At 36.9% G+C, this 139,934-nt stretch overlaps 2 protein-coding genes across 2 annotated transcripts; one reads left to right on the forward strand and one right to left on the reverse strand.

The window, feature by feature from the left end:
- Positions 1-5,253: 5,253 nt before the first annotated feature.
- On the reverse strand, positions 5,254-34,721 carry MED1 (mediator complex subunit 1). The gene is made up of 17 exons (XM_015832253.1): positions 34,498-34,721; positions 30,274-30,383; positions 29,739-29,817; positions 28,330-28,384; positions 27,514-27,646; positions 26,705-26,733; positions 24,882-24,953; positions 24,403-24,477; positions 23,285-23,358; positions 21,346-21,435; positions 18,992-19,103; positions 18,644-18,768; positions 17,522-17,646; positions 13,571-13,772; positions 11,193-11,288; positions 10,749-10,854; positions 5,254-8,673 (listed from the first exon to the last, which is right to left on the reverse strand). The coding sequence occupies exons 1-17, from the start codon at positions 34,523-34,525 to the stop codon at positions 5,409-5,411; spliced, it is 4,776 nt and encodes a 1,591-aa protein (XP_015687739.1). The 5' UTR covers positions 34,526-34,721; the 3' UTR covers positions 5,254-5,408.
- Positions 34,722-36,375: 1,654 nt separating this feature from the next.
- On the forward strand, positions 36,376-68,178 carry CDK12 (cyclin dependent kinase 12). The gene is made up of 14 exons (XM_015832254.1): positions 36,376-37,703; positions 44,329-45,201; positions 46,635-46,811; positions 51,413-51,552; positions 53,382-53,552; positions 54,100-54,289; positions 55,493-55,549; positions 56,274-56,375; positions 56,885-56,962; positions 58,422-58,538; positions 60,554-60,685; positions 61,470-61,684; positions 64,424-64,882; positions 66,328-68,178. Exons 1-14 carry the CDS (start codon positions 36,646-36,648, stop codon positions 67,014-67,016), a joined length of 4,458 nt encoding a protein of 1,485 aa, XP_015687740.1. The 5' UTR covers positions 36,376-36,645; the 3' UTR covers positions 67,017-68,178.
- Positions 68,179-139,934: the final 71,756 nt, after the last annotated feature.

Consider the following 139,934-nt stretch of genomic DNA (forward strand, 5'->3'; position numbering starts at 1 on the left):
GACGGCCTCCTTTGGTGGAATCATGAGCAATGACTTCTGCTCCTTTAAAGTTGAAAGTGTGGCCATGCTCAGCTATATGGGTCCAGACTTGGGAGCGTTGTTCTTGTCTTCTTACTGCCAAAATATGCTCATGTATTCTGGTTTTAAGTCTTTTTGATGTTTCTCCAATGTAGTTACATTGGCATGTGTTGCAGTTAATTGTATTTTAGTTCATACAAGGTCAAAAAAAAAAAAAAAGCAAATGGTAAGCCTGTTTCACAAACCTGTCATATACTAGTGTTCATTCCTTCATGTGTAATGTTTTCTCATAATCTGTGATGCAGTCATGATTTTGTGCCATGATGCTGTATGAAGTACAGGCTCAAGCTGAGTAGATAATGATTCAGGGACATAGGAAAAGTTGCTAAGAAGGGATTCTAGTGATTACCAAGTATAAAATGAAAGGCCTACCTATAATGAAGAAAGGTTAATTTTTTTGAACTTTTTTCTTCTTAAATATTTATTACAGTAATTAAGCAGAAATCCAATACGCTGTATACTTGTAGATGAGCTGAAAATTTAAAGTGCCAAAATACATTCAGAAAACTGAGTTCAGCTTATCCATGGATAAGTTTATCTGCAAGTATGTATAGTAATGTATGTTTTTAAATGCTTGTGCAGATAGTCCTTGAGTTATGACCATTTGTTCAGTGACTGTTCAAAGTTACAATGGTACTGGACAAAAAGAACTTATGACCAATCCTTGAAGTTCTGGCTGTTGTTGTGGTCACATGAACAGAATTCAGATGCTTGGCAACCAGCTCATACTTATGACTAGTTGCTGTTACCAACCTTTTCTGCTACCTTCCCACAAGCAAAGTGAATGGGGAAGCCTTCAGGGAAAGTCATAAGTTGCAAGTTAAGTCTCCCCAGTTGGCCTTTCTTCGCTGACATGTACTGCACACTCTGTTGTTGCTGTTCACACACAGAGCCTTCTTTCCCTGGCCTCCCTCCCTGTGCCAATTAACGACCTGCATATCTTGCGGTTACACCAACCGATATCACTTGCATTGTCATCCTAAGTGATGCAGTCATGCAACATCATGCTTTACTTTTTGCTGTATTTTCAGACTTGCAAAATTCTGTTAATGTGTCGTTACATCAAAGTAGAAATAGTTCACCTGGGCATTCTTTCATTTGGTACTACTTCACAAGGTTGGCATATATCCCATATATATTCACTTATACACCCATCCACAGCTAAACTGATGCTCATATTTTTAATCAGGTGTATCATGAAAAATATCTCTCATAGATAAACCATTTATGAAAAGTAAAACATGAAAATTTCTAGGTTGGTTTATCTGCAAATGGGCTTATGTTCCAGAGCTGCATGACTGCAACATGGGCAGTAAGTTTAATAAATATATAAAAGCATTCAATTTTGATATATAATCAAGGGTACTTCCGCCCACACCATATAATGGGCTCAAGGCTTTCTATGCTGGCATCAGAGAAATGGTTGCCACATGTGCCCTACTATTGCTACAGGCTTCTGCCTATTGCTTTTGATCTTACTAATCTTATTAAATTGTATCTGATCCAAATTCTTGTTATATACATAATTATGATTACATGCAGACAATTCTATGATTTCATGTAGACCCAGTACAAAAATTCTGTTGGATTGTAGGGATGTGTGCCTCAGGTTCAGTATTGGGCCACCACAAATATGAACTTGCCAATAAGGATAGATTATCTTTCTTACATTATAACCTGGTTCAGGTAAGGTTATATAAGTATGATCTCTCCCCACCTTAAAACGTCTAAGTGCTTAGATACAATTAACTAAAAGTTTAAAATTACTGCCCTGCTGTTCTCTCCCCACATGTAATCTGAGATATTAAGTCCTGAATAACATTGAGCATATTCAGTAGTATTATTGGTAGAGCGAAGTCCCTTTACCAAATGAAACAATTTTTTTTAAGACAAACTGGGATAGAGATTATGAAGTTGCTACCTCCTATTTTGTATTAGTTGAATTTTGTTTTAGCTTTATAGCAGAATAAATGCCACACATATGCCCTTTAAAACAAATATCCAGCATCTGTACTCAAATTGCAAAGCAGCACATACTCTTTGTAACAGTTCACTTATTGTTTTTTTTTAAGGACCATAAAATGTGATTTTTCTTAACCTTGGTTGGAGGCAGACAATCACATTCAGCAAGGTTTTTCATTCTCAGAAATGTTCCTATCTTCAAATATTTCAAGGAACTCCAACATTGTAGAGGATTTGGAGGAGAGTTCTAGGTTATGCATTCAGTTTGTGTACTTATCAAGGCTGTTAAGCTCCTTCCATGAGTCAAGAATGTTAGATAGTTGTTGGCAAGCTATCTTTCAAGGAACCTGTCCCGCATTAATATATTCTCATTGCTCTTAAATAATTTTAAATCATACATAAAAATAGTGAGCACTTGTTTCTGCTGTTTGATGGGTGTAAATTAAGGGTCTATAATCCACTATCAATTAATAATGAAGCCTTCAGGAACAAAAGGTTGAAAATGAAGGAACAAAAACCATAGACAAATGGTTCTCAGTGCATTAAATCCTATGTTATTGCCATGAGCCCCAAATAATCAAAGGAAGTAGCATTTGCAATTTTATCATATATGAATATTGATGGAGACTATGATAAATCTATAATTATTTACACCTTCCAGTTAATTTTAAATATTATAGTTAAGTCAAGATTTCAACAGACTTTCCAAAATAGCATTTAATAATCAGAATTTCCTCCGCATAGAAAATGACATTAAAAAAATGCAATAATAAAAATGAGGCAAATGTTTATACCAAACAAATTTATTTATATGTAAAAACCAACATATAGTTTAAAATACTTTTCAAGAAGCTAAAACATATTACTGTACAGTATACTCCTTACCCACCTGTCATAGGAAGCAGTCTTTACACAAATTGTTCATAGTGAAAGTAAAGGTCATATATTTACATTTAAAAAACCAATCTAAACTGTTGCAATCAAGATTTAAACATGTGGCTTTCCTATCTTAATTTTTTAATGCTTGGTTGGACAATACTGAGGGATTTGAGTTGTTGTGAATAAGTAAACATTCTTTTGAAAATTATTCTTTTTAGTCATGTGATAGCAAACTTTAGAGTTAGCACATTTCTTCAATATAACATATACAAAAGAAAAAAAGACAATGTATCCTATACTGTGCCACATGTTTGGGCAATTCAATATATATGGGGAATTTATGACTGACAGCATACTGGTTTTAATGCCAACTGATAAAATGGACCTAGAGCGAATACTGTATCTTTTTACTCAAATGCAGACACAATATTTAAAGCAGCGGTTCCCAACCTTTCCGGTTTTGTGGAAGTGGAAGCAGTGGGATGAGTGCACTTGCGTGCATGCCCACCACTTGTGCATGTGGAGCTGCGCATGCTTGCACACTGCTTGTGCAGCCCAGTTCCAAACAGGCTGTGGCTCGGGGGTTGGGGACCCCTGATTTAAAGGATCAGTTGTATTATGTTTGCTTATCACCATCCTGCATACATTTTCAAAAATTCTTGCAAATGAAAGAGAGTCTCTATTCTCTACATATGACACTGTTATCTGGAATTATACAGTAGCAAGCTTTTCATGAAGCTTCCCTTTTGAAAATCCTATGTGCTGTTACTTAGAACTTGCTTTTTCAATTAAAAAGAATACTATAGAAACTGAACACATGACAAACTGACCAATAAAGAATTGCATGTCTGTAATATGATGCTATATAAGGAATATCAGTTAAATATTTCTTACTATTTCATGGATCTTGTGTGCAATTCTCAATCAACCAGCTGCAAGTTACAATAATGTAACTTGCTCTAAATTTGAAAAACAAGAAAACAAGAATGCAATACAAAGAAAATACAGTTAGTGTTATCTCCATTGTATCTTAGGGCGGCATTATCCAAGCTGGCTGCCAGAACTGTATGCTAAAACAATCAGATTTCTTAATTAGCTGGTGGAAATGTAAGGATTTTTATTTTGCAGAGTACTAGGTTAAGTGAAAGCTGCCTCATATTTCATTAATGCACAGAATCTAAGAATAGGTAGACTAACCAGATAATACCTTGGAAAAATCAATTTATTTAGAATGCATAGTCCTAAGGCCACAGTTTAATCTATCAGCACAGAGATGGCCATATACTGCCAATGCCTGATCCAGATGCATATAGAGTGCTGAGCTGTGCAATTTTTCAAAATACTGGTCAAATGTCAGTGTTAAAATATAGAAGACAGGAAGTATTGGTTGGTAAACAGATGCATATGTATGTTGGAAGTCTATGGAGTCTCAGTTCATTTCCTATGACAAAATATAACAGTGCAAACAAGGGTGCTTCTCCTAGCTGCTTTCAGTGTTATTCCACTAACATGAAAAGAGGTAATGAGTTGGCCAAACTCTTGGGAACTAAAGCAACTCTTTAAAATACTGTACTACTGATTCCTATTATATGATCAAGAATGTTACGTTTCTAGAGTGGCTTATACATCAAACAGGACTCATACTATCTCAGTCCATAATGTTATATACCCACTGAAGCAAAAGGAAATGATGCTTACTATTAGAATTCTTTTCTTTGTGGTTTGTATATACATACAACATTTAAAAAGACCAGAAGTATTTAAATTCTGTGTTCAAGAGTTTCTAAAACCATCCCTTTCTGCTTCTCATCAAATAATGCCCTTTACTGTGTAACTGTTACACAGAAAACAGGCATGAAATTCAACACAGGTACTTAAAAAAAATTTATAATACGAAGAGCAAGTCAAATTACCTTACAGGTATAACACATCTATATCAAAATACTTCACCCTTTTGGATGAGTGCCAAAATTGGTGCTCTCTGTAAATTTGTATCAGATTGGAGTTTTTTTTCTTAAAAGGAAATGTGTCAGCACCTAAAAGATCTAGAGAAATATCAGGCACTAAATTGCTTCCAATCATCTGTGAATGAAAAGCTCTACCTAATATGAATTATAAAAACCAAGCTATAAATGCTAAAAAAAGATTAAAATTAAGCACCAAATAGAAATATAAAAGTGGTGCAATGAAGACCTATTTCTACTAAAATAATAATGTTCATCCTCTGCCTAAAGGAATGCAATCCTGTGAACAAGTGACAGACTTATAATCAAACAGTTTTTTTTTTGTGGCAGAGGCTCTTGGTAGACAGGCTTCCAATATAAATGTGTGTCTGTGTGTGTATCTCTGTCACAAACAGACACAGAGTTCATTAGCTGTCCAAATCAGGTATGATTTACTTGTACCCATGCTCACAATTTTAATGATTTTGTTTTTTTAAAAAAAAACATAAATTAAACATTCCACACACGTACAACTTACAAATATTCTCAATTCCTTATCAGGGCAACATCCATGAGATCATCATCTTCCTCCCCAATTAAGAAATCAGGGCTGGGCCTAGATGGTCTATCTGATGTAAGGATGGCACTGCTTGTCATAGACAGGGACTGTTCTGAAGAGATGGGAGATTTAGACCAGTTTTCTGGCTTTATGCTGTGAGATTTCTTTTTGTCTCTCTCTTTGTCACGATCCCTGTCACGATCTTTATCTTTCACTTTCTTCTTTTCCTTTTTGTGTTTCTTATGCTTTTCTGAGCTATATTCTGGAAGAGGCCTAACTCCATCATCAGAGCTGGGGCTATTCTGATAGGATTTTTCTGCTATAGATGATCCAGATTCACTCTCACTGTCAATATTTTGGGGTGTATATGCAGGTGACTTACTATGGCTAGGAGAACAACGCTCATGCTTTGGAGTTGATCCACTTATCAGGGGTGATCCATAATTTTTGGAAGATGACATCTGAGGCCTTAAGCCATCCCCACTTCCTTCCCCAGGTTTTTGCAAGGTAACTTTGGCTTTAATACTAGGAGAACCGCCATCATGTTTACTAATTATGATTTTGGCCACTCCAGTGCTTCCAACACTCTTTGAATCAGATGCTTTCTTGGAAGATTCAGTGGAACCTCCTGAAGCAGGGATTTTGGATTTCTCCTTGTCAGTTCTTTCTCGTTTCCCCTGCAATTCATTTCCTGACAGATTGTGCTTGGAGGACATGGAGTGGCCTGATGAACTGGAATTCTGGACCATCTGTCCATCCACTGAATCTTCCCCTGTGGGGCCACTGGTGACCACCCCATGTTTGAGTTTGTCAATGACAGCAGTCAGAGATGGCTTTTTGTTTCGGCTTGGAGACTTGCCTTTGGAACTCCCATGCTGATTCTGAGATGAAGACATGGAAGAGCTGCCGGATGAAAAGGAAGATGAAGATCCCATTGAAGAATTTGAAGAAGGAGGCGGCTTCTGGGACATGGAACTGGAAGATCCCATCCCTGAAGATGACTTCATGCTTGAACTTGATCCTGTCCCAGGAATGTGTGAACCTCCAGAGCCGGAACTAATAGGGGACTTTGCTTTAGATGACGGGGGAGTACCTGGAACAGGTTTCATCGGAGAGGCCAGCTTGTCAGAACCGCCCGAGGGTCTAGAATGAGAAGGAGAAATGTTTGGTTTACTCATGGAAGGGTTCATAAGCGACGAAGGCTTCCCTTGAGGTTTGATCTTGGTACCTCCAGAGCCGCTGCTGAGGCCGTGTTTTGTGATGGGGGAGGACCCAGGCTTGCCCACTGATTGGGTGGAGCTTTTGGACTGACCTGAACCAGAGCTGCCTTGGCCTGAGTAGAGGCTGCCGCTCATCTTGGACCCCGAAGACCCATCCGACTTGCTGCTCTTTATTTTGCCTGATGTCGAGGAGGAAGACGAAGAGGATGACGATGACGAAGAGGACGAAGAAGAGGAGGAGGAATGACTGTGATGACTTTTGCTGCTCAAAGAAGAGACTGAGCCACTGCTTGTGTATTGCCCATGGGAAGGTTTGCCAACAGTCACTGTTCCCTTGGGAATCTGGATGGTGATTTTAGGGATGGGAGGAGTAGCTACCCCAGGGGGTGTTTGAGACCTGCCTGAACTTCCAGGAGATTTTGAGCCACCTGTGCTTGCTGGTGGGGTGAAAGGTCTGGTGGATGTACTATGAGAAGGAGACTTGCCTTCTGGCTCCACCTTCCTCCGCTTCTGGACCTTTTCTTTACTCTTTCCATCACTGGATGGGGTGCGATTGCGTTTTCCACCCTTGCCATCCAGCCCAGGGCCCGTTAAAGAACTCCCAGATCCATTACCCTCTTTGACCCGCTTCTGTGATTTCTCTTTCCCCAATTCTCCCATACTCAGTAAGGGGCTCTGGCTTCCACTATGATGCTCCAATACATCAGAGGCTCCCAGAGCCTTGCTGGTAGCTGTGATAATACTAAAGTCGACTGTGTCCGCTTGGCTGATTGCCTTGAACTTACTCTCCCCTCCATCTCCCCCCAGTACTTGCACACCCAGAGTACTTATCGTTTGTGGTGCAAAGCCCTTGAAGTCATCAGCGTCTCCGCTCTGGCTGCTATCATCAAAATAGTCTTCTCCAAAACCGCTTTGGCTCTGGCTGTTCAGGAGATCAGGGTTGAAGTCAACTCCATCTGGGAAGAACTGATTTGAAGAGTCACTGTTTGGGCTTACAGTAGCATCAGCAATCAAATCAGCTGGATCAGTATATGGATTTTCACTGTTGTTTGACTGAAAAACATCTGGATCAAAAAGGGCACTTTGGGAATGCCCTGAACTGGATGAGTCCCTTATTGGTGTCCCAATAGGAGGACAATCTTCATTGGTATTCGGCAGTTTGGATGCTTCTTCTGCTATATCAGAAAGAATATCTGTAACATCAGCACCAATGCTGTCTGAACTGGAGAGCCGGACCATTCTCTGAATACTGGATTGGGCATGAGGTATAGACTGTGGATAGGTTGTTGGAGGGGTGCTGCACTGACTGGGTGCTGGAGTAATATGAGGAGTATCTAAGGTGTCAGTGGTCATGTTGACATCAAATATGGGGTTCTGGGAATCAACATCCATAGAAAACAGCTCTCTCTGAAAGTCATCTTCAGTCTGATGCTTTGGTTTATCCACCAACACACGTGATTTTTTCTTTTTTTGCTTATTGCCCCCTGGTCCCATTTCCATCCTTGGAGAGCCAGAGGAAGAGTTCTGTCTCTCAAGTGGACTGCTTCCATAAAGAGTTGAGAAATCTTGAGCAGCATTGTCCTTCAAAAGATTCATAAGCATTGGATGGTTTTTGGTGTTGCTTGCAGGAGATGACACAGGGGGAGGTGTGTGGTGTGGAGGAGTGGGACTAGAGCCAATGGTAGAGCCTACATTGCCTGTGATTTGTAGCAAACTTGTAAGAATGGGGTTCTGAGACACTTTGCTGAAGTCCTCCCCATGTCCCACTGAATCATGCCGTTCTTTGATGCCCATGCTCATACTGAATAAAGTGGAGATGGGGCCGCCAGGGAAAGTACTGGTTGGGGTGGTGGTGCCACTCATTGGGTTGTTGCCAGTAGTCATGCCATATCCTGGGCTGCTTGCAGGTGGCAGATTCTTCTTCACCATGTCTTCAACTGTCTCAGCAATGAGGGACAAAGCTGGTGTGTCTGCTTGGATTGTCTCTGCCTTCCTCCTTATGGCTCTCATAGTCACAGGAATTGACATGCACCTACAAGATACAATGTTGTAAAAAGATGATTTAGTACTATTATTTAATAATTTTCTTGGAAAAGCACAATTACTTTTACCACAAAAAGATGTGAACAATAGTGGGTCTATCTTTGCATTTTTAACTGAATATAATTCAGATGCTTTATGAATAGTATATAAGTATATACACTTAAAGTTTTCTTCTTTAGAACTATAAAAGGCAATACATAACTGAATGATAAATGAAGACCAACTAAGCATTATTTTCAATTCAGGGCAGTAGCATTCTTTGAAGCACAGATGGAGGCCTTTTTCTAATAATTTTTCCCACTCCTTCCAACTATTTTTTTTAATTCCCCTTCTCTCAATTAACAAGCAAACAAAACAAGATATACTGATTTGTTTAAATAACAATATAAATTATTACTGTAACAAAATGAAGTTAAGTATGGCCCACAATGTGCCACAATTATTTTAGATTATGTTAAACTGAGGGACTGGATACAATTCAGAACATTATGTCCTCCTATACTGTGCTCTATTGCAATTTATGATAACAAAAATAAGCACCTGAAAATAGTTACAAGTAGTCCTTGACTTACAGCGACAATTGAGGCCACAATTTTTGATGCTAAGCTAGATTTATTAAGTGAGTTACACCAGATTTTGACTTTTTGTTGTTAAGAGAATTACTGCAGTTGTTAAATGAATCATGAATCCAGCTTCCCCCATTGACTTGTTGGAAACCCATTGAGAAGGTTTCAAATGGCAATCATATGACCCTATGACATTGCAACGGTTATAAATACAGGATAGTTGACAAATGCCCAAATTCTGATCACGTGATTGTGGGGTTGCTATGGTCATAAGTGTGAAAATCGGTTATAAGTCACTTATCAGTGCTGTTGGAATATAGAATTGTCACTAAATGAATGGTTGTAACCTGTGAACTATATGTACTTTAACTCTCCATATTATTTTTGTTTCAAAGGAAGAGGCACTATAACAACATCATTGCCATAATTCTTGGTTCTCAGAGGTAATTTGATAAAAATACAATTAATGTGTAGTCCCTAGCTAAAATAAGTTGGCCAACCCTGAATAAGATAAAAATATGAGATATTCAGATCAAGGGTTATACACATTTTCTTCTACATGAAAGTGTTGATATCTGATTAGATTCCACAGGCATGTTATAGGTAATCCTCAACTTATGACCATTCATTTAGTGATTGATTGAAGTTACAATGACGCTAAAAAAAGTGACCTATGACCATTTTTCACATTTATGATCTTTGCAGCATCCCCATAGTCATGTGATCAAAATTCAGATACTTGGCAACTGATTCATATTTATGACGGTCACAGTGTCCAGGGGCATGTGATAACCTTTTGTGACCTTGTGATCAGCTAAGTCAAGGGGAAAACAGATTCATTTTATAATCGTGTTTCTAACTTAAGAACTGCAATGATTCACTTTTGTGGCAAGAAAGGTCATAAAATGACACAACGGTCTCACTTAGGAACAGAAATTTTGGGCTCAATAGTGTCCATATGTCGAGGACTACCTGTACACTATCATACACTGAACAAGCTAGTGGCCCAATTCATACACATTTCTAAGCTGTAAACCACTGCTTGCAAACTATATTGCCTGGATGCAGTGGTGGGATTCAAATATGTGAACAACCGGTTCTCTGTGTGGATGCCGCTTCCGGAAGTCCATTCTGGGCCTGGGCAACAAAAAATTAGCTACCAGTTCTACCAAAGTGATGCAAACCAGCTGAATCCCACCACTGCCTGGATTGTTATGGGAAGCCATAACAAAACAAAGTACATTATATCTTAATATAGTATATGAATCTAGCCAATCTTCTTGTGTAGCTTTGAAAAAATTAGGCAAAGTAAATTCAGAATAATGTTGCAATGAGTGAGGCTTTTTTTGGTATTGTAGTAGCATCTGAAAAATAGCAGAAAACAGAAAAACAATAAAGAAAGATTTATGGTGAAAGTTATTTGAATATATCTCTGAATAATCACTTTTATATTTTACTAGTTTCAAGTCATCCATTTTTTTTGTTTAAGCAGACATACCTTTGAACAACCTTTGCAATGAAATCATCTGTGCAGATGAGTGCATCAGAAAGCCCTTTGTACAATTTGCAGTTCACATGGGTAGAATCTTGTACATCCATTACCACTGAAAGACAGAATGTTACTGAAAATAAGTCAATTTTCAGCCAATGTCAGTTTATTTATTTGTATCCTGCCTTTATTATTTTTTTGTAAATAACTCAAGGCAGCAAACATATCCAACATACCTTCCTCCTCCAATTTCTCCCACCACAACAACCCTGTGAGGTGAATTGGGCTGAGAATGTGACTGGCCCAAGGTTACCCAGCTGGTTTTGATAGCTAAGGTGGAATTAGAATTCATGATCGCTGTTTTCTAGCCTAGAGCCTTAGCTACTAGACCAAACTGGCTCTCAGTTTATATACATATATCTTGCCCCAATCCTCCTCTCTCCTGTAACTCACCACAAACTAAGGAGTCATTAACAGGGTGCTGAAAAGATACACTGAAGCAGGAGTCAGAAAGAGGGCAGACTTCAAACTGCAGGATGCCAGGGGAATCTGAAAAAAAAGAACACAACTTGGTAATATAGCCAAAAGAAAAATACTTGTTAAAGTATGGATGGATATCAAATAAGCCTTTGAAGTTATAGAGAACTCTATTCACTGTACAATGAAAATCAAGGAAATAAGAGACATTCATGTTTTTATTTGCAACTCAATTATGACATGAAAATAGATTTGAAGGCAAGGTCAGATAATCTGTTGTCTTCATAAAAAAAAACTAAATTGAGAGCTAAATTGGGGGCTTTTAAATTTGATTTAATGGAAGATCTTCCCAAATAGAATTGGTTTTAGGGAACAACAGAACCATCAGTAATACTGCAGTTCTTTAACTGGTTATTAACTGTTGTTTGCTTGTTGTGTTCTGAAAAACTGAAAAACTTTGCATTGTTTATTATTTTAGTTGACACTACTATGATTTTTTCTCTCTCATAGACAGATCATAGCTAAAATTTAGTGATTTAGCCAGTCTCACTTATTCCAATAGAACTTATTTCTGAGCATGCACTTTTAGAATTAAATGCTATTTTTTTTCAAATGCTCCTTTCTTTAGAGGTTTGCACATTTTTGTGGGAATACCGGAATCGACCAACTCCCTTTATGATAGATTGCCTTGTCCCCTGCATAGAACAAAACTGTTCTACTCATCGTAGCTGCCTAAATCATATACGTATATGTCTATAGAATATTACATATATATTTGTTGTCATTTTAGGCTTTTATTAGTTTTTACTCTATTTGCCTATTTCTATTAAATTCAGTTGCTCTTGGAAACAATTTAAAGGAAAAATATGCAAATGAAAGTGAAAGATTTGTTTAATCTTGGTAAGAGAACCATTCCTGATGATAAAAAGACAGCTAATATTTTTTTAAAAAATTCTGAAATCTTTTTGAGAATGAACAGGATATCTATAGGACTATTGCAACTGTTTTTCCCCCCTGCTGTTTGCTCTTACCCATGACTCTCATTTATATATTAGCCAAGATCAAGAAGGTCAATGATGAGACTGACAAGAGTTGCAGTCTAAAAATATTTTAACAGCCACATGCTACCATTTGTAACTTAACCTATCTCACAAAGTTGCTGCAAGGCTATAGTGAAAAAATCCTAAACTCGTCGATCTGGATTCTTTGGAGGAGACACAACAAATCCTCCTAATTGTAATTTGATTTTATTTATCTTACTTTTAATATTTCCTGAAAGTATCTAACATATTCTGTACTCACTTCATGCCTCTAGCAAAGACGTAAACATACTAGGGAGAATACTGATATGCTAAATTTTATACAAAATTAGTTTTACATTCAACATGCTGAAATCATGGTTGAAAATCTTTGTAATTACTGTCTACAGACATGTCAATACTGTTCTAATTTTATCTAATTTTCTCTTATACTACAAAAGATATTTTCAGTTTCCTCTGGAAAAAGACAATATTACATAAAAATCCAGTTTATGCCTGCTTGTACTAATCCTGTAATTTAAAATTTTCAAGGTCTTTTGAATTGGTTGGTGCCAAATCAAATCAAACAACTAAATAAAGTTTATAAATCCAGTATTGGATTTCAGATAGACCTACAACCTACTATAATTCTTGAGAGGAAAGATGCACAATAGTCCTTGACTTATGACCACAATTTAGCCTAAAATTTCTGTTGTTAAGCAAAACAATTGTTAAGTGAATTTTGCCCCATTTTATGACCTTTCTTGACACAGATGTTTTAAGTGAATCGCTGCATTTGTTAGTAACATGATTAAATGAATCTGACTTTGATTGTCAGAAGGCTGCAAAAGGTGATCACGGGACTCTGGGACACTGCAACTGTCATAAATATGAATCAGGTGTCTGTGTCTGAATTTTGATCACGTGACTATGGGGATGCTGCAACAGTTTTAAGTGTGAAAAATGGTCATAAGTCATTTTTTTCAGTGCTGTTATAACTTTGAATGGTCATTAAACGAACTATAGTAAGTTGAGGACTACTTGTACAGGATAACAGCATCACAAATTGTTTATTAGAAATATATGTTGACTAGCAGAATGACAAATGCAGAAGAAGAGCATACTTGCATCTTCTATTTTTCTAGAACAAGGTATCTGTAAAATAAGTGTGCCTGATTTTTTTAAAGTGGCTTATGAAATAAAAATAATATTTATGTTTAAATCAGTGTATGCATGCACACATGTTCACCTTCTCTTTTCAACTTGACAATGCCAGTAACTAAAGTGTCTTTCAAAAGCTCTTTGGTGCTTCCTTTTTAAGTGCGTGGGACTCACCTTCTTTTAAAACGGTTCGCTTGACACAGCTGCCTATTAGTGTATTGTAGGCCACCTGATGCCTGATCATACTGAGAATGAGAGGCACTCGACTAGGATGGTGGAAAGCAATTTTATTAAGCAGTGTTCCTTGAAGGCTTCGTCCATCTGGCAATGGGGCATCTTTGTTGAGGAAATAACAATGCTGTTGTCCTGGCAAGGCCTGGAATTGGAAATTCATGAACACATATCACATAAAACATGGGGGAATATTACAAAAAAAATGCCTTTGTAAGGAATAGCCTTACAAAGGTGAACTGAATCACCTTTAAAGGCAAAAGTTGTTTCAAAGTTGATTTTCTCTAAAAGTTACACTTTTAAAAATATTTAAATTACACCATTCCCCAAAATTCAAAGTATCTTACAAAGAAAACATACCAAACTAATCATGTTAGAACCATTCAGATATTTAGCATACATCTCTAGGAACTGTACATATTTGCTGGAGTAAAGGGGATATATTCCAATGGTGAACTACTTAATCCTGGAATGTATATAGTAACAAATGTTTTGTCCATTTAATAACATGGGACAAAATAATAATGCTGAAAGCATCCTTTCTCAATCAGCAAATATTCCCAGACTACAACTCTTATCAAGCTCAGCAATCAGCACCAAATATTGGGGATCATTACAAAAATTCTAATTTATAATTACCTACACAGAGACTGCAAAAGACTGCTTTGATCTACATTTGCTCACTTTGTTTACATCCCATTACAAAGTTTACTTATAGTTTATATTCTTATACAGGGATAACATTCAGATTTATTACTTTTTATAGACATTTTAAAATAAAATTAAGACTTAACATGTCAAATTTTAACTGACTCTTCTGGGAATAAATTGATACATAATGCTTTAAATCCAAAAGAGTCAAGAAAAGGCTTTTTTCTAGGTTTGCCCATGTCAGAAAGGAATTATTCTTTAATTTCCATATCAAGTAAATAATGTGACATCAAAAAATGATAAATAGACCTTTTATCCTAATTTAGATTGCATACTACTTATTTGGCAAGAAAAAAGCTTATTAAAGATAAGGTTCAACTAAGTACTGTAAACAGAAGTAGGCACATTATAAATGAAGTGCCAAACATTTTTTTTAAAATCTTAAAAGATCTTTAGAGTTACGAGCTTTCAAAATGGCTGTTGAAAGAAGTGACAAAGAGAGGAAGTTAGAATAAACCCCCCCTAAAAACAGAAAGTGAGAGATGGTCTGTAGAACCCCTTGGAAAGTTACAGCAACACACCATAAAAATGCATGGCTTGAATTTGAAAAAAAATTAAGTCCTATACAGGATTGATGTTGCGGGAGATTTTTCTAAATTTTGTTATCTTCATTATGTCAATGTTACATCATAGCATTATAACAAGAAAATGATAGGTCAACAAGAATGTGATGAAGACGGAAAAAATGTCCTTAACCATTTCTATTTTCCTATAACTATTCCAGTTTGGAAAGCATAAAGATTATTTTTTCTCTATTGCTGGAGCACTGAAGATCTTTAAAATGCAGATCTACTGAGCTTTGTTCCGAGATAGAAAGCCCAATTGGCAACATTTGTAACAGTATGAAATTGAAACAAGCATTAAAAAAGGGTAATGTTTATAATGCTTGCTAGATACTTCTCAGGTACATAGAAATAGATAATTCTATAGATAAAAAAAAAACCTAAAACCTATTATCTAGAAAGGGATTTTTCAGATTTACCAATATAGAGGTGTTATTGTTGTTACATGTTACATGTAAAATGGATTGTAGCCCCATATACATCTATGAGAAGAAATCCTACTGAATTCTGTGGAGCTTACTCCAAGGTAGGTATATTTAGGATAAGTTAAGAGAAGATTAATCACAGAATGCTGAAAATAAAAGGTAAAAGAGAGAGAAGGAGATAGGAAAAGAAATTAGCTTAAAGGTAGTCTTTCGGTTATCATTTGTTTAACATCATTCAAAATGATGATGGCACTGAAAAAATGAACTTACAACAGTTATGGCCACTGCAGCATTCCTACAGTCATGTGATCAAAATCTGAGTGGTTAGTGACTGATCTGCATTTACAAATATTGCAGTGTCCTGTGGTCACATTTTCTTGCCCTGTGCGAACTGACTCCATTTCAACTCCCCCCACCAGCTTATCTCTACCCCCAATCTGTGCCCTTTTCAGTCACCCTGCAAGCATGGCCAAGATAAGAGGCTGTTATATTCTGCCACTGCCTCGCCCCCATGCATGATGTGAAGGATGGCCAAAAGAGCAGAGACAGCCTAAAGTTCTAGGCTAAGAACTGCATGGTCCTAGCCCAGGGGTAGGCAACCTTGGCTCTTTTATGACTTGTGGACTTCAACTCCCAGAATTCCTGAGCCAGCCACGCTGAGGAGAAATGGAGAGGTTTCTAAGCTGAGCCATGCTGGCTCAGGAATTCTGGGAGTTAAAGTCCATGAGTCATAAAAGAGCCAAGGTTGCCTACCCCTGTCCTAGCCTAACAATCACAAGCTGGATTGCCAGAACTGCCTTTGCTAAGTGACATAGTAATGTGATGTTTTCCTTAACAACTGCTTTGCTTAATAATGGAAATTCTGGTCCCAATTAGGGTTATAACCTACTTTGTTTCCCCAAAAATAAGACCTGGTCTTATAATATTTTTGGCTCCAAAAGACGCATTAGAGCAGAGATCCCCAATCTTTTGGGCACCAGGGATCGGTTTTTCCACGAGAGAGGTTTTTCTGCGGACCGGAGGGGGCATGGTTTTGTGTGCTGCCTTCATCCTGTGGATGGGGCTTTGCTTGTGTGGCCCGGTTGCTGGCATGCTGCGGCCCAGTACTGGTCCATGGACCAGAGGTTGGGGACCCCTGCATTAGGACTTATTTTTGGGGAAACACAGTATCAGGGTGATCAGCCCGGCTCGGTGCCCCACCCTCCGACATGCACATAAGAAACGGCGAGTGAGCGGGGGCAACAGTATCTGGCAGCAGCTGCAGCCTCCTGGCCCCTTGGCTGGCGCACTCTGGGGCTGCAAACCTTGCACAGCGCAGATGAGTTATCTGTCCAAGCAGCAGGTATAGGCAGATGCACGGGGGAGGGGGGGAGGCAGGCAATCTGGATGTGCCGCGCGGCTGCGGGGCTTGCAGGAGGATTGCGCAGTGGCACTGGCAGTAGATGGAAGCATGAGGGGAGGTAGGTGATCATGCCGCACCATGCAGCCACCTGCCCTGGCATGGCTGTGGCAAGCCAAGAGACAGTGGGACAAAATGGGCGGTGCGTTGGGATTGTCTGCCTCCTCCCTGTGCCTCTGCCTCTGCCTGTTGGTGCCGCTGTGCCAGCCTCCTGTGAGCCAGGCGGCTGTGCAGTGCATCTGGATCGCCTGCCTCCTCCCCGTGCTTCTGCCTCTGCCTGCTTCTGCCCCCGTGCGAGAACGAACCTCCAATGGCTGGTCACCCACTCCAGCCCACTGTCTCTTGGCTTGCCAGTGGCCACACTGGGGCAGACAGCCGTGCAGCACGTCGCGATTGCCTGCCTCCCCCTCACCTCCGCACTCGGACTGACCTGTGCTGCATAGGCTGTGGCTGCTGCCAATCACCGACAGCCCCCCATGCTCGCTGCCTCCTGTACTGGCCATGCCCACCCACCCAGGCTTGTATTAGGAGCATGCTAAAAAAATCAGATTAGGACTTATTTCTGAGTGCGTCTTTTTGGGGGGAAATGGTAGGGACTGACTATACTTGAATCTCAAATCAATATAGGACTTCTCAGTTAAATAGTAATAAAATTCTGCATTCAAAGTTAAAGGTATTACATAATAAAACACAACTATATTTATAGCACTATGTATTAATATTTTTCTGGTGTTCAAAAAACTCTACACTTAGAACTTGCCTAGCTCATATATTACTCTCTCACTTGATAACTTACAGCATAAAAGCGCATATTATGGTATAAAGGACACAGATCCTCCTCCTCCTCCTTGGATAGCTCAAACTGTGTGATGAGCTCATATAATGGGACATATGATGGAGGAGTGTCAAACAACGGGATACCTAGAAATAGAAAGAAAATATTTAAGATTTAACTGAAGAACAGCTGTTATTACATTACAGTTGAGGGAATATTGTATTGTTTAGTGCAATTCTGCAATTATTCCGAAGTAGGGAGGGGAACTTACTGCACTATGGAATTGCCATAATTATCTTCCCAGACACAAGTGTTTAATACATAAATATATTCCCATTTGGCAACTGAAAGTCAAGGATTATATTATTAATTACATAATAAAGCCAACCTAAAAATGAATATGGTCCAAAGAGAGAGTACTACACTTGGGAGATAAGACGGTATAATCATCAAGAGATCTACTACATTAGAAAACTTTTCTTTTTCCAGTCAGTTTTTTCTTTGTTCATCTCCCAACATGTTAACTAAGTATCCTAGCATAATATCTCGGGCTTGAATAGAAGGCTGAAGGTGTATTTGTAGAACTACAGGAAAGCTAAAATAGTTGTGAATAATCCAAATTATATACTTAAAAGCATATATGCCTCTCAGTTTTAGCTAAATTACATGTATGTTTCTACATACATCATCTGCTTGGCATATAAAATTAACATTTTCAAATATTTATAAGTTTTGTTTTGTCCACACAGGAAGAAGAAAAAAAGACAAAATATAGAAAATAGCTATGGATATCTTGTAAGGGCAGGGGAAAATAAGAGGGGAGAACAGAGAAAAAGATGAAGCATATTTATTATCACAAAACTCTGTGTAACCTTACTCTGAGAAGCTAAGCATGATATATTTCCATGATTATTTATAATGACAAAGAAATGACATTTGCTTGGCTTAAAGAAGAGAATTTCAGCAACAGAAATTAGGATTGCTTCTAATTAGATTCATGGAAAATATACAGTCTTGGCTGTGAAAAAGAATAAGAATGCATTTTTTAAAAGCTACTTTGCTGCTATCTAATGACAGATAATACCACTGAAAAAAATTCATTAATGCCCACAAAATTCTTGCAAGAATTTATCAAGTTATCACCGGTGCAGTTCTGAAGTTTCTGAATGAAAGCCTGAGAAACAGGAACAGGTTTTGGAAACTTCAAAAAGAAGCAAGCTGGCAAATCAACACTATTGGCACTGGTAACTGAGGAGAATGAGGGTGTCCTGAAACGAAAGAAAGAAAAATATTTGATAATAATCAGATTTTTTTTTAGTGGCTGAAGGCTACAGGAGAGATAATTACATATGTAGGGAGGATGAAAGGAGAGCTTTAACTTATCTATTTTATTCATTAAAAAGACTATAATGGGAAACGTGCAAAAAAGGGGACCAAAATGACCAGGTTTTATAGAAAATTAGTAAGTATTTAGTGTTGCTTTTTTCTTACCCTTTGTTATCAACAGGATGAGTCCCCATAATCAGAGGGGCAATTGGAAGTTTGTTCATAGTTAAGGTTCCCTCAATTGTAACACACACATTCATGCCTAGGTAACGAGGAACTGAAAGGAAAGGAGAAAAAGGTACAATTTCTCAAACAGTTAATGCTAGATACTGCGTAACTTGTCATTAACATCATTTACTGTTATACAGAAAAGAGATTTGTGAAGGACGTCTTTTGATAAAGGATGGTATTCTTGGGTAAGCAGTGACTTTTAACTTCCCAAAGGCTGCTATATACCAGTTAAAATTTGCCCATTTAATACTGCAGGCAAACTTAAATCCTATGTTCCCCCATGAACTGGAAGTACAATTTCATTTTATCTCAGATTTTTGATGTATGTTCTTTTACCGGAAGCCAGGAGCATGTACACTTAATAAATAATAATATGCCATTTGCCTACTTATTCTCAAAGTTTTAAGCATCATTGGGAAATCTGTAGGCTGTATGGGATTCTCCAATTCTGCTCTTATAACCCAAGACTTTATTTCAAAACCAAACATTCCAGCTATGTCCTTTCCAGGGATCTTATTGTGTCACCTATGCCTTTTAAAGGTATTTATTAGGCTCTGAAAATAGGAATGAATGTCATTGACACATTCCTTCCAGCTTTCAGAGTTTAAGAAAGGAACTCTAAACAGTTTCTCGTACATTAAAGCATACACATCTTTTTGCTTAGGTTAGTATCTGTAATGGAATCAACAATATAGGTGAAGGGAATATGTGTAGGGGTAGCAAGAGATGATGGCAAAATGAAGGGCAATGACTTTTGTTTGGGTCCTGGCCATTTATTCTTTAATAACTGTCCAAATTAACTTGAAAATTAACTGGCAGCAATTTAACATGTAAGATTATTTCATCTAAGATCTTCTTCAATGCCAATATTGTGCTCCATCTCAATATAAATCATGAATTTGACACTGAATGAAGAGATTCAAGATCACTTTTAACTCATAAAGTAAGGAAGCATCTCTGATTTAAAGTCCTCTCTGGGATTCTGTGTGAAAGATATATTTCAGAAGTTCAATTAATTTGTTTGGTAAGGCAATAAGTTGCATTGCAAAAGGGGAAAGGTTTTCACAACCTTTGTTCTCCAAATATTTTGATAGGTAGGTATAGTCCTGTTTAAGAGATCAATGCACCTCTATGGTTGTTGGCACAACCTCTGCTTTTTGGTGAGGCTACAAGGCTATCACTGTATTCACACCTCCTTCTCATCTTAATTTTGTATTCTTACGTGTCTGTATGCTTTGTTTTTGAAAATAATTGGTTAACATTTTTTTTCTCATTTCAATTTAATCCTTTCTCACTTTGTTTATATATTTTTCATTCTCCTTTTCCATCCTCCCATGTCACATTTTTTGTTGGAAGACAGTAATATTTCATTTGTACCTACATTTTATTTAATCACTATTAATTTCTCCAGAATAAGCCCTGTAGAAAATAATTCATCGCTTTCTACTTTTTACCTCCATAAACAATTTTAAATGAAGTATCAATTTTATATCTTCTTGTCTTTTATCCTTTTCAGTGCTCTTCCCATTTCATTTTCATTACATAGCATATGGATGTGTCCAAGTTGTATTGGCAAAGGGTTATGACATAGTTATTGGGTTAGTGATTGTCGCAATCAAAACACCATGCAACTCAAAAACTTGTGAAGTTTTATTAATTTTTTTACACATTATAAATGTGATTAAAGATTTGTGTTTTTCCTCTGCTAGACTATGAGAAAGCAGAGTCTTATTATTCTGAAGATCAGAAATGAGTTGGAACAAGTTATCTCTATGAAGACAGCACAGCAATTCAGGTTATTTCTCAGGTTGAGAATATACTTGTGAACCAGGTAGCATAGTCATTTCACAGCCCCATCATTTAGACCAGGTGTGTCCAACCCATCTCCAATGGTCCTGGTCAGCTAGCAATGTGGTCCCAAAGATCATAAACTATATGATTTATATACATTAACTATATTATAGTTTTATGTATATAAATATGCGGCCCAAGACAATTCCTCTTCACTCAATGTGGCCCAGGCAAGCTGAAAAGTTGGACACCTATGATTTAAACTTGAGTTCCACAATGCATTACCACATTATGCAAGAGGCCTCTACAAGTTTTTTTATTGGAATTCTTTGCTTTAGCTATTCTTTATTAAATATGAATACTGCATATTTAAGTGTTAATCTGCCTTGCTGCTATAAAGGATGTTCAAAAAGAAGATTTAAAACAATCCAGCATACTAGAATGCCTAATTCAGAAGATCAGTGCATGGTTGCAAATACTATCCAAGAATAACGTACCATTATTCTCATTCAGAATGGTGGGAACTCCAGTGCCTTCTTCAAATAAATCATAAGGAGAAACATAATACTTCAGATTCATCAGGTGACCTGAAATAAGCAGATTTGTAATGGAAAAACAAGGAAAGGTGTAAGAAGAGTAAAAATGAAGTCTACATGTTGATCTGAATATATGTTAATCTGTCCAATTAGAGTTATTTATTCAATTTCTATAGCTGCCCATCTCAATTAATGACTCAATTTCAAAAACTATAAAAACAATAAAAATAAAAAGCATTTAAAACAATAAAATTTATGATTTATTTATTTAAAATATGCTCTGTCTTATGTGTTTAGTTATTAAATAAATGTTTGCACTCCTGCACTATTCTCCTGAAGACACATGCTGCCCTAAATAAGTTCCATTATTTGAAATGATAAAATGGATAGTGAAATGGATACCCACCAGGGTTATTCAATACTTTGGAACTAAAGGGGAACAGATGATTTGAAAATTGAAACATAATACTGTCTGCCTTTCTTTGAGAGTAGGGTTGCATGCATGTTTAATAGTATTAATTTTACTATGGTTGCTCTTGCAATCAGCCAGATGTTTACACTGGATTTGGCATTTTTATAGAGTCCTTCCCAAGGAGTGGGCTAGGCAGATGTTGCTTGATGATGTTAAAGGTATTGTCACAGGATGCAAGCTGTTTTTCATTCTACTTCTATTTGCAGGTCTTTGTATTTTGTGATTTTCTGTAGTTCTTTCTCTTCTCTTCTGCTATCTCCAGGTACTGCCAATCCCACTATCCAAATTACTGTTATTGTTAATCCTAGGATCCTGAAGCTGTTGTGGAATCTCAAAAACAGTGCATTTGGCTGCAGGCAAGAACTACATTTGTGCCAGATATAAAGTTTTGTTTGTTTGTTTGTTGTTGTTGTTGTCAGAAACTGAATTTGTTCTGGGGAAAAAATAGCAAGCTGAAGACAGCTCTATGGAAAGGAGAACTAAAAATCAGGGCAGAATGAAGAGGCCATGATTAGACCAGCTCTTTGATAATATTTTCCCTACAAGGAGAGGATTTGAGATTGCTCACAAGTTGGATGCATCTTGTGGGAAGACCACAAGATAGTGGTCTCTGGTGGCTTTAGAGGTCTTAGAGCAAAGGAATAAGCATCTTGGTAAAACCACAGTTAATATCTTGAAAGGACTCTAAGTTCATATACTTCCTTTTCTAATCACTTTTGAAAATTGCTTGTTAACTGATTTTCATCTGTTAGGAACATTGGGATCTTAACTACAAGTTTAAGAACTTAATTCTTTTCTTCGAATAAATAGCAAAAGAGTAATTAGCCCTATTATTTTGGAAAGTGACATAAGGATTAAGGATCTAGATAAATTTGAAAATAAGATTTTGAACCATTTTGTGAGAAGAAGTAAAGAAAAAAATGAAAAGAAATCAAGTTGTACAACTTTATTTGAAGGGTCTAAAGATTAGCGTTGTTATAAATAAAATAAAAGAATATAAATTTGGTTTATTTGATCAAGGTTAAAATAGATATGTTGCTATTTCTGGTAAATCCTAAGGATTGAAATGATGAGGATTTATGAATTCATTTAAGATTGGAAAATAATTTTCTCAAATGTACAGATTGATTATAATATGTAGTTTATGTGCATTTTCTATAGCTTTTTGCTGAACTAGCAGTTTTTATCTGCAGTGCACTATGGATTGAACTGCATTACATGAACTAAGCAAGGCTGACCAGAAAAACAAAACTAGGTAATAGTAATTTCACAATTTGTTTTAAATAATCAGGAATCAACCATTTTAGAAGTTATTTTAAAACAAAAATCATTGCACCATTCATTGGATTATATCTGTCTGTCTGTCTGTCTGTCTGTCTGTCTATCTATCTTATAAATATAAAATATTAGTAGAAAAACACTTCCTACCACCACTTCTAGGGGTGAGATAGCCCACGCTGCCATGCAGAATTTTGTCCAAGGGGCTTGCATTGGTGGCTTGCCTATAGATAGAAAACAAAACCAATTTCTAGATATTCATGATACAAAAGTTGTATGATATGCATGTCAATCAGAAATTAATTCTGTCAAGTTCAACTGCATATAAATTTGGACAGGACTGCAATCTAACCCTTTAAATGAGATCCTCTCCTCTCCTCTCATGAAATCCACGTGGATATACAATCAGGATCACGAGCTATCTATTACTGCATTTGGGAAACAAACTTCCAATTTTGTTTCAGCAACTAAAACAAAATCTTTTAAAACTTTTTTTAAAGACAATCTCACACATCCCCTATTGAAAGCTTTGGAACTCATCTTTTAAACCATATTTGGAATCTTAGATCTATCATACATGTACAGTTCTTTAGAATAATTATATATATGGTAATAACAATAACAAAAAATTACAACTACAATAAATCTTATAAAACAGGATAAGAAATTAATCTAATAAAGAAGAAAGAAGGTTAATAGGAAAAAGGTTTACTAAAAGATGTAGTATGTTGTCAAATTTTCAGGTTATAGTAAACTGGCATTTGCAATTTTCTAAATTCAGATCTAGTGCCTTCTAACAGCAATCACAATGGATCAAGTTGTGGCAGCTTTTCTGGATATTTCTACAGATTGATTTGCTAATAAAAATGCATTTTTTTTCTCTTCAGACCAATAACTCTTCTAGTTAAGAGAGGATTCTGATTTAATTAGAACACCAAGTATAGTATAAGGGTCAGCATAATAAAGACATGGGAGATGGTCTCTATAGCCTTGTCTAAATACAGATATAGGCACTCCTGATGTGGGATGTTACTATACCTTCATCCATTACCATCAAAAATAAAAGACTTAAACCTTATGCAGAACAGAAATAATAATATTGGTGAAATAATATAATGCACAAATATTTTATTTATTCATAGATCAAATAGGATTAAAGCCAGTTCTTTCCAAGCCCACTATTACATTCCCTGGATATTTGTTTTTTGGTTTTTTTTTTTAAAAAAATAGAACTAAATTCTGGGTTCACTATGATAAACTGCTCTTACCAATACATTCCTGCCATCTTTGAAAGATCAAGCTCCAAGGACTGTAGAGCCAAATACATTTTAGTTTTCAATTTGCTGAAAGGCAAAGAGGAAACTTGTTTTAAATGTTTTATATATAAAAAAAGAAATTCCCCACACTACAAGAGCTAGCTAAAGACTTTAGAATCAGACAATGCTTTCAATTCTCTGCCAAGAGAAGATGCTCTACGATGTTTTAGAATGCTAGAACACACACCTCCCATAATTTGTAATGCCATGTTTGCAATCTGCCCTTAGTTGTAGGTGAAATTTCATAAATAAATAAACAAATTTTATATCCAGAGTCCTGCAATTCTCCCTATCATGATATTGTGTTATCCCCTGCTGCAGTCAGTCTCAGCTGAGTCATGACCGAATAGGATAATTATTTATAAAACAGCTTGTAACATGCAAACTACTTTCTAGGATATTAAGAAACTATGACTTAATGGAATACTTACTTGTCACCTGGCAATTTATATAGATTGACAAGACCCTTAAGATGCTTAGAAAATTCATTGAAGTTTCTCTCTCTAGGAAAGAAGAAAATCATTTGAAACCAGCAAGAATATTATTTCTAAAAAGGAAGGGGATAAGTGACAGTTTTGATATTGCTGGCTCTCAATCTTCCTGTGCAGCATCCTGCTTGGAACTATTGTAGCCCAAGTTACCTTAATGTGGTGTATACCTTTCAGAGATATGCAGGCCTTATTGATTAACTGCACTCTTATGTCGCCCATGAATCTTCCAGGATTGTCTTTTACCTCTCTATAGCAGAGGATTTTCTCAAAGCCTCAATTCTTCTTCTTCAAGAAGAAAGAAACATTTATAAAGAGTAATAAAAGAAATAAAAAGACACTTGCATAACTCTACATCCTAGAAGGACATAATAACCCTATTATCCTGTTAGAATGCAGAATTAAGATAGTCTTTTTTTCTTTCAAATTTCCTTATTTTAAATACTGAATTAATATTTCCAGCCTATACTGCACCATTATTCACTTCTATTTATTTGACTCACAGCATAACCCTTTTTGAAGTCCACCAATTTTTCATCACAATTTTCCTATCCACTCCCAATAGTTCTGTGAAACAATACAATGGAGATCAATTTGCCTGAACAAGGCCATGGGTGGCCATCAATTTTAAGTACAGCTTTGGAGCCATGGGAAATCTGATTGCTGGCCAGTCTTAAAGATAAGTAAAGCAGTCTGCATTAGCTAGCTCAGGGATAGGTAACCCAAAACACTCAAAGAGCCACTTGGACCCATTTCCCACCAAAAACAAAACACTGGGAGCTGCAAAACCCTTTTGACATCTAAAATGAAGATAACACTGCATATATCCTTTTTTACCTTTATTATAGGTATATATAAAGGTAAAGGTATATATACACACACATATACATACACACACACACGTATGTGTGTGTGTGTGTATACCTATAATAAAGATAAAAAAGGATATATGCAATGTTATCTTCATTTTAGATGTCAAAAGGGTCTTTCTCTCTCTCTCTCCCTTTCTGCCCTTGGTCTGCCAGTTCTCTTCCCCCACTCAGTGTGTGTGTGTGTGTGTGTGTGTGTGTGTGTGTGTGAGAGAGAGAGAGAGAGAGAGAGAGAGAGAGAGAGAGGCATTTGCACTTCCCCCTCTCTTTCTCTCTCCCTCCCTCTTTTCTCTCTTTCCTCTCCCTCTCTTTCTTCTCCTCTCCCTCTTTCCTCTCCCCCCTTTCTCTCTCTCTCTTTTTTACAGAGAGAGAGAGAGAGAGAGAGAGAGAGAGAGAGAGAGAGAGAGAGAGAGAGAGAGAGAGAGAGAGAGAGAGAGAGAGAGAAGGGAAGCGCTAGTGCCTCTCTCTGTCTCTCTCTGCAAATGGCAGAAGAGGCTGGGAGCCGCAGGAGAAGGCTCAAAGAGCCGCAGGTTGCCGACCTGTGAGCTAGCTTATTCTTTGATTATCTGACTGACAGGGACAAAATCACTGGTTGGCTGTTGTTAATGAGAGCATTTTGCAGAAAATTATTAGAAAGGAATGGAGAGTGTTTGTGTATAAATAAAGGTTTTAAAAAGACTGCCCTCATTTTTAGTATAATCTGTATCATCCTTCCTTCTGATGCCCTATGGATTACAGCATGACCAAACCTGGGTATTTTAAAAGCTTAACCCAGAAGTTGGATTATCTCATCTGAAAGCTGAGTTCAAAAAGCAACTGATAAATTGACCAGCTATTAGGAAACATGCAATTAGGAAAAGATGATGTAGCCAGCAAATATAAGAACATTGTACTGACCTTAGATGGTGTACCAGTTCTGGGCAGCTCTGGAAAAAAGAAAATGGATAATATATAAACTACAAACTATTGGGAGTACAATAGCATGCCCTTTAAAGCAAAACAAATCACATATAGCTTAACATGCACCCCTCCCCATAAAAAAAATCTTTTTTTTAAGTGAAAATTTTGTGATTTCCATGGATATTTTAAAACAAATCTATAACATAAAATGTGAAAATACAAAAGTAAATAGGGGACAACCATAGAAAAAGGGAAAACAAAAAATGTGTAAAGAAGGGGAGGGAAAAAAAAGGCATTGACTTCCAACTCTTTCTGTTGCAATAAAATCAGACATTAAAATCAAATCTCAACTTTTTACATTTCTATAATAGTATGCACTAGCCATTTTTGTATTGGCAAATCAGTCTAATTTGTAAAACCTAAAATCATAATATCATTTTTTTCCACCTCAAACACAAAGTCCAGAAGCGGTTTCCAATTAGAAGCAAGGGTGCTTATATTCTTTTCTTTTATCAGCACAGTCAATTTGGTCCATCTCTGCTAATTCTATCAGCTTTTGTAATCATTCATCCATGGTAGGAATCGAGGCATCCTTCCACTTTTGTGCATAGAGCAAGCTTGCTGCTGTCCCCATGTATAAAATCAGAGTTCCAATTTTCCCCCCCAGTTCTCTTTCCATTAGACCCAGAAGGAAACCTTCTGGTTTAATCTTTATTTTCAAATCTAACTCAAGATGGGGAAAAGTCTGGCAAATACTGATTTAGGATAAATTGAAAAAAATAACTTAGCCATTACACTCTACGTACCACTGGGTTTTCTCCATGATGTGCCACCTTGACATCACGCAGTTGTCCTGTAGTATCCAAGTGGACTTCCACATAGAACATGTCAGATGTTATGTAGCATTCAGTGCCATTTGCACTAAGATGAGATCCAAGACTTTGGAAAGGGGAAAATTATAAATTTTTAAAAAATATTATAAGATTATATAACTTTATCACATTTTATTAGGTATACTTATGCTTGCTAGTATATTTACTCATATTTCTTCATCAACTCCTTAACTTATAGCAAAGATATACCAAGCTAGAATAGCTTCTCATACCAAGTGCCACCCATTCAACTTTTCACTTTTATTTCCTCAAAACAATGTTAAACTATTATGAAAATATATAAAAGTATAATTAACATAGTGCTGGCCAAAGAGAGCTATAAAAGCTAAGGAGTGGTTTGACATTAGAATAGAATTATTTCAAGCTTGCTTTCAAATATAATGATGAATGTTTAAGAACTACTCTACTTCCATCAATTTATAGAAAATTATATTTTAATCCGCTCATAAAATAATTAATCCAATTCAGATCACAGAGAGCCACAGTAACAAGGTATGCACTGCACTATGGTCCTTAAAAACAATTGAGATGGGAGCTTGGATCAAGGCCATTTGATAGACTCCATGTACTGTATAACCAAAGGAAACTATATTTCCTGCAAAAGAATTGAAGTTGAAACGGCTTAGCAGTAGAAATATGTGCTTTTGTAGTATATCAAATAGACAATTAGATTAGCATGATTCTTTGAAATTAACTAGGTAAAACCTATAAAAGAACTAAACAACTCACCCATTTTGTCTAGCAATGGACTCTAAGCGATCTGTCATAGCAGGCAGAGATGATACTAGGAAGAAGACAGTTTAATTAGATCCAGTCCTCTGTCAACTTTATATATCTTTCTTCATATAAAGGGTGAGTTGAATGTTTACTTTTTAGTCTAAGTTTTACTATTTCTTCTATGTGGCATTAAGTTTTACTATTTTTCCTATGACGGTTCATCCAAAAGACTTGGGGTAAGATGGACTAAGGATGTCTTATTTTTCCAAAGCAAAAGACTGGTAAGAGACAACAAAACATGGTAACAGCAGCACTATGCACTTATAGCCTATTATGGTTATTAAGCAAGAAGTAGGAATGAAACAGAAAAAACCACGCCGATGAAAACAGCAGAATCTTGTGATTTTCCATTCAACAACTTTTCTGGACTGCTTTTTTCTTTAGCCGCATGTGAACAGCCAAAATGGTTGAAAGAAAAGCAGAGAAACATGGTAAGTGGATTTCTGTATGTCTGATTCAAGTATCCTATTTCAACATCATAACTTATTTTAAGCAGTTTAGTTTATTATACATAAATGTATGCTATATAACATTAACTTCATTGATGTTGATATGCATCATTCCAAATCAATTTCATCATTTTAATAAATCAGGAAACAGAGTCCAATTAATATGCTGTATTTGAACTAAATCTATATCCTCAAACCAGATTTGGAGTAAGACACTACTACAGCTCTCTGAATTTGTTGGTCAAACATAAAAAGCTACTTATGAAATTCTTTAGTTCCAAATAGAAGTGAACCAAGAAGTATACTTTTCCCCCAATTCCAAACAGAAGAAAAATAGCCCTATTGTTTTAACTCTATGCTTCTTGATGCAAAAAAGTCTTTGACCTCTTCTCTAACTGTGCTATGCAGGATACAGCTGAGTGCATAGGCTTAACTTTGCACCTATTAACCAGCTGAAGCTCTAACTGGCAGCAGGCACAGAAGCAAGAGAACCAAACATGCCTCTGCCACTGCTTGCTGGTTCTGAGTGGAGAGAAAAAGAAAAATCACTACTGCTTGTTCCCAAACTCACGTAGCATTACAAAGATGCAGCAAAAGCACTGATACATTAGGAATGTGGCATTTTGTACATTAATATGCAAAAGATGCCTACTGATTAACTGATACAGATTGCAGTAAATCATTATGTACATCAGTTTTACAATCAATCTATAAATCCTTAGGAATATTATATAAAAGCACTGTTACAAAAAAAGAGTCAATAAATACTCTGTGAGTTTCTTTTGAATAAATGCTGTAAACAAAACATTAAAACTATAAAAATGTTCTTAATGGCAATTCCTATAAACCGATGAGTATTTCCTTTACAAAAAATAAATATTTATTATATATGTTTTTGACACAAAGACCAACCTTTTAAAGCCTTCTGCAAAGTTTCCAAGCAAGTGACAAGATTCTGGTGACCTCCAGAATTCATGATAACTCGTTTTTCCTACATTCAAAAGAAATAGGAGAAAGTATTTCATGCCACATTTAATAATAAAATGAAAGAGAAGTAACAACTAAGATATTAATACACTTAATATATATATTCTACAGCTATAGAAAAAGGAGATTTGAACAAGCTGTCTTTTATCATCACAAAAACAAACAAGAACAAAAATATGTATTATACCAACACAGTAGACTGAAGATAGTTTACAATTGAATTGTCTTATGAATGATAGATTGTGACAACTGTTATTCAAACTTAAATTAGTTCTAATTACCAGTAGTATTTCGTAAGATCTGAGACAGTTGTTCAATAAGACAACCAATAGTCCAATTTCTTGGCTATTTTCCATGTCTGCCAATTTTTCTTTAGATATGTTCTAAAATGTATATTCTCCATTCACATGGGATAGCAAAAGCCTAAAAATAATTTAATTTAAAGTCTATTAATACTTACCATAACTTGTCTAACAAGCTTCATGGTTTCTGTCCAAGGTCTGCTGTTGGGATTAAACTTGACATGAAGTCTTTCCAGAAGGGAACTCATCTTATTCAGTTTCTCTGATTCTATAGGCAAAATCACAAGTCAGTCATGTGTAATTTATTTTTATTTTTCACCAAAGCTTTGGCAAGGGAGAGTAAGAACCCTCACTTCATTACACTTGTCATCTTTTATCTTTTAACTGATCTTATTGTAATTTCTTTGATTGCTGTGAGCTACCCAAAGTTGTTGAGATTTGGGAGGTATCCAAGTTTTACAAGTTATTATTATTGAACCTCAGATTAGAAAATTAGATTCAGGTTTTCTGCACAGAAAAACACTTGCTGAAGATGACCACGACCTATATAATTCAATGTTCATGTTAAGTTGTGGATATACATATTTTTTTCCTATTCCTCATTTACAGATGTAGATGGGCTGACTAACAAATAAATCATTGTTCTACAAAGTTTATTTTGTTAGGCAAAGAGCATCATATGAATCATCACCAATCGTAAGTGAACAAGTATATACCTATGAAGAAAATTAACAGCACTTATTTTATCATTAATTCTCAATATTGTATTAATGAAAGATAAAGTTTTCTGAGCTAATAATGACCTCAAAAGATCAGATTGAAAGAAAGGCAAATCAAGTCTCAATTGATATCTTTGAAATTTCTTCCCACAGATCTATTACTTCCCTATAATATTTCAGAAGATCAAGACCTTGTTATCTTCTACATGTTGCAGGGGAAAATTCAAAATGGTGGGTAAACTTTTCAGAAGAAAATTTCTTCCACAGATTTCATCATAATGCAATTCTGCAGAGGAGGTATGTGTTTATAACTTCAGCAGACAATACCATAGCTAAAATTATTCAATATGCATCATTAGTTGTACATTATTTATCTTTCCGCCTGGAAAGAAATATTTCAAATTCCTAGCAAATTCTAGAAAGCAAATTTGCTAACAGCAAATTTCTAATTATCGTACATAGCTGCAAAATGAACTATATCTTTTCTATCTACTAAAACTCTATAGCCTTCAATTCCAAAATGATACATCATAGTGCAAAAAGTTTTTGAGTTAAGTACCTAAAATCCATTAAAGAAGTGTACAAAATCAAAGACCCATTATTTTCATATGATTGAAATTTAAAGGATCTTCACACCAGTTATATTAGCAATCCTATGGCTGCTGCAGCACAGTCAAGTGATCGTGAATTTTGACACTCCCTGCCAGCTTTCCACAAGGGAGCTCCTGCTCTCACTGCTTTTTTGTCCATTCTGTTTCTCTATTTGGATAAGAAAATACTTTTGAAAAGATGTCCAACAGCCATGGGTTGTCCAATTTCTGCTAGAATCCTACATTCTAATTGTCAGATTGACTTGGATATTACATCACTTAAAATCCATCACACATATAATTCTTGGACACCAAATTGAAGATATTTTGTTGTCCATTTCATTTTAAGTTGTTTATAATCAAGCAATTAGTTCATCTACTAGATATTAATTAGCACCTGCTTTCTATACAAGCTGATAACTGTTTCTCTCTCCAGCTTTCACCCAACTGAATTTTCCTTTAGAACATTCCACTACAGGTAGCCCTCGACTTACAACAATTTTTTTAGTGACCAAAGTTTCAACAGCACTGAAAAAAGTGACTTATGACTGTTTTTTATATAACCATTGCAGCATTCTCATGGTCACGATAAAAATGCAGATGCTTAACATCTGGAATGTACGATGTTGCATGTTCCTGGATCACGTGAACAACTTTTGTGACCTTCTGACATGAAAAATGGGAAAGCCAGATTCACTTAACATGTTACTACCTTAACAACTGCAATGATTCACTTAACAACTGTGGCCAGAAACATAATAAAATGGGGCAAAACTTACTTAAGAACTGTGTTGCTTAGCAATGGAAATTTTGGGCTCAATTGTGGTTGTAAGTCAAGGACTATCTGTGCTCCACAGCTGGGCAGTCTGTGCCAACTCCCCCACTCAAAAATCAAATCACAATACAGTACCAGGCAAAATAGATGATAGAATGGACTCAGTTTATTCAGAACAGGGGGCAGAGGAGGAAATAACAAACACTGTATTAGAATCTGCTACATAGGCTTCAAAATATTTTGGGAGATATAAAGACACAGTGACAGATTTCCCTATTTTAATTAAGCCAACTGATTCTTTCCTCTCTTTTCTCTCCATCTGCTTGGATACTTAATATTCAATATTATGGACAGGTCTGAAATATGTGAATCTTGGATTTTTATTAATGCATAACTATCCCATTACAAAATTCTTTACCAGCCAAATCATATGATATATTTACAGAATAGGAAACAGGGGAAAAAGGAAGCAACAAACAGGAATATTTAAATAGAAGGTAGGAGGAGCTAGTTGAAAATGTTTCTCCTTCAAAACACTTTAAAATATGGAGTCAGGTATAAACATTAACACACAAAGAATGATCCCAATTTCCCATCCATTTTCCAAATAAAAAGAAATCATACAGCAGTGGCCAAAATTGTGGAAACCTTTTTGGGAAAAGTGTATTTTTGAGATTTGATGGCAAATAACACTTTTTTTGGAGTAGTACCCTAAAATTATATATCAATGGAAAGATAATTTAATCAAGAATGTAATGCAACATAGTTTGTTCAATTATCTGTATTGTATTCTATGAAAGGTTATAGCCAAATAACCAGAAAAACACAACTTGCTTAGGTTATCAGGTAGCTTTCCTTCATCTGATTGTAGCCAATGAGCATGAATGTTTAGAGAGCCAATCAGGTGCCATCTTGTTTTAGCAATGAGCCAATCAGATCACAGTAGGATTCAGTTACTGATGTCATGTATTGAAGCTGAGGACATTTGACAGTGTGTTATGTGATCACTATCAAGTTGGTTGGGATTTTTTTCATTTATTGAGCTTGTAAAATGTAATAAAATTACAGTAATGGTGCAAAGAGTTGACTGGTTGCCCAGAAAGCGATGTAAAATAGTATTATTAAGTGAACATGGCTAGTTATAAAGAAATTAGAAGAAAAATTGGTAGAAACTTAACCAAATATGCATTTCTACTATACACTTTTCCTAAAAGGTTTCCACAATTTTGGCCACTGCTGTAGGGTTAGAAGTAAAATTATCTAGCCCAACCCTTGTTCAAGTGCACCATCTCTGAACTAGAACTACAACTGCCTCCATTCCAAGACAGAGAAGATCCCATCACTTTATGAGAAAGTTAGTTCCAATATTTGACATCTCTTACAGTCAGCAATTTCTCTTGATATGTATTCTGAACTCTTTCCTTGAAATTTTAAATTTTTGGTTCTGCTCCTTTTTCTCCATGGCAATTCTTCAAATATTTGAAGGCTGTTTTCCTAACTCCTCTAAGTCATCTTTTAAGATAAACATTCTCTAACGCTTTTTCATAAAGCTTGGACTCCAGACCCCTCACTACCTTGACAACCCTCTTCAAACTTGTTTTAATTTGTCACTGTCTTTTTGAATTGTAGTGCCTCAAAATGGACACCAGATTCCAACAGAGGCCTGATTAGGGCAATGGCTGTTAACGTGTTACCAACTGTCTTTTCAGCAGCTGCCCTCAGGCTGGCGCTCATGCCCAAATCGCTTTTATATAATGCTGCCAAACGAAATCTCCTTTGTGTTTTCTTCCGCTCTTTTTTCTCACGCGCCTCTCAATACCACAACTACCAATTTTCTACAAAAGCATCTTCTTGTAACTCTATCCGAAATTGTCAAAATTTCCTAGAACTTGCCTTTCCGAAACCCCCAAAATCGACCCCTCCTGCACGATTATTGCGATTACTATCGCTGCATCGGCAATCCCCTATTGAGCACTTGGTAAAGGGATGTTCCCATCTGATCAGAGAGCCTTCATGACTCCTACATTGCAGGATAATTCTGACTGCCGACGGTTCGGCAGTTCGAGTTTCACCGGCTCAAGATTGATTCAGCCTTCCATCCTTTCGAGATCGGTAAAAATGAGGACCCAGATTGTTGGGGGCAATAGGCTGACTCTGTAAACCGCTTAGAGAGGGCTGTAAAAGCACTATGGAGCATTATATAAATCTTAAGTGCTGTTGCTATTGCTACATCCCTAAAGATTCTGCCAGGAGAAAGCGAGCAAGCACTTTTTTGCAGCCCGAAGCCCTATCACTCACCCTCGGTGTTGCTCTGGACTGCCTTCATCCTTCCGATGATGGTGGGGGGAAAGGGGGTAGGTGACCCTGCTGCTTTCCCTCATGTAGACGCCTCGAGCTGCCCCAGCCAGACCCCTCTCCCGTGGTAAAAAAGGGGCGGGCCCGGCAAAAGCAGCCTCCCTCAATCCCGGCGGCTATTGCAAAGCAACCCCCATTCCGCCACCCCAGACCTCCCTGCTCCTCCTCTCCGGGCTCGAAACATGACAAATGTAGAACAGGAAGTCGTGCGAGAATCCCGGGCGGCAGCCAATGCAACAGCAGGAAGGCCAGTAATTCTCGCGAGATTTGAAATCGTCTCTGCCTCCCTCTCCCCCTAGCTGTCCTATCAAATTCTTCTTTAACCCCCAGAGTAGATGGCAGCCTTTTTTTCAGCTGTTTTCAAGTAAAGAATGCTTTCCCATAAAGTGTCATTCTTTTTCCCTCACATCTGATGCTGGCAGGATGTCGTTTCCAGGTTGCTTAATAAGTATTGATAGAAAAAGAGCAAGCGGGGACGCCATTTCTAAATCAATTTGTTTTTATTCCCCAGGAAATTCGTCACGTTTTTGTGAAAAAACAACAAAAATATCCGCAGCTGCCTTTTGATAAGGTTTAATATATTTCATAGCAGGGAATTAGAACGATCGAGGATCGCACAAAAGCGTTACAATGCTACATTTTTTCCCACTATTGAGAGAAAAAAATGACTGCCGGAAAGCAAACTCCCTTTTCTTTTTTTCGGTCTTGTAGGTTTTTCAAAAATAAACGTTTAATTAAGAAGAATGCATTTTAGTCTTCTAAATTCCTTGTGTATCCAACGACACTCAGCCAATAAAGAACTCTAATAGGCCGTCTACGCTTTGAGGAAAAAAAAAATAAGCCCAGATCCCGCGAGATTATGGCATCAAACCTCGTAAAAACCCCACAGGTCAGAAACCGGGATAACCTATTTTCCGTCCCATCACTGATCTCTAGGCAGGAATCGCGAGACTTCGCAAAGCTCGGGCTGTGCGGGAGCGCGTGCGCCTGCGTAGGAGCATATGTACGCGCACGCACGTGCGTGTTCTCGCGGTATTTAGAGAAATAGGAGCAGGTAGAGAGGAGTTGCGGGAAAGGAACCTCCGAGATATACCCAGAGAAGTCACGGCGTCGGCAGCACGGAGGACGACAACCGTATTCTCGCGAGAATTGGTGGCTAACCTTCTTCCCTCCTCGCTCTCCTACCTTCCTCTCCCCTCCCCCTCCCCCCCAATCTGGAAGGAGCGCCGTTTCGGTCTGGGAAGTAGGTGGAAAAAGATGGGAATCTTGACTTGGGGAACTCATTAGAGATTTAGATTGAGGAAGGAGGTGTCCCCTTAGTAGAGGTTCTTGGGTTGGTCCCGGGCCTGCGGGATTTACTCAGTGAGCGAGGCCCCGGGGCGGGCTGGAAGTGTAGAGAGTAACCCCCTCAGGAAGTTAAGGAAATAGCAGATAAATTCAGTCCCCACTTTCATTTTGTAGGGACGTGGGACCTTAGTTAGTGGCAAGGCAACCTGGAGCCAAGGTTTGCTTAAGTACTTTGAGAGACTACTCTTAGGGGACCCCTTTTTCAAAAACCGTAAAGTGACTAGTATCTTTGCAGAACTTTACTTTTTCTTTTTCTTTCTTTTTTGGCGTTTGTAACGTTCAGCGTCTTACCTACTTTCAAACTAGGGGTTTTGCGTTTTTTTTTTACCCCTTTAATCAACCATTTTGAGCAATTAGCACCGTAAAAGTAGGAGTTAATTGAGACTTGGAGTTAAGGAAGAGCAGGTGCTTACTCAGGGTTTAAAACACCGTCTCTTCCCTTCCTACATGTGAAGTGTGAGATCAGGATATTTTGATATTTTTCTCCAGGTGAAAGGTGGTTCAACTCAGTTTCAAATCTATTTCTGAGGCAGCTTTATCTTACAATATTCCGCATGTAATTGCAGAATCAGGTATTCATAAAGCAGCCAAATTTATCCTCATGTAAAGAGAAGGGTGGGTTGAATGTAGGACATAGGTAACAAAAAAAAAAGTGGCCCTTCCATCGTAGGGGGGGAGGCTTGAAGAGTAGAATTTGGGCTTTTTGGAGGATTCCTCCCTCTTTTCAAGCACAGTGGAGAAGGAATGCCAAACCCAGAGAGACATGGGGGAAAGAAGGATACGGGAGGTGGGGGGTCTTTGCATCAAGATGCAGTGTCCAGCAGTGGGAGCTCAAACAGCAGAGAAAGGCATCGACTTTCCAAGCATAAAAGACACAGATCCAGGCATTCCAAAGATTCGCCGTTGGGGTCCCAAGAAGGAGGAGCACCTCTTGGCAGCATGATCAAACCATTGGTAGAATATGATGATATCAGCTCTGATTCTGACACTTTCTCAGATGAAGCCGTCCTCAAGTTGGAACATAGAGAAAATGATGAGAGGAAAGGGACATCAGACAAGAGTGATCGACTACATAGACGTCATCATCAACACAGGCGTGTCCGTGAGTTGATAAAAAGTAAACTGGGAGACAAGGAGAAGAGAATGGAGAAAAACCAAGAGTCCTCAGGCAAGTTGAGTTCTAGTAAAGATAGACTATCTGGTACTTCCAAAAGGGTTCATGAGGAGAATGATGACCATTCATCTAAATCATTCAAGAGCAGTAGCAAAGAGTCCCGTTCAGCCAAACTGCATAAGGAGAAGTCTAGGAAAGAACGGGAGGCAAAATCTGGTCACAAGGATCACAGTAAAAGTCATCGGAAAAGAGATGCCCCCAAAAGTTACAAGTCATTGGACAGTCCAAAGCGGAAATCCAGAAGTCCACACCGTAAGTGGTCAGATAGTCCCAAACAAGATGACAGTCCTTCAGGAGCATCCTACACACAGGACTATGAAAACAGCCCTCCACGGTCACATACATCCAGTAACTATGATTCATATAAGAAGAGTCCTAGTGTATCCTCACGACGACCATCAGTCAGCCCTCCATATAAGGAACCTGCTGCCTACCAATCCAGTATGCGTTCTCCCAGCCCTTATGGCAAGAGACAGCAGTCAGTCAGTCCATACAACAGGAGGCGTTCATCCAGCTATGAAAGAGGGAGTGGATCATATAGTGGAAGATCTCCCAGCCCATTCAATCGAAGGCGCTCCAGCAGTCCTTTTGTTTCCAAGCGGTCTCTGAGCCGTAGTCCTGTTTCCAGGTATTATTATTCATCATTGAGCCTCTTAAGTACAATGTAACTAAAGGGGCTAATGTCCCAGAATCATTGTTATTGTTTCTTAGAACAGAAAATATTTTATACTTCTCTGATTCATTAGGGTTACCTTTCCCATCATGATGCGTCCCTATGTGTTGGATTATAACATTTTTAAGGTAGCATGCTTATGCTAGTGAGAGTGGAGTTGGAGTAACACAAATGGGTCCAATATTGTTGTATCCTAAGTAATAGGTTCTATCTTATTTATGTGGAGAATGAAGTTGAAAAGAAGCCAGGTCAGCCAGTATGACACTGAACTGGTGGGATATCATGCTAAACAATGATATGAAATAGAATCATATAGTGCCAGTGAGCACTGGTCTTGCATGTTTTTCAACATAGCTTTGGTTTAATTTGTCATGTCATCAAAACTTGGCAAACTAGAATCGATGATCAAATTATGATTGGCATGAACTACAGATCATTAAAGATGAACGGCACTACATTATAGTTAATGCAGATGGATAGTTTCTGTGTCAGGTGTGTAAATGAGAAACACAGCTGCCAGGATTTATTGTTTTTTGTTTTCATTGTGTCAGATGTAGTATAAACTCAGACATTTCTGAAAACTAAAACTAAATCTATACTCATATATATTGTGGTTTTTCAGTTTTTATAAAATTAAAAAACTGGAAGAGGTGGCAGGATGGGCTTACTAAATATGTAAACTTCGGTGTTGCAAAGAACTTCTTTAGCAAATTGAACTTGATTCAAAGAAAATGAAGTACATTTAAATTTATATCATTTAAGTATATAGCATGGAAGTTTCAGGTTTTATCAGCCTTCATTGTATTGTATTCTCTTAATTTTTTGCTAGTAACAAAATGGGTTAATTGCAGTGACTTTCCATCTAGTCAATGCTTGGATAGTTTTATCACAATTATTTTACTGGACCTTTCTTAAATGGGGATAGACATTTTTTTGGTACACTTTTAGATAAACAACAATTATATGCTCAAAAATCACCTTTGATTTCAGCTTCTAATCTTTATGAATACCATAAGGCACTGATGGCGAACCTTTTAGAGACCGAGTGCCCAAACTGCAACCCAAAGCCCACTTATCTATCGACGGGTGCCGGGTGGGCGTGGCCCATTGGGTGGGCATGGCTGCGGTGGTAACGGCAGACTGGGTGGGACTAAAAAGTTCGATCAATCAATTCCAACTTTGCGAGATCTTTTTTTTCCTGCGAGAAGTTGAAATTGATTGATTGAACCTTTTTTTTTGCACATGGCGGTGGAGGCCTAAAGCAAAAAGCTTTTATAAAACCCAGCTGAAGGCCTAGACAGCACGCGTGCCCACAGAGAGGGCTCTGAGTGCCGCCTCTGGCACACATGCCATAGGTTCGCCACCGCATAAGGGAAGTCAGTATAGGTAAAATGTGTTCATATTATTCCTTTGAACTGTAATTTTAACAACTAATTATTGAAACCTAAAGGCAGAAAGGAACTTTGAAAAGACCACTTTCCTAGCAACATTTATTATTGATTCTAAACTTTATACTGTTCCTCTTTAAATAAGATTTCATTTTGCTAATAGTTTGGAAGATATTACTCTCTCTTAATAATGTAAATATAGGAAACTGCTAATAACTGATTATCACCAGTTAACATTTCCATGGATAATTTTTTATAATTTCTTGTTAACATTTTTTAATGCAGAACCTTGGCATTCAAGTATGAACTCATTATGTTCAGTGATGCAACTAGCATTCTGGCAATGCTAAACAACAGTCTTGTCACATTGTTTTAAACATTCACAGAACTCTCCTCTTCCTGTTGTGAATTCTGGATGGTCTTCATGAAGTGTGACTCTCACAACTCCATTCTCTCTACAGTGAGATATTAATGAACATGAGAGAAAGTATATAATAGTTAACATAAGACATTTTATATGGAGTAAATGTTGTGAAACAAATATTACTAGGCAAGCTTCCCACCAAGTGTGATAGGAAAAAATGTCACTGTTACTAGGTTATATGTGTTTGTATACATACACACACACACACACACACACACATACACAATATATTTTATAAACCTTGCATTTGATTGGCTACATTTTGAATCCAATATTTTTTGTTTCTATTGGTAAGATGGTCCTTCAATTCTTGGCAATTATTTTTAAATAATGTAAGACAAATGGAGCTGCTATTTCCCGCTAATTAGGGGCCAAATGTCAGGAAAGTATCTCCATGTCTATTGAAAAAAGGATTGGTTAATATGTGTAAACATCATCTGATCTAAAAACTTATGTTCATAAGTTTAGAAAACTTATGAAAGTGACTTTGTTGAGTCTGATATGTGGAGTAAAATGGGTTTGAATAGAACAAACTATTGTGTATATAAATATGTGAAACTGCAAGGGGGCATCTCATTCCTGTTCATATTTCTTTTATTTCATTTTATAGGCTTTACAAAGCTTTGTCTGATGTTCTAGTTTTCCAACTCTTTTTCCATTCACCTACATATTTTGGGTTTTGAAACTCTTAAACCATTTTAACTCACATGCTCCACCTCTTCTATAAAAACAAGTGCCCTTTCTCTAAACCAGTGGTTCCCAACCTTTTCTATACCCCATACCCCTAGAATGCTTCTGATATATTCTTGCACCCCTTACACAAGTTCAAAATAACGGCAATGAATTATGCATATACACTATAATTTTGAAAACCCAAGTTTTCGCACCCCTGGAATATCATCTCGCACCCCTGGTTGGGAATCCCTGCTCTAAATTGACTGTTCATATTAACTGGGAATGGCTTCTTATAATTGGGCTGACAATTTAGTACAACACTATGAAATGAGGTGTTTGTAGTGAGTTCAAGAACTATTTCTCAAGTTGGATTTCTAATTAAGCAGGGATTGGCAACCTGCTAACTTGAAGTTTGGAGAATGGGATATGGATCACTAGAGCTCAAATATCCTGTAAACGATTTTGTTGCAAATTTATTAGTACAGTATGGTGATCTGAATTTTGGGGAATATTGTAGGATATTTTGAGACTAGGCTGAAAGATGAAGACACATAAGCAGGTAGGACAATAAGCCAGAAATCTTATCTAAAAGATCCCTTTAGGGAGGTGGTTAAGAAAGAACCAAGTCTAAAGGAAAAAAGTTAACTGAGCCAGACAAAGGAAGCTGGGCCTGAGTACATGGAGCATGCTGCCATCTGATCAACAGCTACCAAACTTGTGAATAAACATAGCAAGGACTTTTGGGGACTAAAAGGAGTCCTAAAGTCCACTCACTCTTTGAGTTCTCTTTGGAACCAGACTTGGTGGCTTCTGTTCCTCTAGCTCATGGGTGTCAAACTCGCTGTGCCATGTGACGTGTCGTGATGTATCGCAACTTTTTTTGCATTGCTGGAGTTGGGGTGCGGCCTCCATATGATGCAACTGGTCTGTGGGCCAGCAGTTTGACACCCCTGCTCTAGCTAGTGCCTGCCAGCCTAGTTGAGGAAAACTTAGGTAATTGTGTATACTGGTATGTGTGTATGAGAGCAGATGTTTATGTAACCAGTAAAGCTTTGCTCTTATTTTAAATTCATTGAGTCTCTGTGTATTTCAAAGAACCTCTTATGCCTCAGTATTTGGATAAAAGTGATTTGGGTGTCCCTAATTATTTCCCAGCTTTTGACCAGGGATGTGTATGTTGCCTGCTTTAGTTGTATCTATCTGGAAAACTCAAGTAGAAAGCAAGGGGACATACAAGTTGTGTGCTGTGAATGAGTGACCATAAACCAAATCTGGGAATGCTCTCTTTGAGTGTATGAAGAACAAGAGAATACTATATATGTCCTTACCTGGAAGTGCCCTGAAGCATAATTAATATTTATTTGACTGTGGTTGTGTTCACATGCCACTTAACTTTGTAGTTTGTTAGGGTTATGGCTTACTGTACTGAGTGAATCCAATATTGTGGTCTGCACCTTATGGTTAAAATTAGGCCATCATAGCTTTTAAAACAAATACTATAGCATGATGTGTGAACTCAGCCAGTGAGTGCATTATATGGTAGTAACCATCTTTCAGCCAAAATAACAAAATAGTTTTTATTAAACTATTATGGCACTTATTATTATTGAATTCCTGTAGATAATTGGTGTTTTCCATTAATGACAAAACCATTGCAAGGAGAGAATCCTGATTTGGGTTAGTTATATTTAAGAAATTAACTTGAATGTTATTCATTCAAGAAAGAATACTCCCCTTTGCTCTTGATAGAGGTCTGCCCTTATATTTCTAGAATAACATCAGTAAATATGACTTTACTATTTATTCCCAAGAGTACAACTAGCTCTTTTCATATTGGAAGCCATGAAAACACTTTAAACTGCCTAAAATGGTAAATAGTGACTTATTGATAGCTTATTCAAAACTTGGAAGAAAATTGGAATAATTGGCCTAAGGCTGAGTTCAGCCATATTGACTAGTGAAGTTCTTTTCTCAGTCATATTTACTTAGTTACCCTTACTGGCTTTGTGGACTACTTACTGCTGTTTCTGGCCCCTCATGGCCTAATTTATCTTTGAGCTTAATTTGAATAAATAGTGCCTCTCATAAACAACTGTTTGTACAATCTTGCATGATCCAGGCAACTGGATTTCTAGAAACTACTCTTTGCAAGTCTTGGGTAGCCATATTGTTGTGTTAAAAATGAATGTAGTAAAAGTTTTAGAACAGCTAAAATGTTTAAATATAAATAATATAAAGAGGGACAAAACTCCACACTTTGTAGCACTGATGATGTTACCTAGTTGGGTAATGAAAGGTCTGCAAGCAAACAAATAAGTTCAGGTAGTACCAGGAACTCCAAAGTTCATCCCTAACTACATATTTCCCTTCTAACTTTTAAATAATCTGAAAATAATAAAGTAACAAAATAAAGGGGCAATTTTTAATATATTTCACTGATTAAAAATAAATAAAAAGGAGGCAGGTAACAGTCACATTTCAAGCTGTATCTACTAAATTTTAGATTAGTAAGCTACACTGCAAAGACCTGAGGTACTCCTGTTAGACCTCAGGGTTGCATACATTCTCAGCTGCCTATAATTAACCGTAGAAATTGCTTTCAAATCTTTGTGTTTTGGAATTTGGAATTTTAGTGTTTGGGATTAGAAATGATTTAGATAAGATTACTAATCTGCTGAGATTTGATTCTTAGAACAGTTTTGTCCAGTAATGTTAGAACTGAGACAGCTCAGTGTCAGGAAGGGACTAGGAAAGACTAAGAACCAGTGTGTGGATTTCTGACATGCAATTGAGTTTTGGTCTTACTAGTTCTTTTAATTTTTTAATTTTTAATTTTTACTTTTCAGGAGCTATAGATAGGGCATATATAGCACTTCTTCCTCTTATTTTTTTATCATAAAACTCTGTGACCTAGGTTGGACTAAAAAAGAGTGATTGGCTCAGTCACACAGCAACCTTCTGTGGCTGGGAATGTTCTCTCTCTTACCCTGCTACATTATACTGGAAAATACATAGCCTATGTTGAACAATAGAACTGGAAGTTTACTTCCTTTCTGACCTGGCCAATGAACTCTCAGTCTTCTTGGTGGGGGAAAAAAGGTAATTTCAGTGAGGTTATTTTCTGATTACATAGAACATTTAAGGGCACCTTGGGAGAGTAACCACCAATGTGGGAAAGTGAAACTTGAAAGCAATATTGACCCAAGCAAAGGCAGCTCATCTTCTCCAGCACAGGAGATGGAGAATTCACCAATGGGTTAGCTCTGTCTTCCTGCTCATTAGACCAAGTCAGCCAAACTTGCCACGCCCGTCCTGGGCTAGGACACACCCAGTCTTGACTTGGTCTTCAGCTCAAACAGACGTGGCAATCTTGACTCCCAGCAGGCAGGTAATATTGAGCTTACTTTGTTGGATTCTCCTTTGCTCCAGGATCACTTCAGCAGCGCTGGGATCAGCGCTGCTCAAAGTGATTATTGGAAGATAGGCTTCTCCAGGGATCCTAGGAAGAGCAGATTCATAATAAATATTTTTCTTATCACAAAAGCCTATCTTGTTCTGTGCAGGGAGTATATATGTCTTTGTTTTTGCACATGTAAACACTAATATATCATGGTTTCTAGATTCCAAGCAAAAGGTTTAGATCTAGATATATCCAGGCCTAAAATGTTTGACCCCTTTTATTTTAACATGTAGTACTATAAAGATTGCTGTATTATGTTACATGTGAGTGGAAAATGCAGTTTCAGCCTATGCACATAAAGTGGATCCAAAGAAAAAAAACAGAGAAACCTGTAGCAAGTTGGAGAATGTATTGGAGCTTTAAGGGTCATGCTATCTATACAGTTCTGAAGTGGCTAAACCATGACTTATTTTAACCATGGTCTGATGAATAAATCAACTGGGTTCATGCAGCATTTAAACATGGTTTACAAACTGCAATGGCTGTGTTCACATATCTTATAATTTCAAATGAAACATATATTGTGTAATAGAAATACATAACTTAAAATATTGAGCTAATTTCTTGAGAGCTGGAGGTTGATTTTTACATAAAAATATGGCAGTTGAAATCCTATTGGATTTGTTTTCACAGGAAGCCCATGAAATCTCGAAGCAGAAGTCCCACTTATTCAAGGCATTCTTCATCTCATAACAAAAAGCAGAGAACTGGATCTCGCAGTCGCCATTCCAGTATCTCACCTGCTCGGCTACCACTGACCTCCAGTTTAGGAGCTGAGCTGAGTAGGAAGAAAAAGGAGAGGGCTGCAGCCGCAGCTGCTGCAGCAAAAATTGATGGAAAGGAGACCAAGGACTCATCTAGCTTGGTGTCTAGAAAAGAAAATAACTTAGCTGAAGTAAAAGAGTCTATAATGGATGTCAGGAAGATAAAAATGGCTAAGCCTGAAAAATGTCCTCATGATCTGGTGACGGTAAATACTCTACAACACAATGCAGAGATAAAAACAATTCCTGAGCCTGTCAAAACAAAGACAGTAGAAAATTCTGAAAAGAAACGACCTGTTTTGGTTAAAGACTCAAAAACTGTGGGAACAAAAGATATAAAACTTGTTATAGCAAAGGAGGAAATTGTAACTCCAAAAGAAATAGAGACATCTGAGCAAGAGGTCCAACCACCTTTGCCTTCTATAAAGTCACTCCCTCCTTTACCAACATCATCCCCACCTCCTCAGATTCCTCCACCCTTGCCCCCTTTGCCTCCATTGCCAGTTGTTCCCTCTCTGCCATCTGCCCAGTCATCCACCATTCACAGCCCTGCTTTAGTTCCTCTGCCATTTTCTGCCCATTCTAAAACATCCTTGACTTCTCAGGCTAACTCCCAGTCCACCATGCAATCCTCCTCAAAGGGACATGGTTCTCTGACCATAGCTGTTCCTCATCTGAAAACGTCAACGTTGCCTCCACTCCCTTTGCCACCAATCTTGCCTGGGGAAGATGAGTTGGAAAGGTAAGGTTTGTAGACACTGCAATTCTACAAAGGTTTGTTAGTGTAATGGATTGCTCATTTCACTGTTCGGATGCAACGATTGGTATCTGAAAACTGTTGAGCTGGTGCAGTAAATTCTGTAGTCAATAGAATTCGCAGGAGTAGTAACCTGGTTGCTGCATCTGAAACCTTGAATTTCTAGTAATGTGGACAGGAACGGGAATTCCTTGCAGGATATGAAGGATATATCTCCTTAATAGAAAATAACTTGGGTAGCCTGCTAGGAGAGGGCTTTGAAATGCTTGATAGGTGGTGTTGGTCGGGGTAATTTTAGACTTAAATGATGTGGTTGATAATCCTGTTGTTTTCAGTCTTTACTCTTGGCTTGCAATGCTCTTTATGAACATAGCTCTGAATTCATGACTAGAGAATGTTTAAATAGGCGAGCAATGTGCTTTTGGACCCAGCGTTCCCTTTAGCCAGTGTGTATTGATTTGTTTTTTTTTATCAGTATTTGATTGCTATATTTGGAGCCAGGAATAACAACAACAACAACAACAACAATAAAGTTGGAAGGGACCTTGGAGGTCATTGAGTCCAACCCCCTGCTCAGGCAGGAAACCCTACACCATTTCGGACAAATGGCTGTCCAGTCTCTTCTTAAAAACTTATGGTGGTGGTGGTAAAGTATAATTTGGCCATTTTGGTTGCTGTCTTCATTTTTCCTCTTGCTGGGCATGTTACCCTGTTTTCACATGTCTTTTTTTGCACACAAAGAGGACTGCAAGACCAAGATTTGCTGTAGCTGTGACCTGATTTTTGTCAGCTTTCCTTTCTTTTAGTTTGAGTTTTTCTCCAGTTTGTCAAAATATTCATCATGCTATAGGGAGTTTATAAGTAATAAGTATAATAGTGATAGCATAATATTAGATTTCTGGGGATGCAGAGCTGGATTTTTATATTCCTTTGGGATCTTGAATGGGACAGCATGACTGGGTTCTGTCTGATGAACCTAAAATAATTCTAGACAGAAATTTATATCATTGTATATTATTTCTATTTTAGAAATACTGCTTAGTCAACTCTGGCCAATCACAGATCCTTTCAAGCAATGATGTTTGAGTAGTATGGTGGGAGTGGAGGAAGAAGATACTTAAAAATATGTGTGGCCAAGAAAAAGTTAATTTGATTTCAATATACTGTAGTTAAATTAGTTCAATTCATGATTGTGTTCTTTTATGTTTTTCCTTCCATTTCATTAAAAGTGACACATTTTCTAAACCCCAGAATTTTGAAATTTCAGCTGTATATCAGGTACTGAACTTCAATGCTAACATGGTACAACCTTTGGTTGCATTGATTTCCTCTAGATATTTCTCTCAATAATGTTATAATTGTAGCTGTGATCAGTTTCTGAATAGTTCACGATGCTTTTCTGTTCTCTGGTGCTTTAGTCCAAAGGAGATTGTTCTTCTGAAGTCTGTGAAGAAAGAAAAAGAACAGAGACCACGACACTTGCTTACAGACCTCCCACTTCCTCCAGAGCTTCCTGGTGGAGACCCTTCACCGCCGGAGTCTCCAGAACCAAAGGCAGCCACACCACCTCAGCAATCATTAAGAAAGAGACCAAAGTAAGAACTAACTATACTTTATTTGATAGCATTTGTTCAAAATACTTTATTTCTTTAGGCTAACATTGAAGATTGGCAAAAATTGGATTCTTAATATAGCTAGCCAAATCACCTTTCATCTTGTGCAATGATATATAGTGAGGCTAAAATAACTTTATTCTCATGACTAGATTTAGATTTGATTAGTACTGGTAAATAACACTTGCACTTCCAATTGAAATACAACGCATTTTGAAACGGATAGAAATTGAAAATTAGGGAATATTAAAATGCAGATTCAGTTCATAGGGCATGGAAGATAAAATTTGATCAGCTTGATATCGATAGCTGCCAATGTATCTGACAACATCTCCCTTAGAATTTGTCAAACTTTGTGCCTATCTAGTTTTTATTTTATAGTCTATAATTTAAAATAAAATAAGAATCAAGCATATTGTAAAGCACCCTTCTCAAATATGATTTGTATTTCTATTAATGCACTGGGTTTCATATAAATCTTAGAAATGTTCTCAAAAATAAAATGGCATATGGATTTAGCTAGAGCTTTGTTTCTAAGTATAATCTCCCTGGAAAAAAATGAAAACAAAGATAAACTAAGTTTGGATGAAAAACTGGCTTATTTTTAACATTATGGAAGCATTTTGAACTCTTTTGAGCTTGAAAATAATATGAAAATGTTGAATACTCTGTATTTTAGAGTATTTCAGAACCCTGTCATTATCATAAAGGAATAATGCAGTCTGTATAATTTTATATAAAGATTGCAGTTGGATTTTGTTTCCCTGAGTTTAAGGCTTAATGTAGTGTGAGAATCCAGCCTAAGAAAACATGCCAACATTCAGGGGAGGGGATCTGTTTTACATGCTGTTAACCATCCTGTAGAAACCATTCTGTGCTGAGATATATAACCCCTTCCCCCCAGCCATTTTTTGCTAATATCCATGGATTCACTGATCAGTAGCACATATCAGGAAAAGAGAAGTTAGATGTTAAGTACTTGAGTATACATGTGTATTAATCTTATATGTGTATCTACCTTAAAGGTAAAATTGTTTAATGAACATACTTCTTATGTTCAGAGCAGAATTATTTAATTATTGATATTCTTTTAGCTATTGCTTTATAGAGAATAATTTTGAAATTTATTTTTAATATAAGTAATTTTTAAAGAATAAAGTCTAATATAAACTAAAGTAAGATAATAGAATAGAAAGAAGTAAAAGGTGCAAGAAAAAAGAGAAACTGAAAAGTAAGACTATAATAAAGAAAAGAAATATATAAAGAAATGACATCCAACCTTCATTATGTATAAAAAATTTAGTAACTCTTCACCACCTGTAAGGAGACAAACATTTATGTCTTTATCCCATATCCCATCTCTCAGCTGTAAACAAATCCATAAAACATCATCTTTTCAATTAGCAGAAAGTCCATAAATGGTTGCCAGAAGTAACAACATATCTTGTTTTAACTTTGATCAAATAAAACAGCTTTTTATTCCTTCCTTTTACGGGTACTTCTAACAGTCTTTTTCTTTAGTTGTCATCATATTGTAGGATTTGATTTCATTTCTTTTTTTGTCCCATCACCCAAAGTTTTCCAAGCCTCTAACAAGACTCTTTTGTAAATCCAGTAGGAAAAAATTATCCAGATCACTTTTTTGTTTTGTCATTTGTATTTTCCTTTTAAATGTTAACCCCCCCTGCCAGTTTCTTATATAAATCCAGTGAAACGTCTTTTTCTAGATTATTCCCTTGACCTGTCAGTTGTAAATTCATTTTTGATTCCATCTCTGTTTTGCCAGATAAAATTTGTTCTATTCTACATCTGTCATTTCTTCAATAACAACTTTTGGACATAGTCTATCCAGAGAAGCAGAGCTCATTATTGATATTGTTAATAGTGTGCTACTATTTTCAGATTCCTTTCTTTAGTAGTTGTTACTATTATAAAGTTTTGCATTATTTTACAGCCTTCTAATTCTTTTCTTTACCTAAAAACTTTAGCCATCTTTTTAAAGTTTTTCAGTTATTAGAAATCTTCAAATGCTTCTTTAGGCCCAGAGAGTCCTCATTATTGTGTGTGATTAGAGTCAGAGATGCTAGTTGATGAAATGATTGTTATAGTTCATTAATAAACATTATGAAAGTGGAAAGAAACTTAGAGATGGAATTTAATAATGGAAGGAACTGTGATGTAATCCAGATGGAGAAAAGCTTCCAGGAAATGCTGGACATGGAAAAGATAACCTATAAGTCAAGATTCCAAAAACTTGAGAGAAAAAAGGTGATGGGAGAAACTAAGAGATAAAAAAAGAAAAAGATCTCGGGAATATTGCCATAAAAGCACTCTAATTGACTTATCGTTTGTACTGATGACAACATCAACTATGAGAAGATCTTGGGGTTCAATGGAACATACTGATTAGAAAAAATGTTTCGCAAAAAAAAGGGGCTAAAGCCAGAATTAAGAAATTAGATGACAGGACTTGTTTGATGGAATACTTAAAGACTAAGTATTGTTTGAATAAGGTTAAAGAAATAAAATTTTGAATACAAATGAATCTTAGCTTAGGAGAGATAGGCTCCTTAAGCAATACAGTATTTTTAGCTTATGATATGAGAAATACAAAAATGTTTGGGATGATTTATATGAGGGAAATATACTAAATACTTAAATACAATGGATTTTGAAATCTGGAATATGCTTAAAAATGAAACTGATTATAAATGTATTCTGGTTTAAGAGGGATGTATATATGTGTGTGTGTGTATATATATACACACACACACATACATTATGTCTGTTCTTTGTTCTTTCTGTTTCATGATATGAAAAATGTAAGTGTTGGGATGGTTCATATGAGGAAAAAGACTTCAATATATAAGTATAATTAACTTTAAGAAAATTTTAACAGGTAAAAATGTTTTCTTTTGAACATTGAGGGGAAAATAAATTTAAATGATAACTCTAAAAACAGGATTTCTGATAAGGTGATCTAGATGGTTAATTAGAAAAGAAGCTTAATAATGAGGTGGAGGATATTCATAGATATTTGATTGTTATCTTCTAAAGCTATCAAGAAAGGTTGATAAAAGAGAATATTATTGGAAGAAGAGAAAATCAAGGAAAGCTACTATGTGGAATATGGAACTATTATTATTTGTTATTGATTATTTGTAATACAACCCAGACAAATACAACCCAGACAACACACTGTTTACCAAATATTGATGGTGATATGTAAAAAAAACAACAATAAAACATATTTTTAAAAAAATTAAAAAAACTATCCTACCAACCAAAATATGTCAGTGATAATTCATTAAAGAAATACATATATTTCAGTAATTAAAAATAGAGATGAAAAAAGAAAAAATGTAGGAGAAGAGAAAAAATAAGGTCTATATGGTAATATAAAATTAATTCAATCCTTAAATTTATTATTAAATCCATAGGAAACTAGCTTGTCATTCTTAAGAGTATAAGTACATTTCAAAAATTGATAAAGGCCACATATTTGAATTCACTCCTTAACATCAGGAATATAAATATCTTTTCATCTACATGAAATAATTCCATATATGCATAGGTAATAATTATCCATATATCTATATAATTATCCATAATAATTATAGAGTCTTACATTTAATTAAGCCAGAATTCTTCATAAGATGTCAAATTCCATAATTTAGAAGTATCTCATCATCACATTTATATCTTCAATATGTATATTTTCTTAGGACTGTGTTACATATAATGTAATTTGAAACTAAAAGGGAATCATGATTGGACATGAACAAATGGTACGAATCAAAATGTCTTCAAAGTTTTGACAATCTTCTATATAAATAAAAATGTAAATGTTCGTTTGTTCAAAATCTTAAGTCTCCGAAAGTTCTTCATCGATTGCTTTGAAATTTTGACACAACGTTGCATTTGAATACGCGCATGTTTTTATATACCTATATTATATAGATGTCACACCTGTGACAGGTAAAAACATGCTTTTTTTGAAAAACAGTGCCATCTGTTGGACGTAAAAGCAACACACGCTTTTACCAGACTGAGCTGCACCAACGCGTGGCTGGGTACAGCTAGTATGGAATAAGAAATCTGAAATTGGTGACAACTTGGTAATGACATTACTCAGATATACTGAACAGTGATGTTATGTTTTTTATTTTGGTTTAGCAAATTATGTGAACCATTGTTGTAAACTATGGTTAGTATTTAATCATGAATAAATCTAGCTAATTGTGGTTTATTTAATAAATCTGTTAAACACGCTGTTATTCTAGTCTGAACCTGCAATGTACAGTTTCATACTTAATTTCATTTAGTACTGCCTAATTTCATTTAATCTGCCTATCTGGAAAACAAAGTATAATCCTCTTTGAGTTTCTAAGAAAAAGAGTGACTCGTATTAATAATAAATATACTAGGTAACACAGCATTTCTTATATACACTTTACAGACATACACACATGCAGATCTAAGTAGGATGATCAGAAACTGTTTATGAAAGAGTTTTGTCTTAGAATTACACATTTTAACAATTCTTCTGTTTGCTTTCTGCCCTCCACCCCCATCTCTTTCAGAATCTGTTGCCCTCGTTATGGTGAAAAGAGACAGACAGAAAGTGATTGGGGAAAACGCTGTGTGGACAAATTTGATATTATTGGTATTATTGGTGAGGGAACATACGGACAAGTATACAAAGCCAAGGACAAGGATACAGGTGAGTGTAAAAACATGGATTATTTTTAACTTTCTTTTTCTAAATATATGTTTATGTATGTATATATGTATATGTGTGTGTATACGTATACATACTATATTCATATACATACATATGTTATGACCCAAGTCGCCTAGGCAGAGACGGGCTATGATAGAGCCCATTATTGCTCTGTTAAATTCCACAACAACCAGACCTACAATGACCAGTAAGGTTCCACCCCACACTTCTCTGAAGACAGCCACCCACAATCCAACAAACAAAAGCCAGAAAGCAACAAAACCAATCTGTAGAGGCAAAGAGGAAGTCCAAAGCCAAGATGCAAGCTCACGGGGCAAGGTCCAGAGTCAAGGTCCACAGAGCAAGGCAAGTCCACAGGGCAAAAGGCAAATTCAAATTCAAAGGCATGAGGCAAGGCAGAGGCAGAGGCAGAAACAAAAGTCAAGGAGTGTAAGCCAAAGCAAACAATTGTTCCTGACAAAGACAATCTCCTCCAGCTTCTGCTTAAGTTTATCCACACCAGGTGTTCCTTGTGAGGAGGGGTGAAGTGACCTTTTCCCACACAGCCTCTCAGATCTCCTTTGAGCTTGCCACCTTTTACTCTCTGTGCCCTTGGATCAAGTGGGGGAGGCAGCTTTCTTCATCAGAGGGGATCTGCTGTCTCTCAAAACCACTACCTGTCTGTAGCTGATCCTTCCCCAGGTCTGAGGGCAGGCAGTTCTCCACCTGGTCACCCACCGCCTCCAATGCCTGAGGGGCCTGGGATACTCAGCCCCTGGCCTCTCCAAACATTCCAGTAATTAGTCCTTGACTTACAAACAAAATGTGTCATGTGATCACCATTTGTAACCTTTCCAGTTGGCTTCTGACAACCAGAATTAATGTGGGAAGCCAGATTTGCTTAACAACTGCAGTCATTCACCTAACAACTGTGGCAAAAAGTCATAAAATGGGGCACAACTCACTTAACAACCATCTTGCTTAGCAATAGAAATTTTGGGCTCAGTTGTGTTTGTAAGTAGAGGTCTACCTGTAATAGTTTGTAAGAATAAACTAAAGAAGATAAAGTGGTTGCTCTCTTAATCTCAGTGGCAAGTAATTCACAGTAATTCAAAGTTATTGTATTAATTCCAAGTATGGAAATGAAGAAAGGTTCTGAAATAATGAAAGTTTTTATACTTCTAATATCCCCAGTGTTGTTCTGATAAAAAGTTTTCATTGTATGGGTAATCCTTGACCTACAATCGTGATTTGGACTGGAATTTCGGTCATAAGTTGTTGTGATTGTAAGTGAAGGCACCACATGACTAGGCTCGATTTTATAACTGTTTTTACAATATAATAATTTTAATAAAAATACATAATAAGTAAATAAAAATAATAAATACATTTCCAATAAATTTTATAAATAAATAATGCAAGTCACCAGGTTGTTAAACAATCACACGGTCTTTAAGCAAATCCATTCTTCTGAATGGGCATTTTTTGCTGGGAACTGACAAAAATGTCACAAATTGTAGTCATGTGATCACAGGATTGGTCATAAATGCAAGTGATTGCAAGGTGCCTGAAACAAGATCATGTGACCATAGGATATGTGTGTGTGGCTTTCATAGTTTTGAGGACAGGTGGTAAATAGATTTTTTGTTCAAGTCTGTTGTAACTGAATGGTCATTAAACGATCCTAAGACACAGATTACTTGTGTTGACATTGTCTACTCAGATAATTGACAGAGAGGAACATGTTTAAGGAGATCCTATTTTTCATTTCTGTTGTTTCTTTTAACTATTATTAACCTTTATTGTTTGCTGTGATCTGTATTTGGCAGCTGAATTGGTGGCTTTGAAAAAAGTAAGGCTGGACAATGAAAAGGAAGGCTTCCCTATTACAGCTATCCGTGAAATCAAGATTCTCAGACAGTTGATTCATCGGAGTGTTGTCAACATGAAGGAAATTGTTACAGACAAACAAGATGCACTGGATTTCAAGAAGGACAAAGGTATTCATTGTCAAAGAAGATTATTTGGAAATAGATTGTGAGATTATGACCTGCATTTCAAATTTGCTGGCTTATTTAGCAGTAATAAACATGCTTTGTACATAAAAAACGTAATGTATTGTGAGGAGATATTTTGTCTAGATTGCCAGAACATCAGTAGCTTACTTTATAACAAACATCTGGCTAAGAAGCTTCCTATTCATCTTGAGGATCTTTTGTGAAATTTTGAGAAGAGTTCTGTGTAAGATAATTAGGTTAACTTTAATAATAGGTAAGGAGAGGAATATTGCTATTCTTAGGATTTAGAATTTCTTTAGAATTTAGAAATGCAGACACAATTGTCTTGATAATGAATACTAAGTGAGATGGAACATTAAACAAACTTGAATCCTCCTTTTTTCTGAGGGCAAAGTTTATGGCATTTACATTTTCCTACTTATGGCACTATCTACTTTAGAATTTTCCTAGGGTATTTGATGTGCTAAATATCCATACTTTTATTTTTAAATAAAAATGGTGGTGTTTTCTCTTTTTCATTTTCTGGTAGGTGCCTTTTATCTTGTATTTGAATATATGGACCATGACCTCATGGGATTGCTAGAATCTGGGTTGGTGCATTTCTCAGAGGACCATATCAAATCATTCATGAAGCAGTTGATGGAGGGACTGGACTATTGTCACAAAAAAAACTTTCTTCATCGAGATATCAAATGTTCCAATATCTTATTAAACAACAGGTAATGGTGTAAATTTATTTTATATTACATGAATTAGATGACTTTGTATGGGAATTGAAAAATTGTTTTCTCAGTGTTCTCCCCAGTATATTTAAAAAATGTTCTTTGTATTCTTACGCTTCCTGAGATATGAGGAAGATACTTTGTTCTGTATTCTTTTGCCTGCTCTGGTAATAATTTGAAAGCAAAAAGTATTTTTTACTTATTAATATACCAGTATCATGAAACACATTTATAATGGAGATCTATGTGACTGCTTCACTGCCATCATGCCATCAATTAAAATGTGTTTTATGTATACCGCTGTTTGTTCATTTGAGTTACATCTATCTTTGCCATACATAGCAATAGCAGGCTGCCATTTCTGTTAAGCAATCATGCTACCTAGAGCCATTTTTGGTGAGATAGGCTAGATCATGGGTGTCAAACTTGCCGTGTCACGTGACGTGTCATGACATATCGCAACTCTTTTTGCATTGCCATCAATAGGGTGGGCGCGGCTTCAGTATGATGAAACCGGCCTGTGGGCCGGCAGTTTGACACCTCTGGGCTAGATAAATAATAAAATAAAAAAAATAGTTCCTAGTTTTTTATTACTTTATTATTCATGCATAAACCTTTCTTATTGTGGTGGCGCAATATGAGTGCCTATATACATTTTCACAGCAAAGGGGGATTTGTCATGAATATTTGTCTTATTTAATATGTTTTAATCTAATCTCACCCAGAGAACTGCTCAAAACATATTGGATTCCCATTGGGTTCAAGTTCTCATTATGGAAATAATTCAGAGAAAGGGCGAAGGGCAGCTGACCTCAGCAGAGTTATTGGATTGGGTCCTGATACTTTTAAAATTCTGAGGCTATTTATTAATTACCTTCCTTCATCATTTGTAACTCTCTGCCTGCTGCATATTTAGCCCACTATTATACTGGAAAAAGAAAAAAGTCAACTGATGAACAACTTGAAAATGTATTTCACGCTGCCCCAAAATTTCTATAAAAGATAGATTCTGTAGTTGAAAAATAGAGCTATATCTATAAATTTGTAGGATAATTTTCTGGGGAATCTCTTCTGTAGGAGATTTCTCTGTCTTGAAAATGTGACTTACAGGTACCTGCTGCAAATTCAGTAATTCTTGTTTATGTATTGTTGTTCTTTTGTGTAAAATGTTATTAAAGGTTCACAATTATTTTTTTGCAGTGGGCAGATCAAGCTGGCTGACTTCGGTCTTGCCCGACTTTATAGTTCAGAAGAAAGGTAAGACGTTGAAGAGGAGCATAGGCATGACTTTAGATATTTTACACATAATACACCTGGATAGACTGCTATACAAACCCTATTGAATTCAGTTGCAAACAAACATATAGGAGTTTTCTTTGTTGTCTCTCCTTTTGAGTCAGTGGTGTTAGTGAGGGAGCTGGATTGCACTGTTTTTGCCTGTTTATTGGTTGCTAATCTTCTTGGTTAAGCATTGGACTTATAATTACATTTATAGTTTATTTATAATCCACCTTTGTCTTAAACTTATTGAAACCATTAGCAAATTATTTTGAGCTTTAGATCCCTGACAGTAAAAGCAGTGATTTTTCTTAATTTTGTTTAAAATGTATCAAAGAGAAAGATTGACCTATCTTTTTTTAATCAATGAAGGTATCCTTGAATGCCTGAGATGTGATGATTTTCTGTAAAGAGGAGAGTGAGATCAGAAACAGTTTATTTCTTGTCTCTTGAGTTGTGATATGCAGGTATCTGCATATCCCAAATATGTATTCTGCAACTGTATCTTGGTCTCTTTCATTATGAATGCTTGAGTTTGGGCTTGAGGATGACTTTAAATGTAATTTGTAGTGGCTTAAAAATGCTGCTTAAATAATCAATAGTTGCTCTGTTGATTGTACCTTCTAATATACTTCTGTTTAGTTTGATTCTTACAGAATTATTGAACCTAAATGTTGTTTTTTATAATTGTTTTCTCACTTAGCCGTCCATATACCAATAAAGTCATTACGTTATGGTATCGACCACCAGAGTTGCTGCTAGGAGAGGAGCGTTACACACCAGCTATAGATGTCTGGAGCTGTGGGTAAGCCAGTGACTCTTCCATGCTTTGGTGTCTGATGCTAACTTGTGGCTATTATCTGCAGTGGTTCATATCTCAAGCTTTAAACATAGTGTGGCTGAAATTCCATTTAGTTTTGATCCACCTTAAATAACTATGATAAATCTAAATTTTTGCTGTTTTTTTGGACGGAAGCCCCAAGCACATGCAAGAGTTCACTTTAAAAAAAAAACCTTTAGGTTTTTGTATTTAAGATATTCTATTGTTCCTTTTTATAAATGTGAATTAAAATATTACTATAGTTCATGGCAATAATTTTCTTCAGAAATGATGAAGATCTGTCTCTTCCACAAGGCAATGGGAAATGCTGCTCTGTAAATGCAGATAGGTCCTTTGCATGCAGTTTTCATTGGCAATTTGCTAGATATTTAATAAGATCCCTAGGCAGGCAAGAGAAGCTTGCCAACCCTCCCTCCCCCCAAATACCCCAATTTCTGCTATTGGTATTTTAGCTTGTTCTGTTTTCTTCCTAGTTGCATCCTTGGGGAACTGTTTACAAAGAAACCTATTTTTCAAGCTAATCTTGAGTTGTCCCAGCTTGAATTAATCAGGTAAAGCATTCTGTGAATGATAGAAAGGAGATTGGGCACAGAAAGTAGTTTGTATATTCTGCCTTGGCTGTGATATTTTCTAGAATTGCAAGCAATTATATTAGGTCCATATCAGATCTATGAACAATATGAACCAGCTGTTGTTCATGTTAGAAATGTATTTAGATGCCAGAAAAATGCTTTTCTTGAGTTTTTTGAACTTACGTAATTGTATCTTATATTGTAAGTCTCTATTTCCAGCCTGGTAATCCACCCGTCAGGAGACAGGAACCCAGAATTCTGTATGTGCAACTTATTCCTATCTATAATTTTGAATTCTGGTTCTAATGGTATTGTTAGATGACTAGAAGCCAGCATTTAGGCTCCCTTTAAATACCATACAAAGTTGGGAAAGAGGCCAGGACAGAAAAGAATTGCCATGTGGCTTATTTAGCTGGTCACATAACATCTGCTGGTTTTTTTGGGGAAAAAAGTGTTTACAGTTTCATCTGCTGCAAAGTCTTCTCTGGAACATCATTCTCTGTTCAAGTAACCTAATCCTTGTTAGGAATCTTTCTAAAATCTGAAATCCATTGCCTTGGCCCAGAGTCGCCTTATTGGCAAGATGGGCAGTATTTGAATTAAATAAATAAATAATTTTTTTATTATTCATCTACAAGTGTCTTCTTTAACTAATCTTAATCATGGCTCGCCCCACCTGTGCTTGCAGAGGGGGCATACTGTAGATCCCGTCAGCCAAGGAATTTCAGCTGGCGGGATCCAGGAGAAGAGCCGCCTGTGCTGTGGTTCCTGCCCTCTGGATGTTTCAAAAGCGCCTCAAGACCTGGCCCTGCCAGATGGCTTGGGAACCCTATGGGGGAGCTTCCTACTGGAGGTGGTTCACTAGTTAAAACTCAATTCCCCCCTCCCCCGGTGTTTGGCTCCTTTCTTTGCCATCTTGTCTCATTGATTTTATTTATTAAATTTTTTTTATTTGCTGTGTTTTTATAATAGATGATTTTAATGTTTTTTCAATGTTTTTTATGTTGTAAGCCACCCAGAGTTGTTGGATATTAGTTGGGCGGCAAATAAATGTACTGAATCAATCATCTGTATGTTGTCAAGATGTTCAGTTTGCTGTTGTATATGAATGGGTGTTTTCAATACCACCAAAAAAAAGGCACTTCATGTTTCTTCTGCATTTAGAGATGACTAATGTAAATTTCACTCTTGCTGTTCAAATTATATTTCATTTTATTTTTCCTGATGCCCTTTTTACTTCGGTTTTAAAGTCTAGGCCAATAGCTAATTATGAATCCTTCGAGATATTTAAAATATCTCAAAGAAAGTCCTATACAATCACCCATCTTTTCTCCATATTGCATGCTATTAAGCGATAAATAACCACAGAACTGAGTGATTTTAATTCAAGTATTATCTTTATTGAGAGATTCAAAACTGTGTTTACATTTCCTTCCAGCCGTCTTTGTGGGAGTCCGTGTCCAGCTGCATGGCCAGATGTCATCAAACTACCCTACTTCAACACCATGAAACCTAAGAAACAATATCGTAGGCGCCTGCGGGAGGAGTTTTCTTTGTAAGTTTGTGTACTGTTCTTTCGGTGAGAGCACAGCATTGTATGCAGTATGTCCTAATGTTTAATATAATACTACAGAGCACAATATCTAGTTTTTTATTTCCATATGCTGTCTCTGTGAATATAAGATCATGTGGTACATGAAAAGGCTATCCACTTTTCTTCCTTAAAAAGCTTGCTTGGGATCTTCCCTTTCAGAAAACAGGTTAAGACTTTTGGGAAGTAACTTTTTTTAAAAAAAATATTCTGCTTTTATAATAGATTTAATCTAATCTTTATAAATAACTCAAAGTGGCAAACATACTTAATATTCTTCCTCCTTTTTTATATCACCTCAACAACCCTGTGAAGTGAGTTGGTCTGATAAAAGAGTGACTAGCCTAAAGTCACCCAACCAGCCTTCATGCCTAAGGCAGGATTAGAACTCACAGTCTCCTGGTTTCTAGACCAATTTTGAGGATGGAAAAGAGAGAAGGGTGAAATTGTTGGCAGCTATATCTCATGCTTGCTTATTGCAGTTGCAGATAATTTTATTTGGCCCAATGTGTATTGTTAATTGTATTGGACTATAGATACCTGTGATCTTCCAGTAAAACATTAATGGGCCTAAAACTACAGATTTTTGGTGGATTCTAGATGAGAATTAAGAGAGGAAATGGGGACTTTTATCTTTTCAGCCCTTAATTGTGTTCAGTAGTGTCCAATAAGTGTCTTGAATAAAGGGGGAGGAGTGATTACTTCTGCCAGCATAAGGGAAAAAAATACAAATAGATTTTTTTCCCAGACTTGAGAACATTTTCCACTCAAAGTGTCCATTCTTAGGCAACTCATGGTTGGGAAAATATAAAAGATGAACTTAAAATATGCTACAAGGTCTCATTTCAAGGATTGGGACTCCCAATACTTCATGATTAGTACTGATTTGTTGATAAATAATTGGTGCTGATATTAGTGTTTATTCCTCTCAGTTGTGTCTTGAGTTGAAAGGAGAGGGCATGTGGATTTGAGTAAATATAAATTTTGCTGCCAAATTCCCAAATCCTATTCCCTTTTATCACCACATAAATTATACATTCATTTGAATTACTATGTATGCCACATTCATGTACATCTGATCGAAGTGAATGGAGGCATAATCATTTAGTTAGTCAGCAAAGAGCATTAAATCCATGTCCTGAGGCAGTAGGCTTTAAGCAGGAAAGAAATGAGCAAATCCATACATGTGGCCTCAATTTTCAGTGATTTAATCCCAACGCTGCTGATACCAGTTAAAGATTGTCCAATCTCTTCTTCTAGAGCTGGTGTATTGGATTGATTTTTAAAAGAACATACAAAGATGACTAATACGAAATCAAATTTGTCCATGTAATGCAGAAACATCTGCTTTGACTAATAGCAGTTCTTTGGGCAAACACTTTACAGTTGATAATGATAAACACTTGGGTTTGAAGCACAAATTACCAGAATCACGCACTCTCAAGTATCAAATTGCAGTTTAGGTAGTTCTTGATTTACAGCAGTTCATTTAGCAACCATTCAAAGTTACAACGGCACTGAAAAAAGTGACTTATGACTATTTTTCACACTTACAACCATTGCTGCATCTCCATGGTCTTGTGATCAAAATTCAGACGCTTGGCAACGTATTTATGATATTTGCAATGTTCTGAGGTCATGTGATCCCTTTTGCAACCTTCTGAAAGAGTCAGTGGGGAAGCCAGATTTACTTAACAACTTTGTTACTAACTTTTAACAACTGCAGTGATTCACATAACAACTGTGGCAAGAAAGATTGTAAAATGGGGCAAAACTTACTTAGCTACCATTTAAATTTTTTAACCTTAAATTAATTTAAATATTTTAATGTTGATTTTATATGTTTATATATTGATTACATTGTAGACTACTCAGGTCCACTCCCTAAGAAAGATGAGTGGTTGAGAAATAAATAAATAGCAGTGCTGATTATTGTGGCAACTCTGGGCTCTCCTCCCGATATTCTTTTTATCTTCTAGCATTCCTTCTGCTGCCCTTGACTTGCTAGACCATATGCTAACACTGGACCCCAATAAACGATGTACAGCAGAGCAAGCCTTGCAGAGTGATTTCCTAAAGGATGTTGATATCAGCAAGATGGATCCTCCAGAGTAAGTATCCTACTAAAGAAAAAAAAAAACCCCTTCCTTTGGTTTATAAGCTAGTTCAAATTTGGAGGATGGCTTAGAGCAGGGGTGTCAAACTGCCGGCCCGTGGGCCGGTTGCATCATATGGAGGCCGCTCCCACCCCAGCTCCGGCAATGCAAAAAAAGTCGCGATACGTTGTGACATGTCATGTGATGTGGCGACTTTGACACCCATGGCTTAGAATTACCTACCTTGTATTTCATTCCTGATGTCTGCTTTTTCTTTATACATATAAAGATGCTGCTGGCCATTTCCTTTATTCCTGTGATATGTATGCGCACAGCCACCTCTCACCCTTTTTTGGTCAAGGTCCCTATGCAATCTGTTGGAGCTATAGGTAGATGAGGCAAGGAGATAATGGTTTAATCAAAGAAAAAAATAGACATGTCTAGATTCAAGCCACATTTTTCTGCAATTCCAAATTTTATTTATTGAAATGGCCCTTGATATATATGCCTTAAACTTCAAAAAAGTAGTGCAATTCTTGTGGCTTCTATATATCTTTAAAGCCTTTTCTGAAGTTTAACACAAAGTTTATTCCTCCTCATTCACTCACCCCAAATGACCTCCCTTTTGACTTATATAAGAGTTGCTAACAAATAAGAAAAAAGAGGAGTTTTGTGTTGGATTATTGGGGTAAACAACTCCTAAAATGAGAGAAATACCAATAATCTAATATTAGAATTTTTATTTTGATTGTTTGCCCTTGCCATTATTGTCTCTAATGTTTTTGTATTATCTTTCTAGCCTCCCTCATTGGCAGGATTGTCATGAACTCTGGAGTAAGAAACGCCGGCGGCAACGTCAAAGTGGGATTGTGGTGGAGGAGCCCCCTTTGGCAAAGGTTTCCCGGAAGGACACAGCCTCTGTAATAAGCACTGAAGCTACCAAGAATCATAGCAGCCCAATACCCCCCCAGCCTGCTCAGATCAAAACACAACCTGGTGCTGCAGACTCATTTGGTTAGTGCAAAACCTAGGAAAATCCTTCAAGCTTTAATTAATTGGCAGGATTTTTTGCACCCTTAAATAGTTGGCAATTCAAAATCATAACTAATAATTTTGAAAAGGGTTATACATCATCGCATGGGAAAAAGGTAATCCTATTGCAAATGTTAAATGTATCACATCTTCAGTTAATTTTTTCTGAAATAGCTGTCAAGGAAATCAGATTATAAGAAACCCAGCATAAAAACTGGTATAATAATCTTTTGTTATTATAACTTTAAGTTACTGTATATACTATTATTATAATGTTAAATTAAAACAGGAGGTTTTGATTAAAGTTTTGAATTTGGATGGGAAGGAAATTGATTAATTTCAGCTTAGCAGTCTTTGATGGAAATAACTTTACCATTTTACGTGTGGATAAATTTCCATTCACATGTTTATAATAAATGATATAATGATATAATATATATAATGCATCATGTGTTAATTTCAATCAGTAGAATGTGTTTTTCAGACAGGGTTTACTTGTGCCAGTTCAGGACTCTCCTTTAATATGTTTTTATTAAACATTTCTAATAACTGTCTTTTGGGGGTGTGGTGGCTCAGTGGTTAAAGACGCTGAGCTTGTCAACTGGAAAGCTGATAGCCCGAGTTCAAGACAAGAGTGCTGTGCGATGGGGTGAGTTCCCTTACTTGCCCCAGTTCCTGTCCACCTAGCAGTTTTGAAAGCATGCAAATGCAAGTAGATAAATAGGTACCACTTCAGTGGGAAGGTAACAGTGTTCCCTGCGCCTTGGTGTATAGTCACACTGGCCACATGACCACGGAAATGTCTTTGGGCAATGCTGGCTCCCTCGGCCAAGAAACAGAGATGAGCACCGCTCCCTATAATCAGACACGACTGGATAGGGGAAACCTTTACTTTTTACCTTTACCTTATTACACATTTCAGATAAATATATAAACAAAGAAGGAAAAAACCAAAAGGGATAAAAAAGTAAGCAAGGGATTTACAAATGCCATAAAGATGATAATTTTCCAGAATATAATTGTGAATAATTGAATACACTATATCAGTGATGGCGAACCTTTTAGAGACTGAGTGCTCAAACTGCAACCCAAAACCCACTTATGCATCGTCGGGTGCCGGGTGTGGCCCATTGGGTGGGCGTGGCTGCAGTGGTAACAGCAGACTGGGTGGGACTAAAAAGTTCAATCAATCAATTCCAACTTTGCAAGATCTTTTTTTTCCGTGAGAAGTTGAAATTGACTGATTGATAGAACCTTTTTTTTTTTGGCATATGGCAGCGGAGGCCTAAAGCGAAAAGTTTTTATAAAACCCAGCTGAAGGCCTAGGACTGGGGCGACGGCGCACGTGCCCACAGAGAGGGCTCTGAGTGCCGCCTCTGGCACCCGTGCCATAGGTTCGCCACCACTGCACTATATCATGTTAAAAGCTTGAACATCACTCTTAAACTCTAAGCAAAACATACATATCTAGAAACATAATCAATGCAATATAAATCATAAAATGAAATTTGTGAATCACAGTAAACTCAGTCCATATTATTAGAAGTCTACTCCTATGAAATTACAATATAGACTTTGCAGTCCCTACTCATCATTCACTATATTTTATTAATAAAATTATGCAGAGAAGTATTTAAATTTTGCATGTGATAGGATCTATGTATTGAATTTTAATTGAAGAATAGTCTCCAGTTTGAATGAAATTCTGTGTCAGATTTATTTTTGAGATACACAATTATTTTAGTCATTGAGGCACACTCCTACAATTAATAACCGTTCAAGGACTGTTGAAGTATCCAGTCCTAGTATCTCCTTCTGTTCTTTACTCAGTGTTTCACTGACTTCCAAGATTTATTTACTATATCTGCTCACTCAAGAACCTGGTTGCAAATCACACCAAAAACAATCCTGGAGACTGTTATAAATATATATCGTATAAATCGCTAAAATGCTGTTTTTTGCTCTCAGTTTAGAAGATCTTCCCAAAAGACTAATGCATTAATAGTTTCTGAAGAGTTTCAGTAAAATTAATAGGTTCATTTTTTTGTCTTTCCTGACATCTATCGTCCACCATGCTAAATTGAGCAGAGTATTCTGGAAGCTGAAGACAGATGGGGCAAATGCATCAAGGAGCTGAGGCTGCAATTCCAACAGGCAGTAGTGCAAATTAGCAGATGTATAAAACTGTGTAGCCATACACAACAAGGCAGAAACTTGTGCCTTCCAGTTCTACAGTCTAAACTGATTTTCCAAATTAGTGAATTATCACTTTTCCTGAATTTCAGTTTTTATAATCTCCAGCCAATAACATGAAGGCTGAGTTCCAGATGATTAGAAAATACCAGACAGAGAGATGTTTTCATAGATTCAGCTCCAAAAGCAGGCATATAATCTATCCTGGTATGTCAGGTGAGAAGCTGGGCTTATATGATAGTTCTCCCTCAAGCATTTTGAATGAGTCTCCCACCAGTATTTTGAATTGCTCTGGTTGACATTTCTGTTTGCCCCTGTGTACGCACCCAATGTCCTTGGATTGCTACGTCATTTCTGTTCTTACATTAAATAATTTTTAAATTATTTCTTGAAGGAGAGGAGAAGAATAACACTAAATGTGTCTGTAAGCAAGAGGTAGAGTTACATATAGACAATTTACTACTCTATTTTTCCTAAGGTCTTTTTGCTTCTTTTTCTGTTTCCCGATGCCTTGCTTCATGTTTGCAGCAGGTCTTGGTGACATCACACAGCAGCTGAATCAGAGTGAGCTGGCTGTCTTACTGAACTTGTTGCAGAGCCAGACAGACCTAAGTATTCCACAGATGGCCCAGCTACTCAACATTCATTCAAACCCTGAGATGCAGCAACAGCTAGAGGCCCTTAACCAGTCTATCAATGCACTCAATGAAGCCACCACCACTCAGCAACTGCAGGATCCCCAGAAAGTGCCTGAAGAGGAAAGAGCTGTTGAGGAAGCACCTCCACCAACCCGTCCCTCTGAGGAACAACCCACTCCTGAAGCAGCAGGCACTCAGGGAGACATGCAAAGCGTTCTGGCAGTTTTGCTGAGCCAACTAATTAAAACCCAAGAGCCTGCAACAAATACAGAGCAGAATAGCAGTGAGAAGAACAGCGATCTACGGGGGCCACGGAAAACCCCCACTTTGCCTCAGGAGGAAACTGCAGGTAAATAATTGTGACACCCCCTTGCTCCTAGGACTTAAGGGGGAAAATTATATGGGTCTTTCATGTGGTAAATAAAAAACACTTTGAATATTCTTTAACCAAGCCTGGTAGTCGTCTCTGAGTGTGTGTGGAATCTGGCGACAGTTTTGGGTTCCTGAAAATACTCGTCATAAGACCTTGAGCAGATTGTGCACTCTTGGCCCCAGCTCCTCTCGTGAAAGAATTTTCAGGATGTAAGGCTGGGAAGTCTTGGAATGTACCTTGTTAAATTGGGAAGTGATTGCTCAGATATCCTCTCATGTCATTTTTCATGCACATGGAAACTAGCATGGTACTGAGAAGGCTAAGTCATAGTCCTCCTCATTACTGTTCTAGCCTTGTGCTTAGAAACCCTACATTTAATCTTTAGAATGTTACAAGATTAAAACCTATAGTTAATGTTACTCTAATTAAATCCTTAAGCCCTTTATGAAGGCGAACTTAAAATAGTTGCTGATCTGTGCTGAGGAAAGGAGTTCAAAAGAAGTCTGTTCTACATATGAGAGGACACAGATTCTCCCACTGAGGCCTGCCCCATCATCTCACCCTTCTTATGAAACAAATTACCACAATCTAAACTGAAGTAGAAATGCCAGATCCTTATTCTGAACTAGGCTAATATTGGTGGAGAGGGCCCATTCTTATCAGCTGCACTGGTTTGGGATATCTAAGGTAACTATGGGGAGAATCCCTACATTTTGTCAAAATGGAAATGAGCAGCGTATTGCTTGGTCTCTTGTACAATTGGATCATTATATGTTTCTTTTGGATGTTCCATATGGGTTTGATTATGGGATGGGCTATTGTATATTCTATATGGAATTTTTGTGTTTATATGATATTCTTCATAGTGAAAATAATCTTTTCATTTGTTTAAAGGAGTATATTTAGCTATTTTATTTTCAGACTTAGTATTTGAAAATACGTGGGCCATGACTGCTGAAATTTAAGAAGATGAAGGAGGGATTCAGCACCATTTTTTCGGGGGGCAGCTTCAGTACTCTGCCTAGATCTTTGTAACTGACTATGACAATCAGATGTATAATAAACAGTAAAAAACAGAAATGATTATCTTGTACCCGGGTCCCAGAATTTAGATAACCTTGATGCAGAAATTTGTTTTGCTTTGGTTTACCTCTTTAAAAAAAGTTTTAAAGCATATACAGCTATTTCATACCCAGTACTATTACCCTGACTGACAGTGGCTCTTAAAGATCTCAGAACGAGAATTTTTGAGTCCTGCAGTATGGAATCCTTTTTATGTCTGATAATCTGGAAGTTATTTTATTGAAAGAATGTTCTCTTCCTCTAAATTTTCTCACTTCCTTTATATCTGTGTCTGAAATGTTTAATGTTTTTCACATGTACTTATGAGATGGTGTTTAAAAGAAGTAACCATTCCACAGCCTGTCCTCACATTCTCCCACCAGAGAAGAGACCCCCTGAACCTCCTGGACCACCACCGCTGCCACCACCCAATCTGGCTGAAGAGAACAACTCTAATGCAGCTCAGGAGTTGAACCCGGCTATGACAGCCGCTCTCCTCCAACTTTTATCCCAGCAAGAGGCAGGGCTGCTGAGCCACCCAAAGCAGGAACCCCAAGTTGGGAAGTCCTCCTCGGAATACACCAAGTCACAAACTTCATCCAGGACTTATTGCACCGATGGGCCCGAGGGCTGCAACTTTGATGTTGATGAAAGAAATTCCATCCAGACTGTAACAGAGACATCGTCCCCAACTGCGGGGAAAAGTAGGACCTTCCTGGGTTCCACAAGTCACATCAGGGAGTCCAGCAGTTACCAGAGCACAGGATCAGTTCAGTTCCCTGGGGACCAGGACCTCCGTTTCACCCGAGTCCCATTAGCGACACACTCTGCTGTTGGGCAGTCCTTCATCAAAACTGAGGGGAGTAACAATACACTGGTACACTCAGAGGCCAAAGTTCATAACTACAATGAGGTGGGAGTAACAAATTCGAGTGACACAGGAACAAGCCACACGTGGGGAAACCCAGTCCAGTCCACTGCATACGGGAAAGCTTTTCGTGGGCAGAATAGAGCACCTCCAAGAGGAGGAAGAGGGGTACCTTATTAAAATGACTGAAGAGGTGGCATGAGGGGGGCAATGTTTACTTTCTTATTCTCTTGACCTTAGAGCAACTAGTTTGATGGGCAAACCAATGACCACCTACTATAGAAATGGTTAATACTTTCTCCCCCCTTTTGCTCACCAGGCTGCTCTTTTCCCTCAGGGCTTTAGAATGAAAATTCTTTAGCCTTTTTGTGACATCATTCCATCCCCCAGAATCTACTGATTTGGGTTTGATGTGATGAGTTTTGCTACATTGACATGGGGGGGGGGAGGGAAGAGGAAAAAGAAGGAAAGATTTCTTAAGCAAAAGAATACATTGGAAACATGAATTGAATGTGCTTGTATGACTTGAGCTATTATTTTTGACAGCCCACTGAAGATCTGATGAGATGAATCAGTGTCTTGGTCTATCTTTGTTACAGAATGAAGTCTTAGAATGAGCTGTACTGTTTCAGATAGCAGGTGGAGAAATCCATACGTGGAGTAAGAGACAGAAATTTTCCCTCTCGCAGGTAGAAAATTCGGCATATTTTTGAAAGAGATCCTAGCTCAGCACCCCTTTGGCTATATTAATTTTCTTTCTAAAGCCAAGACTGCACCTTTCTGGGAAGAAGAATATTTGAAAAGTGCAGTTGAGCACCATCAGTCATTCAGCCAGCTCATTCTACGGCTCATGTTGATCTAATCTCAGTATTGCAAAGTCCATACATGTTTTGTTTTTCCCTTGCCTTCTTGAATTTCAAGATTTGTCAGATGGTGCCTACATGCCTTTTATACTGAATTAGAAAAAAAAAAATAGTTTGTTATGTAAGTCTTGGGATATTTTTTTTTCTCTTCTTAGTTATTGTTTCTTTATGTGAAAAGGCAGGATGCTACATTCTTCCAAGGGTAAGCTGTTCCCTGGTTTACTGTGAAAAGCCCTGTGCTGTTATTACTCACTTCCAAACCTTAGCTGAATTAAGTTTCTGTAGTGAGTCCACTGAGTTGTGGATGGAATTATTATTTTTTTATTTTCTCTCTTAAGAATGGCAAGTGTCTTTTTGTTGAAGTTCATACAGCCTGAGTAAATGGCTAAAATAAAATAAAAACCAAAAACTTTGTAATTCTTAAATTCTTGGGGTGGAGGGTATTTAATACTAAAATGAAGGAAACCTGAATAGGTTTATTTTTTTTCTCAGTCTTTAAAAGATAAGTGTTGCTATCTCTTGTATAATAAAACACTGTTTTCAGTGTTTGAGAAGACTTTTTGGAACATTCCTCAATAAAATGAGGGTACTTACTTATTTTTAATTGTTCTATTTTTATTTTTTTGCTTTAGTAGTTTCACTCATACTGATTAATTTTCTATTTCAATTTTTTTTTAATCCCTCTCCCCCATCTAGATCTTTGTGAAGAAATGCACTGGAGACTGTATAATGCTCCAAGATTTCAAAATGCAGAATTATGGAGAGACATAATTTCTTAGAAACATAGCTCCATTTCCTCCCACTTCCAGTTCTTTTAAATGAGAGTTTTCAAAGAGAGAAGCATCCTAGAAATTGAAAGGCACAGGGAATTTTGATCGTTGCCATAGATCATTCATAAATAAAACTGCTTTCATATTATAGAGAAGAAAATCTGCAAAGTTCGAGGAAGCACACTGCTGCTGAATACACCTTAAACATGAAGAGGGAGTGATATAATTAGAAATTGATATAAAGGGATGAGGGGGAATCATTAAGTATAGTAATGTGCCACCTTATATTAGAAAAATACTGTTTTCTTTGTTCTGCAAAGTAGAAAGTTTTGCAAAATACCAAGTGTAAATTTTGTGTGTACTTTTCAATTGAACCTTCAGTTCATAATTAATGTGCAAAAAAGTATTATATGTGCAGAATATGGTAAATAAAAGGGAGGGTTTTCTCTCTCTCTCTCTCCCTCCTTTATTATGCATTTTTCTTGATGTTTTTTTATGTTAGCGAGCTTAAGCTGTCCTGGTATCCCAATTATGCCTGTGCTGTTCTCCATCCTTCCATATTCTTTCTATCCTTTCTTTTGTCTAAAGACAGAATTATCATTTGGCCATATGGCCATTCATTTTCTCTTGTATTCACCTGAAAGAATTTGAGCATCACATATTCAATCACCTGCTTCAACGTTTTTTCCCTATCATTGGACATGAAAGGCAGATTAGGGACAGATTGTCATGGAGAAAATCTATGCGGTGATTTAGAATTGATATCAGTTTGAAGGCATGTAATCAAACTCTACAAACCAGAATTACACAGCATTTTGGATTCCAAAGAAAGTAGGTGGTTCAGAAAAATAACTTTTTTTTCCTGAGATTTTGCAGTTGCCCTCTAGAACTAGATCCTGGGGAAAATGTATTTGGTTTAAGGACTGCTGCCATGTATGCACACTTATGCATCTCAAAGCACTTTTTAAAAATCTTTGAATTAAAAGCATTGCACGACTATCGTAGATAGATAACTTGAGGTGAAGAATTCGCTGTTTCAAATTGATTCGAAGGATATTTTTCCTTCTCTTCTAGAAGAGAGTCTTTTCAACTCCCTCTTTTTTAATCCTTTGTCCTATGCAGAACAGGCTTACCAATACCTAGTTTGGTACATTGAATGAAATAAGGAATTGCTTTGAATTTTAGTAATTTTAGTTAAGGATACACGGGGAGGGCGTTGAGAAAATGTTCACTCTAGTTCTGGAATTCTCCACAACTATCTTACCAGTTTTTATATACAAGTTTACCTTATTTTTTTTTTAAAAAAAATACATGGTTGCCTTGTTCAGTTTTAAAATCTTCCATCATTCAACCATATTAAGATGTCTGAATTAGTGCTATTCAACAGAAGTGTAAATTGAGTTCACCTAGGACCAATTACTTTATTCTGCATCCCACCTTCTCCTTTCTGTAGGATGGCATCCTGATCTTGATTGCCATGGTTTCTTTTAAGGAGTGCTCTCTGTGTTCTTAGGGAATCATAATATCCAACTAACTCAGGTAAAAATGCAGGCACTTTTTTTTTTGAAGTGCTAAGAGGTTGAAGAAGATATAAATAACATGTAGGCCAACTTTGGAAAAAAAGGGGGTCAGTATTAAATATTTGATTAGCATAAACCCCTAATTTCAGATGTTTCCTGTTACAGGTAGTCCTTGACTTATGACTACAATAGAGCCAAAATGTCTGTTGATAAGTGAAACAGTTGTTAAGTGAATTTTGCCTCATTTTATGACCTTTCTTGCCACAGTTGTTAAGTGAATTTTTGCAGTTGTTAAGTTAGTAATATGATTGTTAAGTGAATCTGGCTTCCCCATTGACTTTGCTTGTCAGAAGGTCGCAAAAGATGATCACATGATCCCAGAACATTTCAACCGTCATAAATACATGCTAATTGCCAAGTGTCTGAATTTTGATCACATGACCATGAGAACGGTTGTAATTTTGAAAAATGGCTATAAGTCACTTTTTTCAGTGCTGTTGTAACTTTGAATGGTCATTAAATGAACTGTTATAAGTCGAGGACTACCTGTACTTGCTTGCAAGTAATTACTTGCATATATGAAGGAGCCATCACATACTAAGTACCTTAGTTCTTTGGATGTAATACTTTTTTAAAAAGTTGGAAAGCTGACACATATGTACCTTTTGACAATATGGCAGAATACCTCTAGTAAAATAGTAGATTATGTTTATCAAAGATGGAATTTTCTCATCTATTACAACTTCAGAACTACAGTATTCCTGTAACAGAACATTAGCTTTTCTTGAGAAATACATTAGCAATAGCACTTTCAGGGATCATCACAAAACTCATTACTTACAACACTTCTAGAAAACACTTCCCCCGCCCCCTAAATCTAGCGATTCATGCTAATATTAGTCTGGTAGGTTTAAGACCATATCTATTTTTTTGATGTTGGAAAAATGCATTGAAAATCAGTTGCTGTCTGCAACTTCCAGTGTACAAAGATGAGAGTACTTCTATCTGTAATCTGGCAAATTCATTCCAAGTTCAGATCAGTGACATTAGGGCAGGTCTTCCCTGAAGGTCAGTTTGTTCATTGATTTTTTCTAAGCAATATGTAGATATGATACAGGCAAGTAAATGCAAGATACGGACATGGACAATATCAAGTGTGAACAACATTTGAGATCTTAAAAAATATTGTGCTCATCTGATAAAGGGTTGCTCAAAGATGTAAAATGAGAGGAAAACAAAAATGAAATATCAGTGCTAACTGGTATTGGTCTGTGCCTCTGCCCTGTGAATTGTTCATTATTCTATTTGTAAATCTTTACGATCCATCATTTACCTGTGACTCCTATTGCAGTGCAAGAAATACATATAAAAAGCTATAACTTCGTGAGTAAAGAATGCAAAGTGAGAAATTGCAAGCTACATCGATCCTATTTGATCCTATTTAAATAGTCCAGTGGGAATTGATTAATTTTGCCTGCACAGTTTCAATATTATAAAACATCTCTGCAACTCATGCACGAGAGCTGTTTGTGTGCTGCATATTCATAAAAATTAATTTCTGCACCAAAAAAGATAAATCCAGGTTAAACAGTGTTGGTGTATTTTACTTTTCATCAGTTTCAATTGTATGGTTTCTATTTTGCTAGTCATAAGAGAAGAGCAAAGGGCAGGGCATTAATTCCTCGTGCTAATTAGTGAAAATGTTCAAAAACTCTTGCCTCTTTTGAAATGTTGTCAAGCTATGGCCATCTCTCATATATTTAAACTCATTATTTTAAAAATCATTAAATGAAGTAAGGAATTGCTTTGAATTTTAGTACAATTAAGGATACACTGGAAGGGAGTTCACTCTAGTTCTGGAATTCTCAACAACTATCTTACCAGTTTTTATATACATGGTTGCCTTGTGGTTTTTTTTTAAATACATGGTTGCCTTGTTCATTTTTAACATTTTCCATCATTGAACCATATTAAGATGTTTGAATTAGTGCTATTCAAATGACATGTAAATTAAGTTTACCTAGAACCATTACTTTATTCCGTACCCCATCTTCTCCTTTTTGTAGGATGACATCCTGGTCTTGATTACCATCATTTCTTTTAAGGAATGCTCTCTGTGTTTTTAAGGAATCACAATATCCAATTAACCTGAATGAAAATGCAGGAACTTTTTTTTAAAAAAAAAATATTAAGTGCTAAGAGGTTGAAGAAGATATAAACATGTAGTCCAACTTAAATATATGGCCATTTCATATTTAAAGTCTTAATTTTAAAAATCATGAAAAGAAGGATACGGGTGGGTTGGTGGGCAGACTTACATAGAGCAGTTTTGTGTGCATTCACTTTAAAATATCTTGCATATACAAATGCAGGATGCTAAATATTTGCTTAGAATTCATAAATTCCATCAGTTTTGGCAGTTTCCAATTTATAGAGGTAGTCCTCGGCTTATGATCAAAATAGAGGCCAAGTTTCCTTAGCTAAGCAAGACAGTTGTTAAGTGAATTTTGTCCCATTATATGACCTTTCTTGCCATAACTGTTAAGTGAATCACTGCAACTGTTATTAAATGAATCTGCTTTCTCATTGACTTTGCTTGTTAGAAGATCACAAAAAGTGATCACATATTCCCGGGACATTGCAAGTATCATAAATACATGCAGATTGCCAACCATCTGAATTTTGATCACATGGCCACGGGGATACTGCAATAGTTGAAAGTATGAAAAATGGACAAAAGTCATTTTTTCAGTGCCATTGTAACTTCAAGCCGTCATTAAATGAATGGTTGTAACTTGAAGACTATCTGTACAGCACAATCATGTATGTGTTTGTGCAGAAACTACATTGAACTTAATAGAATTCCAGCCTTTGATCTGTAGGTTTGTGAATACTTTCTTGCAATTAGCATTTTAGTAGCAGTTAATACACTGCAAACTAATTCAAAATATTCAAATGTCTCCACTGAAATATGGAGAATACAGAATATTCACAAAATTGAAATGCAGGTTAATTAAGCTAGCTATTTGAATATGGGGTATTTCTTTTTGTGGTTGCATATATTCAAATAGCTGGATTAGGAATCTGCTTTTTTTAAATTATGAAAAACAGTTTCAAGAAGCCTCAAAATCTGCATTCATGATTTTAATTCCAGGGAAAGCTTTTCTTATACCCTTTCACATCTTACCGCTCTACAATGATATTCAATTGCTGGTAGAACAGCATCCTGCTGTTGCTGCTTCAGTATTGGGTCATTGTGCCTATTAGTATATATTTCATAAGCAAATTTAATTCAAATTAATTCAAAGCTATATGCTGTATGTTTGGTATGATGAATGGCCTTCCTTTAAACAATATTTCATTTTAAAGCTCAGATTTCCATGATATGCACCACATGCTCATGTGCACACGCATTTATTTACATGGATATCTCTATGTAGATATACAAACATACAAATGTAAATAGTAGAATGTCATTTATCCTTTGGTATTTTATGTAGAATTATTTTTATAGGAAATTGGCAATATAGGGAGTCATGTATTTCTAATAGAAGAGAATATATATAGCTTAGGGTTGAACTGTGGAGTCCTTGGTGCTCTCTAAGTTTAGTTGTTTGCTTGCAAATATTTCATTACCCAACTAGGTAACATCAGTGCACATTCTCAAAGCATTAGTGATACTACTTATCAGGCAATGAAATATCTGCAAGCAAACAACCAAGCTCAAAGAGCATCAAGGTTTCCACAGTAATGAAGTCAACACTTCAACCTTCCATGGGCTTAGCTGACATCAACAAATTATTGTCATTTATAGATTTGAACTGCAAAACTAATAGCTGTAATGAAACTATAGAGCACACTAACAATATGAGCCATCATAACAAAAGATTAACCAGTGTTCCTCTTTTTAAGTATGAATTACAACATTAATTACACACAAATCTCCTATTTGGTAGAACATCTATCCAACTCCCTCTAAGAAGATTGCTTTCGTGTTTCTTGTCTTTCCTGCAAAGATGTATGTGATTGTTTGTTCTCACAGAACTAGAATACTTCATTTCTCCATGATATAAACATGGGTGAAAGTAGGAGCTATTTGGTGGTAGTGATAAAGAGAGTGGTATGCGTATTTGTGTTTGTACTATGAAGTCATTTTTTTTGCACTGTGTTATAGTGACAATACACATAAATTAAATTTTCAATCAAATGTAGAGGGAAAAATCACATTTCCATATAGAACAGGCCCCAATTTTAAAACAACAAACAGTCTCAGCTCCACAATCTATTATATGTGGATGAAAAAACATTTATTTGATCAGTTTACATCTTGACAGCTATATCTAAAGCACATTGCTCCAAATTGGGAGCATAAGTCCATAATTTCCAACTAGAACCAGTCAGTAGGGTTGTTAATTGTTACAAGAGATGTAACCCATCATATCTGAAGGGCACCATGCTAGGGAATGTTACCTCAAGTCCAAAGCGCAATCCTTCCCATCACTCAAGCCAACTGGTGCATCTCCAGTAATTCATATAGGAAGACAAGCACAGACCCTTAAAGACACATGAACAAATAAGACATAATTTGTTCAACAGAAATTGCTTCTAGGTTTAAAGAGTTTTTTTAGAGAAGACAATATATATACCTCCTTTAAGAAGGCTATACAAGTTTGTAGGTGGACTTAAAGATCATATGCCCCTTTGTTCCACTTACTGTTTTTAAGGCACAATTCTGTTAACAGTCCTAATAGACCTAACCTCACAAATAGGCTGATTATGCCTCCAGAATGAAGTTTGCCTATACAACCACTTGTTATAAACTGTTTCAATTATTGGACTGGTTCACACATATATGTATTGCTTGAGAGTTGTATACTTAGTGCTGCCAGTACACGAAGACTAACTTCACTAACCAGTATGAAAGTGTTATTTCACAGCTTAGACTTGTGCCAACTTATTTGCATATCTAAATCAAGCAAGCCTGGAACCTTCCAGTGTCAAGTTCCATGTATGATTCAGGCCAACCTATGGCAACAAGTTTTCTATAGATATAGAATTTACAGGGATTTAGTTCAGAATGTTTTGCCATTAGAATTCAAACACTTGTTGCTGATGTTTGTCTGCAAACTGTGATGCATAAATTTGAATGTTTCTAGAAATTTTAAAACGGTTCTGATTTATGCAGATTTATGTTTCTGATTTTTTTTAACAGTACAAGACAATGACATTAGTTCAGTAATAGACTCTGCAGTCATTAAGGTTCGCTTATATTATTTTTGTGCTCACATTTGGCTAACAAATGTCCAGCTGACTGGGAGGTGGAGCCTTGGAGCAAGGAGTAGAGCATGCTAGTATAGACAAAAAAATATGACCTGGCTTTTCTTGAGCCAAATATAAAAATATTAATATGGTCCTTGGTTTTGACCCCTTACTCTGAGATTTCCCTTAGAGACCAGGGAAGGAGGCTCAGATCTTGAAATTTCTGACCAGACCCTGAAGGCTGAAAGAACACAGCTTGTGGAAGGCCTCCAAGTGAGTTTTTGGTGAACTTTGCCTGAAATTGGAACTAGGATGAACAAATACCTGGATGGGTGGGAGGGTGGCTGGCTCCTAAATCATGCTTTTAATCATTATGCTACATGAGTTCTCTTGATTGCATCTATCTGAATTAAGCTGCTTTAATAACAACAACAAAAATATTTTTCCCAACTACAGGTTAAATTCTGGATATTGGTTAAAAGATGTCTACTTCAGCCCAGGAAACAGCCCAGGAAGCACGCTCTTCATGGAGAGGAGAAACAAAGTGTGTAAGTAATTGCATTATATAAACCTTATCCCCGGTATATTACTTTTCAATATTACCTACAGTGATTACTGCATTAGCTCCACATCAATGAGATTTTATTTTTCTGCCTTGCCACACTTTCTGGATTATTGATGGCATTCTGCTATAGAAATGTCCTGTAGCTGAGGAAATAATTCTAGATCAAGCTGTTGAGGCAAGCTATGCAGTGTGGCAGGGAAGTTGTCAATCATAACTTCAGAACAGAGACAATCAGTGGCAGGGCGAAGTTTTACAGAAGTCAATATATATTATTAATATAATATTTTATAGCATATATAGTATCTACATGGGCAGAAAATAAATCTATATATAGATTCTGCCATTTTTTTAAAAAAAATAATGCTTTTTTTGCATCAGCCACATTGAACAAAGTAAGAATGCATCCCAGTGCTTTTCTGCAATTCCATGATATCCCTCCTAAATTAACATATTTTGAACCAGGTTGTTCTCTGAAACTAGTTAAGGGTCATGACTAAGAAATGGAGCTATTAACAAGATTCCTTGCTGAGATTTTGTTTCTGCCATAAACTTGTTGATTGTTGACAATCATCTTTCTTATTATCTCATCTATAGTACAACAAACATCTTTGTCAAGTCATAATTTTTATTTTTTTAATTATTTCAGTTGTGTACTGGTGCCTCTGTCAGGGACTCCCAGTATACAATATATAATTGCAATATCCATCACCAATGCAGATGAAACATCCACAATAAAAATGAAGTAATTTAATGATATAAAATATGATCATACATATAATATTGTACCCACTGCCCACAAACAAACAACTCTCCCCACAGTAATATAGTTTCCCTGATTTTGGCTCTTTGAATTGAACCATTATGGTTTCATAACACATGTACCAGGATCTTATAATTTGTTTAGCAACCTAATTTTAAAACAACCATGCGTTAATAGATTAGATAAATCCCATCAGTGATTTTAGGAAGATATAGTATTGGTGGCAGCAAAACAAACGTTTTGCTAAAGGAAAAGCAAGAGTACCTCAGCACTGCCCCTGCATTTGGCCAACCCGATGGGACAGAAATGCCGTGTTCCATGTCCCAGTCTAAAGCATATTCAAAGCATATTGAAGTCCAGTGTGAAGAATGTGTTTAGTCAGATTGATGTCATGTGAAGATGTCATGCATTCCAGACATTTCTCAGTTGGCTTCAGTGTTTCCATTGGAACTGAATAGGTCTGCCTGATGGAAGAGGGAGTTTTGGAAGAGTAGTGCTTGGTGTTGCATTTCTGCATTCAGCAGAGAAGAGAAGTGATAAGTTATTTGATTTCTGCATGTTTTGAACTGCAATCCTCAGAAACCCGTACCATGCTGGCTGGGGCTAATAGTCCATGTTTGAACAATTCCATGTTGGTTAGTAGAGGTAAAGAGATGAAATTAAAGCAGGAATTTAGAGCTTCAGGACTTCTCTCAGCCCCGTACACTAATTGGAATTTCCTTCCTTCCTTCCTTCCTTCCTTCCTTCCTTCCTTCCTTCCTTCCTTCCTTCCTTCCCTTCCTCCCTCCCTGTTTTATAAGTTAATTATTGGACTTTTAAAAGAAAATACCTAAATAAGTACAAAAAACAAAATGGCAATAGATTAAAAGAATATATAAATAAATAAACCAAAGATTTTAAAATGTCGTCAAGGTTATTATAACTTTCAATTATCCTATTGATTACTTGTAAATAGTTACATATGTTTTAAATATTATATCTCATTAAAAATTAGCAATCATTATTAAACTTTAGCTACAAGAGAAAATCAAGAACCACAATCAACACAATATAAATCATAGAATGGAATTATATATTGTAATAAATTCAATCTATATTACTAAAACTTTATTTTGATTTAGGTATCTCATAAAACTGAAATATAGATATTATGCATGTCCAATCTTTGATATTGTGCCAATTTATGTATTAAATTATAATCTAAGAATGGTTTCCAGTTTGAGTTGAAATCTCTGTCAAATTTGCTTTTAAGGTGTGAATATATTCTACAATATATTCTATATTCTAGATCGGGGTAGGCAACCTTGGCTCTTTTATGACTCGTGGACTTCAATTCCCAGAATTCCTGAGCCAGCCATGCTGGCTCAGGAATTCTGGGAGTTGAAGTCCACGAGTCATAAAAGAGCCAAGGTTGCCTACCCCTGTTCTAGATATTGAAACTTATTTCCACAATTTAGCCATTTTGGAAAGGATCAGGTTACCTTTCAGTACAAAGCACATAGTAATATAGTATCCTTGTAGCAGTTATCATACATAAAGAAAATTCAGTATGCTTTATGAAAATGTATTTGGTTTGATAAAGTTAGGTATAAATATAATAAATTGAAAGGAATTCAGTTTTTAAATTTTGTTTCATTCTACTATGAGTTGTTTTCCAGAATTGTTGAGCTTTTTGGTGTTGTTGTCATCAATTATGAATCATTGCTCATTTCAGTTCTAGCAACTTTTAAAATAATGAATTGTCCCTTTTAGTAATCAAACTGGGTGATTTTTAATGTGTGCCATTGTGCCAGCAGTAAAAAATGACAATAAAGGTTCGTCTGTCTGTCTGTCTGTCTGTCTGTCTATCTAATCTACAATAACTCACTTTATATCAATTCTCTCTGAATCAATTTTTCAAGTAAGTTAACATTCTTTTTCCATTGAAATTCCAATTGTCGCATCTCTATTGCTGCATCCATTTAAAATAGTCTTTGACTTATTCAGATCCTCAATCATACTGCATGAGAACTTAGATTTTTCACTACAGATTTTTCAAATTCAGTCAACTTTTTCAGTATTTCCCTTTGTTTTTACATTTTTTTAACACTATGCTACCTATTTGAAAGTACTAATATGGATAGGGTAAACTAGGCCATTGTGAACTACAAGTTTTGGATGATTTAATTATTAAATCTTGCAATGTGAACAAATTATTAGCTCTCTGCTAAACAATTTTTGGCACCTTTGTCTTCATACAATTTCTATGTAATAATGATAGAAATGGGGAGAGATCTGAACTGATCCTTTTTCTGTTTTTTTTATCCCAATACATCACTTATTATTGCATGCTTTCTTATATTTTTTTTCTGTTTATGTCTAGCAGAGATATTCATGCAAACATTTGAAAGTCCTGTCTCTTCTATATATGTAACTGAATCATCAGGAGACACAGTTCTCTCTGAAAACTATCTTAACCTGCTAATACTGTAATACAATTTAAAGTTTGGAGCCATTAATCCACCTCATTCTTTTGAGTCCTACAGACTTTTGAATTTAATTTATTTGACCACATGTAGCTCAGTACATATCTCTGCCAATCATTTAATTTCTCATTATCAATATGTACTAGAACTATCAAAAAAGAAAACTAAGTGTTGGTAAAATATTCATTTTAATAACTGCAGTTCTACTTAGCCTAGTCAAATCTATTTTTTCCCCATCTGGAGATATTTAGTGTATTTTTCTAATGTTGTAGATAGTTGTTTTTATTCAAATCCTTATTATTTTTGGTTATATAAATTCCTAAGTATTTAATTTTTTTAACAGCAATGTTAAATCTCAAATCTTTCTTTAGATACTGCTTTTCTTCCTCTGCTAAATTTCATGTCAACATTTGAGGTTTTTTTCTTTATTAGACCCACAAGCTGTCATAAGTCCATATTACTGTATACATTTCATTAAGAAGGCTAAGGAGTGTTTTGCTTGTGTAATTGTAAATGCAATTTTGTTGTCATATAATTTCAGTGTATGTTTTTGAGTTCCTAATTTAAAATTTCAGGACTTTTCCTGATGTGCTGTATTTTCTTTGCAAGTGGTTCTAATGCTGATAAAAATAAGAAGGGCAAAAAAGGGGCAACCATGTCTAGTTCTCTTTGGTGTGTTGTCTTGTTGTGTTAAAAATTATTTATTATTATCTTGGCTTTCTGTTCTTTAAAAATTCTGTGTATTATGGAATTGCTAATGTGCAATTCCATAATGGACTACTGAGAAATAATTCTCACTGCCTTCCATAGAGCTTTTTCCAGGTGTAGTTGACTAACATCTAACACACACATAGATAGATAAACACACACATACACACACAGTATATGCATTAACAGAGGAATATAATCAAGATCACGTGAAGTATTAATACCACTTTACAATGCCTTGGTAAGGCCACACTTGGAATACTGCATCCAGTTTTGGTCACCACGATGTAAAAAAGATGTTGAGACTCTAGAAAGAGTACAGAGAAGAGCAACAAAGATGATTAGGGGACTGGAGGCTAAAACATATAAGGAACAATTGCTGGAATTGGGTATGTCTAGTTTAACAAAGAGAAGGATGAGGGGGAACATGATAGCAGTGTTCCAATATCTCAGGGGTTGCCACAAAGAAGAGGGAGTCAAGCTATTTTCCAAAGCGCCTGAAGGCAGGACAAGGAGCAACGGGTGGAAGCTAACCAAAGAGAGAAGCAACCTAGAACTAAGGAGAAACTTCCTGACAGTTAGAACAATTAACCAGTGGAACAACCTGCCTCCAGAAGCGGTGAATGCACCAACACTGGAAGTTTTTAAGAAGAAATTGGACAGCCATTTGTCCGAAATGGTATAGGGTTTCCTGCCTGAGCAGGGGGTTGGACTAGATGACCTCCAAGGTCCCTTCCAACTTTATTATTATTATTATTATTATTATTATTATTATTATTATTATTATTATTATTATATATACATACTATTAATTACTAAAATTAGCTCTCAGCAATTCATTTGACACTGGTTCTAATTCAATATATAATTTGTTGTCATTTGTTTTAACAGACAATAACAGAATTGATTCTTGAAAAGAACTTTGTCATGCATACAAAGACTGTCAAACACCACAAATATAATAAACTCTAAAAATAAGTATTTAAAAGGTATAAGATATTAGTTTTAAAAGCATAAGTTTTAAAAATCAGAAACTTAAGTTCAATTCTTATTTTTAAATACAAGACACAGCATATTGTTCATATTACAGCTATACCTTGATTTACAACCATTTGTTTATTGACTGTTCAAAGTGACTAACACTGAAAAAAAGTTACTTATGACTGGTTTTCACACAACCATTGCGGCATCCTCATAGTCATGTGATCAAAATTCTGGTGCTTGGCAACTGGCATGTATTTATGACAACAGTGCTGTCCAGGGTTATGGAATCGCTATTTGTATCCTTCCCAGCCAGCTTCTGACAAGCAAAGTCGATGAGGAAACCCAGATTCGCTTAATAACTGCATGATTCACTTAATAACTAAAGTGATTAACAACTGCAGCAAAAAAGTGTGTAAAACGAGACATAACTCACTTAATAACTGCCTTGCTTAGTAATGGAAATTTTGAGCTGAGTGGCAGGTTTTTAAATAAACAGTATAAAGTCTTTGTAATAATTTTAAATTAAATATGCACAGTCATCCCAAATATAAAGGATAAAGCAATAAATTATTATGAATCAATCAAAATATTAATGCAGTATTAAACATTATACTTAGTTGACAATGGGATGGACCTTTTTCTGATTATCTTATTGCCAACCACTTCTAAAAACTGGCATGGTTTGTATACTCTGTTAAGTTTTCTGAACAAACAATATCTTGATGGAGAGCTTGTTCCACAGTGGGAAGACTCTTTTCATCCCACTTACTAAAAAAAAACCATCAGTGGGCCATGGCTGAACAGCTAGACTAGACAAGACCAGAGTAGGTAGGCTGGAGGGATGGAAGAAATTTCTCATAGGAATGTACTTGTTTTAAGTTTTATGTTTGTAATCCCTGCGTTCTTGTTGAACTGTAGTCTTTGAGTTGTATTTTTAATTAAAGCATGCTTTGTTTTATTTATCTTTACTCAATGGCCATTAACACCCATTGTTTTTCTTGGAAAGGCAGGGTTATAATGCGAGGGGACAGAAGAGGAAGAAAAGAAAGAAGGAAGGAAAATCTTAATTGATTTTCATTTAGCATAATTCTATTTTCAACAATTAAAAATTTATGTTAAGAGTTAAGGCCATGATAGAGCTAAGGTGTCCCCTTTCCTTTGATGCCCTAAGCATGGTTAATTCAGAGCTATATTTTTTTCCTGGAATATTTTCCTCCATGTCTTCTGGCCAAAACCAACTTATCTGCAGTCTGATTCTTTGTGTGTGTGTTTGTGTGTGTGGCTTTTCTCCCCACATTAAACTAGGTCTTATTCTATTTAGTTTTCAGAATTATTTGGCTGACAAATGCGTGGATAGACAGAATCTTAATCTTCTTTGTATACTTTCTGCTCTAACTTTAGTGTTAATGATGGACACTAGATGGCACTCTAATCAAAGGCAAAAAAGGATGAGGATATACATTTTTTAGCCCATCTCTATCTCAGCTATGACAACCCCATGTGCCTATGTGTGTGTTTTGTGTATATGAGAGAAAGAGAGTTTATGCATGTCTGTGGAGTTGTATTCGTTCTCATCAAGCTTTTTATATAAGGAGTGCTACAATGTAGGCAGAGGAAGGAAAGAGTATTCTATGTTTTATTCAAAATAAGTGGCTCAGCGAGAGCTCTTCAGTCCCAGTAGTTTAGGATTGGGGTGTTGAAATAATGTATCCAAATCATTTTTGGATTCCCTGCTGCCACTCACATATTTCCCAAATCCACTCAAATTTAACATAGCTTTGTTAAAGATTTTGTCAGATCAGAACCACATCCATAATTTATACTCCCTGTCCTAAATACAATTAGGGAGTCAGTATAATAGAGGGGATACAGAGTGAGATTATTGGACAGTGAGATTACATATAGACCTTCCTTAAAGACCGCCTTGTTTAGTATCCATTCATAATCAAAACAGTGATGAAACAGTAACTTCACTACCAATTCTTGCATTTACGACCTTCACAGGCTTTAAAGCAAAGAAAATCTAAAGTAAAATCCTAAGAACCATCATGAATTTTCTTAGCAAATGCTTTGCTTAACAATCAAGTTGCTGATCACAGTTGGGGTCACAAAACGAGGACTATATGGCAATGTTGTTACCACTGAGGTTATTAAAAGTTACTAAAAGAATTAGATGGTTCACTTGAATTAGCGATTTATGGGTAGGAAAGCTGGAGTTAGATCTGAACTGATGAACCAATGATGTGCTTCTTCATCTGTCCAGATTCTCTCAGCTCTCTATATGAGTAAATGATTTGCCTGTTTGTGCAAGTCAGGACTGCGAAACTTATAGGTTTCCAAGTATTCTTTGAACTCCATCTCCCATTAGTCATAGCCATAGTAGTTTTATTTGTTATATTTACATTCTGGCTTTCAATCCAGAAATCCAAAAGGTTTCATTTTGACAATTGCGTAATTATATGGCACGACCCGAGGCAGAAATTCAGTGGATTTTTTTTCTTTTTAAAAATAATTTTAGTAAAGATTTTTACAATAATAAAATACAAACATGTAGTGTATATTTATAGAAAAGACAAAGAGTGAAGAAAAAAAATGAAAAAATGAAAAAAAGAAAGTACGTAAATAAAAAACAACGTCCAATCTTCTTTACAGCAGTCACAAGCAAATTTATCATTTATCCTACCTCTTTAAGATTGCATCATAATTCTCTTCTTCCCATATTCTGCCTTCTCCAAGGGGATTTCCCATGATAAGAGGGTAGATCTGAACATGAGTCTCTGAATTCTATGCAAGAACTTAACATATCACTGTGTCATCATGCATTGTGATCATAGTTGATGAAAGCTATCAGAAATTGTGAAGAGGCACAATCTTTGGAAAGGCATAATTTCCCAATTTATATTCAGTTTATCACTAGTGATTCTACTCTTTGTCCTTACCTTAAGAGTTGAGGACATTTATCAGCAGTGGTGCTAGTGGTAATTGCTTACAATTGCATACAATGTTGCCCCCTTATACAGCTGAAGAAGATATTTAAATTTCCTCATGCTGTGTTTCTTAATCTGCTGCTGTTTTAGAATGGCCATCGTTCTGTTTTAACTTTGTTTTTAATATTTGTTATAAATAGTTTTAGTTATAAATTTTTACTAATTTAAAAATGGTTTCTTTGATGGAAAAGTGGAAAAGAAATACTTAAAATTTTAAAAATGAATGAGTAATCTATAAGTGATAAAAAGAAATGCTGTATAAATTGAATATAAAAGTACATAATTAAAGGTAAGACTGAACAACAAAAAGTACTGTAGAAAACATTGTTGTGCAACAAAACTAGATGCAGATCTTTAAAGATGGGCCATTGGCTGATTTCTTCTTCATAACAATTGAAAACTGACATTTTTCTTTTAGACACAAGAGGGCAGCTCATGCCAACAAAACTTCCAAGCATTTCCACAGGAAGTTCTGGCATCTCACTTTTGGATCATGACGGCTTGTTAACTCCATCGCCCTCTCTTTTGATTTCATTTCCTTTTACCATTTTGAGGAAGAGAGATATTTACAGCCAAAGAAGTCTGAATACAGAGACAAAAAAAATTATTGGAGAATCATTAAGCATCTGATGCCTCTCTTCCTCGTTCACTAAAATGGAAAGAGGGAGGGAGAGAGAGAGAAAGAGAAAGGAAAAAAGAAAGAAAGAAAGAAAGAAAGAAAAAGAAAGAAAGAAAGAAAGAAAGAAAGAAAATTTTCCTAGTTTCTGCTGCACATGAGAAAAATCTCTTTCCCACTTTCCTAGTTTAACATTAAAGAAAATCCAAACTGGCCAAACAACAGTTCCAATTACATTCTCCAGTGTATGGAGAGCAATATGTTTGCATGTCAGCTGATTATATAGAGTGCCATGTTCACAGCATATGGGTTGGGTTCACATCAGCTAAATCCAAGCCAAACAAAACACATTATGGCTTAAAATGCTATGTGAACACTCTTTTAACTAAAGCAAAACAGAAATAGACAGGTCCTTGCCATTACAGAGCTTATAAGCTAAAACTGACAATGGGAATGGTAACAAATTGAGAGCAAGAGAGCTAATGGATCAATGTAATGAAATAGAATAAAACATACTTAAGATTTATATCCTTATATTCAACGAAATGTATAAGTGTAGAACCTGTGTGAGTCAACATGGGGAGTGTTACCCATAGCAGTTTCTCTGCTAAGTATCCTATATTTGCTGAGCCCAGCCTATTCCAGATCTTTTCATGCAGAACTACAAGGTTTAAAATAATAGTCCTTGCTGTTTTGAGGATCACAATTACAACTGTATCCAATAAAACCTAAATATAAACAAACACAGCACAATGAACACCTGAAATTTAGAAGGGATGGGATGAGTGAAACTAGATGAAGAATGGATTATAATGGGAAATAAAAAGGGTCCCTTTGGGTTGAAAGCTCCTTGATCCTCTATTTTGTATCCAGATGGATCTCACCTATTATAATGTTTGTTTCTGCTGCATAATCTAGCTCCCCCACCCCTCTGTATTGACCACATTGATCAACATTTAAATCTACATTAAGATTCTTATTGTCCTTATTCTTTGTGATAGTTCAGATATAAAGATCAAAAATCCTAGCAATACAGTAGATTTAAACTAATTTTAAAGCCATTCTTTTTTTTAAACAGGAGTTCCTAGATTAGTAAAATGTAGGAAAAGAATTGTTTCTGTTGTAAATATTTTCAGTATGTTCACCAGACAATAATTCTCCCATATTCTGCAGGACAAAAATAATAAATTTCAGGATATTGAAATCTACACGTTTGAAGTGAAAGCCCAAACAGTATGTCTTTGGGAAATATTTTAATTTTGAAAAAATCTCACAAAGCTGAGAAAGCAATGAAAAAAAGCAATTGAAGCATTTTTTTTTTAAAAAAAGCATTGGAATCCTTACTGTGAAGATAGACTAAGGAGGCATTGGGTTGTCTAGTATAACAACTACAGTTCATAGCAGCTTCACTCAACATAACCATTGATGAACCATGCTTACAACTCCAGTTCAACAATATTTGGTCAGCCAAAGGTGCTCTCCTGGTCTGGGCTAGAGTTTGGGCTTTGGTGAAGATTAAGAATGAAGTTTAAGATACTCAAAATTGGACTTCTGATTAGAGGATCACAACTTAAAAATAACAAAAGAGCCGGTTTGGTATCATAATTACGGTGCTGAATTAGAACCTGGGAGATGGTATATTAACCTCTGCTCTCTTTGCTGCACTGATGTTCCCTGTGTGCTTCTGGGTGGAATTGAAGATGTTATTTTCACTAAAGAAAACCTTAATGGCATGGGATTGGTTATTTTCAAGACCACCTCTCTTGGATTGTTTCTGCCTATCCTTCCAGGTCCAACAGGTCTGGATCCCTTCATTTAAAAAAATGTCATCTAATGGGACCTAGTGTGCCTGATAGTCAGAAGGTTAGATAACCCTTGGAGAGGTTTTTGTTGACTACTCTACTTGGGTTTACCCTCAGTGACTTCTGTAGATTTTCATTCTTTATCAGCATTTATCAGTATTGTTTTTATTGTTTATGTCTGTGCTAACTGCCCAGAGTTGCATTTGCAAGATGGGCAGCCATATGAATTAGTTAAATTAAAAAAATAATAAAAATGGTATGAGTATCATAGAAACTAATGCAAACAGTTTCCATCTTCTTCAGAATAGAATATGAGGTCTGTTGGCTTCAGCATACACAATAAATAACACAAACTCCCTTTTTACGATACTATAATCCCTTATTTTGGGGTACAGTCAGGGTGACGGGATGAAGCTAAGCATTTATTGGCCAGAGGCTCTTCTTGATGCCATGCGGAATTCTCGGCAGATATTTTTTCTTTGTGCCCCAGAAGAGAAACATCTGCTGCTACCTAGGATTGGAAGGCAAGTGTCTTCCCCACTAGGCCATCACACTGCTCTACACAATAAACACAATGATTGCCAAAATAGGTAGTGAAGCTATAAGGGTACAAACTATCTATTCTATATGAAATACAGACCAATCCTTATCTGCTTTAAAGATAAGGAGTCCTAAGAGCACTTCCCTCCAGATCAGCAGTCTGAGCTGGTTGCAAAGACCTCCTAGTCATTATCATACTGTCGTTTTGCCAAAAGGTATAAAATGATTTAGGTTATCAAAATTGTTTTGAATTTGGCATTATGCATATAAATTAGCATATGCAAATATATGCACACTTTGGGGGGGTAATGTACTTTCTTTTCTGTTTCTGAAGGATTCCTAAATGGGCTCTGCAAATCTTTTCAGGCTTTTTTAACATTCTAAAAATTGGGGTTGGGGCAAAATAAAAGAGCATTGGGTTTAATTTAATATAGTTTTGTTAAAAATTAAATATCATTCATAGGATAATTCTCTATGTCATTTTCTCCTTTTAACCTCTTAAATAAAACAATTATTCTCTTGAATAAAAGCAATTCAGCGGTAGTTATTGGTGGGGCTGTCAGATTTCGCCAAGGCTTTGTGGCAGGGACTGAATGGAAGGCCTGCAGTCACCAAGCTGTGTATTATAGCTGATGCCCTAGCTGATTTTTTTTTCCTAAAAGGGCAAATTTTAGAGGAAAAATCTGCCATGACAATGATAAGGCTTGACAGCTAGGAAAAGATCTCCATCTGCAGAAGACCAAAAATGCTTATTAAGGCAATCTGAGGATATCAAGGATGTTGTTCTCTGTCAAACTATTTGATGAACTTTAGGCCATGTTGTATGAGTCGCAGATTAGAGGGACATTAAATACCCATGGATCAAATAGAGTGATACATAAGAGTTATCCATGAGTCATAGGGACTATTGGCTTAGTGTCAAATCTTGGAGCTGACTCATATATCCCCTACTCCAATATAAATACTTGCGGTGTCTCCTCAGTGCTTGAATCATGGCTGTGAGGGAAAGAAGGGGAAGATATTTAATTGTATTGTGAGCAGAAATTCAATTTCTTCATCCTTACTATATCTAACCAAAAATCGCTATCTACCTTCTAAAATAGTAGCTAAAGATTGCTACTATTGCTGGAGTTTTCTTTCTTTGCTCCTTGATATAATTTAAAATTTTACTGTTTTAATATATGGCGGATGGGAAACTGCAGTCTGCATAAACTCATCTCTTGGGATCCTGCCAAGACTTACCTCTTAGTTTCTGCAGGGGAAAATCAGTTTCTCTCTCTTTCCCTCCACATATTAGTTTTGTCCTTGGAGGGGGGAGGGGGCAAACACCAAGCTCTCACCTTCCTCATCCTCTTAATCTCACCCTCCCTTTCCCCAATTCCACTATCCCACCTTCCCTGCCAAGATGGCTTGATTAAAAAGCCGCCGCTGCTGGAATAGCTGCACAGCTGGTGATCCTGTCAGCACCCCTGAGCAGAAAGTCGCTGAAGATTAAAATCTCCAATTAGCAGGAATGTGAAGTCGGCAAGAAATACAGCAGATTCCAAAACTAAAATGAATCAACTACCCCATTTCTTGGCCATTGCAAGATTTTTCTGATCTGTTCTGTGTTGCTCCACACTCCATTCAATATTACTTTCACAAGGGATACTTTTGTTGCCACGTTTGTCTGACAAGAAAAGCTCAGAATCTTTTTTCAGGGTTACTATCTCAACTTTTGAAATGTAAAATGCCAATTTCATGTTTGATTGAAATTTGGTCATTTTTAGATATTGCAGTGAAGAGTCATATTTCTAGCTATCCTTGAATGGCATTTAAAAACATTGTTTCCAGCTTAGTGCAACAAAATTTAGTTTCAATATATAATTGATCAATATCAGTCAATCTGTACTTATCCACGACCAAGGAAAATGTTTATAGAATTTATGGATTATATTACTTTAAATATGAATAAATGAAATAAATCCCACTGTATATTCAGTGTTTCCTTTCAAAAAAGTACGGGTTGGACCATAGAATTAGCTGTCATGCTACCTGCTGATATATAACTATGAATCACATCTTTGAAAGAGCCCATGAAAAATGTTTATATCATTATGTGTCAAGATGACTGATATTGAAGTAGAACTAACTTGTTGAAATATTCATTTGGTTCCACATATTTTCCCTTACTTCAGCATTACTAAAAGATAACGCTATTAGATTGTTGCCTTTAGCAGGAGACAAATGCATTACCAGTTTGGCCCCCCCCCCCAAAAAAAGTCGATATTTTGTAATTGTACCATCGCAAGAAGGGTAAAATTAGCATTGTTGACTAAATCCGTATTCAGAGATTCCATATTTTGCCTGTCTCTTGTCTCACCACTTCAATGCTATATTTCGATTATTGTTATTAAGTATGTGATACAATACCCATCTGTCAGGGATATTAGCGGTGTGGGGAATTGATTCCTATTATGGAAGCCAGACTGAAAAATAATTTAGACTTCCTTGTTCCCCCCATCCCCAATCCAACTTCGGGTCCCTACAAACTGATTGTGAAGCTCCTATAACTGGATTCTGTGACCTGGGAGAATACACAGAACTGAAATAAAGTCAGCACAAGCTAAGAAAGGGGAAGTCTGCTAAAACGGGAAAAAGAAGCTTGGGAGGCAATGGCCGAACTGCAAAGGAGAAATTGAAATTAGCGTCACACTTTAAAATGGATAGCCAAAACTTTTCATGCAGGCCTCCATTCCACAGACTTATTTTTAAATGAATCTGTTGTTTGGCTTAGCAAACTCTCTCTCTACTAGATAAGCTTTTCTTCCCCCTAGTTTCATTTGGTATTTGGGAGAAAGCAAGCATAAAAATGGGGCAGGACGCAGCTGACAAACTATAATAATGCCAACCATTCGCTATGGAAATCAGCCTGCCACATCTCTTTTGCATATGCACACACAGCAACACACTCACAGCACCACCCGAACAGACTGGCATGGCCTATGTTGGCACAGGTTCAGAGAGCTCTCCTGTAGCCTCTCTCTGCATCTTGTTCAATTCGAAGCACAGATGAGCCAATCGTAGCAGGAGGGGGAGGGAGCTCGTATGGCACGTCCTCACCTGCCATTTAATTGGATGTATTTTTAATTAATAGCACCTCGGGGACTGACATGAGACACAGTCGGTCTTTGAATAGGGACTGGGGAGGAATTGGGGAATGTGCAAGGATTGGACCGCAGGGTGCGCTTAGCGGGCAAACACTGCCATCAATCAAGGACCACTTTGGGCTGTTTGGATGGAACACAGCATAAAGGGAAATGGGTAGAGTGTGGATGTGATGTGTGTGTAGGACAGGCAAGGAATCAAAGAGAATAATTTACTTTCCCTACTTCTAAAGATAAACCCTGGCCAGTGGGAAAAAATCTCTAAGGACAAGGCAGGAATTTCAAGATAGATAAGTTGAGACAGAGGTTTGCAGCAACTTGTTTTTACTTTGGCCTTCAAAAAAATGAGATTTTTATGTGTCCATTCAGTAGTTTCTATATCTTTCTTTTCAATTTGGTTGAGAATACATGCAGCAAAGCTCAAAGGTCTTTTCATGGCAGTATATATTAATAATGTTTCATGTGTCTGCATATAATTGTGTATAATAAAAGGATCTACCGGAAGAGGCCAACCATCTCTTTGAAACAAAGATATGAATTCCCTTTGGGATCTATTCCCATGGCCAGCAGTAGGACTTTCCTGCACTTTGCAGGATACTTTGCAGGATACTTTGCAAGATACTTTTGTGGCTCCCAAGGTTGCTGGGCTAGGAGGAGCCCAATGTTTGGCATATTGTTAGGGACATTTAAGGATCAAATTGGTGCATGGAACATCTCTCCTTAAACACCCCAAAAAGGGACAAAGTGACTAAAAATTTTTTTGGGGGGGGAATGGAAGCCTGAAACTTACACTCATGCATCCCTTCCTCCTCCCCTCTTTCTTTCACTCACTCTCTCTCTCTCCCATACACCCAGTCACTCTCTTACAATGGCCACAAATCCAGGGCGAGACCCCACATTGTATAGCTCACACATTTTAGGTAAGCTGACCCTGCTGTACTCCTTTGGCAGGCACTCTTGATGTATAAGGCCTTTTGATGATTTATACAGTTCTCCAGAAATGTGTACAACCAATAAAGTAGCCAAAGAAATAGGTCGGGGTGGGGTGGGGGGGTGGTGGGATGACAGTCTGCCTCCCTCAGGCTTCACTTGGCAAGCTGTCCTTCAGAGCTCATTTCAAAATTACAGGAGCTGCCCTTCCCAGACACACCTGCTGTTTGGGGGAGAGAGATAGGAGGGACCAAAAGTAAAGTAGGAAATGAACAGCCCTTTGCCAATTTAGAACTGCCCCCACCAGTGGCCAGTTTTGACTTAGTTAATTAGCATGCAGGTTTTAGCCGACCAAGGCGACATATGGGGAAAATATAAAAAATATAAAACGAGCTAAAATCTTCAATCTATTGTGTGTGTAAATTTTATTGTTGTCATGGTGTGGTTTTTAATGTGTTTTACATATATTTTATTAGTTGCCCAGGAAGTCAAGTAGTAATTTCAAGAATTATTGAAGACAGATAAGTTGTTGGGGAAGAGTTTATTCTACATCCAAGGTTAACCTACCAGTTGGATTTTTTTGCAAGTTTAGAACTCCGTCTAGCTATTGGGGTTGCCCTGGGTGAAATCTAGGGAGGCCAGCCAATATATTCTGCAGGCTGGAAACACAAGCTGTTGATTCTCCTAATTTGGTATATAACTAAAACTAAAAAGGGGTTGAGATAGAGTGGAGTAGATAAATAACTTTTTTTGTTCCTTTTGCTTTTTGTTTCTTTTGTAGGAAAGGAATGGGGAAAAAAACTGGCCAACTCATGACTTTTTGCCCAATCAGATGGCAACTTTTTTTGATTGAAGGGTGAGGAATTTAACATTTGCACTGGTTCTTCAAAGAAGACATGATTGGCCCGCAGGCACAGGTACATCCTATTTCTCTTTTTTGCCTGTCCTATCCCTTCTCCCCAATGTTAGTACTTTATAATTTCACTGCCTCTGTTGAAAGGAAGAATAGCAAGGCTGGCTAGAATTGAAACCTCTGGAAATGAATGCACAGCTGGTGCTGCTCTCTTCCTGCTCAGCTGCACTAGCCTCCCTTTGCCTTCTGGCAAGTCCCCAGTTGGCGGTGGGGGGGAGGGGATGGCAGAGGGAAGGAGGGGAGGATGGGTTCCTGCTAGTAAAGATGATGGTTTCTGCGGTGATGCGCCTGGGCAGCTGCCCTGCAGAAGGAGAGAGGGGAGGGAGAGTCAGGTGCTTGTGGATTTAATGTAGGCCACTCATTAATATTTAGTGTCATTGGAAGAAAGTGCAAATGTGTAGCAGGGAGATTTTATCTAACTTGGCCTACACTGCCTCCTCTGCATTGGAATGTGTTTACCCAGGCAGACATTTAGGGGTACCAGATGCTAGGCCCAAAAAGCCTCTGGAGATTTATTTGGCCTGAAGAATTAAAGCTGCTATGATCCTCTGAAATTTATTTCACTTCAAGACTGGACGGTTGCATGCTCCAAACCTTCCTATCTTAAGGAATACTGCACTAACCCCAAAACTTACAGAATAAAGGAACATTTCTCCCTTCCTCTCCCCAGCAATTTCTGAGTTGTTAAGTAAAAAAAATAGTTTAGAAAAAAAATACTCTTGGATTCCTCAGTGAATGTGTAAAAAAGGTTGGCTCTCATCATTTTTATGCTGCAGTTGTAATAAATGTAAAGACATGTTGGTGCATATCTTATGAATATGTCCACTTGTAATTTCTTATTGCTTAAATATTATGCCTATGATAAACCAGGTTTTTTGAAGCCAGGTAAAGGTTAAAAATGTTAATGTTTTGCTGAATTATAGTCCCTAAATTTGAATTCTTTCCACCTATAAAAAAAACTCTAGATATGCTTGCATCTGAAGCTCCACATGATGGCTTAAAGGAGTTTGTCAACTCTGAGACTTTGAATCAGCTTTACACTGATGGGAAGGCAAGACCAGACAATAAGCTCTTGCTTTAATTCACTGTTAAAAAAATTGAATCACAACATTCAAAAACAGAAAAATTAACATAATTTCAGTTGTCTGATGTCTATCTACTGTACCTACCTACCTACCTACTATCTACTAATCTACTTACCTTTGAATGGGGTATTAAATACCTATACTAAGAAGTAGATATAATTTAGGTATTTAGGTATTTTGCTTTGTTATTTTGACTTTCTACTTTATTTTAGAATTTTCTTTTCCATCTTTAAATTTATTTGAGCTATTTTTTTTATGCTTGGTCTGTTTCAGGCACTTTCAAGATCATAGGTTTATTTACCATAAGTAAAAAGCTAGTATACAGATTGGGAATTCCTTTACTTTCAACTACAGTTATATGCGTCATTTAGTATTCTCTGTTTTCAGTGCTAAAGAAAAATCTCTAGATACCAGCCCCATTATTAATGTGTTCTGTTATTTGAACCAAAAAGGGGAAAAAAGCCAGTTTTTAATTTGTTCAATGCATAATATTTACATTGTGAAGCAAGGACAAGCAACAGTAAAGAGGTAATAAACTTTAAAAAGCCAGTTTATACATTTTACAATAATGTGCTAATCAGCATAATTGTATATAAAAATGAACACATAGTAAAGTGTCCTACTACAGAACTCTTAATTGGTTTAACTGTAGTATTCACCCGCTAATAATTTACATGCAATACTTGCTAAGACTGACAGCTGATTTGTTTTTGAAGTGTTAATAATAATAATAATAAAGTTGGAAGGGACCTTGGAGGTCATCGAGTCCAACCCCCTGCTCAGGCAGGAAACCCTACACCATTTCGGATAGATGGCTGTCCAGTCTCTTCTTAAAAAGTTAAGTAGATTAATGACATGAGACATAGTACTGTATTAGGTTATGAATTAACTAAAACTGAAAACTGCAAGAAGAATTTTACTAGTCACAAGCCTCTTCTGAAAATAAGATTTAAAAAATTATAATAACGTAGTTTCATCATACTACAAATACTATCAAGGCAATGCATAGGCAGATTGTACCTGGATGTGTTCAAATAATTCTAAAACCTTGAATATCCTAAGATGAGCCCAGTAACTTTTGCATATTGCTGCCCATGCAAAAATATATTCATTTTATGCTTTGGTTTCCCCCCCCCTGCAAAACATCATTGTGAAATCTCATATTAGTACAGAAAGGCCCAGTTGTTTCACAAAGAGCTTTTATGGTGGGATACATTCCAGTGTACATAGTAAGAATTGTATATTAGCACACGGGCACATTAAATGATTTTAGTAAAATTCCAAACGTCAATGGATGGTACAACTGGCATTCCATTACTTGCTTTATCAACTGCTGCTTTTCCCTCTCCCCTGCCCTGTCTTTGGAAGCTGGGCCTCCTGACCTGCCTGGGCTTTGTGCAAAAAAGAGCTATTTTTTCTTTGTTTTTGTTTTGTATTTTATAAAGTTTAATATAGGATTTTATTTTTACATTTTTCCTTCATCCTATACCATATACAGATTTCTTTTTTTAAATACAGTTCTTCTACATAGTAGTAATATAGTTTTGATGCCATCAATTATGGTATCCTTCTATATTGGTTCTGGAAGTTGGGAGAGGGCAGCACAATATTGTCCTCCTTCCTGTGGGGTTGATGAGTGGGAAGAGCTCTAGCTCCTGGACACTACTTTGTGGGGTGCCACAGGGTTGGTACTTTCTCACCTCGTATTTAACATCTACATAAAGCCACTGAGTGAGGTCATTGGGGTGAGATATCATTGGTATGCTCAGCTTTGTATCTCCATTCCTGGCTGTGTATATGTTGGTGTGGAAGTTTTGCCTCACTGTCTGGAGTCTGTGGGGCCTGGATGGGGCAGTCTTAAACCCAATGGAGATTCTCAGTCATCCAGGTCGTGGTTGTCCCAAAGATGCTGTTCAAAAGGCAACTGGACTTTCAGTGTTGTTTTCCCTTGAAAATGTTTTGCTTCTCATCCAAGAAGCTTTTTCAGGGACTTCAGCTCAACCCAAGCAAGATCACATGGCTTTGAGTTTTGGGGCCTTTTGGTTTTAGGGACCTTCCATCTATGGTTCTGGATGGGATGGCCCAGCTGCAGAGCCAGGATGCAATCTAGGGGCCTTCTGGACTTACAGCTCCTCTCAAAGAGCAAGTAGCAGCCTTAGGTAAGAGGGTCTTTGCATGCCTTTGTGTTGTGCATCATTTGCACTTGTTCCTGGATCAGGACTACTTGCTCACTTTTAGTTATGCCTTCATTAGCTTCTGATGGATTACTGCATCACATTCTACATTGTGTTGCTCTTGGAAGCTTCAGCTGGTACAAAATTAATGGTGTCAGTTATTTAATGAAGGTGAAACATCGTTCTGCAAGTTGTATTGATTGCTATTTTGCTTCTGGGTGCAAGTTGATAGTTATCTTTAAATCCCTACAGGACTTGGGGCCAGGTTATTTATAGGGCTGACTCTTCCCAGTTGTCTCTATCATCCTATCCAAGTAGCATGGGGGGGGGCTGCTTCACTAGGTAAGTTGGCTGGCAGAGCCCCATAGGATAACTTTTTCTCCTAGAACATTTTCCCTCAAGAAATTTGGTTGGCTCCAATCCTACTGGTCTCTTCAGGGTCCTGAAAATCTGATTATGTGCTCAAATCTCTGCCCCCAGTGTATGACAACCCATTTCCTGACTGTGCTGAGGTCTTTATTTTATGCTTCTCCAGCTGCTGTGTGTTTTATCTCTTGTTTTCTTTTGTGTTTGTATATTTTGTAATATTGTGAGCTGCCTGGTGAGATGGACAGCTACATAAATTGATTTAATGAATAAGTAAGTAAATAGTCATCCTCCTATATTTCTAATTTTATACATATTATCAACTTCAGAAAAAAATGGAATAATAATTGAAGGTCAGTTTGGTCTACTTGTTAAGGCAGCAGGCTAGAAAACAGGAGACTGTGAGTTCTAAGTCCTGCCTTAGGCATGAAAACCAGCTGGGTGACTAATAATAATAATAATAATAATAATAATAATAATAATAATAATAATAATAATAATAATAATAATAATAATAATAAAGTTGGAAGGGACCTTGGAGGTCATCAAGTCCAACCCCCTGCTCAGGCAGGTAACTCTATACCACTTTGGACAAATGGCTGTCCAGTTTCTTCTTAAAAACTTCCAGTGTTGGAACATTCACCGCTTCTGGAGGCAGGTTGTTCCACTGGTTAAGTGTTCTAACTGTCAGGAAGTTATTGGCCCAAAGTTACTTTGGGCCAATCATTTTCTCTCAGTCCAACCCACCTCATAGGGTGGTTGTTGTGGGAAAAACATTAAAAGGAAGAAATATTAGGTATGTTTGCCACCTTGAGTTATTTATAAAACTAATAAAAGTAGGATATAAATTAATAAAAATAAAAAATATTTTTGAAATGTATGAATTAAACATATGGTATTATGTTTGGATTGTAAGAATCCAGAAGACCACTATAAGGCAGCCTAGAATTGGAGTTTTCTATGTCAGTTTGCTGCTGTAGAATAGTTAGCTAGATTTTTGCAGCCTAGAATTGGTAGCCTTAACTATTATCGTGGGAAATATCATCTGTTGGGCATGGATCAGCAGTGTGCTGCTACAGGCATAAAAGCAGGTGCTGATTGAAAATAGTTTGCAACTACCCGGTATATAGACACAAGACTGGCCCAAAGAATGCTGCTGTCTGAAGGAGGGCAACTAATGACCCCCATTCTCTCTCTTTCTCTCTCTCTCTGTCTCACCCTCATCTGTTCCTTCCTCCTTCCAAGGGGAACAATTTCTGAGGCTTGCCAAATTATTCATCTATGGCAAATAATATCAAGGATAGTTTATTTCTCCCTCATAATAAAAATACAGCAATAAATTAAATAATTATTTATTGCCCTTCCCTACCCCTCAATCATCTAACTGAAGGAACACATTTTCTTGGCCAAATGATAGGGTCAGTCTTGGTGTAATATAATATAATATAACATGTAATATAATATTATTTTGCATAATATATTAGGTGAATTTAATTTTTTGTTTTTATTTTCAGTACTAGGATTAAGATGAATTTTTCTTTGTAAGTTCTGTTCAGAAATTAGAGCTGAATTGGATACATGAGTATAATTGGATACATGATACATGAGGTCATTGGATACATGACCAAGTGACAAAATTAGTGGATCAGAAGAATGCTGTGGATATAATTTACTTGGACTTCAGTAAGGCATTTGATAAAGTAGATCACAACCTACTACTCGATAAGATAGAAAAATATGGGTTAGACAGCATCACCACCAGATGGATTCGTAGCTGGCTGACCGGCCGTACTCAGTGTGTGGTCCTCAATGGAACCGCATCTACATGGAGGGAAGTTTGTAGTGGGGTGCCCCAGGGCTCTGTTCTGGGCCCAGTGCTCTTCAACATCTTCATCAACGATCTGGACGAGGGGATAGATGGGGAACTCATCAAATTTGCAAAGGACACCAAGCTGGCAGGAATAGCCAACACTCCAGAAGACAGGCTTAGGATACAGGAGGATCTGGACAGACTTGAATACTGGGCGCTATCTAACAAAATGAAATTCAATGGTGAAAAAAGTTAGGTTCTACATTTAGGCAAGAAAAACCAAATGTACAGGTATAGTATAGGGGGTACCTTGCTCAATAGTAGTAACTGTGAGAGGGATCTCGGAGTCCTAGTGGACAATCACTTAGATACGAGCCAGCAGTGTGCTTCAGCTGCCAAAAAAGCCAACACAGTGCTGGGCTGCATTAACAGAGGGATAGAATCAAGATCACGTGAAGTATTAATATCACTTTACAATGCCTTAGTAAGGCCACACTTGGAATACTGCATCGAGTTTTGGTCACCACGATGTAAAAAAGATGCTGAGACTCTGGAAAGAGTACAGAGAAGAGCAACAAAGATGACTAGGGGACTGGAGGCTAAAACATATAAGGAACGGTTGCTGGAATTGGGTATGTCTAGTTTAACGAAGAGAAGGACGAGGGGGGACATGATAGCAGTGTTCCAATATCTCAGGGGCTGCCACAAAGAAGAGGGAGTCAAGCTATTCTCCAAAGCGCCTGAAGGCAGGACAAGAAGCAATGGGTGGAAACTGATCAAGGAGAGAAGCAACTTAGAACTAAGGAGAAACTTCCTGACAGTTAGAACAATTAACCAATGGAACAACCTGCCTCCAGAAGTGGTGAATGCACCAACACTGGAAGAGACTGGACAGCCGTTTGTCTGAAATGGTGTAGGGTTCCTGCCTGGGCAGGGGGTTGGACTCGATGACCTCCAAGGTCCCTTCCAACATCATCATCATCATCATCATCATCATCATTATTATTATTATTATTATTACTACTACTACTACTACTACTATTATTATTATTATTATGAGAAGTTAGGCAGATGAGCCATTTGTCTTCAGTGGCTCTATGTTAAATTGCAAAATCTATAGGGGATCTTAGTGATCTGTACCCAAAAACTAACAGAATACTTATTGTGAGCAATCCTCCTGGATACATGGAAACTTCCAGTCAAATTTAAGCCAGTATGAGTGGAAGGCTCCAGTCAAATTTAAGCCAGTATGAGTGGAAACAGATTTCCTGTTTCAATGCTGAAGGTCAAGACATCCAATGGACATGATACGTTCTGCCCTCTTATCTATGTTGCTCCTGGCTACTAAAAATCCAAAAAATTGTATACAGTAATAATTTACTGTTTATTAAAATTGTCATCTAGAATGATTTCTGAAATTTAGCTGAAGATATTGTGTCCATTCCCAAAATCTTATTTTCCATGTTCAGAAAACTAAAAAAACAGAGAGAGATACACTGCCACTTGGACAGAGAACAGAATATATGAACTTGTGCAGTTTAGACATTTAGACATATGATATAGCCAGTCTTTACATTCCTTTTCTAAGATGAAAGTCTTACAGCCACATGATCTATTTAGATGTTAACACCATTTGCACCATGTGTGTGAGGATATCCAGTATATATGTTATACACAATGCAAACAGTGTTCTTTGTGTAACTACTGATTCCTTGTAGATTGTCACAGTCTATCTGCACATTTAGTTATTACTATATGAATCAGATCTGTTCGGCTGGAAAGGGCAGCTGTTTAGAAGCTGAATGCCAGTGTTATAAGGTGCCGAACTAAATGCAAATTGTATAATCAGACTTTGAATCTGCAAATATATGAATGAATAGGCACCTGGGGAGAAAAGTGAAAGCTCAGAGACTGACAAGTGAATAAGGGGTATATGGAGAAAGATGACTTGAATAGCAAGTCATAAAGTGTGGCATGGGTGACTCGGCTCATGTTTACAAGCCATTTCTGATTATTTGCCCTAAATGTATCTTTCTACAGATTCTTGGCTTGTGACAAACTGTATGGTGATTTTGATAGGCTAATGAGAAAAGGAACGTTAGGTGGTGCCTTTCTCCAGAGGTTTGATTCTCCTGACTCCAAATTCATGACAGTATAACTGACTCAGGACTGCCACAGGCAAATCAGTTGGCACCCCAGGCCAGAAACCTGCTTCTCCTCTCAGGATTTTTTTTTTTAACTTTGATCCTTTGATGAATCTCTGAAAACCTTGAATGCACCAGGAAAAAAAAAGTGATTTGGTGGCACGATTTGATTTTCAAACACCTGTTAGGTAGGTGAGAATGAGCAGAAATGTGCAGTAACTAGCAAAAATATTTCATCTATAAATATATCCATCAGTCCAGTGTGTGTTTTATGGGCATGCCTTTGCTTGGAAACAGTGAGGAGCAAATTGTTCTAGGCAACAAGACATAAACCTGAAAGATTAAAAGATGAAGAAAGCAAAGCAAGGCCAGCTAGTTTGGGTGAAGATGAAGAATGGAAGAATTGAAATTATCAGACCTACTTTGTCAATCAATCAGATCTAATCATCAATGGATGATTATTTTAGATGGACAGGGAGATAGATAGGACTACACTTCCTGGGACAAACACTGACATCTACTGTAAAGAAGGACAGTTGTCCTCCATCCATGACCTACTAGGTGTGGGAGTGCGCATATGTAACTGGGTAGATCTGTGTGATAAGAGGAAGTACACAGAATGTTATATGTGGGAAAAGTAATAAAGAAAAAAGGGAAGGAAAGAAAATGTGTGGGCAAATATAAGTAATTATCACAACTTAGCCATAAGTGTGGCTATTGAAGGTGAGATTAAAGGTTTAGTAAGTGTGTTGAAGAACCTGAGGTTTGAAGCAAAATCTGAAGATGAGAGAAATGGCACCATACTCAAAATCCCCAAAGGAGAATTTTTGATAATCCTTTACATACAGGGGTTCTCAACCTTGGCAACTTTAAGACTTGTGGACTTCAACTCCCAGAATTCCTCAGCCAGCAAAGCTGGCTGAGGAATTCTGGGAGTTGAAGTCCACAAGTCTTAAAGTTGCCAAGGTTGAGAACCCCTGCTTTACAATTCCTTTTGTTTGGTTAACTATCCTGAGGTTGGTTGAGCCAGAGGCTAACTCTGTGCACTAGGTCAGAAATGCAGGAGTTTGGCAGGCTATGTATGTAATTCTCTTGTGCATATGCAGCCTCCTTCATTGCATAGCCACTGCTTCATTGATCATCTTTTTTTTGTTAGTATTTTTGTTCTCATGGCTGTCTATTTAGAATAAATGGAAAGAGGCAGATTGGCATCACCAGCATGTAGAGATGCACAACTATTATTATTATTATTATTTTTATAACAACTCTCTTCTGTCTTTATCCTGGCATACACCTATATAAGTGTATGGTAATGAGTATATCTGCCCAGGGATTCAAAGTTTACATGTACTAAAGCGCAGTAAGAATGTGGCTTAAACATTACAATTAAAGCTATTTCAGAACATATTTTTTATAAATATACCTCATTTTTAAACTATAAATAAGTTACAGTGTTTTATTTGGCTAACAAGTTACATTAATCCACCAAAAACCTGATTGAGTGATAAAAGTGTTCCCAGTTAATAAGCAAATTTGGTTTCTGTTAAATGTCGTAAAATTGTAACATATGTATTGTCTTTTAAATGTGACCCCTCTATCTTTTCTGATCCTTTTTAAATATAATTTTATTAAAACTTTTAAATGTGGAGTAAAAATTAACACAAACTAATTGTTAGTAAGCATGAAAAAATAAATTAAAAAAGCATAAGGTGTAAGAAAAAAGTTAAGAAAAATAAAAAGGAAAAAGCATAAAGAAGTGGCTTTCAATATTCTTTGTAACAATTAAAAGCACAAATAGATCTTAACACCTCTAAACTTACATATTACTCTTCTTTTTGTAACCTGTATAATTGTCAAAAGGTCCTTTTTTCATTTTTATACAAAAAATCCTTAAGAGGTTTCCAGTCAGTATTAAATGTAAATAGTAACTTTTCTCTAATCAGTGAAGCTAATTTATCAATTTCATCAAAATCTTTCAATTTCACCAACAATTCCTCCATAGGAATTGCCTATGCATCTCTGTGCATATAATAATCTTGCTGCTATGATCATATCCTGAAATAATATTTTATGTTTTTTTTCTAAATGTACATCCATTAATTCTAAAAAGAAAAGTTCTCTGGCTTTAACTGAATATTAATTTTTAAAATCCTCTATAATAAAATATGTATTTGGATCCAATTTCTTTTAGCTTTTATATATGTTCTCTAAGCCTGATAAAATGTCACTTCATGTTGCTCACATTTCCAACATACGTTTGAAGTGGCTTTATACAATTTATATAATTTCTCTGGCATCATGTATCTACAGTACAAATTTTATAAAAATTCTCTTTGAGATAACAAAATAACAGAGTTTGAAGGGACAAATTTCAACCCTTTTGACTACATATCTTCCCATTGATTCATCTGTATATTACAACCAAAATTCTGAGCCCACTTTATCATACATTCTTTAAGTTGTTCTATCTCCATTTCAAACTTTAACAAAAATTTGTACATTTTAACAATTACATTTTCACCATCAGTATCTTCTTCTTGTGCCATATCCGTTATCGGACATTGGTGATCATGTTGTCGATCCTGTTTTTATCAGCAGCTGCATGAAAAAGTGCTGCTGAGTTTTGTCCAAACCAGTCCCTTAGATTTTGAAGCCACGATGTTCTTCTTCTGCCTGGACCTCGTTTGCCTTCAATCTTTCTCTGGAGGATTAAATGGAGTATGCCGTATTTTTCTGGGTGTTGCATCACATGTTCGAAATATTCTATTTTTTGATTTTTAATTGTTTTGATGATTTCCCTTGGCTTTCCAGGCGGCTTATCACCTCCTCATTTCTGATCTTGTCAACCCACCATCAGTATACATTGTATTTCAGATTCTTACTTGCTCCATACTAAAAGTTACTTCATTCATTTTAAATATTTCAGTTAACTGTAAATGGGAGAACCATTGATAATTATATTCTTCTGCTATTAATTATTCTCTTGATTTGATTTTAAATTCCCCTTGATAATTTTCAAATAGGTCCCGGTACGTCAAACATTTATCTTTAACTGCCATTTCTCTTCTATAATATAGTTCCTGAGCTGAGATCCATAAAGGTATTTTTTGGGCACAATCTGGGTTTATATCTTCTCTATATTTTCAACATAGCACGTGTAATAAAATGATTTTTGAAGTCCGTATTAACCATAAATATCCATAGTATGTAGATTTCAGTTGATCTAACTGTAAAAGTGTCCATTCTTTCATCCAGATCAAACAACAAGCAGCGAAATACAGTTTTAAATCTGGTAAACCCAATCCTCCTTTTTCCTATGTATATTTTAATATTTTATATTCAACTCTTTTTTTCCCTTTGCCATGTAAACTTAGGGACATCTTTTTGCCATTATTTGGATGATACATCTGTTGTTAAAACAGATATTGTTTGGAACAAAAACATTAATGGCAAACATTCATTTTTATCACAGAAATTCTCCAAATGACAAGTTTTAAATTCTCGCATCTTAACATGTCTTTCTTAATTTCAGTCTATATCTTAACATAATTATTTTGAAAAAACATATAATTTATATATGTCATAGCAATACTCGGGTATCTTACTTTTTTCCCTCAAAACCAGTTTTTCTTTTATCAGTTCTACTTTATCTGTTGCTTTCATGTTTTTTGTTAACATCTTTGTCTTCTGGTTATTAATCATGAAACCTGCTAATATACCAAAGTCCTTTAAATTTCCCATTAATGTTTCTACTCTACTGTATCTTTCCTGATCCAGGAAAAAATGGTTCTTCTAAAAATGAGTCTATTGCAATATCTATGCATCTTCTGAAGGGATATAATCCCTGTGCCTCATAAGCAATATCATTCATATGCAAATTAAATTGATTGATGAATCAGTTGATTAACTGACTGTTCAGCTTTACTCTGAAGTAAGTTTGATTGAATTAAATGGAACTTAACTATCCCGAAAAAAGGATATAGGATTGCAACCTAACATTTCTTAAACTGGAGGTACACATGCTCAGGACATTTGGGCTTGATTTCCACAATGTACTAGAATAAGATAAAAAAAATTATAGTCAGATTATTGGGAGAACCCAATTTTTGTCTTAGCATGCTGTCTGATACAACAACAACAACAACAACAACAACAACAAAGTTGGAAGGGACCTTGGAAGTCATCTAGTCCAACCCCCTGCTCAGGCAGGAAACCCTATACCATTTCAGACAAATAAATTCAGACCATGATATTGTTAAAGCACAGTATGGTTTCTTTACTTAGATGTAACATTTTATACAATCCCTTCCACTGTATTTTGTTAACCTGGGTTTAGATTTATTGTGTTCCATAAACTTAGCCTTTTTGTGCCGTTTTGATTGATCCTAGGAAAAGTAGTGCCTAAACTAAAAACTATTGATTTGGCTTTTTTGTGTATTTATGTCAGGTTCTTTGGCAACTGCCTCAAATCAAAAGTGATATTTTCCAAGCAAGATTCTCATATATTTTTCTTTAGCAAGATTTATTGAAATGGAAGGGATGGGGTTACAAGAATTTCAGCAATTGAACTATTTCCCATTTATATCTACTTATCCTCTGATATATTAGAGCAGATATTTATTTGATTTCTTTCTAATAGTCTTCCTGTGCTCAAGCAAGGAGACAAGCCTTTTCAGTAATAATGGAGATGTTGTTTATGTAACAGTCTCCTAAATCTTTATTAATATAGGGATGAAACATTACAGTGTATGTTGTATGAACATACATCTATGTGTACATGTCAATATGACTTTTAAAGGGATTGAGAGCTGACCCTTCATATTGGCAATGGAAAAGTAATACATTCTCTTCAGCATATACTTTTTAAAAATGTTTTTAATTAAAATAATTTTTACCCCCAAAAATTAAAAACTGCAGAACCATGGAAAATAAAATAAAAAGATCATAAAAGTAAAGAATAACACACAATCAACAATAAGAAAGGTATTTAATTTTTATAAATGTTATATTTGTAAGTCCTGCAAAGAAGATCAGAAGTTGCTTCTCTTTAACATTCAAGGTAGACCACTAATAGTCACTGCTTGGCCTGCAGTCTTCCTAATGCTACAGTAAGATTTGTGCAAGTCTATCATTTCTATCAGTTAGTATGCACCAGCCTCTCTTTCCCTCCTGGGACATACTATCTTCTGTCGGGTTTCTGTCTGTTTTTATGAGCTCAGTGACTTACCTGCTTGCATTGGCAGGAATCCTAGTAGCACTGACCATTAACTAGCAAGTGCCACTGTTTAAATTTCTCATCCACAAGCAATGCTGCTTGATTCAGTAGCATTTTGGGCATGTGCTGCTTAGAACACCAAGGTTCGGATATTGGGAACAGTGAATCATAATGGTGCCAAGCATTGTTACAACCCTATATAACATACTGTATAGGATATAGATTACACAGGATAGTTTAAAAATCCTTCTTTCTGACTTATCTCTCCTTTTCTTCTTTAAGTGTGGGGTCAGCTTAGCTTGGCCTCACAATCCATGTGTGTGTGCAAGAGTGTGTTTGTGCCTGCCAATTTATTAACATTATTCCAACATTGTGATGCAGCAGGAGTAAAGGAAGCAGATGCTCCTTGGTTGTAGTCTTTATTGTTACCTAGAGACAAGCTACTGGCGTCTTCCCAGCTATTTCTCCCCCCCCCCCATTCTCCCAACTCAGTTCCCTCTGCACTCTGCAAAAGGAAATTTATGGTTCTGCCCACACTATGTGTTAACTCCTTCCCTCTTTGGCAGAGAGGCAACCAACCAGGGTGTAATTTGTACCAAGGCTATCTAACACTTTAACCTCAGCATCTGTTTTTAATGCCAAAGGTCTGGGGTAATATGCTGGCCTTGATATTTCTGAGCATACAGAAAATGCTTTCCCTTTCCCCTTCAAGAAAGCTGAGGGGTTAGAAGTCACCATTTCTCCACCATCTCTGCAGCTCAGCAAGGGGGAAGCTATTGTTTGGTAAAGCAGCACATACTTTGCATGTGGAAACTTCCAGGTCCTCTCCCGACATTTCAAGTTATGACATCTGAAAGAACTGGATGGCAAGAATGACTTTTGCCCAAGGCCTTGAGAAACCAATGCCTTTCAGAAGGAATAGAAGGTCTAGACTAGACAAAGTGGTGATTCGGTTTGTTATTTGTTTATTGCGTAAGCAGAGCTATCTCAGCTAATTCTGGAGTGTGGAGAAAAGTCATTTAAACTCCAGCCATTTACCTGACAGAACACTATTCTACAAAATTAAATTGCAGGTTGAGAAGCAATGTTTTCAGGAAAGAGAAAGTTGTATCACAAATTGCCGTCCAGTAATCTCTTTCCTTTAAAATATCCTGCAATCTAAAGCCATGGTTGGTTTGTTACACAATACTTTGGGCTATATTGTCCCCTATTCCACTTATCAAGATGTTAGGTATCTTGAGAGAAAAATATGAGATATGTGATTTGTTGATGTTGTTGTTGTTGTTGATGATGATGATGATTACATAAGCATATATAGGTGGAACGTGTAATTTTAGATCCAAGATTTAATTGTCCTTTAAATGTCACTGTGTTTCATTTTTCTTTTTTCAGAATGTGAAAATCCAGTTTTGTGGTGTCTGGCAGCCTTCCTGTTCCATCTGCCAACTAAAACCTTGGATGTTTGCCCTTAAATGCTGTCTTGATTCTACAAGACACTATTTCTTATTTGCCCCTTACCATAACATGAACATACCTCAGTGATACTTTTTTCTGCCGTGGCTTCATGACCCTGCATTTGTCTTATCCTCAGTCCACCCTTCAGGCAAATGAAGGTTTTCATTTGTTGCTGTATTAGTGTTTTTCCTCATCTCCTGGTCATTTGGTTGCTAAGGTGATTGAAGATGCTATCCAGTTATCCTAATTATTTTTGTGTCTTTACAGTGCTGGCACAAACATCCTTTCTAGTATTGTTCTCCTTAGCCATTTTCATTAGGCAGAAATGATGGGGCACATCGCTTCTCCAAAGGTATAACTCTGGGCAGCATTTTTTCATTGAGCTTGTCAGGTCTTATGTGAGCTTATTATGAACATAGGCGTAGCATTCTTTTGAAAGCACATTAGATCTACTTTTTAAAAACTGGATTTAGCCTTCTTTTGAAGGAGTTCAGTGCTTCATAGGAAGTTGATCTAAACTATGAAAAAAGCCAAATGTTTCCAACATGGAACATGGATTGGAAAGTGCATTGAGAGAGAGATCCCTCACATTACATGACCTCCCTTCTAGCATCTTTATTTCATTTATATCCTGCCTTTATTATTTTTATAACTAACTCAAGGCAGTAAACATACCTAATACTCTTCCATCCTCCTAGTTTTCCTTCAATGTGAGATGGGTTGGGCTGAGAGAGAGTGACTGGACCAAAGTCACCCAGCTGGCTTTTATATCTAAAGTGGGATTACAACACAGAGTCTCCTGGTTTCCTATGTCTACTAGACCAAACTGCCTGTACCCACTAGCTATTAGTCACACAATTTGACAGTTAGCTGAGCCCATTGTCTTAAGTATCTCTCTAAAATATTATTGGTTCTTAGAAAAATAAGTGTCAGTAGAAAGTGACAATTGGTTAGAGAATAATGAAAATCAAGACAATCCACCAATGACCTGTCATGCATTAAATAAGTAAGAGCATCACAATGTGTCAGCCTCATTATTATGGCAGAATAGGGATTAGCAACGGAATCAGCACAGTTTATGCTGCCATACTTTTCTATCAGCTTAAGGACTGGTGGACCACAGCTTAATGTCAATATCTGGAGAAGTTCAGGGAAGCATTGGAGTGCAATGGAGACTCTTCTAGAAATTTGCAGCTCTAGAAATCACTTGGATATTAGACTTCAAATGATAAATGCCTTTACAAATTCATTTTTTCAGCATTTCCTGTGTGATCTGGAAGGCATACTATTGGGATGTGGTGTGAGAGTCGAGTTAGGATGAAGTGAACAGAGAAGATTGCTCTTTAACTGGAAAAGGAACGCAAAGAGAGTTTAAAGAAAGTCTACACTCGACCCAATTAGGTGGGGATGCTCATCTAAATGGACTATTAGGTTTTCTTGGTATCCTATTCCTTACATAGATTGAGACATAAGAGTGTTTTGTTATTTTTAGTGGGCTGATAGTGGCAGTACCAGGCTGCATATGAATCAAGAAGCATGCCATCTTGTACAGCTATGGGCAACTTTCCTAAGTAAATAAAGGATCTATAGAATTATTTTCTTTTCACACAATATATGCTGAAACTTGGTTTCATTCTGTACTAAGATTGCATGGGGATGCAACTGCCCTGGATATGTAGATTAAAATCTGTAAGTTGCTATTTCTGCAATGCTCAAGGGCATAGACAATATTTGAAGGCTTAAACTAATGTAGCTTGGAAAATAATAATTGTCTATGTATTTACTGATGTACCACATCGGTATCTCTTATGTTTAGGGCTGCTCAATGCTCTGAAATCAATTCTAAGAAAGCATTTCAGAGCATGAATATAGTGTTTTCCTGGGATCACAGGAACTGTCAAGGACAAAGAAAATATGTCTGTTTTAAAGAGTTTTAGGCAGTTGGTTTGCTTGAGCCCTTGTTTCTTTTTTTGTAATCTAATCCAAAGATTATTCAGTCCTAAAATTGGTATTTATATTTTTCAGATCCTACTTGTAAAAGGCTTTTGGGAAACAGGGAAAGTAATGGGAAGATATTAGGCATAAACAACTGACAGAGAGGACAGTAGTTCATTACTAGCTTATCTCATAAATGACAGTCGAATCCAGGTTGCAAAAACCCAAGGAAGAAGAGATTAAAAGCATTCAAAGAGACTCCATCTTTATGAAGTAACTAATAAATTTGGGCAGGAAGTTCCTATCACAACTTCCAATAGTCTGTACCTTATCCCTTATTGTTGCATTAAAACTTCTTCATGTCTGTCAGAATCTTGAATCATACACTGAGGTAGAGAACTTGGTGCAAACACACCTGTAGCCATTACTGTCCTGAGCTTCCATCACTCACAGAGTAGCACATCATAGTGGTTTGATATAAAAGAAGAGCAGTTTTAATGCCAAATAGGACCAGGGGAAAGGAGAATCCTTCTCTCGGTCAGTAATATTATAGGAATTAAAAAATGACCCCATCTGCGTGGCAGTGTCTCAGATGTAACCAGTTACTTAGAGTTGTACAGCAGTTGCAAATGCAAGGCACTCCATCACTTAAAAATAAGGTCCGGCAACACAGAAAATACATGCCAAACACTGGTGGCTGGTTGGCAACTACATTCCCAGAAGGCCCAAGTTGGAGAATGCTGCTTTCCAGCTATAATTTAGGTGTGGTAACTCTTCATTCCTTGCAATTTGCACAAGTGGCATGCAGGCACATACTGTTTACTCAGCCATATGGTGTAGCACAAGCAGACAAGGCTTCCCTGCATGCAAATGTTCTTCAGAAATGATTCAGAAATGCATTTTTCAGCTTTTCATTAAAGTAAGTGGGGTTTTTTTTCAGGTGTCTGTTGAAAATGAAGGGGGGAAAATCCAGCTGTGCCTTTTTTTTAAAGGCTGGCATGGAACCCAGAAAAAGAAGGGCTGCTTTAATGAATAGCAGAGAAGTGCTGTGTTCATGCATTTCTGAAACATTGTTTCTGAGTAGTTTTTGAATACAGCCTCTCTCTATAGATGAGTAGGGGAGAGAGAGAGAGAGAGATTGACTGACTGACTGACTGACTGATAGAGGGATAGATAGATAGACAGTTCCTGACTGACTGAATGAATGACTTTATCGAAGATGAAATTTTGGCAGCTATGTGCCTCTGCATTTCAACTTAGAGTAAGGTGTGGAGGTGTTATTTTCAAGTGTGTTAGATGGAGAAAGAAAACTTCTACAGTTCCACTGAAGATTGTGAGAGCCTGAAACTTTTTCAAGAACATAATATCAGGTGTGGATTTGAAACAGACAGTTCCCATAACAAAGTGAACTCGTTTATATGGACTATGTAAGATGTTAAAGTTTGACTGGGGAAATTATTGTTTAAATCTATAAACTGTGTTGGAACTTCATAGTTAGTTTTGCTTTGACATAGTTGGTTTTGCTTCAACATTACCATGCAGTGTATTCAATAAAGAATAAGATTTTCGGAGACAGAATTTGGATTCTTGAGCTGGATGTTGACAGACTTTTATAAACAAATATATTTGTATATATGCCTATAAAAAGGATATTGTATGCTTAAACATCTACTTTTGTAAATATGCATTCTTTTCTTAATCCCACTAGTTTATTTTTAAACTTTTTGTATGATTGGTGTCTTTGGACTTTTAAAATGCCTATTATTGTTGTTATTTTATTATTTTAAAGCAATAATTGCATTTATTTTAATGCATTAATTATTGCTTTATGATATATCTAATGTTTCCGAACTATACTGTAAATTGAGATATACCCACAAAGAAATACAACTTGTCTATTATATAGCATGCAACAACAAGTATGGAAATTCTTTTTAATAGAAATACTGGGATTTTTATTCTTTCTTTATACATCCTATTTCTGTCAGTGTGGGGATTGGTAGAAGAAAGTAATTCAGTGCAAGTAATTAGTTTGTTAATATGCTATCATGTAGGCATATATATGGAATTTTGTTCATGGCAAAAATATATTTGATTGTTTCAATAATTGACTGTAAAAATGCACTTCTACTGATGTGCCTCTTCTCTTTAATACTGCTGATAATCTCCCACAGCTTCACATTCATGGAATTTTTATAATTTATAGCACAGCATGAGTTCTAGTTTAATATAAATCCTCCTCTAGATTTATTATCTAATAAATGAATGGCCAGTTTTGGATGTCCAAATAAAGCTGAAATGCCTGCTCTCTTTGAAAAGTGGGTCAAAAGAGAGCAGTGGAAACACAGTATTATCCTGCATGCTCTGAACTTTATATGATGATCAGATTCTGAACATGATAATCAAGAATAGCTATCTACTGAAGTATTGCATATGTAACTTAGCAAGAAGAGTCTCTTCTCCCAATTCCATGTGTTCTTTTTTTATTGATCCATTCCAACAGGAAATCTTTGGACCCTCTCAGGTGGATTTGGCCTTGGGTGGCCATTCCAGTAGGCTTATTCTGATGTACACAGTATTCATTTGAGACTATCATAATTTTGTGTCTTCCCTTGGTATGTTTCCAATCTTACTCATACCAAGTTTACTCTTCTCCAAGATCATGTCTTCTAGATGTATTGGAATAAAACTCTCATAGTTTTCAGTTAGCAGGACCATGAAACATCTGGAGAACTGCAGGCTGGGGAAAGCTATTATTACACCACAGAATCAAGGTTCAACTTCTTTCTGGGATCTTTCTTATTTGGGCTGGTCAGCAATAGCTAGAGTGAAACAAACAAACAATTCTCAATTTAAAAATAGCCCCAAGGAGAGTAACAATATTTTGTCACAATCAAAATGGTGTAATGTAATGGAAAATTTTGTCATATTAAAAATCAAATATTTAATTGTTTTTAAGTGAAACCATATATACGGGCAGACATTCTTTCTTCTGAATACTTGCCTTCATTAAAAACAGAATGATGCAATGGCTAGACTCCACCTGGTGACCTATCAAGCCACTCCCTAGATATTTTCAGGGCTCCATACCATACTTAGATTATTGAGTAGAACCCCTTCCAATTTTTTTTTATTATTTTGTTCTGGTGGCTCTGTAATTCTGGGGACCCTAATTTAGAGTATCCACATGCACCATTGTTTTAAGCTAACAATACTCAACCCTTATCAGTTATTCTTCTTTCCTCCTTTTTTCCCCTTTCTTTCTCTCTTGTCTCCCCCTCCTTCTCTCTCTCAGCAAGTTTTTATGTGATTACAAGCACTGCATGGTAATTAGTGCTAAACTCATTTGCACAACTACAGTTAATTGGCTACAACAATTAATTAATGTGTTGGAAATTTGGCACCAGAATAAAAAAAAGTTTTTTTTCATCAAACAAAAGACAGAAGTTAAAAAAGAGAGATGGACAGACGGAAAAGTAAATTGACTGCACTTGGATTACCCTCATAGCTCCCTCCTCCAGCAAAAATACATTGTTGTTTCCAAACTACAGAGTCCTTCAAACTTTTGTTTGGTATTTGTCACTTTAAATTTTTTAGCTATTTATTTTTGACACTTTTACCCTTTATCGCCTCCCTTTTTAATTCATTCGTTTATTTTATATTTCCTTTTCCTCTTTTTTTTTTTTACAACTTAAGCAAACTCATTTCACTGATAAAATATAGCATGACTAATGAGTGGAGCATGTAGAAATCATTGGGAGAATGTCCTTGGAAGACGAATGCATTTTCAGCAGAATAATTAACTTAATTAACAAATTCACATGCATATTCATCAGGCTATTAATGTCTTCTCAGCTCAGCTTGATGAACATTGCGGTAATAACAATCTCATTTGCATACTGCATTCTACTGCTATCCAAAAAAAAAAATTAAGCAACATACACAAACACACAGAAAAGAACACACTTTCAACACCTTCTCTCTTCCCATCTTCCCATCACATCATGTATTTGCATGTTTATATGTTTAGAATGAAGTTTGTTGATTTCAACATGGGACATGCATAAGTAGTCAACTGTATTTCATGTATGTGATGTGTGTGTGTTTGAACTTTCACTATGCCTGTCTCTCTCTATCTTTCCAATCTCTCCCTAGGGAAGCCTTGGCACGGGTTCCAACTTTTTCTTCACTCTTCCCCCGCTGCCAAGCGGCATCAACACAAAATTGCCATTTTCCCCAGCTCTCTATGGAGCAATCTTGAAAAGCAGTAAGGTGTGACGCCGAAGGACTGCCAACTCGGCAGCAGTGCCTGCGGAAAAACCGCAGAATGGAGGCAGAGAAATAGGATGGTGGTGGGTGCTGGTTTTTTTTTTTTCCTACTGGCGCGTGGAGTGATTGGGAGGAGGGGTGGCAAAGAAGGGGGGTTGAAAGAGGAAAAAATAACGTAGCAGCTGTCGGCCTAATTCCACTAACACTCTGCTTGTGGTCATATTAGAAAAACAGATTATACTCCTTTGTGGCACTCATTTATTCCTGACATACGTTAACATTCTATATCTTAATTCTGCCTGCCTTTAGTTTGACCAGTGGACTTTGGGGCCAGGTTTTTTTTCCCCATGAAATATATTGAGGAATATGGAAAGCAAAAAAGAAATACCTGTTTTTTTTCCTCTTCTTCTTCTGTCATTATACTTCATAAACCGTTGAATTCATTTGACAATAAGAGTTCTGAATAGGTAATTGTCAGGACTATTTTATCTTATCACTTATCACTTATCACTACTTCACTTATCAAACTCACTTCCATAGCCACAGATATTGTGATAGTTCCTAGCTTTAATGGGAGATAATTATCATGGATAAAAGTCCCTGATGGTTACAAGTGGCTACAGGCAATTTCCCCCATTTCTGCCCTACAGATGTATTTGGACTACAACTCCCAGAATTTCTAGAGTTGGAAATATTCCTGAATGCCCTTACTTCAGGGCAAGGCTATTGACTTTTGTAGCCCAAAGCTTATGATCTAAAGTCACATTTCTGAAGCTAAGCAGGCTTCTAAGGCTCTTAGAAGCCAACACATGGCATCCTGGACTTCATTTTGAGAGGATGGCTGGATGTAGAAAAATGCAATGAATACATGACTCACAAATGGATCCAAGCCAAACGTACAGCTCATGAAAACACCTCTGGATAAAATATCAAATATAAGCTGGCAAGAATAATAGCTATCTGGGTGTATCCTCTGATGCACAGTGGATAGATGAAGAACCTTATCCAACTCACCCAATTTCCTCAAGTCTGCCAATGGTTGTGTTAAAAAAATGCTGCCCCTCAAGCAAAATGTTATTCTCCCAAGTAAATCTTGCCTCTGTCTCCAGCCAGTTTCCTAAGGAAATACCAAGCAGCAGAACACCTCTGTATATGTATTGAATGTTCGTTTGATGGGATTCAATATAAGAGCAAAGTGTTTTGCCCTTTCATAGGTCTTTCCCCTCACTGCTTGAAAAGGGACATTTATATCCAATGTTGGTGCACCCCTTCCCTCAATAAATACATCACTCTGTTCTGACCAAGTGGCCCAGAGGATCATGTCTGATCATGTCAGGCAGCTTAATAATGCATGTGGGCCCATACTTAACACAAATCAGGTGCTTCTTGGTACTCTCTTCTTATTCTCTGGTAAGAATCTCTGCTTTAGTTTCTCCATTGATGTTTTAAAATAAGCATGGTTCACAATCAGAGATGGAAAATGATGGGAAACAAAGTTCTTCCTACTTGATCACTCACTCACTCACTGACCACCTCAACCCTTGATCTTCCATCTTCAGGGTTCCAATTTCACTATTTTTACAGGTAGTCCTTGTTTAGCAACCACAATTGGGACCATCAACTCGCTCATTGAGTGAAATTGTTGCTAAATGAATCTGTGACTGTTCTTACAATCCCATTTCAGCTTTGCTTCATATATCTGCAAAGTTTGGTCACAAAGTTTCTTTTTCATCACTACCACTGCAAATGGTCACTAAATGAGGTAGTTGCTAAACAAGGGCTAACAGTATTTAGCCCTCCTGGGGCATGCACACCTTCAGCTTTCTTCTCTCTTTTGCTTCCTAAAGCATCTGACAATGGTTTCTTCTGGCCCCAAACAAGAGCCATTCCAAATTGAACCAGAAGTTTCCTCCATTCACTTTAGAGCAACTTCAGTTTCCCCTTCCACACACACAGATTCTCCCACACCCCACACCCATCATGAGGCATTTCTTTTTCTTTGTTGCAGAAGAAGAGGGAAGGGAGAATTTCACAAACACAGAGATGCATATTTAGAGACATGAAGATACAATAACATACACACCCTACCCCCAGGTTACTTTACATGGAATTGGGGCTGAATAACATGTACTGCCAATAGAAGAAACATCTGGCAAGACATAGGTCTGCATTTCATACAGCTCCATTAGACAGCTGCAAATTTCTGTTTAAATTGTTACTCTTTTGTTTCATTAATGCACCTAGCCTTTTACATAGGAGAACAGATCCTTGTTCAGATCAGCTTAAAATTTGCAGGTAAGTCCAAAATACAAAAGGGAGGCAGGATTGTTTGCTTCTATTTTAGTTTTGAGTGTGCCTTAAATGAGAGATCTCGAACACATAGTGTACTGCCAATACATTAATTATTTTCTGAAGGTCAGTTTTCTATTCCCTAAAGACTTGTTTTACCCGATCTATCAACATTTCTTCTCTCCCTTCCACCTTCCTACCTGCCTACCTTTTATAGTCAAGTGAGATTTGAAGTCAGGTTCTCAAAGTTGTATTCCCTAGCCTTAGTCCAAGCTGGCCTTCAAACTCATTCTGCTGCAGGATCATATTTGAATTGCCTTTTGACAGTAACTCAAGACAGTGTGTGACTCTGAATGAATTGCACGTATATAGTGAATAGATGTTTTAGAGCCAGCTAAAACCCTAACAGCTGCATTGCTCATGGGAGATTTAACTTACGGTGTGTGTGTGTGTGTGTGTGTGTGCGCGCGCGCGCGCGCACGTCTGTGTGTGTGTGTATGCATGTGCGTATTTCATAGCTAAGTTGTTAGGAGAATGGGATGAACAGATATATCTTTCCCTCAAATATTTGCTAGTGCAGTGTCCAGTTCATTTAAATCCCTCCTTCCAGTAGTATAATGCCCTCTTTATAAATATAATAACTGGGAATTCCACATTTCTATATGCCCAGTCTGGTTTCAACTTATTTGATACATGCATCTCTCCTTCCTTATATGTTCAGTTCAGAATCTCTAGTTTGCATTTTTTTTCCTTTTTCTTTTTTTCATTCAGAGACCTTGTCACCCTTAGGGGAAGCCAACAGATCCCTCCCTATTCAATAAGCAGCAAAGTGGCAAGTGAAGGCCCTGCAGTATCTCATGGAAAACATAGATCTCCAGGGTTCAGTGCTGTCTAGAACATTGAATGATGTGGTTCTTCAGACAATGTTGAAAGAGCATTACAAAGATTTTGGGAGTTTACTTTTTAGTGTTATTGATGTTATTAATCTAAACTTTCTGTTTAGATTAATTATTGTATATTACATATTTATAAGCCAACAAAGTTCTTGAACTTTGTTGAAGAAAATAATATGATACATATTACTAGCAAATGAATAAAGATACAGCTTCTTGGATAACAGTCTGAATTATTCCCAAGTATGCTTCCTCCACTAGGAAAAATCTAAAAATTCTTTGCTGCCATCTAATGGATGTTTTGATTTGTGCACCTCAAATCCAGTAGAACTACATCCACATCTTTTCATTTTCACTCTCTTCAAATATTCTTCCAGAAGGATCATGGCAGAGCTGTTTATGTAACCTCAAATCTCTTTCCCCCCCCCCTCTGATCTCAACTTCCCACCATTTCGAACTGGGGAGCACAGGACCTTTGCAGAATAAGCTTTATAAAGGTCTGATTATAATGTTAACGAGAAAAACTCCAACCTCACTCTTATCAGAAAAAAGAAAACCCCAGCTTTGTCCAAGTACGTGATGCAGTCCTCTCCACTTGACTCCATTACTTACCCACTGTGGCTGCATTCCCTCTCCCCATCTAATAAGTGAGCCTTAGCTCTGACCTAAGTGATTCGTAAATACATACATCAACAACTACCACAGAAAACAGACAGCATGCAGTTCGTATACCTTTCAAAAAACCAAGCAGTATAAGTTATTCCTTCCCAGATCCATTACATGCAGTTGTGGTGCTTCACTGCCATTTTCTAATTCTACCTTATGGAGCTGATGCAGTGAGGGGTTTTTTTTTCTTTAAAAAAAAAGGTATTTGGGGCATGCCTTACATAATTATGCGGAAAGGCTCATAAGGACCTTTGTACCCAGCTTTGAGGGTGGTACTCAATTCTGGGCAACTTTTCCAAGCACATTTCCCATCAGGTTGCCAGCACACTGCATTCTCTGATTGTCCTGTGCCGAGACCTGTTGCTTAGCAACAATCAGTACATTCATCTTTAATAAATTGCTGGCACCATGATGGCAAAGAATGTAGGGAGGGGGGGAGAGTGGAGAGTTTGATTTGGGTGACTTTTATTATTATTATTTTTAAAGGGAACACCATGTGGTTTGCAAAAATGAAAGGGGAAGAAAAGATTAAAACATTTTAAAAATGCAATCTGTTCACATGGACTAGCCCAGATTGAGTCAGCCCATGGATGAGAATAAGCTTTCACTAGCTACATGAGAATAGCTACTCATAAACATGTGATATGTGTATTGTGCATATATATAAAAGAGCGGGGTGGTGGTGGTTGAGGTGTGATGCTCCAAACTGTGTTTCACATTTGGAATTAGAAACTGTGGTGGGTGCTAGCCATGCAACCAACTCAACCAGCAGAAAGCCAATATTAAAAGACTGAAATAGTGTTCACTGGCAAATATACCTGCTTCAACAGCTCAGTCCAGAGAATATGAGAAAACCTATATGGAAAAAATGCTGAAGGATAGAATCATAGAATCAAAGCTGGAAGAGATCATGTAGGTGTGCATGTCCCAAACCTGGGTAAATTACTCAAAGTTGGATAAAAGTGGTTTTTCTTTGGGTATTGATATCCAAACCAATTACCCATCACAACAGGGACATTTAAATTGATTTAAAGATTGCCACGTGTACTAAAATATATTCAAAAATCTTCCAAATATTCCTATTAAGTTAAAAATTGGTGAAATTATCAACAATAGTTTGTTGAAATGATATTTAAGATCATTGATTGATATTGTTTTTATAATACAGGTAGTCTTTGAGTTATGATCATTTATTCAATGACCATTCAAAATTATGACATTACTGAAAGAAGGGATTTAATTTAAGACTTATCAAAGTTAGATAAGACTTTCTTTCATTTCGGTAATGAAGGAAAAAGATTGGGAAACATTGATTTAGGCCATCAAAATTTCTGGACTATTTCTTTTCATGATTTGAAAGTTATACTTCTTATGATGTAATATAAATTGTGTTTGCCATTTTAATCAGAATTAGGAGGAAGGGTATGTATTAAGTGTGTTTAATGCTTTGAGTTATTTATAAAAAATAATCAATGCAGGATAAAATAAATAAATAAATATAATATCACAATGGTGCTCTTATTCAGCCCGCTACATAGAAATTCATGTTTTTTCTTTATCTTATATAGTTGAGTCTTGCTGCTATTACCCCAGACTCCTCTTTTTCAGGAAAGAACAGAAAGAAGTTCATGGAAATTACCATCCATTTTAAATTTGAAGTCTGTCAATTTGGAAGAAAGAAACATCAGCTCAACTTGACTTCTCCATAACACTGGCATCTGCATGTGGACATTTTGGTGTCTATTTTTATAACAAGGCAAACCAAAAACCATTTTTTTGAAAATAGAAACTCTTATTATAGAAAGATTGAACACTAATTGCTAATTGCTGAGAACAACAGTTTAATTTTGAGCAAACTCTGATCTTGACATTCTGTCTCTTTAACTCTTGGAATGTTTGATTGTACTTTGGACTGTTCTCTTGAATTTATACGGTACTTTTTTTTTTTTTTGCCTTAATGACTCTAACCTGTTTAGCTCTTTAAATTCACATTTGGCTGCTAATATTTCCTAGATGGTTTACAACATCTTCTGAATTTGACCCTGGACTTTGCTCATTCCAATAGACACAATAAAATTATCCCTAATAAAAAACAGTAGAAGGAAACATTTTTCACATATTGCTTGCTGATGATTTATGGAAAAAGTATAGGTGACTGGGTTCAAACAGCTAAACCAGAAGTCATGGTTTACAAACAGAATTCATGTACTAGGCTAAGGCACACATTTGGAGGGAAAAATCACATTATAGCTTAGTAATTCGAGAAGCCAGTCTGTGTCTGATTTTAACATAAACAGCTGTTGGAGCTTAAATGGACCACAGACCTGGAAGCCCTGTTCTGGTTTGATGTAATCTAGTTTTATCTACATAAATATTAGAGAAGAGCCACAAGAATTCTGCATTGGCCTCTTTGTTACAAAATAGACTGCTAAGTATATTGCAGAATGTTTTACTTGGTTCTTCTTCCTACAAGAGAATATGGGGCTGAAACTGTAAGGGAGAATCATGCTTTGAATTTTCAATGCTAGTTGGAGATAAAAGGAGATAATGTCCTACACAGGGACACCAATTTCATCCTAGTATCTCAGTGTTTTATTATTGATGTGTCTAATGCTAGAACCTATTTATTTGATTTGCAAGGCTTAACCCACCCATTTGCCCCTTCACTCTGTGGGTTTAAAAAGGGGGTTTCGGGGCATTTCCATGTAGCCTGTCAGTTGTACCCCTTCTCCCTGAACATAGTAGCAATGCGGTTTTTTTGAGTCTGGCTTAATGTTTTATGTAAATTCAGCTTCTAGATGTGCACACCATGGTTTATGGTCGCGTTGTAAGAACCCAGCTAGTTAATTCCTATTCAATAAACTATAGTTAGGATGAAGCCAACTGTGTTTTAGTGGAATATGTAAACCCAAGCTTTATGTTAGAGGATTTTTTTCTGCCACACAGGTTGATAATTATGATGACTGTTGTTTTTAATTAGCTATTTTATTTGCATTATATAGTTCAATTGGATTCTAAAGGTGGCATATATACAAATGTTTTAAATTGCATAAGTAATCATCAGAATTATTCCAATTACAGACAAACAAAAACAAAAACTTGTAAATGAAATAACAAATGAGCTAGCTAAACCAAAGACCTCATTTTGTTCAGTCAACTGTTTGTTGAGTATCACAGTAAGGATAATGTTATTTTTCAGAAAGTTTTATAGTTCAATTGCCAAAATTAATTCAATATTTTAAAAAGAAAATAGGAGAGATTTGAACAAATGAAGATAGAATGGCAGACTTCTCAATCAAATTTTTCTATAGCAGTCCAAACTACATGTTTTAGTTAAAGGTTTTATATACATTTAAGTGGAGCATTACAGTTTAACCTAGTCAGTTTAAGAAGTTCATGTAATGAACTAGGATTTGATGTTGATTTTATTCCAGTCTTATAAGAAACATTAGCTTAGAGTTCCCCAATAAGAATATAAGGAAGGACTGTGATTAGGGCAGGAAGGGATATTCAAGGAAGAAATCTGTAGAAAGTGGTCCTCAACTCAGGCTTTGTAAAACTTGATTTATTATTAAATCTTGGACAAATATTCCAAATGAAGCCACTCATTCAAAAGTTCTTTGAGTTGTGTGCATAAAGTTAATTTACTTATGAATGCTGTGCCATATGTAAATAATGTTACTTTTAATTCCCATTGTTTTAATTTGTAATAAAATAGATTACAAAATAATATGCAACTGAGTTCTCTAGAACTCTTTGTGATACATTATAATAAACAAGGCAACATTGAGTAATATTATGTGCTCAAATCCTAATATTTCCTAGATATCTCTCTCTCTCTCTCTCTCTCTCTCTCTCTCTCCCCCCCCCCCCCCCCCCATATCTATTAAAAGTTAAACCTAGGTGTATCTGTCCGAGACTTACATAGAGATGGCAACAGAACAGGATAAGAATGAGGAACTCTCAATTGTCTAGCAATCATGTCCAATGGCGGAAAAATACAGTGAAATGTACTTCAGCAAATTCTGAATAGGGATAATGTAGATGTGCATTAAACCAAAATGATGAAACATACATTGTGACATTATAATGTAACTTGTGTCCCATCACACTTCCATTACAAGGTTGCCTACATATATAAAAGGTAAAGGTTTAATCATGACATTGCAATGTACATTTTGTCACTTGCTTCCTTGTGAATGCCTATGTAAAGAGAGTCTTCTCCCCTAAAATAAAGGACTGGGTATGGGGGTTCATAGGTCACCTACAGAAATACATTATTTTCTCTCACATATATAGTTATCCTTTAAGGAGAATGGCCACAAATAGGGGCTTTTAAGTGATCTTTGATGGCTTCCATATTTTTGTGCATGGAGGTATTAATTATTGGTTGTTACCAATAGGGACTTTTAGGCTGAGGTAGTTCTCACATGGGCCAGGTATTCCATGTACACACATGGCATGTGAATCAGGGTGTAGTTGTATTTTAATTCATGTAAAGCACCATGGAAAAGACTTTCTTTCAGTAACATTTAATCAACATCTGAATCAATTTCTGAATGAATAAACATACAGTGAATTGCAGTTGAGTCAACAGACTATCCCTGATCTAGTTTTCTCCGTTAGCCTTCTCAACTTAGTGTCCACCAGATATCTTGGAGCAACTCTGAGAGTTGTAGTCCCAGAACATCTGGAGAAAATCAGGATAGAGAAGACTAAATTGCACACTATTCTTTAATCACTTCAGGACTCAAGCAGATTCAATGGGAGTTGTTTCATGTACTTAAAACCAGATCACTTAGATTCTTGTAGCAAGAATGGGTGAGGTTCATTTTAACTGCAAAGTTTGGCTTGTAGATGTAAGCAGCTGGGCTCTTCCCATTCCTATAGGTGTTGTCCTCCTCTCCCAATAATAATTGTGGAGAAGAAATGCAGAACAAATTTTCTTCTTCTTTCCTCCCTTGGGTGTTCCTTATGATTTTTAAACACTCATTTCGTTGTGAAGAAACAAATCTGACACCTTTCTGTCTAACTGGGCCTGCCGATAGTGCTCTCTCCAATTGTTGATAGTCAGTCCACATATTCAGTTGTCAGTCATTGAGTGTGTTATGATTGCAGAAAAAGAAATTTTAATACTACTACATAAATAATACCAACATGAATTTGTTTTTTTTTTCTTGTAAGAAGTAGTAACAGTCAGGAGCGATAAGGGGTAGAGGGAGTAGAAGATTTTGCTTTTTGTGAACAGCTAATTTAAAGCCCTGCTCTTTTATAATGCCGCAGAGAGGGGCACTCTGCCCATGTGCAGAATCACTCTGTTTTGATCATTTGGGTATAGGCTAGCTGTAACCTATCTCCAAGAGAATATCTCCAGTTTAGTAACACTGTACTTCGAAGCAGGCCAGCTTAGTATTCACTTCCCTTAGAATGATCAACCTGAAGAAGGCTGAGCGTGGTAAATTCTTGCCACGTTCCTTGCCTGCTGGATCTTGGAGGTGGGGGTGGGGGAGAAGCAGGGGGAAAGATGTGCTATTATTGTTAGCGTTTGACTGGGTCCCTTCTGTGCCTTGCCATTCATTTAAAATTCTGATTTAAAAACCAAAAGAGGCTCTTTAAAATTTCCACATTAGCATGCCGTTTGTATGTTAGGCCAAGATGCTCAGGGATGCTTTTTGGCAGAAGTCACCCTCTGACAGCTTTTGCCAGCAATAAAACAACACATGAATAAAAAAAAAAAAAGTCAGGAGCTTTTTAACAATTTCTTCCCCTCCCTGAGAGGCAGAAACAAGGTGGTGCAGGTCCCAAGCAGTGGGTGAGGGCATTTTAGGCCTGGAATTCAGGCCATTGTCCCTGTTTTTGGCCAGAGCAGATAGGAATCTCTAGTTCTGCTAAGGAATGTTACATTTAGAAACAATGGGGAAGGGGCAATCTGTATCAAAGAGACAGTGCTTTGCTCCTCACAAACATTCCCCCCCCCCTTGGCAGCCTTCGTCCCCTCCTTCCTTCCCTCCATCCCTTGGGGAATCGCTTGCTTCTTCATAAGGACAGATGTCTCTTTTGATGAGGACACAAGGATTTGGCTGGCTTCCTGGACCAGCCCAACTTCATTAATGGGCTTTTGCGCAGCTTGGGAACAGGTGGGGTCGGGGAACGAGCATTTTCCATAAAATGTCGTGCCACATAAAATACGATGGTGCCAGCGGATGAGAGGCCGACAGCAGGATAGGAATGGGGAGGGGGAGAAAGGTGGAGAAAGGTGTTTGTCTCCATGCAGCAATAAGATCTTTTCATAAAGTCGAAGCATACAGTACACTACACTTCTCCCGTTGCTGCTTTATGGAATTTACTAAATGTGTACATCTTCTCTCAGAATCTGGTAATAATAATAATTAGAATTACTCCATGTGCAGTTGGATAATTTTAGACCATAAAGTCTTCATGCAGGGATCCTCAAATAGCCAAACCGATGTTCTGACATCTGAGATTGGGGCTGTAATAGTGATGGTGATCTCATTGTGAGTGTGTGCTGTATTTTGTGTTCATTGTGATTCGCTGGGTAAGCCATTACGTGCTCATGTAGTGATACTTACGTTGCAATCCCATAACTAGCACTGTTCTTTCCTTCCATGCTTTACAATAACTTCACTATTTTGTTGTAAGACTCATCCCTAATGATTTTTTGTGAAGAAAGAAACAATACACAAATTTCATTTTTAATTCTTTTAAATCATCACATTCTAATGACTTATAGGAATAAAATGGTGGTTGTTTCTGTTACCCTTCTGACAATGAGCCTCATTTTGTGGCAACAAAAGGTTTTAAAAAAATAAAAATAAAAAACAAAAGTCTTCCAGTGTATGTCTCTGGAATATCTATGCAGATCCAGGCCTTGCTGCTCCATCAGCTACCATTTTCTAAACCATTCCTTATGCTGCTGTGGAGCTCTGTGGTCCAGTCTAAGCTTCACTCCATGGATCTGCATGCCACCCACTGTCCTTTCAAATGTTAAATCCAGGTATTCCAAGTTCTGAAGCAAAAAAGCAGAGCTAAATTCTGTGAAATATTACATCATGAACATTTGCATCATTTTGTACAATACGTTCTACAATATTTGATTTTTATCAATAATTTTGCTTCTGATTGCCATGGGAAATGTGAGATGCAGTGGTTAAAGCACCAGGCTAGAATCTGGGAGATCATGAGTTCTAGTCCTGCACAAAGACAATTGGGTGATTTCCAGCCGGTCACTCTCTGTCAGTCCTAGGAAGTTGGCAATAGTAAACCATTTCAGAAATCTTGCTGAGAAAATTGCAGACAGTTGCCAGGAATCAAAACTGATTCAAAGGCACCCTTCCCTCTAAAAAAAATATGGAATAGGGTCCTAGAAAATATTCATCAACTCCCCCTCAACTTTCTACATTTTACCAACTGGAGGATTGGGGGGGGGGGGTTAGTGCCTTTTCACTCCAGGCAACTAGTCCTGAAGTTTTCTTGGCAATATATTTTTGAAGTGATTTGCCATTGCTTTTTTCCTGGGATGGAAAGAGAGTAAGTGGCCCAAGGTCACCCAGTTGGCTTGGTGCCTAAGATGGGATTAGATCTCATAGTTTCCTGGCTTTTAGCCTAATACATTATCACTATACTACATCAAACTAGTTCTGTCTCCAAATGTTACTTCCACAATAACTTTATATTTGAGAAAGTATGAAATTGAAAAACTTGAGAAGAAAGTATAGAGGTTGAGAAAGTTGCATTTGGGAAGAATAGCTAGAAAAGAAAATAGCTAAGAAAACAGAAAGACATTTTTGCAAAGCAGTATTCTGCTTTCAAATGCCCATCCTGTGGTACTTTGGAAATTCCCTGAGAATTCTGAAGTACACTTGTCTAGCATTCTTCTGGGCATTAAATGAAATATGACAGTTCTGGTCCTTCTCTTCCATGTTTGGATCCATCCTGCAAAGTTTGTGCCAGTCTATGAACACTTTGCTTTATTGACCAAGCAAAGTTGAGCCATCGGCTTAAGATGCCCACCTGGCAATTAGTCAGTTTGTAATAGGATGGAACACTAAGGCCCTGAAGTGAAACTCACTTTCACATTTGGGGCTCCCTTGTTCCATGAAAAGATTGAACATTAAGAGGAAAGCAGTACAATATCTCATTTGAAAAATGAGAACTCAAAGTGGAATCTGGTGGCACCATAAGAAAACCATATTATCTTTCAAAGATGAAAATCAATCCAATTTTTACCTTCATTTCTAAGCGTGGAGGGGAGTGCAAAATAGATTGCAGCAATAAAGATCAGACAATGATGCTTTATTAATTTTAAATACATTAGATGTTTTCCTAGTTTATGACTCCTGGATGAGGCCACCAAACAATGTGTCAAGTGGAATTCTTTGATCTGTATAAATTATGCATATTGAATGGCCTTTTATATTTTTGCATAGACTGCTGTGCAAATTTTATTATTTTGCCTAACAATCCAAATTTATTCAGGTTTTATATGTTTATTCATATTTACATTCTGCAGTGTTTCCGTCATGGAATTCAGGATGATATACTTAACGATCCTCTACACTAATCAAATATGGTTAGCTTCATGTATTCTCTGTCTGTGTTTTGATAAGTACAAGTAAGGTATAAGAAGCCACGCAGATCACTGAAATCTGCCTCTCTCGTCGTATCAGGGAAAAATTTACTGAGCCACTGCTCTTCATCTTGAGATTTCATCAGATGCAGTCTGCGCATTTTCCAACAAATTATTCAGGGACTCATTATGTTCGATTCAATTTCCTGTATATATATTTCTCCACTTCAACAGTGCCTATGCATCTCTGGTTATAACCAATACAAAGCCCAGTGAATGCCCCATTAGCTTGGCAGCCTAACTCTGCTCAAATGGTTTCCCATCTTCAATTCAGAATGCAGATTACATGTTACTGAAGTCCACTCCATTCATTCTGGTACCTGAGGCAAAAGTCCACCAAGCACCACACTCTCAACCTGGCAGTGCATATTAATAAACCAAATAACTAACTTTGCTGCCTTTCCCTCAGCTTACCTCATGCTGCCAGTCTAACACTGGGTAACTCCAAATAAAGTTCATAGCTATGGCTTTCAATCTTTGGTTATGCTTGTCCTGATTTGGTGTAAACATACCATTCAAAAAAGATGCCATTTGTAATTAATAATTATTTTTAAAATATATTTTGCTTAAAGTCAACAAATGGCATCCTCTTTAAGTGACTGCTATGCCATTTCATTACTCATGAAAATATGTTTGACATTTTCTCCCAATATTTCTAAGTCTATTTTAAATTTTTATAAATGAAGTCTGTAGGCACTATCTATTCCCAGTGGGCTTTTGTTAAGATCATGCAAGGAATGGGGATATAGTATAGACCAAAGGGAGGCAACCTTGGCTCTTTTATGACTCGTGGACTTCAACTCCCAGAATTCCGGCTCAGGAATTCTGGGAGTTGAAGTCCACGAGTCATAAAAGAGCCAAGGTTGCCTACCCCTGTTATAGACCATTTATAATAAAGGGGAAAATTAGGTTTCACTGCAGACTAAACTCAAATCAAAACAAAGGCAAAAACTATACATAACAAGTATTCTGCTGTCACTGTTAAGATCTCTCTCTCTCTCTCTCTCTCTCTCTCTCTCTCTCTCTCTCTCTCTCTCTCTCTCTCTCTCTCTCTCTCTCTCTCATATATATATATTCCTTCAAATGATGGGAAAGGATAGGAGATAAGATTGCATTTCAGGTCTTATTTTGTTTAAGAAATTATAATAAGCTACATAAATGAAAGTAACTTCAAAACTGACAAAATTTCCATAATTTCATATATGGTTATAAGGATCTATCTCAAGTCTTTGTCCTAATTGTATCTCTTTTTATTATAGATCTTCCATTGTTTAGGACGTTACAGCGAGATTGGGTTTTTTTGTCTAATAGATTTATATATGAACCTGATTGTGTGATCAGGAATCAGTAAAATAACAACAATAATAATTAAAAACAAGTGAGAAGATTATTCTATGCCTAGATTAAAGTCCAAGTAAATTAAAGTTCCCAATTACTATTTTTACATAATATGTATTTTAAATAAATAAACTATATTATGGCTGAATTCAATGGCCTGATCCTACAACATGTTTATGCTATGCCAGGATAGCCACAAGTTACCCAATCCCATTTCTGCCTTGTCTAGTATGAATCCAACCTATCTATAATTCGGAGTGTCAATAACATTCACAAGATTATTTTGAGTATGTTTTAAGATTTACTTTTGCATATTAATTTGAATTTTGTGCAAATGAAATTGAAAATATACTATGGACATTAAATCAATGCTCACATTGGATTAGAGCAAGATTTATTTACTATACTGGTATGATGTTTATCTAGCTGCTGAATGTGGCACCTAAGTCCAAAGCACAACCTTGTCCAATCACCTTGCATGGGTGGGAATAGATGGGGGCTACACATCGTACGGCAGTCTTCTGAACTTTTCTGGAGAACATGGTTCCACCCTTATGATTGCCTTAATAACAACCTACCAATCCATGTTTCACTAAGTGGTTATAATCATGCCTCTTTTCCTCTTGGTCATGTCAACAAACCTTCAGTGCTACAAGATGCAATTGCCATGGCACAAATGAGGTTATTCATATTCTACCAGCCTCCTTCTTCTCCTGCAAGTTTCAGGCCCATCCTCTCTGAACCGTCTGGAACGCTGGCACCAGTTCCAATCCACGGTGCTCCCACAGAGAGCCAGCATGCATGGCAGGCTGCAGCATCATTATGATGATTGATTCTTTCAGCAGCTTACACACAGTGGGGTCCCTGCTACCAACAAAAATGGGGACACAGGGAAGAAGAAGGAACTGCAGCTTCCACAAAAGCTTCTTCTTGATGCCTCTTTGGATTGCAGGAAAGACTTGCTCAAAATTGACTAAAGAGGAAAAAGAGGGGACAATTTGGAATTGGCCCTTCCATGTTTGTCCCTTTTGTAATTGCAGGGTGGGTCTAGGAACCAAGATTGGGAACTACAAGAGGGTTTCACTTCTCTGGATGGAATCCAGCAGCATCAGTTGTGCTGATTGGTATTTTTCAGTCTCCGAGAATACTTTCTACATCAGTATGTCCCGTAAGGAACCTTCTTCACCTGCAATAGATTCCTTATACATTGGAGAAAATTCTGGGTACATGAAGTTGAAACATTGTGTAGGCATTTGCATGTCAGAGAAGAGTTGCCAGTTTTGCATTGCCCACCCCTCAAAGGACACTGATGCCGGTTTAGAAATATTTACAGGTAGTCTTCGAATTATGACTATAATTTCTGTGTAAATTGTAGTCATAAGTCAAATCAGACCCGATTTCACCACCATTTTTATGACAGTTTTTAAGCAAATCACCATGATCATTAAATAAATCTATAGTCATTAAGCAAACACTGCAGACATAAGCGTGAATCCATTCTTCCAAATGGACACTTTTTGCTCGAAAGGTTGCAAATCATCTATTGACCACAGGACACTGTAGGTGGTCCTGAATTGCTAAACACCCAAACTGCAACCACATGAACATGGGGATAGTATGACAGTCGTAAATGTGAGGACTGATCCTAAGTGTGAGCAGTGGACTTTTTTCAGCACCATTATAACTTTGAACAGTCACTAAATGAATAATCATAAGTCAAGGACAACCCATATTATAATTTAAGTACAAATACAATATATATTATCATAGAAGAGAAATCTATATCAAATGATTTTTGTGTTATAGAGAAGACTCTGTATCTTTACAGGCAAACAGCTGATAGCCAATTTCAAAGTTTTTGCTCAACTTTCTAAAAGCTCCATAAATCAGATTTTCAGCGGAAAGCTGTCACAATGGGAGGCCAAAAAGGACCCATTAGTAATATTGAAGCCCTACATTTGCCTTATGCCAGTCAACAATTGCAGCAAAGGAGTTCATTTTGTTTTCCTTGCAAGTTCAAAATATTTCTCTCTGAAGATATGCAGAACAAAAGGATAGATCTAGAGAAGTCAAGTAGAAGTGGCCCATAATCTGGCCTTGATCTGTTGACTTTTTCCATGCTTCCACATCTTCGGTTTGAAATAGCTATTTTACTTGATGGATAGGTAAATACTGGGAAATCAACTTATCCCACTGAAGCCTCTTTGTCAAGGATCCTGGTGTCTCAATCTGTAAGCTTCATGGTTTGCCCTGGGACCCAGCTAAACAAATTATCTAGGATTGTGGGTGCTCTTTTTAAAATCCAGATGCTCTGCACTGCCCTCTGTGATTGGAAGGCAAGTATATTGTTTCTGCACAGACAAATGAGTCTAACAGAAAAATAGGATATGCCTACCCTTGCATGCCTACCCTTGCACGGCTAACAAAGCAACCCAGTCCACCTGCTTGACTTCCAGCTTGTGCCATCATTTCCAACCACAGACAACAGCAGATTTCTTAGATTGAAAAAATCCTAGATAGAAGCTAACTTTGGCTTAGCATTAACCATCTTGTTTCAGACTTATACTATTTTTGCCATAGAACTCCTCCTTGCAATAAAACCACAAAATTCACCTGGCTGGTTTGGGAGCAAAGTATCCCTGCTACTTTTTCCCTGTCCTCCACTGCTTTCTTCTTTTTGACAAGATAATAAAAGAAGCAAGACCCACAGGTCAATTTCCTTTTTTTGACACAGACATTTGAAAAATCTTCAACATTATGTCAACAACCAAGCGTGCAGCTGGGGCTCAAGGCTGGTTGTTTCCAGTCCCAGCTCGGCTCAGGGAGCCGTAACTCGCCAGCATGAGAGTTTCTCGCCCTGCCAAACTGAGTAATTAAAGCCTCTATCACATCCTATAAAGATGTGTTCTAGCAACAAAAAGCAGGAAGAGGCAAAACTTCAGGCTGATCAGATCCTGCTTTCCTCATTAGGATTAATATTACCAATGTTAGAACTGAACAGCTTTGGTTTTTGTATCTCATATATCCTGTATTTTAAGAAATTATTGTAAAATAATAATTATTATATTTTTTGGCTAAAATTCGAGGTTAAGAACTTTGCAGTCAAGATGGAGAATTTAAAGGCTGGCTTTATACTTTATTTTCCATTGAAGTTTAATTTTATTTTGTATTAATTCTGAAGGTAAATTAATTCTGCTTTCCTTCCTATTTTCAACTGTACCGGATTATTTAGAAGAATAACCAATCTGGGGAAAGTTGCACCAGCAATAGGGAAATAATAGTTCTTCAAGCACTGCAGAGCCACAGCACCCTTTGTCCTTCACCACTGACTTTAGGGTCGATGAGAATTGGAGGGACACCCATTTTTAGAGGCCCATAGGTTCCCTAATTTTACTTCATACTGATCACTTTCTCTCTCTCTCTCTTTGTTTTTTTTTATGATGAAAAGAAAAGCAATGCTGCCATGGTTCCGATAGATGAGACCATTTAAAAGAACTTCAAGGCAAGTGTTGACACAATGCGTTGTGGAAGAGGGAGAGCTTTACTTCCCTGAAGGCTGTCTATGCAACCATCTCCATGGTCAAAGAAAAGATTGCTACTCTCCTGAAGCATTTTGACCAGTTCTTTCAAATATCCCAAGCAATGTTAGAATAGATGATTTTTATACATTTCAGTGATAATTTAACATTGAACTGATCAATGTAAAATGGCAAGATTGAATGACTATTGGGCCACTTCCACACGGGGAATTAAGTCCACTGGTTTTGCTGCCACATGAGTTGTTTCAGTGAGCACTTTCTGCCAACTGACATTGTTGCCAACAGCCAGTAAGGAGTGCAGAAAAATCAGCAGGAGACTGGCACTCCATCACCCACCTCAAGCTTGATCTTATTATATTTATGGTCCTTGTCAAGGAACAAACAAGCCACGACATGGAGAGGCTGCAAAACCAAGAAAGGAGCATCAATGCACTACGGCATCTTGATTTCTCAGGAAAGTAGGAAAATCCTAGATGGCGGATATGGGCTAGTGCTCCCTGTAAAGGAAAAACATCAGCCCCATAGCTCTAAAAAAGAATGCTGTGGAATTGTTACTGCAGGACTTCTTCTGGAGCAGGAGCCAGGCCAAATAGCTTGCAGAGTTAATCAGCTCAGTTTTCCAAGCCTACTGAACACCCCTGGCATTGTGGGAATGCACAAAGGCAGCACAGTCTCAGATTGGCATGGACTCAAATGGGATGAGGAATTGTCCTTGCCTTCTTGTTGGTATTCCTATGCACGGGAAGCTCCAATGCCAAATCAAGCACTAAAGCTTTCAGCAAACAGCATTGCTTCAGGTGAGGATGATGGCAGCCTCTTGGAACAATGCCCCAGGAATATAAAGCTCAGTGTGTAGAAAAATGGTAAGTCCAAGAAAAGGCTGGCCCCACCATTTGTGTGGCAATCAAACTACAGTATGTGGCAGACTTTGGTGGTCTAGAGTCTGCTGGGGTTTTTGGTCTGCAACTCCCATTATTCAAAGCTATTTAGAGCTAGTAGTGGTACAAAACAAGTGAAAACATTGTACTCTACTCTGGATTTGCTTCCGTGCATCGTAGCACCTGGTCCAGCTGCTTATCTGGCTTCAGAAATTAAGTGGAGTCATGCCTGAACAGTCCTTAGGTGGGAGATCCAGGATTATGGGTTGCAGCAGGAGGTGAAAACATAATCTCAAGGAACAGTCCTAAATCATTTTCAAACAAATTGCATGGACATAGCCAGAGTCACCAGAGGCTGAATTGACCTGAAAGAGACATTACTATTAAAATTAACATAAACCGTATCTCCTTGTTATAAGTCTAAAGATCAGACTTAGGACATGGAGAAGTGAAAACTGCTGAATAATTCTATGAGTGTGTATTATCTATTTAATGCAAAATTCAGGAAAAGAGGTTGCTAAAGCATTTGAGGAAGATAACAGTTGCATTCAGATATGCTGCATTTTTCAAATGTAATATTTGGGTTTTTTCCATTTTAAAACTAGGATTGTCTTTCAACATCTCACACAATATTTGCAGCAAGGCCATTATATCTCCCTTGACTCTTCTCATAAAAGAATGTTAATTCCCCAGAGTCTGTTTTTTAAAATCTTAGAATCCCTCTAGTGGTCAATAAGCTTCAGAACAGGCAGAGTTTTGCCCAGTGGAAGCCTTAAAGTAAGATTTCAGATATCTTTCCTTCCCAGGATACAGTTGTCAAGAGACTATTTTATTTTATTTTATTTCATTTCATTTTAGATCCCACCTCCGGTTCCCTCAATAGCATCTTGCCATGCAGAAATATAGCAAATGAGACTTTTCTTGGCATGGGGAGAATGGATATGTGCCATTTAGTCAGGTTGGATAACTGATTCAATAACGTTTTGTTCTAAACTAGAGTTGCCATCTTTTAAGCAATCTTCATAATTATTAGTTTGGGTGGTTGAAATTCACCAGCATGTTTTTAAAGAGAAGAAATAATAATTCTTTTAGAAGTATTCTGAGAAAAGGAACTTTATTTGTGAGTACGAGCAAGTCCAAAAAGTTGTCTGCAAAACAATGTGATCTAGAATTCTACTTGTTGGTTTCTATAACTCTAATGACTTTTTAAAAGAGAAGCATGATTTTTTGCTGATTTTGGGGGGTTATAAAAGACACCCACCCAAATCTGTCCCCCAGGTTAATGGGAAACAAAATATTACATATTTTATACACCTTGAAGCTATGATGGAATAGTATTGGCTTAAAGGGAGGGGTGAGGTGGAAATGGCACCTTCAAACTGATATGATTAATTATTTTTTATGTTTGGTTCATTTATCCACCTAAATTATTTTTAAGCAAATTTTGTAGATAATCTACCTAAATTCATTATTCCAGATGACCACTAGAGGGCAATAAGGAAATCCACAAACTCTGCCCTTTGCTGACATCTTGTGGTCATCCAGATGCTTTGCATCATGAATATGGTGGCAGCCAGTTTGATCTGGTGGTTAAGGCATCCGACTAGAAAGCAGGAAACCATGAGTTCGTCCCAGCTTTGCCATGAAAGCCAGATTAGCTTGGGCCAGTCACTCTCTCTTAGCTTACCTCACCCCACAGGGTTGTTGTTGCTTTGTAGAAAATGGTGTATTGGAAATGTTGGTGTATTGGATATGTTCACTGCCTTTAGTTATCTGTAAAAATAATGAAGGCAGAGATAGACAGATAGATAGACAGATAGATGATAGATAGACAAACAGACAGACAGATAAATTCCCAAGACAATTAAATCTTTTTTTGGAGGAGGAAGACTACAAACTCCTCATGGCTTTTTTTCTGAATGCTGAATAGCAAAGTGGGTCATTTTGTATATGGAATCAAATAGCCGTATCTTTTTAACAAGTATTTTTAAAAAACATACTTGGTGTTTTGGTTGGCTCCTTGTTCATCCTGCTGAGTGGAACCCCAGGCTTCTGCCACCCCCAAATGCTTTCATAGTCTCTCTGGAATTACTTCCTTTTCTCCCATTAGAAATTTGAAATCTGCTAAAGATGGAGGAGCACAATAGATAGTCACAATACAGAAGAAATTCAACAGATGTACATCCATTAGTGTTTCCTTATTTGGGGAGAGGGAGAGTAGGAAGCAGCAGAACCCACTGATTTTTTTTTCATTGAACACCTCAAAAAGCACAAGAGTCTGTAGAAAGGCAGTGTGGTTCCATGGCCAAATAACTGGTTTTCTGCATGATCTCCAAAATATGTCCCAGATATGTCCCAGAAAATTGTGTGTGGAGACCAATCTGATCTTTTAAGCACACCTGTTTGCTTTTGCACATTAAAAATAGAGACTCCACCCAGCCTGCTGCTGTCCTGATTATTTATAAACACCTTTTTTTTCCTCCCCACAAGTCCAAAGCTGTGAAAATCTAAAGTGGTGTTTTTGTTATTTGTGTTGGTGTCTGAAGCATACTTTCACCCATTTTGTAAGACAGATTTCACTTATAAAGTGGACCTTGATTAAGAGGCTTCTCTTTGATGTCATCTGGTCACCTAGTATTTGTCCAGATTTGTGCAGCCCAGTTATACTAGTCCCAATGACCAGGAGTGGAAATAGTTCACATTTATACTATACTGGAATAAAAGTGAGCTCCGCATTACTCCAAAATTTAGAAGTTGTTAGGTAGGTAGACTCTTATAAGCTCCAAAATAGAGGGGATGTTTTGCAAGCATATCAATTGTTGGGAGGTAGGGCTTGGGGATCCGTGGTTGTTTGTTTCTCAAGTTTATTCAAGGGGAGAATGGTGTAAATCTCACCACAATTGGTGGTCCATTGAGAAATGGGCTCTGTAAGGTTATTTTTCAAATCTAAAATGAGTTAGTCAATAATGACACTGATGACACTGAATTATAATTTCAGCATCCCTCACCTGTGGCCAGGCTAGCTGAGACCCCTAAAAATTAAAATGGAGCAACGTCTTGCAGCCCAAATTTAATAGAAAGGAATGGATTGGCAGGAAATAGGTCCATGGTGCAAAAGGAAGGAAAGAAGAGGTATATTATTCTTTATCAGTCCTTATCTTCATGAAATGAAACTTTCAATCAGTGTTACTCTGGAGTTTTGCAGCTGAAATATGATAATGCTAGATTGTTATTACTTGGGTCACCTGGAGGGATGAAAGAAATAGCAGCAAGTCAACAAAGAAAGAAATATGTGAGTAATATGCGGGATAACCTCTGTATGCCTCTTCCTCAAGAATCCACAGTAGTCTTTTGCATGAACCCCAATAATAGATTCTTGAGGTTTTGCTTGTTCAAAGCTGCTGCTACAAGTCTGGCCTCCAATGGTTTAGAAATGTGCAAACTTCATTGATCCAGGATTGAGAACTCAAAATGTTCTGCTTCCTTTCTGACCAAGACAAACTCCTCCTATTCTGGGAGGAATTTGGTAGTTTCTGGAATTAAATCCTTCTAGAATTAAAACTGGAAGCAACTTTAGATGTTCCAGACAATACAGTTTGCTTCATCCTGGATGATGAAGTTTGCGCATGCATATAATGGGTAATGTATGGGTAATGTAGCTCTAAAATACTACAACTAATAACACTGGAATCCTACAAGCTTTCAGATAATTAAAGGAGAGGCCTTGGAGACTATATGTTGCCAATCACCTCGGATTTTAAATCTGTGTTCTATCTGAGAATTAAAGTCTGAAAGATCAATGAATACTACATGCTTCCATGAAGAAACATGTGTTGCAGGGAGAAAAAAGAAAGGGAAAATTTTATGAGGTTCTCCAGATGTTACTGAACTCTACTTCCAGCTACTGTCTGTTATTGGCTAACAGACTGGCCCTGCTGGGAGCTATAATTCAACACATCTGGTGGACATTTTCAGGATATGTTCACATGACACACTGAAACAATATTCAGTCCATGACACTTTAGCAGAGCATGTTATAGTTCTTTGTGCTAAGCAAGCTAAGGAAACTATGGTGAAGCAAAATGCAGTTAAGCCTTTTTTATGTGGAGCCTGTGGTGTCATATGTTTACACTGTACCACAATAAACCTATTAATTTGCATGGTGCCACACAAGTTCTATTATTACCAGGTTCTTGCTTCACATCTACAATCCTTCATGTTCCACAGGATCCACAATCTTCCAGATTTTGCCTGATTCCAGCTCAGACTTGCCTGTTTCTCTCAAATGTTACCCTTGTCTGTGCTTAATCTGGTCTTATTCCTGGGCTCATCAGGGATCTAGTGCTTGATTCAGCAAAAGTACAAAATTAGGATTGTAATTGGCACAATATGCAGTGAAAATGAACAGCTATATGTTATTGGGAAGGGAGGTTTTGCCTCAAATGTTTAACATTAATGAACAAGCAAGTCTTCTTTCAACCAATTGTTCTTCTGTGAACTTCAGGGAATGGATTGTAGACTCTAATAGTTTTCATGGTGGATTGCAGCAAAATCAGCCTAGAATCCTGAGGCCTTTCAAAGATTATGACAAATTAGCTGTGTGACAGAGGATCTTTGGGATTTGGGGTTACCCCTCCTCTCCCTGTGACTATTCTTGTGTAGTGGTAGTTGTTTCTTAATATTGTCATTTCTGATGTCAGATGGGGATCCATTTATTATTCTGCACAGTGACAAGCTACCTTGTCTTATGTAGAGTGCAGCAGCACATTGTTGACAAATGATGGCATCTATCATATTGCAAAATGAGCAACTAAGCAACTAAAATCCTATTGAATTCAAGGGGACTTAGTTTGAAATAAATTAGATTGGATTGCAAAGTGTGCTCATATTGTTTTCTGGCAGTTATTGCTGTACCAGTAGTGCATATAGAAAGGCATATAGTGCATACTATGGAACAGAGGTAACAGGAACAAACACAAACAAAAGGCAGCCTTGAATACAAGGAGGAAAAAGTCTTTAAGGAGCCAGTTGAAAGCTCACAAAATAGCATGCACGATTTTGAGTTAGCAAGAATTTTAACCAGAATTTTTAAAAAATGCAGCTAAGTTTACAGCCTAAATTTAGTTGAGGGAGAAGGGAGAATACCAAAAATAAAACAGAATGAACATGTGGTTCCGTTGAAACATTGAACAAGAACTTCTTTGCCATTTACTTTCTTATATATAGGTCTGGTCAACCATTTTCCTTCTCCATGAAAACTCTGCTTTGCTAGCTTGTAGATCCTGTTCCTACAAACCAACCCCCTCACCCCCACCCCACCCCCAAATTTCTTCTCTGGGCTGGAAATTGCACCCAATGGTGTTGAGGACACCCACAGTATCTAACTGCCTTTCCCAGCTGGGCTTCCTCTGGGTGGGTTAAGATTGCAGACCCCAAAATTCCCAGTCAGCATGGCCTATGGGTATTAGAATCCTCCCTCAATCCCCTGGAAGGCGGTAGGTTGGAGAATATCAGTTGTATGAGAAGTGTGTGCTTCTCTCAAAAGCAGAATCCACAGAGATGAAACCGAAAGGCCCAGGCTGGCAGATGGAAGCCCATCTTCCCCAAATACATCCTAAACCTTCCTGACATATGGTTCTAGCTGCCCCCTCTTTAGTCATTTAGATTTCTTCTTCTCAGAGTTGCTGTTGCATTAACATTTGCCTCTAGGCACCTCTGAGTCTAGATTGGTGGGCTCCATAAGGGCTGTTTTATATATTTATTTTGCCATCTCCCACACTCTACCCTTCAAGAGACACCGTGCCTCCCCCCAAAACAAGAGAAAAATATGGAAAAGGAACCAGACTGGTGTGTACATAAAATGTGTGTGTGTGTGTGTGTGTAATTTGTATTAGGTAGGATGAAAGTGGTAGAGAAAAGCCCTTCATATCCCTGGGAAATAGGTTGGGAAGCATGTGGAATTAGGATGGCTATGGGTGCTTAATATAAGAGAGCTGAACTGCATTCTACTATCTCCTAGCATCACATCATTCTCAAGTGTGGAAAAGTCTTGTGAACTGTTTAAAAGGACTGGCTACTAGAAAAACAAGTTGAATACCTGACTCTAGCACAGTGTTTCTCAACCTTGACAATTTTAAGGCATGTGGACTTCAACTCCCAGAATTCCACAGCCAGCTGGCTCAGGAATTCTGGGAGTTGAAGTCCATGAGTCATAAAAGAGCCAAGGTTGCCTACCCCTGCACTAGACCAAACTGGATTTCCATCTGTTTATGTTTATAACATCTGTTTATGCACATGCATAACACAGAGAGAATGGTAACCTTTGAATACCACCAGTTTCCCAAAAGCAAACACCATGCCCTCTGAGTAATAGCTCCTTCTTTTTAACCAGCGGTGAATTCCCTAAAACTTATGCATTCTGTGCTGACTATACTCCTACTATCCAGACTGTTTATCCCAGCTCTTACTCTCAGTAAATGAAGTATGTACATTAACTAACAGCCATCAATTGCACATGAAGACAGTATGCAAAAAATATGAAAGTACTAAAAAATACTTTTTGCATTGTCTGTAAAAGATGCTTGCAACAACTGGCTTGGATTGGCTTTGGTGAAGACTTCACAGCAAATTTTTCAAAAGAAGAATATCAGAAAAGAAAGGGCCATGCCATTTTTTTTCAGTGAAAAAATTGCTTTTTCGCAGATTAAGGTTTAATGTTTTTTTTAGATACTATATTAGTTCAGGGCTAGAACCATGGTTTTTATTTATATTTATGTAACAAATTTCCTTTTGGTTGTAAGACATTACCAAGTGGGGTACAATAAAACAAACCATAGAAGCATGTTATAACATAATAGTAGACATGTTGGATAACACAGTAGCATAGGTTCAGCTCAAATCTTCGGCAACAGCTAATTTTTAGTTGAGGTCAGAAACTAATAAGATTCAGAACTGATAATTGGACATGGAAGGGATTCCATACTCAACATTCTACTGTTAAACATATCCTTCTTGGGTTGCTGCGTTGTATTCAAAAGAACACCACACACTTTGATTGTAATAGCTGGGTAGCTATATAAGGAACAAGATAATGAGGTTTCAAATTTAGCTTTATATGTCAATAGAAGCAATTTGAATGAGGCTTGATAGAGCATAGGCAGCCAGTACAATTGCTTCATATCTGATGGAAGGGGTTCATAGTAGGGGGTCTCTTTCAACAATTCTTTTAGCCATGACATTATTATGCTAGCTGCTGGTTCCAGTTCAGCTTCACAGGTATTCCTGAATAAGACATATTACAATAGTTCAGACTTGCAGTATCAAGGCATGATTCACTATGGCCAGACTATCCCTGTGCAAAAATAACCATAGCTAATTAATCAGGTTGAGCTGGAAAAGACACTAATTACAGAGGCTTGAGCCATCAATGAAAAACATATCTCTCAATGCAGATCTGGTCTACCCAGGAATACAATCTCATCTAGAGAAGTCAACTTCTCTAACTCTTGGAAATAAAGAGGCAGCCGTCATATTTTGATATTCATCCAACCCTGCATTGCATCCAAACATTACTTTAGGCTCTTCATAGCCTTTTCTGGTTCAGATGCTATAAAGAAAACTAAGTTCTAGAAAGCCATCCTTAATGGCATTCTGTAGATTTTGTACAGTCTTGATGTTCTTGTGGGCCTCACAGCTTAATTGCCATAGAGCCAAGCAATAGTGACTCAAAGCCATCTTCTGAACATGCTCTTATAGGTAGGAGTAGAGCCCAGTAAAATATGGATTCTCAAGCTGCAAAGCCAGCAAGAAAAAATTCATAGTAATACTCAACAGCATGAAAAACAGAAGAAAGAACCAGGATCACCAGCACCACCACTACCCCCATTTTCCTTTCTGTAAAGATCATCCATCATGGGGATCAAAATTAATTCAGTCATCTAATGGAAATCATATAATTTAGACTGCTACTAATCATCTCTTTCTTCAAGGTACATTTGAACCTGTACAGCCCCAGAATCAGCACTAGAAGTGTCTTCTGGTAAGGGCAATGTATTATAAATATAGGGACATTGGTTACTGTTCCATCTAATGCTGATGTGCAATTGAACACCCAGGTAGACACAGCTGGATGAAGCCAATCTACCTCCCCAACTCCCCACAGGTGTTTATAATGCATATCAGGATGGCCCTTTATCCACAATTTGCGGGGAAGGTTCAGATCTGACAAGGTAACTATTATGCCTGGGAAAAAAAATTATTTCCCCCTGTAGATAGTTAGAACCTTTGCTGCTCTTATGATTTTCACATAGACAGTAGATTTATTAGTCTCACAAGTATTTATCTCTTTATTTAGAATATTTACTCTGTGCTCCTTTTGAGGTCTTTTAATTGTTGTTATCTCTTGTTCTTCTTTCTTGTTTCTGGGCAGAGAACTCTCTTTACGAGAAAGAAAAACCCAAACTTGTTCTTTTTGATACCAGTAAATTCACACGATCCAAAATTTTCTTGTTTTATTCCATGCAAAAATGTGTAGAAAATTATGGTAAAAAAATATACACACATTTCAAGCAATAGTAGTAGTTATTTAAAATACAATATTTTGGAAATATTGGACAATTTTTCATTATTAACAGGCACCATAGTAATGTCTGAAGTAACACATGTGCATTGAAAGAGTCAGGAGGTTCCTTAATAGAAAATAAAGTGTTTAAACTTAGCCAACTTTAGCTGTGTGACCTTGAGTGTGTTCCATCTAGGAAACTTCAGAGGAGATACAGATTAATTTGAAATAGGAACAAAAACATGTAACAAGAAGCAATGTTCTTCTACAAAGCGGGAGATTTTATGATTCTGGGCCCCATTAAAAAATCAATAACCACAGCAAAATTCTGTGCAAAGATGCCAGTAAAATAGTGAATTTCTCCATTGTTTCTCCTTATAGAGGAAAATGGAGAATACAAGGTCAAATAAAGGTCACTGTGGGAACATTGATGAGGAGGAATAGAGAAGTTAAAATGTGCATTAAAAGAGGTGGAGGGGGAGAATTGATGATAAGGCAAACATCACAATCTGTCAGCAAATGAGGAATGAAAATAATGCTGCGGAACGAACTCACAGCACATGATGTGTACCTTTTTTAAAAGCCCTTTTGATGGGTGCAAAATACCAGCAATAAAGTAGTTAAATGGAGGCGTACATGCGCACGCGCACGCCCACACACTCACAAAGAGAGATGGAGCACACACAGTACGAAGTGGGGGGAGAGGGGAGAAATTTGGTCCCGATCCAAAGAGTTAATGTTGCGCACCATGATCGATTAGATGTCAGATGTGATTTCGAACCAATATAAGATGAATAGCATAATTTTCCTGCACTCATTTTCCGTCAGAATTAAGAATCCATTAGCTAACACAATTTTTTTGGCAACTTTAATAAAAAAAGCACCAATAGACATTTGCAGCAAATGCTCCCAGAGGTATCTTTAAAAGATATGAATAACCTTTTATTCTCTGTCTCGCTCATCACACCAATTCCTCCTCCTCCTCCTCCTCCTCCTCCTCCTCCTCC

Source organism: Protobothrops mucrosquamatus, unplaced genomic scaffold, assembly GCF_001527695.2.
Source record: "Protobothrops mucrosquamatus isolate PMUCROS unplaced genomic scaffold, P.Mucros_1.0 scaffold1, whole genome shotgun sequence".
Lineage (NCBI taxonomy): Eukaryota > Metazoa > Chordata > Lepidosauria > Squamata > Viperidae > Protobothrops > Protobothrops mucrosquamatus.

Bases quoted from the DNA above. Each gene is read 5' to 3' on its own strand.
- MED1 (XM_015832253.1), bottom strand. From the start codon at position 34,525: ATGAAGGCAGTCCAGAGCAACACCGAGG. The intron at 26,734-27,513 runs GTACGTAGAGTG...TCTTTTTTCCAG, and splicing joins ATCATGGAGAAAACCCAGTG to AGCTGCCCAGAACTGGTACA. The intron at 21,436-23,284 runs GTAGGAAGTGTT...TGCTTATTTCAG, and splicing joins TCTCACCCCTAGAAGTGGTG to GTCACCTGATGAATCTGAAG.
- CDK12 (XM_015832254.1), top strand. From the start codon at position 36,646: ATGCCAAACCCAGAGAGACATGGGGGAAAGAAGGATACGGGAGGTGGG. The intron at 55,550-56,273 runs GTAAGACGTTGA...TTTCTCACTTAG, and splicing joins CTTTATAGTTCAGAAGAAAG to CCGTCCATATACCAATAAAG. The intron at 61,685-64,423 runs GTTAGTGCAAAA...TCATGTTTGCAG, and splicing joins TGGTGCTGCAGACTCATTTG to CAGGTCTTGGTGACATCACA.